This window comes from Lepidochelys kempii, chromosome 9, assembly GCF_965140265.1.
Source record: "Lepidochelys kempii isolate rLepKem1 chromosome 9, rLepKem1.hap2, whole genome shotgun sequence".
NCBI classification, from domain to species: Eukaryota; Metazoa; Chordata; order Testudines; family Cheloniidae; genus Lepidochelys; species Lepidochelys kempii.
The window spans coordinates 62,610,988-62,755,166 of NC_133264.1; the positions used below are offsets into that span (position 1 = coordinate 62,610,988).

Consider the following 144,179-nt stretch of genomic DNA (forward strand, 5'->3'; position numbering starts at 1 on the left):
GCGAATACAGACTAACACGGCTGTTACTCTGAAACCAGAGAAAAGAAAGCAGCAGATAAGATAGGTGCCCTGACCCAATTCTGTCTCAGTCAACACACACAACCACGGCACCATGCACACACAAGTTATCCCTGTAGGGAGAAACACAGCTTTAAGAGAAAAAGACCTGACTTTTTTCCAGTTCATGCTAGGGATGTAAATACCGTTTCAAAAGTTAACCATTTAAACAATTAAAAAATATTTTGTTTAAACAGTTAACAGGCTGGGGCTGATCCAGATGACTGGTGTTGCTGGGGCCGCTCTGGCTGGTACGGGGCCGGCCAGCCGGCCTGGGGGGTTAACAGTTAACAGTTAAGGCGGGTTAACCGGTTAACATTTTACATCCCTAGCTCATGGTTCGTCAACTGACTGAATTCTGTTTGCTTATTTTTATTATGACTGATGCTGTAAAGGGCAGAACCCACTGGATTTTCAGTCCCCAGGAAGAGTAAGAAAAAACTCTTTGACTTGTAAACAAAACTGATTTCCTCTGGAATCACTGAGGGGGGAGGATAAAGACTGAGCCCCTTGATGACCTATATACAGAGTCATTTTTTTGACTGTCCTTTACCACTCCTGCTTAGTTATACAACATGCTGTGACCTCTGCAGCTGGTAGGCAGCCAGAGTTTAAAGGTATTTTCCTCTGATCTCTCTCTGGGGACAAGCTGTAAGTTCAGACAAGTGCTAGCTCCAATAAAAGGGAAACTGTCCAAGCCTCAACTGCAGCAAACCAGATCTTGTGTTGGAAGCCGTGTTGCTCACCAGACTGCCCCAGAGAGAGCTGTGTATCTGTAAAAAGAAAAGGAGTACTTGTGGCACCTTATAGACTAACCAATTTATTTGAGCATAAGCTTTCGTGAGCTACAGCTCACTTCATCGGATGCATAATTGGTTAGTCTCTAAGGTGCCACAAGTCCTTCTTTTCTTTTTGCGAATACAGACTAACACGGCTGTTACTCTGAAACCTTTGTATCGGTGTTACAGCTGCCCTCTAGTGCCAGGAAAATATATTTGGGTTAGTGCTGCCCTCTCCTGCCAGGAGATTTGGAGGATGAGCTGTGCCGATTGGGAACTCCTACAAATGCGCTTCCCATCATGCCCACAATAAAAGTCTGCTGGAGCCCAAAGCTTGGCAGCAAGAAGCATCTGAACTGTATTATGATGAAAAAATAATGAGGAGTCCTTGTGGCACCTTAGAGACTAACACTTTTATTTGGGTATAAGCATACAAATACAGGGAAATTTAATAGCAATCAAACCAGCACAGGAGCTACTGTGCTGCTTGTGGATTCATTTATTGTGGGGGAAGGGGGAGGGATAGCTCAGTGGTTTGAGCATTGGCCTGCTAAACCCAGGTTGTGAGTTCAATCCTTGAGGGGGCCATTTAGAAATCTGGGCAAAAATTGGGAATTGGTCCTGCTTTGAGAAGGGGGTTGGACTAGATGACCTCCTGAGGTCCCTTCCAACCCTGATATTCTATGATTCTATGATTGCCCTGTCCATACAAACCTTCACTGGCTTCTGTAAAGCTCCTGCAGGATTTCCAGTCTGTTGTGCTAGAGGAATCACAGAGCTTGCTACAGAATTTAGAGCCAGCTTGCTAAATAGTCCACAAGGCCCTGGATCTAAGGGTCCTGCAGAAAGCACCTGGGAGGGCTACTGCTTCATGGCATTCCAGTCACTGAGACTAACTTAATAATTATAAGGAAAAGAACACCAGCAACACAGATGGGAAGAGGATATTTGGGAAAGTCATGGAGGCCGGAGAATGTACTGTGCTGCTTGGAAACCCACCTCCTCAGCCACCGACCTGGAGAAGCTGAGGAACTGGAGAGAAATTTCTCGAAATCAGAGGAAATGAAGAGAAATCCACCTGCTTCTGTTGCTTCCAGTATGAAGTCCTATAACTGCAGCTCATTCAACTCATTCAAACAAGGCCTGTGTAGACCAGGCAGCTGGGAGCTTCCATTCAGTTCCTGCTGGAAAGAGGAACTCGCCATCAGAGTTGATCACCATGTTTCATCATCACAGAGACAAAAAATGTCAAAGCTATTCAACCAAGTGTGGAGTCACTCTCTAGTGGCTAAATGCTACTATGCACATTATAGTACAGTCCTGCTCCCGTGTGTGTGTGTGTGAACTTTAATACATGACACCCAATTTTCTGACAATCTGGCCCTATGAAAGCTGAAGTTAATTACATATTAGACTCTGCATAACCCTCTTTGTTGCCTTTACCTCACTGTATTGACAACTATCCATTCCATTCCAATAGCCTCTCTACATTCAGTGTCATTGAGTTAAAGAGAAAATCTGTGTAGCTTGTATGTGCTGCAACATTATTTAATCACAAACACATCTGTCCAAATCAGGGTTCCAGTTTTAAAGTCTTCTATTGTCAGACACCCCAACATCTCCTAGCAGCCCGTTACAAGAAGAAACATGCACTAATTTGCAGCACTTTACAGGGGCTTATTGTATACCCTAAGCTTACTATAAAGCATCTGACTGGTTGCTCTAAGTTGCCTGCTTATTCTCAGACAGTATAGTAATTCTGACCCAAATCCACATTCAGTGATGTTAGGAGTCCTAAAAACCTGACCCAGAAGATTATTATATTTCCCTCCTCCTTTCTTTACAATATTTTTTTCTTTGATCCTTTCACCTGCCTCCCAATGTGCTCATAAAACGGAGAAACAGCATTGGAAAGAAACAGGTAAGCTCTTTGCAAGTCACCATGCACAGTTCTGCCAGTTTCCCTCCATTGCGTTCTGCAGCCGTCCTCTGCTATTCCAGCTTGGGGTTCCCCACACGCTGTTCTCCTGATACCCCTCAAACTCAAACTGTAGCCCACCCTGCTATCCAGCCCTGAGCTTCTCCCCTGACCCACAGCTCTGCCAGTGCACCTCAGTCCTGACCTGATGCATCTCCTGCTATTCCAAGAACACGTTTGGTCTTCCAGGACAAATCTTCAAAAGGCAACACCCGATGCAGAGCACACAATGGCTGATCACTCTGTGAACAGTCCCAGTACTTGAAGAATTTCACATCTGGCAAATGCTTTAGGATGTCAGAAATATGAAAGGTAATTCTGTTCTATTCTGTGGGACAAACAAGACCATTTGGAACCTTCCATTGGATCAGTATATAAATTTTAATGCGTATATCAATATTTTGCTCTTCTCTAGCATCTTTCCTACAGGCATCTCAGAACACTGTACATGCATTAATGAATTTACACCCACTCCCTCTTGGGTATTATAATCCCCATTTAACAGATTGGGAAACTGAGGCACAGAATGGCTACCCACATTCTTATAGCAAGCCAGAGTTTGGGATGGAATCTAGCTTTCATGACTCCTAGGCCTGTGCCTTAAACATAAGATCATCCTTCTTCCATTTAAATTTTCTGGCCCAAACTAAGCAGTGTGATCTAGTGAATAAGGCACTAGACAGGTGGACACAAGTAGAGCCTGACAAAATTTTTGCACTGTAACTTTTCTCGCGTGAAAATAGCATATTTGGTGCCACCAAAACATTTAGCAAATTTGGGTCAATTTCACCAAATTGTTTCATTTAAAAATTAAAAAAAGCTCCTAATACAAAAAGCTCCATGAAATCAGTGTTTCATTTTGACACTTTCAAAATGAAATGTTTTGATTTTTTTTAATTTGAGATGACTTTTTGTTGCAAAATTTCCTTTACTTTTATTCTTTGTAATATGAAAACATGCTCAAAATGGAAATGAAATGTTTTCTTTCACCCCAAGCAAATTTTTTAGCTTTTTGATATGCCAAATACTTTGAAAAAGATGGTTTTCAAGTTTGACCCATTTCCCCCCCAATTTTTTGAAATTGCTAGTAAACCAAAAAATCTATTATTTGCCCAGCTGTAGTCAGGGCACCTAAGCATGCAGGCCAGAGCCATAAGCTGCTTCTAGCTGGGCAAAGGAAGCCCAGATAGAGGGTCCACAGAGAAGGCATAGGATGGGAACTGTGAGAATATGTGCAAATTTATATTATTATAGTGACACCTAGAGGCCTCCTCTGAGATCAGGGCCCCATTGTGCTGGGTGCTTGCACGTAGTACTAGACAGTCCTTGCCCGCAACAGCTTGCTGCCAGAGACAGTAACATCTGCAGTGGGGCTTAGGTCTACCTAACTACTGTCCACGGAGTATGAATAGTTGCCTGACAAGTTGTGACAGGTGTTGGTCTGGCACACCTGCTCACTGTGTAATGAGCATGGCAGGGCAGTGCACCAAGCATGCAAAGGAGGATGGGTGGCAGTGAATCTCAGAGGCCTGGTGAGTAGTTATTACAATGCCAGAGCACTCTGAGTGATGTAAAGAAACTCTGAGACAGTTCAGGTGTCTGGGAAGAAGCTCTGGAGACAGTGGGACTTCTCTGGAAACGGGTGAATGCGTAAGTGCTGGAACTAGCGGTGCTGGGGTGCTGCCGCACCCTCTGCTTGAAGTAGTTTCCATTATATACAGGGTACATAGTTTATAGTTTGGTTCATTGGCTCTCAGAACCCCCACTCTACAAATTGTTGCAGCACCCCTGGGTGTATGGTCTCTACCTCTGACAGAGTGACTGATTTTTAACCATTCCAGGGCAGGGTGAGGCTGGGGATATATGGACAAGTGGGACTGTGGGCGAGCTGTACAGTGTCTCATTTAAGCTGGAGACGGATCCATGCTGCATCAGCAGAATGCAGATGCTGGGGGGGTGAGAATCTGGATTTGGCTCTCTATAAAGCTAGAATCCAGCTGTGAAATTTGGCAGAGATGTGGCTTCCACCCATCCCACCCTGTGCTAGGCCTGATGAGAGACAGTTTGGGCCCTGAGAGCTCATGTAAGCTGCTCCTCCTGCCATTTCACTTTATTTACACACGTTATGTTTGGGGAGCACCCTGAGCTCGGGCCCCAGTACAATTATCCCCCCTTTGCCTGTGCCTATAACACCCACAAACTCCTGTCCGCCTAACCCTCTCTACCCCATGATTGAGGAGAGGATGGGATGAGGGATCAGACGCTGATTCCTCTGCTATACACCAGGCAGGCTGCAGAAGTTGCCTGAGCATGGTGCCTCCCTGCCAACACCAAAGATGGCGGAACAGCGGCTTCACGGGGCGCACTGCTGCTGCGCCAGCGCGCCTCCCTTCCCCAGCCGGGAGCTGGCGGCAGCGCGCTGGTTTCCTGAGAAGGGAAGGTGGGTGGTAGCGCCCGGGATGGAAGCGCCTGCGACGGTCACTTGAGCCGCTTCCCACCCCCGCCGCGAATGGAGTCTCCCTCCTGCAGGTACCGCGCTGCGGGGAGCCGGGCGGCCCGCTGAGACACGCCTTCCCGGGGCCGCTGGCCCCCCGAGAGGTGAGCGCCCCGCTGCGCCCGGCCTCCGAGCAGCCCCCGGGGAGACCCCCAGCCGGCCGCTGGCCCGGGCAGGGTGCTGGGCATTGCGGAAAGGAAGGGGAGGGGCCCCGGGGCAGGCGATTGCGGGCGGGCGGGCGGGGGGAAGCTGGCGGGGCCCCGGGGCAGGCGATTGCGGGCGGGGGGAAGCTGGCGGGGCCCCGGGGCAGGCGATTGCGGGCGGGGGGAAGCTGGAGGGGCCCCGGGGCAGGCGATTGCGGGCGGGGGGAAGCTGGCGGGGCCCCGGGGCAGGCGATTGCGGGCGGGGGGAAGCTGGCGGGGCCCCGGGGCAGGCGATTGCGGGCGGGGGGAAGCTGGCGGGGCCCCGGGGCAGGCGATTGCGGGCGGGGGGAAGCTGGCGGGGCCCCGGGGCAGGCGATTGCGGGCGGGGGGAAGCTGGAGGGGGTCTGAGGTATTGGAGACCCCCTTCCCCTCTGGCCAGTGCCGCCTCTTCAGTGACCGTGCTGGCATGCGGGGTGTCAGCGGTGCAGGTTCCCTTCTCCCTAGCAGAGGGCAGCAGGGTCCAGGCGTGTGCTGGGCAGGTTAGGCGGCAGTACGCTCTTCGAGCTGCGCGTTATCTTGAAGCTAGCCAAATCCCTCTGCAGATGCTGTCTCAGCAGCGAGCCCCTGTCCCTGATAAACGGCCCAGGTCGATCACCTGGTATCGTGTCCTTCCAGATGTGTCACAGAGCTGGACTGGGATCTTCAGTGGTGCTTTGTGCAGGGGGGTGGCTTAGGCTGCTGCAGGTGGGGTGCTTGGGGCAAAAGCAGAGTGGCCTGTTGAAAATTGTCTTGTCACATGGTGCTGGCTGTTTATTTGGCACCCTTTCATGAACAGCTATGGATGCATCACTCCCCTGATGTTCTTTTCCAGTGTAAGCAGCCATTGTAGTTGCCACAGGGTTGTCATGGGATCACATATGGGCAAGTAGGTTGTTTAGCAGACCAGCTACCTGCTTATTCACAATCATATTGGCAATCCCTTAAAGTGGTCCCCATCACTGAAAAGTTTGGGGCCCATTTGCTTTATACATACTTTGAAGTCCTCTTAAAAAATATAAGACCTGCAGCAGCTTTCTGGTTTGCCTGGGCATAGGGAACATTTTGCATTTACAGTTCAGACTCCATATAGTGTGTCAGAAAGGGTGTGGCTCTTGTGTGAATTCTTACAGGAACCAAGTAACTGCTTCTAGGATGGAAAGTTTTAGCTGTAAATGGGACTCTGGGGTCTTGTGATAGGTTCCTAAGTTCCTTGGTCAGGTGTTGAGCAAAGCGGCAAAAAGGTCATTTATGAAACCTTTTTTCATTTATCTCAAGGTGTAATATAGTATCTTTCATTTAACATATGCCTAGACCTATATCGTAGGGATATGTACTGCCTGCTCTTGTAATAACTGTGTGCTTGCTATATGAAACTGATCAGCAGTAGTGAACATCCTTGTGAAATTCATGGATACTTTGCCTCACCGTGTTCTCAGGACACACAAAGCTCAGTTTGTGGTGGGCTGTACTTTAAAAAAAAAAAAAAATTAGGTCAGGGAGACAGTTATGAATGTTGTTGTGGTGGAGAGCTTTACCAAATAGGAAACACTGCAAAACCTTCCTAAAGGTAGTCAGACTCATTTAATCTCCTCTGGAAGCTCATTTCACAACTGAATCCCTTCAGCTGAGTTCTTTGTCCCCAGCTGCCTCAAGATGCTTTCAAGGCTTTGTGGTCTGCAACTATCTGGTTCATGTATGGAACTGTGGTCTCTAACAGGGTCCCAATACATTAATTTCTTTGAAGGTTAGCACTGAGGCTGTAGACTAGCATCAGAGGCAGGGTGGGAGCCCTGTGGAGGCACTGAGGCACAGGCTTGAGGTGTTTACAGCCTAAATCCTGGAGAAGGCTGACAGCTGCAATTTGCACGAGCTTGAGCCTTCACACTGTTTTCATGTTCAGATTCAGATGTGGTGAATTGCAATAATTCAATTTAGAGATGACACATACGTAGCTGTGACTGGTTCCTCATCTGGAAGGAAAGGGCAGAGTTTGCTAGCAAACTAAAAGAACGTTTTCGTCACTTATGCTGCCTGGTTGTCCAACTTTTGTAAAAGAAGAACTCTAAACCAGTGATATGCTTCAGCAAGTCTTTGGTAATCAATAGCTGCAACTCTGAAAACTCAGGGGTTCAACATCTAGTAGTGATGCTTGCACTTGGAAGTGCTGTGAACTGGTATTTGCAAGTGCTGCTGCTACATCAAAGAAGCGTGGTTTGCTAATACAAGTGAAAGCATCACTACTACTTCCACGTGCAACTATCACCAAGGGACAGCTCTTATAGCCTCTGGCAAATCGTTCATGGAATTTAAGTGGAGTTATACTTTAAGCACTGTGGTATTGGATCCGGAGTGAGTTTGAAGTACAGTGTGTTGAGATTCAATTAAGATTTATTGAGAGCTAAATATGTAGCCACATTTTTTGTTCTCATTTTGACAAGGTAGATTTGCTTGTACGGTAAGCAAAGGTTATTAGTTTACACTGAATGTAAATTAGTTTATAAATATAATGAAGATGCAGTGATGTTTAACAATAGCTTGTTTAACAATGTTTCTTTCAAAACAATGTGATGAATTTGTAACCTAGACACAAGTTACATTCATCTATGCATCTTTAACTCCAGGAAAATAAAACAACCAGTCAGTGTAATTAGGTAACCGAGAGGCAGTGGTAGAGAAGTCTACCATATTCCTTGGTGCTTAGAACAATGATAGCAATACAGCAGGAGATCCTGGGTTTTGTATGAAACATTGGAAACAGCCTTTCAATTGATGCTTCTTTTTAAAGCAATCCAATTTCCTTATTTTTCTGCACCCCGAAGAGTGTGTAAGTCTTCTGCAGAGGTGGCATTATCAGAGGAAACTGAAGTGACTTAGGTAAGGAATATCATAAAGACTTTACGTTTATGTATGGCTGGCAGCAGAATGTACTCTTATTGCTATGAAAATGCAATTTGAGCCGTTAAACCCTTCATGGGTTTACAAATGAGTTTCTAAGTCACACTTTTCCTTTGCAGTTAAATATTTCACCATTTGCCTCTCCTGGGCTGTGGGATGACAGATTGTAGCAAGAAAGGATTTAAAACTTTCTCCTTTTAGCTTCTTGTCTAAGCATTGGCTTCACAATAAGTGGTGTGAAAATTGAATATTTCCTTTCCTTCACCCCCAGACAAGTATGTAAAGTTATTGTAGAACTTTAGGTAGTGAAGCTGTTTCTAGGCCAGGCTTTATTTAGGGACTGAGGTCTAATAAAGACTTCATCGTACATAACAGAGTGAAGAGCTAAGTTTAAACTAAACAATAATATGTTGACTCATCAGTTAAAGTTTTGACAGAGCTTCCCTTAAAAGATTTTTTTAAACACATACACTCCTCTTTGGGACAGGTCACTTTCTGTATACAAATTCTCACATTCAGTCTTTTCCCAGAAGAAATTTTGTTAAAAAAAAAAAAGGGAGGTGGGGTGAGAAAATCTGGATTTGTGCTGGAAATGGCCCACCTTGATTGTCATACACATTGTAAAGAGAGTGGTCACTTTGGATGGGCTATTACCAGCAGGAGAGTGAGTTTGTGTGTGGGGGAGAGGAGGGTGAGAAAACCTGGATTTGTGCTGGAAATGGCCCACCTTGATTATCATACACATTGTAAGGAGAGTGATCACTTTAGATAAGCTATTACCAGCAGGAGAGTGGGGTGGGAGGAGGTATTGTTTCATGGTCTCTGTGTATATAATGTCTTCTGCAGTTTCCACAGTATGCATCCGATGAAGTGAGCTGTAGCTCACGAAAGCTTATGCTCAAATAAATTGGTTAGTCTCTAAGGCGCCACAAGTCCTCCTTTTCTTTTTGCAAATACAGACTAACACGGCTGTTACTCTGAAACCTGTTAAAAGTTGGTCAATCAGATCAGGAGCCTGTTATGGGACTTTGAATAAGTATATGTTGTATTCTATAAGTTTAAAAACCTCTTGTCCTCTGATAATTCAGGCTGCTTGATATCAACACTTCACACTTGTTTTATGCACTTTACCACAATTGGAACTAACAAACAGGATATTTTTTGCCCTGTTGAAATATGAACCGTTTTAATTTATTACAAGTTGACTTTTCTATAGTCTCCACATTTTAAATTTCAGTTGGAAGCCTGGCAAATATCACCCACTTAGGGCTTATCTACATGGTGGGGGAGTGCATACTATGGGGTGTGATTTCTAAAGCACACTAACCTTTTTACATAGACCAATTAATAGACCTTTCTGGTGGGCATTACAGGTTCCCTAGTGCACTTTCACATAGCGCTGTTTGAAATGCATCCGATGAAGTGAGCTGTAGCTCATGAAAACTTATGCTCAAATAAATTGGTTAGTCTCTAAGGTGCCACAAGTACTGCTTTTCTTTTTGCGAATACAGACTAACACGGCTGTTACTCTGAAACTTGTGCTATGTGAAAGTGCACTCTGGAACCTATAGTGCACACCAGAATGGTCTACGTGAACCAATTAGAATCATAGAATATCAGGATTGGAAGGGACCTCAGGAGGTCATCTAGTCCAAGCCCCTGCTCAAAGCAGTCCAACCCCCTGCTCAAAGCAGGACCAATCCCCATCCCAGCCAGGGCTTTATCAAGCCTGACCTTGAAAACTTCGAAGGAAAGAGATTCCACCACCTCCCTAGGTAACCCATTCCAGTGCTTCACCACCCTCCTAGTGAAAAAGTTTTTCCTAATATTCAACCTAAACCTCCCCCACTGCAACTTGAGACCATTACTCCTTGTTCTGTCGTCTGGTACCACTGAGAACAGTCTAGATCCATCCTCTTTGGAACCCCCTTTCAGGTAGTTGAAAGCAGCTATCAAATCCCCCCTCATTCTTCTCTTCTGCAGACTAAACAATCCCAGTTCCCTCAACCTCTCCTCATAAGTCATGTGCTCCAGCACCCTAATCATTTTTGTTGCCCTCCGCTGGACATTTTCCAATTTTTCCACATCCTTCTTGTAGTGTGGGGCCCAAAACTGGACACAGTACTCCAGATGAGGCCTCAACAATGTCGAATAGAGGGGAATGATCACGTCCCTCGATCTGCTGGCAGTGCCCCTATTTATACAGCTCAAAATGCTGTTAGTCTTCTTGGCAGTAAGGGCACACTGTTAACTCATATCCAGCTTATTGTCCACTGTAACCCCTAGGTCCTTTTCTGCAGAACTGCTGCCTACCCATTCGGTCCCTAGTCTTTAGCGGTGCATGGGATTCTTCCGTCCTAAGTACAGGACTCTGCACCTGTCCTTGTTGAACTTCATCAGATTTCTTTTGGCCCAATCCTCTAATTTGTCTAGGTCCATCTATATCCTATCGCTACCCTCCAGCGTATTTACCACTCCTCCTAGTTTAGTGTCATCTGCAAACTTGCTGAGGGTGCAGTTCATGCCATCTTCCAGATCATTAATGAAGATATTGAACAAAACCGGCCCCAGGACCAACCTGTGGGGCTCTCCGCTTGATATCGGCTGCCAACTAGACATTTAATAATTAACAGGCAAAATGTCAGTATGCTTTAGAATTCACACCTTTGCAGTGCATACCCCCCACAGAGGAATTACCCCATTGTATAGCCTGACTCTTAATCTCAGTGTTAAGTGTCAGTACCTCTACATGATGAAATATTTTTCAAAATATAAACTAATCGTTAGGTTTGGACCATAAACCTGACGGTGATTTTTTTCCCCCTCTCCCAGAGAATATACATGATTAATCTTGCTTATTTTTCCTAAAATAAAATCAATCACCTCCAGAACTGTGGTTTCAGTGTCAGAATCTTCACTGCCCTACCTGGGGAAAAATGGTGACCAAATTGCTTAAGGGAAAAACATAGCATCATAGTATTCCCTGAATACCAGGACAAGCAGCTGTCTTTTGAGCTACTGCCACACTGTGTTGTCATCTCTCCTGCCCCACATTGTGCATCATGTCTGACTTGGAGGGGCCATATGTGGGGATGACCTTACCAGCAATGTAGCAAATTTTGATGTAGAGTCTTGGCCTAAGGCTGGTTCCTGAGTGATATCAAGTCATTCACAAAGATGATCAACCAGCCTTCAAAAGGTAATGATTTTCACTTACTGACTTGGGTTGTATTTCATGTAGTGACCTAGAGGTGATAGACTTTGTATCCCATAACTAGGGCTTTTGTTTTTCAGGGTATATTTAATTTTGTGGGGCAAGGGTGGTTATTTTTAGCAATTTTTGAGTTCTAGGTAGATGTCCAAAACTTTGGTGGTTTTTTTTTTTTGTGGGGGGTGGGCTTTCTCTTTGTATATTCTGTAATGAGTAACTGCTTTAATTTGCCTGATTGCTCTTTAATGTAGTTCTGTTTCATCATCAGGGTCTGTGTGGAACAGTTAATATGCAAAATGTTGGTGCAGTTCAGAAATCACACCCCATAGTGCGCATTACTGTCGGTGTAGGCAAGCCCTCAGATACAAGTAACCATTTCTGATGTTTTTCCTGGCATTTATTAGATAAATGTCAGTTTCTTTTTTTGTATTGTGGGTCTTTTATTGGTGTTACCGGTTAAAACCAAAAAGCAGATGCCTTACCCAAAACCCATCCCTGAAGCTGTTCAGTTTCCCTTGTTCTCTTCTAAGCAAGTTCACTTTTATTTTTATGCTACACTGATAGCATAAGAATGAAAGGAGAATTCACTGAACCTGTGGAGGGGAATCTGAAGCAAATGAAGTGTGGTAAATGCCCCCCTTTTAACACATTAACTCTTCAGTATAAATGTTCCAGGTGAACACTGGCTATCAGACTAGAAAACTTGGAGTAACAATTAGATCAAACAGCCCCCTGTAATGTGGACTTTCAGAGTAAACATACATCTGATCCTGCACTACAAATCAGTGTCAGAGTGCATCTCAGCAGCAGAGAAGAACATTCTGTTCTCAGTTTCTCTGATCCTGTTGGATGTGCAATAATGGTAGTGCTGGTGGTCTTGTAAGATCAGCTGTCTGAAGAGAAAATCCCTCTGAAAAGGGAGCACGTAGGTTTACTTAGCAATATTTGGGGTATGGGTGAGTAAGGTTCACCCATTAAACTTTGGATATTGTCACTGTCTCATTAAAGGCTATAACACTTCTTACATGGCAGACTGACTAATCTCAAAGCACATAATTCAAGTCTCTCAAGTTTACTTCTGTTGCAAGCACTCAGGGACAAAATTCAAATGCCCTGGGACCAAGTACCAAAAAATCAGGGATAATCTCTTGTGTGGGGACTGGGGACACTCTAAAAGCCCTTAAGTGTGCTTATTTAAGGAGGTCGTTTTAAAAGGAAGTGAAACTGATACTGTATTTTGTGCTGTTGAAGTTCCTATCTTTAAAACCTTCCTTAATGTGATGTTGACCCAAGAATTATTTTTGCAAGATCAGGGACTTTCCTGACATCTCTTTTTAGCGAACAGTAAATTACAATTGTAATTTAATATGTGAAGTAGAAAATCATATTTCTTGGATTTTATCAGGACTGTTGCTATATCAAATGAATAAAGCATTTCACCTAATACTCTAATGCAAAATATGATCACCAAGCTGTGCTCCAAAATTGTAATACAGGTAGCACCTACAATACAGTTGATTGTCTGTCTATTCTTTTGTATAGCTCCCAATGTCCAAGGAAAAGCAGGGAATAGATATCAACAGGGAATCTTAATGTACCCAGTGTGGTGATGCACTATTTTGGAACCCAGAAAACTATCTTTTAAGAGGGCTATAAAGAAATTGGCCCATCTGTAAATACCAGGCCAGGTTTCTAATTACACAATTTTCCACTGAGTTTTCTCTTTGTAGTTTATTTGTGTTTCTGTACGTAACTTATTGTCTGTAACAGCATCATATGTCTTCACCTACATATGGAAGAAATGCTTGTGGGTATAACAGAGGTTTCAGAGTTTTCCTGAGTCTGCACACAGCTCCGGTGCTGCTGCTCATCATAGATTTGCCAAGTAGAGTGAAATTAACAAAACTCCAGTCTATTTTACTGTTACTTCTCAGAACCTTTTTGGCAGAAGTGAAACATCCTGCTGATTCTGGTTCTCTTTGAGAAACCTCTGAGCAACAGCATCAGAAGGAGGTGCTGGAATTATTCACAGTAGAAAGAGGACCCAAAACCAGACTAGGATGGGGTAGCGTAGCAGAGACCTCTTTTCCTCCCACTTTCATCCTTGCAGCAACCATTCTTTGCAGATGAGACGGCTTTATCTGTAACTGGCCCATGCCTGAAACGTTCACCTGGAAGTTATTAGAATCACCACAAATCTCACCACCTTTTGAAATATAAACTGTATATCTTTGACCTTACCGTCACAAAGTAGCAAAATAAACTGATCTGGGAGTAGAGGATGAAGAGTAGACTGATCCTTTTGTTTACTGACGGAATGTGTACATGCATTTAGGTGAGAGTGGTAGAAATTTGTGGCTAGGACCTTCCCTTCAAAGTGGGTAGGGGCTCTTGGTGGGGTGAAAGAGGCACAAAGCTCTTTCTCCTTTTCAGTACTGAAAGAGGGGTGAAACTTCAATCTGATAAATGTCTACTAGCTAGATGCTGCAACAGCTCCCAAGCAGATCTCGGGTTATCTCTGCACTAGAATTCCCAGCAGCTGTTGTCAAGGTGCCTTACCTCACTGTAGCATGCCCTTTCCCTAATCTTCTGTATCTGCATTTGGGCTAGTAGGTCCTTTTTCTAGGAAGTGCCTGGCAAATTTTTCAAGCCATGGTTATAACATTGTCCTGCACTATTGCCGGGTAGGTTGGGCATAAAATTACTGTGCTTTCTGTGGCCACTTAACTTAGTGAAGTGAGCACTAAAAGTAAAGTTTACGTATCTTCTGTTTGTAAATAAATGTAATAAATATTCTTATTGCTTGAACAATAGTTGAGTTAAAAAATAATCACTATATCTTAGCCACCACATCACACTCATGATGAATTGCTTATCCACTGTGACCCTAAGTCCACTTCATAACCTCAGCTTTCCAAAATACTCTCCACTAAGTGTGACCTATGTTCCTGGCTTCTAGCTGTACAATGTACATCTGGATGTGTTAAAACATGGTGTTCAGAAGAGTCCAGTTTTCCAAGCAATTTTGATTGCTCCGTAGAACTGTATCACTTGCAAACTTCAGCAGCAATGATTTTGTAGTTTTATTTCCAGATAATTGATAGAGCTGGAATAGCACTGAACCAAGAACAGTTCTCTGGGCAGCTTTAATAATAAAAACACTTACTGGGTGATGTAATTGTAAATGGGGAATTTTTCCCCCCATACCACTGAGTGGTGTGCTTATTTCCTATAACAAAAAGTAGTGGAATTAAAAAAGTTAGTAAACGACCATTGTCTCTCCATTACCAAACTTGATTTCTATTGTCTCATATTGGAAGTACTACTTGTAGCAAGTTATTGGGAGGTTGTACTTCACTGTCATGCTGGGTTTTTCCTTACATAACAGCGTTGGTTATTCCTTCTATTAAAATAGAAGTTATTTTGCTAACTCAACTGCATTTCAAAACCAGAGTCATTACATTTTTGGCTCAAATTATGAGGCAGTGTTTTTGATCTAAATAAATACCTTGAGTAATTCCCTAGCCTCACTCTCCCTGATTCAGATTTGATTCAGTTTTATTGATTTGTGCAAAAAATAAGGTTGTGTATAGCTAAGGGGCAAGGCTGCAGCCCTGGTATTTCAGAAAGTGGTACTGCTTTCTGGTAGTATAGCTATAATACTGACATGTCACTGGCTTTGATCTTTGCTAGCATTTTCAGCTGTGAGGCACTCCTGCAGTTGTTGCATTGGAACCTACAATTAGGAAATTGGGTCTCTCTCTTACTGGATAAACAGTTGCTGTTCATGTACATACAACTTGTTTAAATACAATGAATGGAATGCATTTATTTGCAAGATTTAAAGATGGGGAGGAGGGTCTAAAACATTGGTTGATCAGATTGCATAACTGAAAAGATTTTTTTTGTTAAACACTTGGTAGCTAACCTTTCATTTACTGGGCTGACAGTTGAGGTTAAGGACTCCAGGAGCTTGATGTCAGATGGGTCATCGCCTTTGTCTGGCTTTTCCATTGTTGTACCTGAAGTGTTAGCAGTGGGCATCACCCAAGGGGCATAGTTGAAATACCGATACCTAGTCAATATTCCTTACTTCAGATACAGAAATGATACATGCATACAAATTGGATAATCACATTCAGTAAATTATAACCTTTTCAATGATATTTTACAAGACCTCGCTTGCATAAAGTACATCTGTTATGTCATATTCATATCATAAGCATATTTTCTTAAAGAATAAGGAGTGAAACATCACAACATACCGTATTCAGGCTGTAGAACAGGGATACAATTAATATGCGTAACTTAATATATACACATCCCATATACCCAGCTGCCCCTCTACCGAGCCATTACTATTTGGGCAGCTTCTTGCGGGTGTCTTGGAAGAAGTGAGTCTTGAAGGAATGGGTAAAGTAAATTCTAACTTTTCATTTAAAAATCCATCTTTGCAAGAGGCTGTGTTCTCTCGTTATGCTTTTCTTTGTATGTATTCAGTCTGGAATGCAAGCAAAAGTTTTATAGCAGCTGATGTTACCATCAGGCTGGTTTTAAAACTAATCCAGCTGGTTTCTTTCTCCTTCAAAACCACCAATAAACCAGGTGCCAGACTACAGCAGAAGCCAAACTTTTTAGCTCCAGCTAGCAGTCTTGCTTATTCCCAAACATCATATGCCAAACCACCCACTCTCCTTAATACCTCTTTGTAATCTCCTGTTTTGCATTCAGCAATGTCTGAGATGTGGGTCAATGTATGGGAGTGTGACGGAGACAGCAAGAATTTATATTTGCAAGGTCAGAGTGGCAGTACATTGGATTAAGTAGTAACAGGCCACTGGTAGAGTAGAAGGTGACACCTTTGGGGACAGACTTATCAACAGTTGGTAGTTAGATTTCAGTGTCTAATGGCAAGTCTTGGGATGGGATACACAAAGTGTGTATAATAAGTATTTTGCATCATGCTCTTAATTATTCACATTTGAAATGTTGATTGGCACACCTTTCATAATGCAGAGTGGGTTCATATGCACAGCTATTGCAACTGTGCTTCTAAAGTACTACAAATCCTGGTTTTGGAAGATTAGATTTTGAATGTCTCTCCTGAGGATGGGACTACAGGCGGTTTTTCAATTTCTCAAATGTAGTTTGGAAAGTGATCAAAGACAAAACAGATGAGGCAGTTCCTAGAAAGACCCCTGTGAGTATACTTCTTGATACAAACTAATCACAATAAGGTAAACTTGGGCATTTGGCATGTAAGGTTAATACAGGGAATTGGAAATCTCATAATCTGTTTTACTCAAATATATTATGGGCCCATTATTGTCACGGTGCAGAAGTTTGTACAGTTCTTAAACAGTTCTGTAGGCAAACCTCTTACAAGTGTCAAACAGAACTAAAACAAATTAAGATCTTAAGCATTAATACTACTCAGTGTTTGCTGTAGTGGGGTTGGCAGTACCTAAACACCATCAATCATCGCAAGTAATTTGAGATTTTTCTTTGAAATGTCTGGTTTGATTTTGAACACCTGGTTATTTGTGACATTGGGGTGTGTGTGTGGAAACAGAAGGGTCTTAATGATCTTCATAGCTTCTTGCCTTCCACCCTTAAACCTTCAAAGATCCATATCAGTGGTGGGTAACCTGCAGCCCATCAGGGTAATCTGATTGCGGGCCGCGAGACATTTTGCTGACGTTGACTGTCTGCAGGCATGGCCCCCCGCAGCTCCCAGTGGCTGTGGTTCACCGTTCCTGGCCAATGGGAGCTGTGGGAAGCGGCGGCCAGCACGTCCCTGCAGTCAACGTCAGCAAAATGTCTCATGGCCCACAATCAGATTACCTGATGGACCACATGCGGCCCATGGGCTCCATATAGCAGCCTCTGGTCTTCTGACCAAGGACTGGATGCCTCTGTATTTGGCTTTAGGGAGGGAGGTGTACTAAAGAGCAAGATGAAGCAATGCCTTCCTTTCTTCCCCAAGGCTTCCACAGCATTTCTGCTTTTAATACTTTGTATCCTTGTTCTATAGAGCTTACTTTGTCAGTGCCAGAAGTCCAGTTTTAGAAGCCAATTGACAAGATTTAATTCACTTGCACAAGAGTGGCACAGTATTTCCATTGCAGTCAAAAGAAGGGTGCCATCGATTGCACCCACATACTATAGCGATGGGAGCCATTTGGGGTACGTCTACACTGCAGTGGAGAGCGAGATTCCCAGCCTGGGTAGCACTCATGCTAGCTTAGCTTGAGCTAGTGCGCTAAAAATAGTCATGTTGATGTTGCCATCTGGGCAGCTGCTGGGGCTCTGAAGTCCACCTGACTGAGTCTCCACCAGAGCTGCAATGTCCACACTGCTATGTTTAGCATGCTAGCTGGAGCCCTGCTTGTGCAGGTCTATGTACCTGGACTGAGAGGCTCACTCCCTGCTGCAGTGTAAAGATACCCTTACATACCTAGATCTACACCTGGGTGGTTGGAAATAGGCAACTTCCTGTATTGCTACATTTGAAGGGTTTTATTCAGTCCATGTTCCTTGATTCAGGTTCTTACTACAGCTGTGTTTAGTCCAGTTTTCTCTTTATTGGTTTCTTAAGCTTTAGTAGCAAGCTCTTTAAGAGAAGTAAGCATAGTAAATGAATCACATGCAGTGTTCACAGCTTAGTCCTATGGTGCGAAAAATGGGCAAGTCTTTTCTGGATTAATGCAGCGCTTTGGGCAGTTTCAGGCAGCCTAGAACTGCATCCAGAAATACCTGTTTACAGTAGATTTCAGATGAGGTGAGACTGTTGGTGGGATCAATAGATCAATAGGCTTTTCTGTGACAGAAAAGGGTGAGAATGTGATGTTGAAGGGAAAATCCTGTTTTGTTTGTGTTTTTGTTTGTGTTTTTGTTTTGTTTTGAAACAGCATTATGGTCTGTGTAGTGCTTTTTAGTCAAAAAGGACTGTTCCCCACCCCACCCCACTGAGCCTGCATTTAAACTGGACATAATTCAGTGAGGAACAACAGATAAGGATTACCATAGCGCAGCAGTGAAACATTATGAAATGTGATTTCTACTGAGTATGCATCTTATTGATCCCCTTTTAAGATTTGGAATTACTTTTAATACAGTGGAACCACATTTATCCAATTTAATTGGGACTGGGGTCAAATCAAAATGATTAAAAATCTGGATGATCTGGAGAATGGGCAAAGAGCTTCAGCCCTGGGTGGTGGGGCTCGGGCTGCCTGCCCTAGGCAGCAAGGGCTCAGGGTTCAGCTGAAACTGGAGCTCTGCTGTCCAGGGCTGTCTGCCGGAGCCCTGGTTCGGTTAATATGGAGAGCTGGATAATGGAGGCTGTGATGGTATGGACCCCTTGGGAAGTCACCTGATGTACTGAGATACCACTGAGTCTATCTGTTCTGCCTGTGATGACCCCGTTTAACCTGTCTTGCTGAGCCAGGCTCTTGAAACCTCCTCTAACACAGTGGTTTTCAAACTGAGGGTGGCGACCCAGTGCTGGGTCGCGGAATGGAAGGCACTGGGTCGTAGCGGCTCTGGTCAGCGCCACCAACTGGGTCGTTAAAAGTGCCATGGACGGTGCTGCACAGCTAAGACAGGCTAGTTCCTACGTGTTCCAGCACCGTGTTGCACCCCAGAAGCAGCCAGCAGCAGGTCTGGCTCCTAGGTGGGGGGATCACGCGGCTCCTCATGCTGCTCCCACCCTGAGCACCAGCTCCGCACTCCCATTGGCTGGTTCAGATTGTGCATCTAAAAATCTATGCAAGGCTTTTTTTAGAGATGTGATTTTTATAATCTTCAGCAACATACTAATAAAATATTTTTAAAGCAAATTTTAAACTAAGGTCCTGTAGACTAACATGTTCTGAGTAAATATTACAGTAATGCACTCCTGTTTTTGTCACTAAAGTCAGAAACTGATGGTATATACCTAGGGGTTGGCAAATGCCTGTGAAATGGCTTCATTACCGCTTGAATGGCTCTTTAACAGTTTCAATCTTATGCTAATAGGTCTGGCAGGCTAGAAGGCTTTTTCACTTTTAAAAAGAAAAGGAGTTCTTGTGGCACCTTAGAGACTAACAAATTTATTAGAGCATAAGCTTTCGTGAGCTTCAGCTCACTTCATCGGATGCATACGGAGGAAGATATAGTGGGGAGATTTTATATACACAGAGAACATGAAACAATGTTACTAGATTCCCTCCAGAGGAAGACTCACTAGGCTGTAGCAGCTAGCTGTGGGAGCCTGCAGGAAGGGTCAGAACAGGGATAGGAAGAGGCGGTAGGGTGGACGCTAAGACGCCAGGTACCCCAAATTTTTGGGTGCCCTATGCAGCCGTGTATGCCTAAGGATGGCCCTGCCTGTGGGTGAGAGCTGCGCATTTCTGGGGTGCAGCGCATTCCACGGTGCCAGGACAGACTGGAAGCCTGACTCTGCACCCCGGCTGCACTGCTGACCAGAAGCTGCCAGAGGTAAGCTCGCATTCTAACCCCATGCCCCAAACGCCTACCTCATCCCTGAGCCCCACTCAAATCCAGAGCCCCCTTCTGCACCCCAAACCCCTCATCCCTGGCCCCACCCCGGAGCCTGTACCCCCCAGCCCAGAGCCCCCCCATAACCTCTCATTCCTGGCCCCAGCCCACACCCCAAACTCCTCGTCCCCAGCTCCATTGGGTCACGGGTATCAACAATTTTCTTCAACTGGGTCGCCAGAAAAAAAGTTTGAAAACCACTCCCTAACAAAGTGGTTCCCAAACTAGGGGCACCGCTTGTTCAGGGAAAGCCCCTGGCAGGCCGGGCCGGTTTGTTTACCTGCCGTGTCCGCAGGTTCGGCTGTGGTTCGTTTTTCTCGGCCAATGGGGGCTGCGGGAAGTGGCATGGGCCACTAGCCGCCTTTCCCGCATCCCCCACTGGCCTGAAGCGGTGAACTGCAGCCAGTGGGAGGTGCGATCGGCTGAACCTGCGGATGCGGCAGGTAAACAAACCGTCCCGGCCTGCCAGGGGCTTTCCTTGAACAAGTGATGCCCCTAGTTTGGGAACCACTGCTCTAACACACACACACAGGCAGGGCCACACCCAGCTGCAGATCAGCTCTGGGAGGACTCAGTTTAAGGGACTTGCTCCAGCACTCAGGTGTCCACCTCCCTTGGAGTATAGACCCAAAGAGATATTATATTCACCTCTTTCCTCAGTGTGGAAGAGGGTATGCACAATTTCTTACTCCCCCACAGTTAGAAATCACATAAACTGGGTTATGTCATAAACCAGAAATAAATTTATTAACTATAACAGGTGTATTTTAAGTAGTTAAGGAGGTAGCAGCCAGAACAAAGCAGATTACTAAGAAAATAAAACAGAGCATGCAAACTAAGTTTAATACACGAAAACAACTGGTTACATGTGAGTTCTCACCCTAAATATGGTTCTAATAATCTTTTTCACAGGCCAGATGCCCTTCCAGTCTGGGCCCAGTTTTTTCCCCTCCTGTTCAGTCTTAGCTGTTTCCAGTAGTCATCTTGGATGGGGGTAGCAGGAGAGAGCTGATGACCTGGATTACCTCAGTCCCCACCTTAAATAGGATTTGCATAAGGCAGGAGTCCTTTGTTTCCTAGTTTGATCCCTCTTCCCTTACAGTGGAAAGTTACAAGAAGTCCCAGGTAATGTTTTAGTATCAGGTGACAAGACCACCTGATTCTGTAAGGCCCTTGTAGCCGTTCTTCACAGGCTGACCCACATGTTGACAGGAAGACTAAGGGCACGTCTTCACTGGCAACGTTAAGCGCTGCCGTGGTGTAAAGCGTGGCTTGTGTAGTTGTGGCATAGTGCTGGGAGAGAGCTCTCCCAGCCTGCTAAAAAACCCACTTCCACGAGGCAAATAGCTCCCAGCGCTGGTGCACTGTCTAGACTGGCACTTCGTAACGCTGAAACTTGCAGTGCTTGGGGGTGTTTTTTCACACCCCTGAACGAGAAAGTAGCAGCGCTGTAAAGCGCCAGTGTAGAGAAGCCCTGAGCTCTTTTACAATCCATTGTCCTTGTGGATGGGCCATCCACCCTGTCTGGCTTTTCCATTGTGGTACCTGAAGTGTTAGCAATGGGCATCACCCAAAGTAGCATAGTTGAAAAACAGATACATAGTCAATATTCCTAATTTCAGGTACAGAAATGATACGTGCATACAAACAGGATAATCGCATTCAGTAAATCATAACCTTTCCAGTGATCTCACATGAGCCATCTTGCATAAAGTATATCTCGGTTATGTCCTATTCATATCATAAGCATATTTTCATAAAGAATATGGAATGACATGTCATACCTCTCCTCTGAGATTACTGCCAGAGGGTTGGTCACTGACCAATACAGAGGCAGTAGGCCTAAAATCCCTTTTTGGCTTTGGATATACAACCTCCAAGTGTTACCAAACATTGTAATGTCATTCACAGGTGTTCTTGCAAAGTTCTGGGTATCTGTTCCCAGGGTGCCAGAAAACATTGTGGTGCTTAGCATTGTGTACATAATGTAGATGTCACTATCTTTTAAAGTGTAGGTGTCTTGGCATTTAGCTACAATGTCATGAAGTGGTGTGCCTCAGTTTCCCCTTCCCACAGCATTCTAGATTGGTTATGCTTTCTCTGCTCTGCCAAGCTTTAAGGATTTTCTTGTTACCGCTCCTAAACTATACCAAAGATTTTTCCAAAAATCATGCATGTTACCACTAGTATCAAATTCTTTGTCTTAACCCACAGTGTGTGTAGTAAGAGACATAAAGTTACCAGCAAATTCATGACAGAGAGGCACTTTGAATCATGATTAGACCCATTAAATTGACATCCTCTGCATCAATTGCAGCAGCATCAGTCTCCCAGTAGTGAAGACAAGCCCTTAGTCTCTTACTGCACTATACCCCTGCCCCTTCCTCGCTGCTCCCTTACCGTAGCATGCCCTTCCATTTCTGGTCTGCTGAGCCACTGTCCTCTTCTCATTCAAATTCCTCTTAGAACTCTCTTCTTGTCCTGTAATAATGGTTAAGGATGGTTCGTGGGCACAGATGAAACAGACATGCTTCCTAGGGGTACCCAGGGTTATGAGGCACTATGCTACTCCCTGCCCTTAGCATGAGGCATCCTTGTCTGTGCCTGCTGGGGTCACTTCCCAACTCCAGTGGCTACAGGCAATGCAAGCCCGCCCCGCCAGACCTCACAGGCCCTGCTGTCATTCTACAGGTGAACGATAGGCACACTCTGACCCTTAGGTCCTCCTTCCATCCTTTGTTTCCAAACTAGGAAACAAAGGACTCCCGCCTTACGCAAATGCCAAACCCCTGCTCACTGGACAGTTGCAGTATTCGTGGAGCCACCACTTCCAAAGAAGCGGAATACCCCAGTTGACCCGTTTCATCTCAGAGCACTGCTCTGCCAAACTCATAGCGCTTAGATTGACTTAGTGTGAAATCAGAAGTTTATTTAACAAATTACAGAGATTCAAGTAGCTGCAAGTACACATATTGGAAACAAATGATTACATATAAAATAAAATCATAACATACATTCCTGAGCCTACACTAATTAACAAGATACTCTCATGTCTAATACTCTCAAAATCCCTGCAGCACTTTACAGCCAGGCAGGTTGCGAACCCTTCTTTCATGAGAGAAGCATGCTGTTACTTTGCCTCCTAGGTGAAGTATTCAGTCTGTTTGCACTCCAAGATCTGCCAGACCATTTTGCAATTTCTCAATACACATCTGGCTCAGTATCAAATAGACATACAGTGTGAGGTGTATAATACACCATACCCAAATGGACAGACAAGGAGATGGGTGTCCATTACCTTCTGCTCAAAAGGAACATCTCTGAGGTATGTCACCTCCTGGTGACCTGTCCTAACTTCAGGATCTTAAGAGCATAATTTTCAGTATAGACACAAAACTCCTTAAATATTGTCTATACAGACATTTCACAGTGATTATGGTGACCAGTGGGCTACTGGCTGTTCGCAGAGACCTCCCGTGCCATCCTTTGAATTATTATGCAGCTGTCCAACCCAGAGGATTCATGTACGACCATATGCATCCCCTGTGCCATTTCCCAGTTGGCATCAAGGGGTCCCTGGGTCACAGTCTAGACATGTTAAGCCAAGTGAATGACTCAAAAGACATACAGCGGGCACAGCATGACAGACTGCAGTACGGGTTTCTCTAGGCACATGGAGGTGCATAACTGGATGTGTGTAAAGAAGAGAGCTTGGTTAGAGGATAAAACAGGCACATCTAAGTAACCTGAAAAGTATAATTGGTACAAGTGAATGAAGAGAGGATGATATCTATGTACTAGAATACAGAAAGTCGGTCTCAGATACCTGGTCTGGGATAACAGGTGGTGGAGAATGTGTGCTTTAAGGGTGTAAGATGTAGACTGGTCAGATTGCAGAGTTTAAAACTGTGTTACCTTTACAGCACGTTTTGTTTTAATCGTCTCACTATTCTTAATCTCGTTTGCATACAAAGTGTTCTTTCCCATAATATATGCTCTGGTGAGGGCCGGAGACCTCTGGTTGCATGGGAAACCCCTAATGTCTGTGGGCAAGAACAGTGTTTATGATGTGCTCTGGAAGTAACCTATTTGTGAGGAGGCAGTGCAGAGCTGAATGTTTTAATTTTGTGGGAGAAAAGTATCTTCTACCATGAAATCCGCTGGTTTGCTGAAGGTGTGACTGATCTGACGTATTTCGGGATGCCTTTAGCAAACCAAGTAGTCCCAAATGGATTTCAGAGTGAGGAAAATATTTTAATTAGGACTGTCAATTGCCGTTAACTCACGCAATTAACTCAAAAAATTAGTTGTGATTAAAAAAATTTATCACAATTAATCGTACTGTAAACAATAGAATACCAATGGAAATTTATTAAATATTTTTGAATGTTTTTCTACATTTTCAAATATATCAATTTCAGTTACATCACAGAATACAAAGTGTACAGTGCTCACTTAATTATTTTTTATTACAAATATTTTCACTGTTAAAATGATAAAAAGAAATAGTATTTTTCAGTTCACCTCATACAAGTACTGTTGTGCAATCTCTTTATCATGAAAGTGCAATTTACAAATGTAATTTTTGTTTTGTTACATAACTGCACTCAAAACAAAGTAAAACTTTAGAGCATACAAGTCCACTCAGTCCTACTTCTTGTTCAGCCAATCGCAAAGAGAAACAAGTTTGTTTACATTTACGGGAGGTAATGCTGCCCACTTCTTATTTACAGTGTTACCGGAAAGTGAGAACAGGCGTTCGCATGACACTGTTTTAGCTGGCATCCCAAGATATTTACATGCCAGTTGCCCTAAAGATTCATATGCCTCTTCGTGCTTCGGTCATCATTCCAGAGGACATGCTTCCATGCTGATGACGCTCATTAAATAACACGTTAATTAAATTTGTGACTGAACTTCTTGGGGGAGAATTGTATGTCTCCTGCTCTGTTTTACCATCATTCTGCCATATATTTCATGTTATAGTAGTCTCGGCTGATGACCCAGCGCATGTTGTTTGTTTTAAGAGCATGTTCACTGCAGATTTCACAAAACGCAAGAAGATACCAATGTGAAATTTCTAAAGATAGCTACAGCACTTGACCCAAGATTTAAGAATCTGAAGTGCCTTCCAAAAATCTAAGAGGGACAAGGTGTAGAGCATGCTTTCAGAAGTCTTAAAAGACTTCAACACTCCAATGCGGAAACTACAGAACACTAACCACCGAAAAAGAAAATCAACCTTCTGCAGGTAGCATCTGATTCAGATTCTGAAAATGAACGTGAGTTGGATGGTTATCGAGCAGAACCCGTCATCAGCATGGACTATGTCCTCTGGAATGGTGGTTGAATGGAATGGTCCTCTGGAATGGTGGTTGAAGCATTAAGGGACATAATCTTTAGCGCATCTGACATGTAAATATCTTGCGGCGCCGGCTACAACTGTGCCATGCAAATGTCTATGCTCACTTTCAGGTGATGCTGTAAACAAGAGGCAGGCAGCATTATCTTCTGCAAATGTAAACAAAACTGTTTGTCTGAGCGATTGGCTGAACAAGAAATAGGACTGAGTGGACTTGCAGGCTCTAAAGTTTGACTTTGTAGAAAACATCCAAAAATTTAAATAAATGGTATTCTATTATTATTTAATAGCATGATTAATTGCGATAAACTTTTTTAATCGCTTGACATCCCTAATTTTAATGTTATTTTTTGCAGAGAACACTCCCAGAGCCTGGTTAGTTAGCAACTTTCAGCAAAAATCTGTATTTAATTTTCATTTCACCTTGGCAGTTTCCCTTAAAATAGTTAGTCACCCCATCCGTGTGAGAGAAATTCTATTAATACTCACTGGTTCTTGCCAACCATCTGGAAATCTCCCCCTTCAACGATATTTCTAATTGCAAAGGAACAAATTGGAATTCAGCACCCGGTTCCTATTGACAATTCTATGGGAATTGGATGCCTAATTTCCCTTTGTGCCTTTGAAAATCTCTCTTAAATTCTCTCCCAGTCCATATTGCATTAACAAGTGCTTGCTGACTGCAAGCCAAAGGGCATGTTTACAGTCTTCTAAGGGTTAAAAGGCCTCATTGAGCCTGCTGTATATGTTGTCTGTGATAATTATGAATTTCAAAATATGCTGGTCATGTGAAGAATCCAGAGGATGATCTTAATGGTTATTTTACTGGAGCAGATAGTTCACCCAGAGCTAGATAAATACATAAAATGATTTGCCTACAGGCTGATATTTTGTACGAAATTAAGACCAGGTGGTATTTTATGGTACTGACCTAAACTTCTAAGATATTCATGGAAGTCCTGGCAACTCTCAGCTCCAGCAGGCCAAGTGTACCTGCCCCTTTCCACTGCCAACAGAATAATTTAATGCAGCAAATTTAATGCAACCAACTTAATGCAACATTTAAGATATTTAATTATGCAACCGTAAGCCAGGTAATGCAAAAGTTAAGGTTCCTGCAGCAGTTAACTCTGTCTCGTTGCACTTCCAGTATATTTTGTGGTATACTTCTTTACTAACCGGAAGAGAGTCAGAATCGCATCTGAACAGAGAAATATACATGTGCAATACATCTGAGTTAACATGGCTGTAGTAGCTTTGCATTTCTTGACTTTAAAGCTTTGACTATGGAATCATAATTATTTTAATTTCCTTGTTTTTGAAGAGGGAAAAATGTTGTCTCTTAGGCTTGCAAGTCATCCTTCATCTTTGGGGCACGGACCCTAACATATAACTTTTTACAGTTTACGGTACAATGGAGCTCCATCCCAATCCTGATTGGAGTTCATGGGAGATGCTGTAAAACAAATATTCAAGTAGTAATCTTCAACCTTTGCTGCTCCTAGTGCTTGGCTGGAAACAGTTCTCTTCAAGACTGAATTTGGAAAGCAGCAGCATGTCAATTTACAGTGCAGTGATGTATTTTGGAAATGGGAAACCTTCTATAACTACAGGTTTCAGAGTAACAGCCGTGTTAGTCTGTATTCGCAAAAAGAAAAGGAGTACTTGTGGCACCTTAGAGACTAACCAATTTATTAGAGCATAAGCTTTCGTGAGCTACAGCTCACTTCATCAGATGCATATCGTGGAAACTGCAGCAGACTTTATATATACAGAGAGAATATGAACCAATACCTCCTCCCACCCCGCTGTCCTGCTGGTAATAGCTTATCTAAAGTGATCATCAGGTGGGCCATTTCCAGCACAAATCCAGGTTTTCTCACCCTCCACCCCCCCACACAAATTCACTCTCCTGCTGGTGATAGCCCATCCAAAGTGACAACTCTTTACACAATGTGCATGACAATCAAGTTGGGCTATTTCCTGCACAAATCCAGGTTTTCTCACATCCCCCCCACCCCCATACACACACAAACTCACTCTCCTGCTGGTCACTTTGGATGGGCTATCACCAGCAGGAGAGTGAATTTGTGTGTGGGGGGGTGGAGGGTGAGAAAACCTGGATTTGTGCTGGAAATGGCCCACCTGATGATCACTTTAGATAAGCTATTACCAGCAGGACAGCGGGGTGGGAGGAGGTATTGGTTCATATTCTCTCTGTATATATAAAGTCTGCTGCAGTTTCCACGATATGCATCTGATGAAGTGAGCTGTAGCTCACGAAAGCTTATGCTCTAATAAATTGGTTAGTCTCTAAGGTGCCACAAGTACTCCTTTTCTTCTATAACTAGAATCCCAAGGTTCTTTAAATTTAAGAAGAGGTTTTTTAAAAGTATGTTTATTTAAACATACATAGTGAACCTTGAAACCTGAACCCTGAAGCTTAGATTTCAACAGAGCTAATAAAAATACTTAAAGGGCATTTTCAGACAGCAGTAAACCTGAAAAAAAATAACTTGTATTGAAAGCGTACTTGACCAATATTGTTTTTCTTAGTTTTTGCTGCTTGAAGACTGTTCAGTTTTAAGAGTTTCCTCTCCTGCATCCCAAGATTCCTTCTATTTATAGAAAACCCATCATCACCTGTTTATAATCTCAGTATGCTGTGATAGACATTATTGTGACAAACCCCTGCTGGGACGTCAGAGTTGAATGTATCAAGTGAAACTGGGTTGTGGAGGAGGGAGTAAGCTTTGATTTTAAAATGCACGTTGCTATGATAATTAGTGAACCTGGTAGTGGTTTTATGGTAAAATGGAATGAATATTTTTGAGCAATTAAATAAAACAGGAACATTTTTATTCTCGTTGATTTATTTCATAGTGACTCATCTGTTTAATGCAATACACAGGAGTGGCATGTTAATTTCAGTTCGGGCCAAATTGACTGCAGAGTTGCAAACTCCTGAAATTTAGTTGTCATAGACACACTGATATAACCTTAGCTGTTCAACCTTGACTACAGCGTCATTGTTGTGGAGCCGTGATACTTTCACAAGGTGCCATTCTGATAGAGAAAGCAACTTACTTCCAAGAAATATTATCTTGGTCTGTAGGGTTCTCTTGGTTCCTTGAGCTCTTCTACTAGGGCATTTAAGTAATGCATCCACTAGTGCAATTTCAGTTCAGAGCTACTTTAATAAACTTTGCCTTCAGAAGTAGAAAGAGGCAATTTTGAGACCTTCTTCCAAGACTTTGATGTTGTAAAGATGAATAAGTTTGTCTCTGATCTTGTCTTAGTATATCAATGCTGATGCAATTATTTTAATGCAAAATGACTTCTTTTTTTTTCTGGCATGTGAACTGGAGGGAAATAACCAGTCTTCAGAAACTATTACTCCTTTTGCATAGGAGTTAAATGAACAGCAGGATAAATTCAAGGAAATATGGTCTCATCTTCCCTGGAAACTTGATAAACAAACTACTAATCTTGCTGTATTGTGGAGTTTTGAGGTATCATTGGTAAAGTTGTTTCAAAACTGTTAGCTTCTTCTGCATGTGAACATTATAAACAGTCGTAGTGATTGTCAGGAGTGACGTTCATGATTGTTATCACTGCCTCCGTGGGGGAGAGAGGCTATTGGTTGTGTCCTTTAGAATGGAAATTTCATTACAAACAAGAGGATTTAGCCAGAAAAATACAAAAACTATCAAGGCTTGTAAAAATTTGTTTCAGATTAAAGTATTTGGCAGCCAGATACTCCATTAGAATCATTTTTGGAATTGTCCAGCAAACTGGATTTTTTATTTTATTTTATTTTTATTTTTTTTTTGCATGTCATTAGCAGCCTAGAAAGTGGGTTTGAAGTGGGAGTAAAAGCATTTAGACATGGGAGACAGATATTGTCAGTGTAGCAATGAAGTTGTAGGGCCAGGAAAGAGTTGAGTGGGATGATGCCCCAGACTGATTACATTTTTTTTTTTTGGTTTGGCAGACTTATTCAGTTTCAGCCATACACATTTTCTAGCTCCAGCCACCTACTTCCTGGCCTAGCTTAAAAAAATAGTTAGTTTTTATATATATATCATTCTCATAAGAGACCAGAGTCTCTTATGTTACTTAGCTTTGTCGGCTGGGAACAAAGTAATCAGTGTCTTCCTTCCAAAAACGCCCACAAAACTGAGTTGCTCTGGCCTCACAAGATTGGCTAATTCACTCTAGATCAGGTGCCAGATCTTAAGGTCTTCAGTGTATGTTGCGTGTGGGAGAAGTATTTTCAGTTTGGGTGGTGGGTGGAAGGAAGCTATGTGGGAGAGTCTGCTGTGGTCACCTCGGGACTGTCTTAGGGGCCATTGTCTTTCAGTGCCTGCTTTCAGTGTATTTTTCAGCTTGATGAGGAATGCCATTCACATCCTATCCGTCTGTGCTGATGACATTCAGTTCATGGAAAATAATCTGTTAATTTTTTGCTGTGACCCAATTTGAGCAGCGTAGGTGCCTGCCCGTCACTGAAGACAAAAAGTTGATGTCTTCAAATGGAGAGTGTGACTACGAGTAACAGCTCTGAAAAACACTTGAGAAATCTCATTGATTTCTACCGTGTTTGACTGTAGAGGAGGAGGAGCCAGTTCATCAGTCCACATTGCTGGAACCAGGTCACAAGAATTATATTTTGGCTGCCTGGGGCTATTGGACAAGAGAACCTCCCCTAGGCGGTGAGGAATGCTCCAGGTCAGGAGTGGCCAACCTGTGGCTCCGGAGCCACATGTGGCTCTTTGTAGAGGCACCGACTCCAGGGCTGGAGCTAGAGGCACCAACTTTCCAATGTGCCAGGGGTGCTCACTGCTCAACCCCTGGCTCTGCCACAGGCCCTGCCCCCACTCCACCCCTCCCCATCCCCTCCCCTGAGCCTGCCGTGCCCTATTTTCTCCCTCCTCCAGAGCCTCCTACACACCATGAAACAGCTGATCAGGAGGTGTGGGGAGGTAGGGGAGGCATGGGGCTGCCGGTGCAGTGCGTGGGAGGCGTGGTGAGGGAGCTGATGGGTGGGGCTGCTGATGTATTACTGCGGCTCTTTGGCAATGTACATTGGTAAATTCTGGCTCCTTCTCAGGCTCAGGTTGGTCACCCCGGCTCCAGGTGAATGTTTGAAGCTGGAAGTTTCACTTAAATCAATACTATTGTGGCCAAATGAATCCCAGGTGTGAGTGGCAATGTTTAAGGAATGTCACCTAGCAACTCTGTTCTACCTTGTTAGCTGTGAGGCCTGAAATAAGTTACATTGGATCTTTATTGTTTAGACTAGTAAAGGCTGGCATTTTGAAACTCCTGTAGGTCCTTGTCACTTGGTCTTTAATGTCAATGATTTACTTGGGTTGATGAAATAAAACTTTGACACACCAAAAGCACATTGGCAACTCATCAGGAAACTGATGTCAGATCTAATCTGCATATGCATCTGCTAAATACAAATGAATCTTGCCAAATGACGTTGGCTATTAGTGCAAAGAAGGTGAATCTCCAGGAAAAAACTTTGTGGTGGTATGTTTGAAATTTTAGAAAATATTTTAATGTTCAGAGACCGACTTAAGTTCACGGTGGAAATTTCACCATTAAACTCGCTTTACCTTTTCTCCTCCTTTCCCATTGACCTTAGCTCTTGCAAGAGGTCTGATTTGTACATGTACCTTATGAGCTGTAATACTTGATCAGACAGGGGTTGCAGAGCCTGTGCTCTCAAACAATCCCAAAATGTTTTGCAAACTACTTATTTACAACAGCCGTGCAATGCTCTAGGCTTGTAGCTAACCTGGATGTGTGAGCAAAATATTAATTCTTTCATCATCACTGTGGTGAGCAAATTTTGTGCCTGCACTTGCCAATATTCATGATTTTAGAAGGCTGTTGAATGGTATGATGTAATAAATATGGAGGGCAGTATCCAGCTGCAATGCAGAACAATGCACAGTGTTGCAGGTAGAAGAAACTTTAGCTGGATCACTGGGACAAAATCCTCTATAACGGGATCTTTTTTGACCATGCAGAGCAAACAGGACCTCCGCTTTTAAATTTCATAAAATGGGGGAGGGGAGTATTTAAATTGATTTTAAGATACGGTAACTTCCAGTTATCCAGTGTTCTCAATTACAGTATTAGCAGAGAAGCTTGGTCATTGTTTACACAGTACTTGCTAACGAAACAAAAGATCCATTGATCATAGTTCTGCCTGGCAGTAAGGGAAGTGACAAAAGAAAATTAAACATGAAGGGGGAAAAAAAGAAATGACATGTTTTGTAGATTTCAGAGTAATGAAGTCTATTACATCCGATGAAGTGAGCTGTAGCTCAGGAAAGCTTATGCTCAGATAAATTGGTTATGTTTTGTAGAGTAGACTCTTGCTTAATATTAAATATTTACTTCAGCTTGAAACTTAACATCTAAACATTAAATCCAGCAAACTTTCTGTGACATGATAGAGAAAATGTGGGTCAGGATTCAGATCAGGGCTGGGGAAAGCAGTTGTAATCTACCAAGCGCTTCCCGTAAACCAAACATTAGTGATTTGAAATGGCCCTCCCAGTAGATTCTGCAGACCATCGCAATATGGTCATCCCTCTTCTTATTTGGTATGTGCTTCAGGCAGTGATATCAGCTAACTGTTGTGTCTCTGCCTTTTGTGTTTTGGTCAGCAGTGAAATAGTTAATCAAGTTAATGGCAAGTAAATCATTAGGCTTCAGAATTAACAACCAAATGAGATGAACAGAGGTGTTTTCCATCTTTGTACTCTTTTAGGCTGGCTGGCTATGGAGTTGAATATCAGTTTGCAATCTGTTCCTAATTTGAAGGTTCTCTTCACAGCCATGGATTTGTCTAGTTCTTGGTTGTATTGCAGCTCCACTGAATTAAAATTCAAGTTACAGCAAGACTAAAACCTGTAGTTTAGATGAATCCCATAAGAGTTATGGATTTAACTTTTTTTTTTTTACAGTGAATGCTCAGATTCTAGAGCTCAGGGTGGTAGCCTCCCCCCCCCCCCCCCCCGAAATTCAAACCAAACAGCAACAAAAAACCCTGTTCAGAGCCAGCAGAAACCAGCATAATTTGACCCCTGATCTGGCTAAGTCAGGAAGCAAATACAGTCTTCTGTTTATCACAGTCTGATGATGTGTCTGCTGTAGCCAGGAAGCTTTCTTCTATGTGGATATAAAGCAAAACATGATCAACTATTAGTCCCCAACAGGGCCGGCCCACAACATTTTGGCACCTGAGGCGGGGAGCTCAAATGACGCCCCCTTGCTTGGGCCAAAACTTTAAAACTCTGGATCCGAGTGGCAACCCCCCCCATAGTCTGGCACCTGAGGCAGCCGCCTCAGTTCACCTCATGGTAAGACCAGCCCTGGTCCCCAAAGATTCATTAGAGTAGGTTTTCTGCCTTTCTGAAGTAAGAGTTACAGAACTTGCCAGGGAGGTTGGTGAACTAGAAAGCTTCCTTGATTTTTAATTGGCTAGAAAAGTATATTTCCAAGTTCCAATCAGTAAACAGGAAGTGGCCTAAGAAAATCATCTACAAGATCCTATCTTTCTCAGAGGTTACTAAACATGAGAGAAAGTGGATAGTGAGGAAGAAATGAAAGCATTGTGAAATGTTCCTAAGTACAGTAAAAGCTTTAGGCTCTCTCTGTGCCAGCACCCTGAATCAATGTTGTCATGGCTAATGTTTCTGCAGTTTGTTTTATTAGCCAGACTAGGAATTCATAGTACAAGTTCTGTTTGTTCATCTTCTTGAGGATTTTTTTTTTGTAGGAGGTACTTAAGAGCGATTTGGAGGAGAAAAAGATATAACCTAGAGCCTATAACTTCTAACTTCAGTTAAAAATAGTGTATACACAATCTCTTTCAAACAAAAAGATTAAATTCAAAATATGGGCAGCTAAATCTAGCCATTTGAAAATTGGACCACTTTTATTTAGAGGGGTTTAGCACCCAGCATCTCAGTGGGTGCTCTGCACCTCTACAAAGTAGAACATTTTTATATGGATGAGGAGTACTTGTGGCACCTTAGAGACTAACAGATTTATTTGAGCATAAGCTTTTGTGAGCTACAGCCTAACTGTTAGCTACAGACTAACACGGCTGCTACTCTGAAACCTGTTTATATGGATGCTTAGCTTTAAGAACCAAAGAGTAAAAAATTTGAACTAAATTTCCAACAGATACACAAATTGTAAGTAAAGTGGGTATAAATGTACACCGCAAAAAAGGATTGCTATGAATGTTGGTAGTTCACAGCTCTCAATTTGATGTTTCACGTGTTGTGTGTTTGCGTATCAACATGTAGCTGTAAGAACCTTTGCTTTTTAACTTGTAAGAATTGGAGCTATTGGCATAGTAGTTAGAAAGATGCCATCAATTTGAACTCTAGTCAATGTTTAAAAAAAAAAAAAAAAAGTTATTTTAGGGACTGCCTTTCCTTGAATCTCCCTATCAGTTTTTGTGCTTTTTTTAAAAAAAAAATCCTACTTGGGGTGTGTTTTCTCCATGCATATATGAAAGGCCCACCTAGAGCTCACCTTTGCAAGAAAATTCGATCCTGTTGGAATACAACACAGTCAGGAGGAGTCACCTTAACTAACATGATGTTAAACATGACATTGCAGCCAGTGAAAATTGGGACCATTGTTTAACAATTTGCCAGTAGAATTGACCCATATTCTGGTCATGTGTTAAACATGATAGTCCCTGTCTTCATTGACTGCAATTCATATTTAATATTGTTTTAACACACCTTCTTAAAATCAGGCTCCAATGTGACTTTTCTTTCTAGTGAAGGTAAAATGCAGGGCAGGAGGATGAGTGACTGTATAGGGGAAATGATGTAACTGACTAGGCACAAAGTAAATAAGATGGGTGGTGGTGGGGAGGAAAGATGGGTATTCTAATCTCAGGTGTACTAATGGTTTTAATCTGAAGAATAATAGGTACATTTTAGACAAAATGTGACTAAGCTGAATATTCCTTTTAGCCATTCACTTCTAGAGGGGTCAGCTCAGATCCTTAATGAGGTCAGAAGCTCAATGACCTTTGCCTCATTTCTGTGTCTAGAGATTACTTGTATATATTGCAAAATTTCGTTGCTTGTCAGAATTATTACTTTTAGAGCCTTGCTTGTGGTTCGAACCTATCCCAGTGTAGAAATCCTCCCCAGTTCCTGGAGGGGGAGTGCAGCTACAGCAAATGGGTGTGGAAAGCACTCTGATTTAACACGGAATACCCGAATTGGTGAAACAATTCGTTTTAGTATGGTCAGGATGGTCTCTTTAATACCAATGTGTAGTTTAAAAACAACTCATCCTTGGCACTTTTGTGTGAAGCAATAAGCATTTATCCCCATTTTATCCATGGAGAAACTGAGATGGAGAAATTATTAATTGCCCAAAGCCACAAAAGGAGTAATTTTCACAGCTAGGAATAGAATTCTAGAGTGCTGGCTTCTAGTGCCAAATTGTCTACACTCTGCTGACAGTGCTGCCTTAATTTTCCTAATCTTTCTGTTCTACTGTAGATCCTGAATGAGTTAATGGCACATTTCACACAATGGCAAATGTCTTTGCTTTCATTACAACTTTAATGTGGGAGTATACAAGAGAGACTAGTAACAAGTTTTTTGAAGTGCCTCTTTCATAGAAACAACTCTAGTCCCTGATGATAAATTTTCCTGAAAACTCTGATCCTGCTAGAATCCACAGGGCTCCAGGTGAATCTTGATTTGCTTTTAACTGTGGTCGGTGGGTAAAGGATCTCCATAAGATAATCACTTCTTGGTGTATTTTTAGGGGAACCATCAAGCACTGATATTTATTTGTCCTTTCCCCTCATTCTTCCATCTGAAAAACAGATGTTTCTATGATCTCCAACCCTTTCTGTTCTCTCTGTTTGTTTTCTTTAAGCACTTGATTTCTGTGTAAATGTGCTCATACTTGGGGATTAAAAGCAGCCCACGTAAAGTAGCTGTGGTTGGGAAAACTGCCAGAACTTTTCTTAAAGGTATTGGATAGCTTACTAAACTGATATTCTTATCATTGAGGCAAAAACTCCAGCTGGTGGATTGTTGGAAAAATGCTTGTGTGTGTTGTCCACATTAAAAAAAAAAAAAAGTCCAGTAATGTGGTGTGTATGTTAGGTGGGGTTGGGGATGTCAGTTTTTGAGAGAGGTGCAGTGGAGCAACTCCCACACTACTTAGAGTCCTCAGATTTCCCCAGCCCACTCTAGGTAATTGTTTTTGGCTCGTGTACAAGACTGCAACTACTTTCGTCAGTGTCTGATCGCCTAGGAACTTGGGGCCCTGGTCCCTTGTAGGCACTATGCTAATACGGATAATAGGTAGGTGTCTATATAGTTGTAAAAATGATCAGTCAGCAGCTTTTGATACCACTGACTTGTGAGGTTTAGTGTGGATATAGTTAATGTGGAGTGTAGTTGCTGTGGAGTGGCTCTACTCTTTATAAGAAGCAGATTTTGGGCAACTGCTCTTCTTCTTTTCTCCCTCTCCCTGTTTCCTCCAGACTAGAGTGCTCTCCTGCAAAGTAGCTTAAGGTCTATTTTGGCCCTTCAATGTGTCTTCTAATTACCTCTTTTAGTCATTGAACTGTATGGGTGACATGAGTTGTGGAAATTCCTGGCAGGGCAGTTGGATTTTCTCTCTCCCTCCCTCCCGCCCCCATTTCTGTGTGTTTTTACTCTGTACTGCACTTGGGGAATTGGTATGGTGTCTTATTAAATTACAATTAAAAAAAAGACACCCAGATGTGTTGCTGCCAAAGATCCACTCTTCTGTCCTATTTAATGAGTAACAAATACCTGATAAAACAAAGGGGATTTATTCAAAAATACAAATAATAGGCAGAAGCCAGGCATTGTTAAACAAGAGTGAGGCTGAAAACCACTCTCATGGCAATAGTTGCTCAAGTGTGCTGCTACAGGGGCTGAATGGCACAAGGCTATGAGAAGCAGTGACGAATTATTCGAGAAGAGCTGAAACTAGTATGCAAATAGAGAAATCACTGTCCATCACATGTGCAGTAGAATTTGTCCTATTTATTAATGTCCTTGGGATGATGCATACTCAAGTATCCGATCATTATATAGTACGTAATTAAAATCTTGCACATTAGGTTAGCCACGCAGAGGTAAAGCTGTCCCAAATGCCGTAGAACCAAGGGGATCAGCCGTCTTGCATACACACGTATCACTTTGTAGCATTGATCAGGAAAGCACAGAGGGGTGTGTTGTCTTGATGGAACAAAGCCACATCTCACAACATGACCTGGGGTATCCCAGTGTAATTACAGTTAATCTTTGCATATGTTTGAAAGTGCAACAGTTTGTAATGATTTGCACTGAACCTGTTCAAATGCAAAACAAAATTGAATTTTTTACCTTCATTTTGGTTACATAACTGATACTTGCCTTTTGTAGCCATTTCTCCACTATCTGTCTGACCACTCTGGGCAGCCCCCAGGGTTGCTAAATCAGCTGCCTTGTGGAAAGTGCACTACAATGCTTGAAGGCACTTGGAGATGTAGATTGGTGGCCTCACATTTCAGACTTGACTTACCCACCATTCGGAGCCCTGTCAGTCAGGTCTTCATAGTATCTGAGCCCAGGCCGAGAGCTTCCTTTCCCCCCATTGACAGAGCTGAACCAGGAGAGGCCATCAAACTCCATTTCGCTCGTCTGAATTTGAAAGTAAGCAACCTTAATTTCCCAACAGAGAGAAGGAAGGGATGAGATGAACAGACTTGTTACAGTAGTAGATGAAGGGGTGTTTCTGTTTTCTGGAACAGGAAAAGCTGGGTGGCTAATGGGTGGCAGGTTAAAGGCCTCTTGTAATTATGAACTTAAAATACAATAGAAGAGAAACATGTATGGTGCCAATGTTGAACAAACCACTAAACCGCCATGGTCAATTAGTTTATTCTGAAAGAAACTGAATCCGTTGCAACACATTTTATGTATTAAAGGAGCAGTTTTGTTTTAAAAATCACTTCAGATTTTTTTGCTTATACTATAATTAGAAGTAACCTGTCTCTCTTCAGTTTCTTTCTGTCCAGCAACCTTCCCTGTTCCCTCTGTATAGTCAGTTTCCTCTATGTTCAGAGCAGTGGTGGGGAGGTGAAAAAAACACTTTCCAGCTCTGGATAATGTGATTATAAAACCATGAAGGTCTAGTATTTGAAATGACTTTTATTTGTACTTTGAAACTGGTTAGATTTCAAGTTGACCGGGTCCCTTTAAGAATTTTTCATACTATGTTATCCCTCTAGTATACAGTATCTTCATGTTTTTGCTACACCAGAAGATATTTGTAGTACAATTCCTCTTGGCTGAGGAGGTGTATGTCTGAGGGTGGTAGATAAGCTTCACAAAGAGTAGTCTTATTTCTGGGAAACTCGGGTGTCTATCCTGTCAAGAATTTGCTGTTGCGATCTGTTCTACTTTTCTAATGATCAGAGTAGTAGCAAAAGAGAGCACTTGTCCCAGTCCAACGGCTAAGAGCCTTTTATTTGACTTGGCAGTGATACAGTACATAAAGCTCTTTAGTCTGAATCTTGTTACAAAACTAGTCTGGCAGTGTCTATATGCTGCAGGGTGTAACCCACATTATTTTAAGACACTCAACTAGATCAGTATCTGTTGAAATTATATTTGTACTCGGTGCTTTAATTTAGATAGTATCAATTAAATTACAGTGAGGCACTGTTCTCCGGTTACTGCTTGATGCAACCTGTATGTACAGGGTTTAATTGATTAGTGCTTTGGGAAGAGTTAACTATATATCAAGTAAAGGGATCATGAAGTAGTTTAGGAGCAATTTAGGGTGCTTTAAGAATTTTTTAAAACGTGTCACTGAATTTGAAGAAATCCATCTTTTTGCCTGTTGTCATTCCCCTCAGCATGGTTGCCAATATACATAGAACAGCTTCATCCTATTCAGAACCAGGAAGCAAATCAGCCTATAAACAGAACGGGCCTCATCCAGCGCCCACTTATGCCAGCGGGAAGGCTCCCATTGAATTGTATAAGCTTTGGATTGGCTCCAATATAAGTGACTAGTCTAGATTCACTGTCCAAACTGAGCCAATGTATCATAATCAGTGACAACTATGTAGAGCTACCAGGTTGCTGTGATCACAGGTATGGCTAATTTATTTTAATTTTTTTTATATCTACCTTTAAATTTTGTTGTGGGTCATTACTTCTTTGTCAAATTTCATTTTTTAAATCAAAAGCAATATCTAAATTAAGGTTGCATATAAGGATCTGAAACTAATGTGCGATTTTTCTCCCCTGTTATATGAGAGTCCAAAATAACTTACTTTGATGAACTAGCTCATTCTTTGGGGTCCTTTTGTAACGAGTTAAGTTTTCAGCTCCGAAAATAAGCATTTTATGTTTGAAATCACAGCACAAGTGTAAGTAGCAGTGTGACTGTGTTGCTATAAATCTTTGCTCTGTTGGCTTCAGGCCGGGTACTGTAAGTATTGGCACAACAATCCAGTGATGGTATTGTACTTTTTTCTAACTATTTGCAGTTAGAACAGATTTCTGTATTGTTGATATTTTCCTTCTTAGTGTTTGCACAGGGTTTTCAAGTAATTTTCCTAACTATTTGTGATACAATATACATATCCACTTTAAGAGGCGGTGTGAGCTTTGAGATGAGGGAGCAAGAGGAGAACACAGGATTCAGGGATGAGCCAAACTGAGGGGTGGAAGGAGGGGGGTGAATCAAGAATTCCTTGTTAGGTGCTCTGATGGCTGATTGGTTTGGAAACTTACATTTGAATTGTCTTGGACTATAAGAAAAGTACTGTCTCTCTAATTATCTGGATTTTCAAGTGAAGAGAACCGTAGGTGGTGAACTGTCACTCCTTTCCCCACCAGAAGAATGTCTTATGAAAGCAGCTGATCAGGATTAGAATTGTTCAGTTCTCTTGAAAAACATTTATCTTCTCTGGCATAATTTCTGTGTACTAGCTCTGGAGCCAAAGTCAAACCTTCTATCAGATGGAGGAAATGTGTGTTGGGAGCTGCATTTGAAATGTTCGTAGTCAGTAGAACTGTTTCAACATATTCCTTTGTTTAGAGCATTGGCCCTTTAAGGTTGGCTTTACAGAAGTGGATTGACCGGTGTGAGCTTGAATTGGCAGTTACTTCACTCAACCATATCAAACAGCTCTGTTGGGATTCTGGTACAGAAATAAAAGGAGTACCAGCCCTCAGACTGAGGTGGCAGCTGGAGTAAAACAGTTGAGTAGGGATGGGAAACAAATTCATTTCAGCGCTTGGCACATGACTAAGTATGAAATGGGAAGGAGAAAGAGATTGGGAGTCCCGGGAATTGTTTTTGATTTAACCACGTCCCTTTGAGTACTTTTAACATCACAATGAAGACAGAAAAGGACTAGAACATCATTCTGGAAGTGCAAATTCCTATTGTGCAGTACTCAGTCTAGCTTTGTTATTATGGTTCCTATCTTCTGAGTCACTTCCAGCCACCAGAAGGGCGGATCTGCTTGGGTTTTTAATCCAGAGCTTCAGTACTATGGTTGATCGAGATGGAGAAAATGGCATCTGGTGGCTGAAAGAGGTGGAAGAGGCTGATTGGAGAGTCTCTAGGAAGATGGCTTCTCCTTGGCTAGGCCAGCAATCTTTTGGTATGTATGTCCACCATGGGGCATGAGGGAAAGCCAAGTTGTATCTCTTCCAGTGATTTTTTTCTACCTTCTGCCATAAAGGAGCTATAATTTTTATGTTTGGGGTATATGGATTTGTGGAGGGGGGAAGGAGGAGCAGCTCTCATGTCTGGTCACGAGGTCATTATGTAGGGACAAAGCATGTGAACACACTTCTTTTGTGCACAGTAGGGCCCAGGAAGCTTAGTTTGGAAACTTAAGGTTTGTCTACACTGCAAAAGACACCCGCAGCTGGCCCCTGCCAGCTGACTTGGGCTAAGAGGCTGTTTAATTGCGGTGTCGATGTTCAGGTTTGGGCTTCAGCCTGAGCTCTAGGGCCCTGCGAGGGGGGAGAGTTGCAGAGCTTGGGCTGCAGCCCAGGCCCAAATATCTACAACATAATTAAACAGCCCCTTAGCCCGAGCCTGAGTCAGCTGGCACGGGTCAGCTGCGGGTGTCTTTTGCAGTGTAGACATAGCCTTATTGCTCACCTGTGAGGGAGTAGTCTCTCAAAATAAGGCAAAAAACAAGCATGGTGGTTTAGTTTCAACAACCTTCTGCTGTATTTTCTGTAACTGGGGACTTCAAGATCCATCACTGAAAGAAGAGTTCAATTGTATTTTATAGTAAATGTTAAGTCAGCTGCTTGCTTCTATACAAAACTGCTGAGCATGCACGGTGGCTGTTGCACAGCATTTATTATTGGACTATCAGGAAGTTTTCTTATGCAGTGTCAGTGAATGGGAGCAATTCAGCTATGAGCCACATGTACACATCTAAAGACAGGATAGTTCATATCCAAGTCTCTTATAGCATGAGTTCAATAGCTGTTCAAAAGGTACGAGTAAGTTCTTGTGGCTCCAGGGATTGATGTTCGACAGCTAAAATTCTAAATAACAAGAATGATGATAGAGAAGAGGAGCAATCCATAGGCTGCAGCCATTGGTTGAAAGATCGGTACCAGTCCACTCAAAGCTATTCTCAGAGCTATCAGAAGAACAAGGAGTATACATTTTCTAGTGTAATATTCTGGGAGGTGTATTTAATTAGCATAAATTACATGGTATGAATTTCAGACAAAATTGTCGAACAATAGGAATTTTTGTGTTATGTGGTGGAACACAGAAACATACATGGCTGCTCTTGGAGGCATCTGGCCTTTTGCTTTCATCCTTAGACACAGGGCGAGTTGCTTTGTGTTCGGGAAGCACAAGGCTTTCTGTAAACATTGAGATTACATTTGATAGCTAGAAGCTTGGGATAGAGTCATAGAAGTGTAGGACTGGAAGAGACCTCAGTAGGTCTTCTAGTCCAGTCCCCTGCACTCAAGGCAGAACTATGTAATAACTAGACCATTCCTGATGTTTGTCTGGTGTTTGTCTAAACTGTTCTTAAAAACCTCCAATGACAGATTGCACAACCTCCCTAGACAATTTGTTCGAGTGCTTAACCAGCTTGACAGTTAAGAAGTTTTTCCTACTGTCAAACCTAAACGTCCCTTGCTGCAGTTTAAGCCCATTCCTTCTTGTCCTATCCTTAGAGGTTAAGGAGAACAATTTTTCACCCTTCTCCTTGTAACAAACAACCTTCTATGTACTTGAAAACTGTTACCATGTACACACACCCCCTCCCCCAGTCTCCTCCAGATTTAAACAAACCCAGTTTTTTTCAACCTTCCCTCACAAGTCATGTTTTTTAGACCTTTATTCCTTTCTGTTGCTTCATCTGGACTTTCTCCACTTTGTCCGCATCTTTCCTAAAATGTAGCACCCAGAGCTGGGGACACTCCTCCAGTTCAGGCCTTAGCAGTGCAGAATAGAGTGGAAGAATTATTTCTTGTGTCTTGCTTACAACACTTCTGCCTTCTAAAGCACTTGCAACCCTTTCCAGCTTTGTATCGTCCGCAAACTTAAGTGTATTTTTTATGCCATTGTCTAAATCATTGATGCAGATATTGAATAGAACTGGACCCAGGACTGATCCCTGCAGAACCCCTCTCAATATGTCCTTCCAGCTTGACTGTGAACCACTGATAACTACGCTCTGGGAACAATTTTACAACCATTTGGGATACTCATTTTTCATACTTATAAGTCACTTAACAGAAGTTAAAAATAATACTTCTCCAAAAAACATATGTACAAGAAATGAAAATCTCATTAAATGGGGACCTGGATAGTTAGAAGAATGAGTCTTTGACCTCAAGGTTATTTGGCTGTCTCCCAGGGCAGTTGATAGACATTTCTCTATCTCAGCTGTCAGATGGCCTGTTTGAAACAAGCTGATATTTCATAGTCCATTTCATGGTGGCTAGATAGCCACATAATACAGCCGTCACTAGAGTTGTCCCCTTGCCAGCAGGCTTATTAGAGACCTATGCAGACTGCAATGTTCTTCCCACGGGGTGGTTCCTGCAGATCAGAGATGAATCTCACTGGCAGAGATTAGTGTCGGGACATCTACGCTCCAGTCTGTGCTGTACCTTTTCTTTGAGTACATAGGACCTCAGCTTTCAGAAGGCTATTAGTTCAGCACCTTTACCACCAAGAAATTAATGTCTTTTTTTTTTTTTTATAAAGTTCTTCACATTTACATCATCCTAGTTGAGGCTCTTGATGTCTTGCTTCTAAGAAGTAAGGGACATACGTACAGGGTTCGCTTCGCTTATCCCATGTATGCAGCCTCTACTGGCTTGAAACATGTCAGCTCTTAAAGAACAACAACAGTGCAGATCCTATTTGGTCAGGAAATAGAGTTCCGTATCTGGTGGAAAATAATATATCCAAAAAGTATTTCTGAAGTAAACACTGTGCCACATGAGGATTCCACTTGATTAACATTAGACTTTATTTTACTGTGTTGTAAATCTTTTGGCCAGAGGGAATACACAACAGGCCACAAATCTTCAACAAGTAACTTTCAGTTACTTGGATAAAATAAACCTTAAAGCCAACCTCCACTATGCACTTATATAAAGTACTGGAAGTTGTTCCATCTGTGGGCTTTCAGAGGGCTATGAATATGAAGGCACTCTATGCATTAGGTTAGGGTTAGAGTACAGCTGCTTAGTGTCTGTACTGAACATTGGGTTCAGCTAAAGTGAATGTACCCATAGCATTTTCTCTTCTCTTGCACTCTGCATCAGTTTAATGTGTTTAAAGTTTAAACACGGTTTAAAGGCTAACCAATGTACTGTGTTTTTAGGGGTATTTTTCTGAGAGGAGAAGTTTGTCATCTTATTGTGCAACGCCAGGATTGTTTTCCTTAATGGTAGGAAATTATTTTGCAGAACATAATCCATGCTGTTTGGGAGTGCTGTTTTTCCTAAAATAAGGCTGAGCTGCATATCTGGTGATGTGGCAGACAGGCCTCGGGGACAGGCGAACTCAGCATAGGGGTGCAGTAGTGCCATTCTGCCAGCATTTGCAATGGGAATCGCCTTCTAGTATGTACTCCCTTGGGAGCCATTTCTGCTGGGCTTACAGCACCTTTATGCAGTTGGAGCAGCATGAAGGATTCACAATGGAAGAAAGAATCCAGCTTTGTAAATGCAAACGCTGGAGAGAAGAAAAGCCCAACATCTATTTTTCATGTTAGAGCGGTTAATGAGCAACATGTTGCATTGTTCTCCTTTTACAAAAGGATTACCATCTAGGGAGGTGGAGGTAGAGTTTATTCAGGAAAATTACTGGCAAATGAGTTATTTTGCTGTCTTCCCTGTCCGGAAATACCAGGCTGAGGAACCCACTATCTTTCACCTGCTGATAACAGTACTGGTTTGTTAACCCCTCTTTGCGTGGGAATGTTCAGCAGCCATGTGCGGCTTCTGAGTTACAGTGCAAATGTTCCTTGTTATCCTAGCCAGAACTTTGAAAATGAAATACACTGTGTATTAACTTCTTCTGCTGAGCTTTCTGATTCAGATGAAGTGATGGGTTTAGGATTCTGTAAATGATTATGGGCAATACAGAAATTCTAGAGCTAGTTCAAAGACATTTGGCTGTTTCAAGAAAATTTTTTTGCCGTATATCAGCTCTGTAGCCTTGATTAAAAACCATTCTGACATGACTGCTTACCAGGCTTTTTAAAATCCTTCTCTGATCTGTTGTGTACTTCATGCATTACCTTTTAAATCCCACTACATGACTATATGTGGATTTTAACCCCACCTACTTCAGGATTTGAACTCATGATTTTAGGGGAATTTAATATTTAATTTTGATATGTAGAGCGCTGGGTGGCTGCAGTTTCTTGAATTAGGTGGATGTGTGTAATATCTTGATTTTTGTTGTTGAAGTTGGTTCCCTCTGAGTTTGGAGAGGGGGTGTGATGTTTTCAAAATCAATTTTAAAAACATGAGCATTTTAGTATTACACTTTCATGGCATCTCTACAAGTAACCAGGGTGGATTGATTTAAATTAGCAATTGATTTTAATCTTGTTTTGCATTTGTGCTATTTTGTTGGTTTTCGAAAGAGAGGCTTAGTCTCTTTGGTTAAAACATGTTGACATATAAGCAAATGTAGCCTTTACACTAAATTTGGTTCTTTTTCCTAACTAGGAGGGTATATGATATCTATGCACATTTATTTAAAGCTGTATAATAGCTTAACATACATTTATTCAGATTCTTCATTTTTTGGCTAGAAAATGAATGATGCATCACAACATTACTAAATGATTTTTTTTACTCATCATTTGTCATGCTACATTTGGATGGTAACTGATATTCAATTCAAAATGCATAATAACAGCATTTTCAAACGGTTTTTAATAGCTAAAATAAAACTACCTCAAATGTACTGGATACAGAAACATGTTTCTATCAACATGTTTTGTATTTAAAACCGATTGATTAAACACAAGTATTAATGGTTAGTGAATTGAACTGATTGTTTACAGTCACTGTGTCCTTTAAAATTTTAGAATGAGTAGGTCTCATCCATTCGCATCTCATTTTTCTTTGTAGGGTGGAAAAGGAAAACAAGCTTTTCTGCTTTTTCAGTTCCCAGTCTGTTTCTCAACTTTGAGAACCAGTCATTGAACTGAACGAGTGAAACTAAAATGAAGAGAATATTGTCTCTGCACCTGCACAAAGGGCTATTGCTGTTGAGAGTTGGTTTAGCACTTTACAAAACTCTGGTTCGTAGCCAGTGACTTCCACCAGTTCAGTGGTTTGACTTTCTTTTGAACTTTGGCAGCAGACTTGTAGTGCTTGAATATTGCTTTTAATTTAATTTATTTAATAGATGATAGTAAGTTTAGGCTTTAATAGGTTGTTATAATTTCAAATTTTATATTAAATAATTCATTTGTAAAGAGATTTAAATCCACTGATTTTTATGCACCTTGCAGATAACTCTTTGAAATGCTGTCCTCTTATTTTATGTAACTAAATCACTGTTTCTGGCCCATATGATAGCATGGAATATATCACAGGAACAACAGCTTGTAAATGTGGAAAATCCGGTCTGGTCCCTGGGCTAGAACAAGCAGCTGTCATACTTCATGTAGGCTTGCCATATTGAAAAAGTAAATCTGTTACCTCCCTTCCTGTGTGTAGGATACTAGGTCTACCATTTTATTCCATTCAGCTAGTCAGACTGGATTAGCACATAGTCAGACATCAATTACTGTGGCATGTAGGTGTACACATTGGTGTCTTCAACCTTATACTATAGAAACTATCTTTGTTTTCCCTTCCATTCTAGGTTCAGAGGCTGTAGCCATGAATAATAAAGGCTTTCGGCGAGGGAGTTTCCAGAGCAGTACCAGTGATGAAGACATGGTGGAGATAGCAGGAGGAGCTCTGGATTTCTCCATCACAGATGATGATCCCCCGCTGGATAGAGAGATGTTGGGAGGTAATGCTCATGTTGCCATCTCCATTAAATTCTTCATCACTACAATCTTTATGTAGATTTCAGGTTAATGTGTACTACTTCGTTTGACTGTCGCAAGAGCCGGTTTCTTGATGGAGTGACCAGGTTGTTGTGTAAGGGCCATATGCTTTGCTGTCACACTCCTATTGTGACCTCAACACAATTCTCTACACTGCAGTATTTTCATCTGGGTGGCTTTCTGTACAGGCTGCTGGAGTACCATATAGCAGCCAAGTGTGCACTCACCTGCTTCCATTGGCTTCTGTCACTATAAGTAAACAGTGATTGAATTAGGACTTAGGTGCAGCACAAAGTAGAAGTAGCCGAGTGTTTCTTTAAAAGAGAAGGTAAGAGAGACTACAGAAGGTAGACTAGTGACTATTGGTAGGAAAGAAGCCAGGGCATCTCCCTATCACAGTAAATGATCTAATCCTGGCTGTGCACATGTAGTAAATTGTCATACAGGGGAAAGGTTTCAGAGTAACAGCCGTGTTAGTCTGTATTTGCAAAAAGAAAAGGAGTACTTGTGGCACCTTAGAGTGGATGCATCCGATGAAGTGAGCTGTAGCTCACGAAAGCTCATGCTCAAATTGGTTAGTCTCTAAGGTGCCACAAGTACTCCTTTTCTTTTTGCGAATACAGGGGAAAGTATTTTCTCTTCTCAATATATTTTTCTGTTTGCATGATCGTTTAGTATATACAATAAATTAGCCTGCACTCTTTTTCTGTGTCTTCAAGGACTTGTTGCCTCCCCAGAGTCCTTTATAGGCACTTCACATGTTACCAGGGCAAGCAAGCAATTAATCGGTGGCTTGAGGCAGCCTGGTGTATGAATAAAAGCAAACATGATCCTTGGGACAGTTATGGCCCAGAAGCTCTATTACTCATAATTATTCAGCCCCCATTCAAAGATCTTGGCAGCCCTTCTTTAAAATGCAGCTAATATTTGAGGCACTCTTCAATATCAGCAAAGCCGTCTGCTTTGGTTTACTGTTCTGTATATGATGAAAATTGGGAAGTTCCCATCTATCTTGTTCAACTGATAAGTACAATGTACCTTTCACCCAAGGTGAAGTGACTCTTTGAAAGAGTTTGCATGTAGTCTGCATTGCTACAGTGCAGCCACTTCTGTAAATAGATAAAGGTGTTTTGAGGTTCATCGATTTATAGAATGTGGAATAATGATCAAGGAGAAGAGGGACCCTGTCTATAGGGGACTTGTTAGAGAGAGCACTTAAAATCCTCTTGGGACCTCCATACCAAAAAGATGTGCACAAATTGGAGGGGAATTAGCGAAGAGCCACAAAAATGATAAAGTGGATGAAGAGACTTGAAAGATCAAATTCAATATATCTTGACTGGTCAAAAGCTAAAGGAAATGGGGTATAATGGCCTATAAGTATTTAAAGGGGCAAAATGGTAGGGAGGGAGAGGAATTGTTAAGGATAGTTGACTGGGATGTAAGTAAGAGTAGGGAGCCTGAGCCAAGGAAAATTTAAGTTCTTCAGAAAATATCTGAACATGGAAATCTATTAGCTTGTACAATCCCCGTTCCTGATATCTTTTAAAACTGGGCTGAACAAAGGACTCGAATACAACTGTAGGGACCATACTGATACTGACTAGAGGGATTGTCTAGATCAGTGACTTCCAAACTTTTCCAGTCATGTCTTCCTTTTAGACCATAAAGATTTTCCATTACCTCCTCCCACGGGGACATAAGATTGGCCATACTAGATTAGATCCAGGGACTGTCTAGCCAGTACCTTATGTCCGACAGTGGCCAGCATCAGATGTTTCAGGGGAAGGTTTAAAAATCCCACAGTAGGCAGATATAGCGTAATCTGCCCTATGAAGATTTCAAAATCATTCCTAATACACTTAAACTCTGAAGCATGAGATGTTACATTCCTTCCAAAACTTGTATTATCTATAATTCTGGATACTCTTGTTTCCTATGTAAATATTCAGTCCATCTTTTAATCTTGCTAAATTCTTTGTCTCTAACACACAGTGGCAATGAGTTCTATAGTCCATGCATTGTGTGAAAAAGTATTCCATTTTATGTTTTGAATTTGCCACCTTTAATTTAATTGAATGGCCCCTTCATTTTTGTTGCAAGACTGGAAGAATAGAAAGTGTTTGATGCACCACCTCTGTACCGTCCATTATTTTATTTACTTTTATCATGGCTCCTCTTATCTCCTTACTAAGGTAAACAATGCCATTTCTTTCAAGCACTCTTCATATAAATATTTCAATGTCTCTAATCATTCTTGTCACTTCTCTGAATCTTTCCTAATTCTGCCATATCCTTGGAATTATCAGAATAGAATTCCAGGAGAAGGTGTACTATTAATTTATATGATGGCATTATATTTTCCATATTCTCAATCTTGTTCTGTAATCTTCAATCCCCAGTTCCTTACCCCACAAATAAATACCTAGCTCTTATATCACACTCTTCATCAGTAGATCTCAGTGTTTTACAGTGGTTCCTTCTGATCTTAGGGTTTGTCTACATTACCTGCTGGATCGATGGGCAGCGATAAATCCAGCGGGGGTTGATTTATTGCATATAGTCTACACCTGATAAATCGACCGCCGAGCGCTCTCCCATCGACTCCGGTACTCCACCGGGGTGAGAGGTGCAGGCAGAGTCGACAGGAGAGCGTCAGCTGTCGACTTACCGCAGTGAAGTAACAGCACGTTACTGTCCTTCAAGGTGGATATGCACATTTATCATGCAACATAGACTTCATCTCACCCACTGGTGTAGAACTATAATATCTTACTATACAGTAACTTTGTCTTTTATTTTTGAGTGTCAGACTACCAGACATGTCAGTTTTCAAAAGCATCAGAAATGACGTGGAATAAAAACTCAGGCTATCAAATTTGCTTTAAGGACTATATTAGATGCACTTTTGGTAATGTGTACAGAATTTTAAAATATAAAATTTTCTACCAAGGTTGGCTGTGGATTTATAGGTACCTTTAACTGATTACTAACATTTACAGACCAGCATATTTTGCCAATGGACTTGTAAACACTGCTTCTTTCTTATATCTGGGGTGCTGTTCCATCTATGGCAATACTTGGATTTCAGCAGATTTCAAAAATGAGTAACTCTTTTTAACTACCTCTTGAAGAGCTAATTGAATGCCTCTCAATTATATTCTGTCCAGTTAGGTCCAATTCAGAAAAAAGAAGGTAGCAGGAATAAAAATATTTTAATGCTTGAGATGCATTAATATTCTGAGCGGCTTTTTTCCCCTTTGCTTTCCTGCACACAGACAGAGATGGTCAGCTGTAACTACTGGGTTTTTTTTTTTTTTTTTCCCCACTTAAAGGAGTTGGCTTTTACACAAACCACAACTGGGTGGAAAACCACACAAGAGATCCATAGATGGTTAATGGAAACACTTTAAAGAGGGCGTCACTGAGATGTACATTTGCTTAGAGCTTGGGATTAACTTTAAAATGTCCTTTAATGTTTCCAAAATGTTTTTCTTAGCGAGCCTTTTCCTCTCCTTCCATGTGTCCCAGATTGAGCAGTATCTGGTGTTTTCGCTGTGTGCTGATACTTTCCTCAACTCATTTTGCCCATTGTGCATCTCCCATGTACCAATGTATGGCAGCACAGGGGGAAGTGGATAAATTGTGTTCTCTTCTTCGATCTCTTAATAAATAAACAAAAACAAAAAAAACAAAGAAAGCCAGTCCATGGAGCAGCTGTCTGGGTACCCAAACAGCAGTATGGCCAAATTCCTTGGGATTTTTCCTGGCTAATGTCCCTTTTAGAATTGGGCAGGAAACCACATTAAAGTATGCTATGAAACTTTTAATGCAAGACAGAATGGTCCATGTGGACACTTAGTGCATGGCAGGCTAATGTGAGGTGGATTTAAATCCCGGCCTGCTGCAAACTAAGGGGTGGTGTTTTTGTGTAGACAGGTCCAAAGGGTGTGGTGAGAAATCTTATGATATTTTGATAACCATACATAAAAGTAAACTGCATAGTAGATACAGGAAAGATATTTAGTAACAGGGCCATCTTCAGGCAGCAGCAGAAGTACCTCCCCTTGTTCTGCTTTTTGTTACATCTGTCAGATAATCTAGACCTTGATTTCCTCACTCTTCCCACTGTCGGGCACTTCTTCCCTATTAAATAAATAAGCATTTTTTTAATTCATGGAATCCAGTCTGCACTGACCTCATGTTTGATGGTAGCCAAATTCTTCAGAATGATAAAATTGTATTGTTGTTAACTCTTACCATTTTACTGAGAGTCTTATAATTGGAAGAACATAAGAGCTGCCATATTGGACCAGATCATATATTCTTGCCCGGTATCCTATCTCTGGCAGTGGCTGGTACCAGAGCTTCTTGGGGAGTGTGCTGAATAGGGCAACTCTAGAATGATCCACCTGTGTATTCCCTTCCCAGCTTCTGGTAGAGAGGTTTAGGGTCTCCCCATGTGTGGGGTTGCGTCCCTGACCATCTTGGCTAATAGCCATTGATGGATCTATCCTCCGTGAACTTCTGTAGTTCTTTTTTGAACCCAGTTATGCTTTTGGCCTTCACAACATCCCGTGGCAATGAGTTCCACAGGTTAGTTGTACGTAGTGTTGTTCATCTTCATCTTGTTCGTATTAAATCTGCTGCCCATTGATTTCATTGGGTGACCCCTGGTTTTTGTATTGTGTGAAAGGGTAAATAGCACTTCCCTATCACTTTTTCCACACCATTCATTATTCTAGACCTCTCATATCTGCCTTTAATCAACTGTTTTCAGATGAACAGCCCTCATCTTTTTAGTCTCTCCTTCTTTGATAGTCCTTGTTGCCCTTCTCTGAACCTTTTGTATTTCTTCTACATTTTTTTTGAGCTGGGGCGACCAGATCTGGCCACAGTATTCAAGATGTGAGTGTACCATGGATTTGTATAGTGGAATTACAATATTTTCTGTCTCAATTGCTATCCCTTTCCTAATAGTTGCTAACATCCTGTTAGCCTTTTAGAATGCTGCCGCCCGTTGAGCAGTTGTTTTCAGAGAACTATCTGTGCTGATTCCCAAGATCTCTTTCATGCGTGATTACTGCTAATTTAAACCCTTTGTATATGTATAGTTGGGATTGTTTTTCCTTTTTGCATTTCTTTGCACTTATCAATGTTGAATTTCATCTGCCAGTTTTGTTGCTCATTGAGGAGGAGTTGTAGCCATGTCAGTCCCAGGATATTAGAGAGACAAGGTGGGTGAGGCAGTATCTTTGATTGAACCACCTTCTGCTGGTGAGAGAGACAAGCTTTCGAGCTCCTCGGAGCTCTTCTTCAGGTCTGGGAAAGGTACTCAGAGTGTCGCAGCTAAATACAAGATTGAACAGATAGTTTAGCATAAGTAGTTAAGGGACCATTCAAGGTGAAGTGGCCAGTTAACACACCCTAGTCATAGCACAAAAAGGGGGGTTCGTGGGTTACAGATCGTTGTAATAACCCATAAATCCAGTGTCTTTATTAAGACCATGATTTTTAGTGTCTAACAAAGTTATAGCCTTGTGTCTCATTTTGTTGCCCAGTCACCTGGTTCTGTGAGATCCCTCTGTAGGTCCCTGAGTCTGCTTTGGACTTAACTGTCTTTAATTATTTCGTATGGTGACAAGTATCGGGGGTAGCTGTGTTAGCCTGTATCCACAAAAACAACAAGGAGTCTGGTGGCACCTTAAAGACTAACAGATTTATTTGAGCATAAGCTTTTGTGCATCTGAAGAAGTGGGGTTTTTACCCATGAAAGCTTATGCTTAAATAAATCTGTTAGTCTTTAAGGTGCCACCAGAATCCTTAGAAAGAAAAGGAGTACTTGTGGCATCTTAGAGACTAAGCAATTTATTTGAGCATAAGCTTTCGTGAGCTACAGCTCACTTCATCGGATGCATACTGTGGAAACTGCAGAAGACATTATATACACAGAGACCATGAAACAATACCTCCTCCCACCCCACTCTCCTGCTGGTAATAGCTTATCTAAAGTGATCACTCTCCTTACAATGTGTATGATAATCAAGGTGGGCCATTTCCAACACAAATCCGGGTTTTCTCATCCCCCCCCTTCCAAAAACCACACACACAAACTCACTCTCCTGCTGGTAATAGCTTATCCAAAGTGACCACTCTCCCTACAATGTGCATGATAATCAAGGTGGGCCATTTCCAGCAGAAATCCAGGTCTTCTCATCCTCCCCTACCCTCCCCCCCCAACAAACTCACTCTCCTGCTGGTAATAGCTCATCCAAACTGACCACTCTCCTTATAATGTGCACGGTAATCAAGGTGGTCCATTTCCAGCACAAATCCAGGTCTTCTCAGCCCCCCCCCCCACACACACACACATTCACTCTCCTGCTGGTAATAGCTCATCCAAACTGACCACTCTCCTTACAATGTGTATGATAATCAAGGTGGGCCATTTCTAGCATAAATCCAAGTTTAACCAGAATGTCTGGGGGGGGGCGGGGTAGGAAAAAACAAGGGGAAATAGGCTACCTTGCATAATGACTTAGCCACTCCCAGTCTTTATTTAAGCCTAAATTAATAGTATCCAATTTGCAAATGAATTCCAATTCAGCAGTTTCTCGCTGGAGTCTGGATTTGAAGTTTTTTTGTTGTAAGATAGCGACCTTCATGTCTGTAATTGCGTGACCAGAGAGATTGAAATGTTCTCCGACTGGTTTATGAATGTTATAATTCTTGACATCTGATTTGTGTCCATTTATTCTTTTACGTAGAGACTGTCCAGTTTGACCAATGTACATGGCAGAGGGGCATTGCTGGCACATGATGGCATATATCACATTGGTGGATGTGCAGGTGAACGAGCCTCTGATAGTGTAGCTGATGTTATTAGGCCCTGTGATGGTGTCCCCTGAATAGATATGTGGGCACAGTTGGCAACTGGCTTTGTTGCAAGGATAGGTTCCTGGGTTAGTGGTTCTGTTGTGTGGTATGTGGTTGTTGGTGAGTATTTGCTTCAGGTTGGGAGGCTGTCTGTAGGCAAGGACTGGCCTGTCTCCCAAGATTTGTGAGAGTGTTGGGTCATCCTTCAGGATAGGTTGTAGATCCTTAATAATGCGTTGGAGGGTTTTAGTTGGGGGCTGAAGGTGACGGCTAGTGGTGTTCTGTTGTTTTAATTATTTTGTATTACCTGCAAACTTTGCCACTTCACTGTTCACTCCCTCTTTCAGATCATTAATAATTACGTTGAACAGTACTGATCTCTGTGGGGGCTTTGCTGTTCACCTCTCTCCATTGTGAAAACTGATAATTTATTCCTACCTTTTGTTTTCTATCTTTCAATCGGTTACTGATCCATGAGAGGAACTTCCCTCTTATCCCAGGGCTACGTAATTTTCTTAAGAGCTTTTGATGAGGGACCTTGTCGAAGGCTTTCTGAAAATCCAAGTACACTATATTGACTGGATCACTCTCATCCACATGCTTATTGACTCCCTCAAAGAATTGTAATAAACTGATGTGGCATGACTTCCTTTACAAAAGCTATGTTGACTCTTCCTGGACATAAAGAAGAGGAGTACTTGTGGCACCTTAGAGACTAACCAATTTATTTGAGCATAAGCTTTCGTGAGCTACAGATCACTTCATTGGATACATTCAGTGGAAAATACTTCTGTTCTTTACAATAGTTTCTTCCAGTTTGTCTGGTACTGAAGTTAAGCTTATCGGCCTGTAGTTTCCAGGATCGCCTGTGGAGCCCTTTTTAAAAATTAGCGTTACATTAACTACCTTTCAGTCATCTAGTACAGAGACTGTTTTCAGTAACATAGGTTACATGCCACTGCCAAGTTATGCAGTTTCGAATATGAGTTCCTTCAGAACTCTTGGGTGAATAGCATCTGGTCCTGGTGAGCTGCTGTTGTTCAGTTTAATCAGTTGTTCTAAAACGCTCTTCTTATTGACATATATATTTGGGACAGTACTTCGGATTTGTCGCCTAAATAGAATAGCTCTGATGTGGCATGCTCTGCACTGAAGATCGATGTGAAGAGCTCAGTTAGCTTCTTTGCAATGGCCTTGTCTTCCTTGAGTGTTGCTTTAGCACCTTTTGTCAGTTAGTGGCTTCTCTTTCACCAGCAGAAGTTGGTCCAATAAAAAGATATTACATCACCCACCTTGTTTCTCTAATATTCTGGGACCAACACAGGTATGATGACGCTGCAAACAACAATGAAACAGAACAGAAAGGCAGTTATGTTGCTGTGAAAAGGCAGAACTGAAATGGAATGTTTCTTTCCCACAGGTTTCAAAGGGAGGAAACATTCAATACTGAGTTGTTTCTGCAGCAAGATTCAGCAAGTATTTAATATTTATGGAGGAGAAAGTGGGTAAATGCAGTTTTGTTCTCAGTTGGTCCTTGTACGGAGTTAATGGGGATGGTAAACGTAATTGTCTAAGTTTATGCAAATATTTGCAATTTGCCTGGAAGGGTACTCAATTGTCCTCTTCCCTATTTAATTAATAAGAAAATTTACTTTCCATCTGTTTCATCGTTTTATGGAAACATGACTGCTTCTATGAGGAAAGCTCAATGGGATCAATCACTTACAGTGAAATATTGAAGCTTCCATAGGTATATCTTTAATATTAGTTTTGGATGTGTGTATATAACATGAAAATATAGGACACTTAATGTGGTATAAATGCGGTGTTAGCACTCATTTGGTATGACCTGACTGGAGCATTGAATGACTTTTAACTGCTTATTTTCTAGCATTTTGTAGCTTGTGTAGATGGGATGAGGAGTTTAGCAACTTTAACTCTAGGCCAGGATAGCACATACAATACATCTGTGCATAGAAACTATGTGCATTTATTTATATATTCCACCAATAATATATCAATATAATTATTTGGGGAAACATATAAATAATAAATGCACGTGGTTTTCATGAAACTACCTAGGTTCTTGTATAACCATTGCTACAGGAAATCAGGTGCTAAGATACTAATAAGAAATCTTAAATATGGACTGTGTTGTTAACATGGAAAGAAATAAAGCAGTCACCAAGAGGGGATTTTAAATATTTTGGTGATTGTTAACCTTACTAGCTTGTCCACTGAATTCAGGATTTTTTTTGTTTGGGAATACAGTAAGATGTTTGGGCACCAGGTATATAACCTACCCTCTAAAACTGCAACAGCAGCACATACCTGTGTGAGCTAGGAGTCTTAATAATTGAAACTCTCTCTTAGCAAACATCCACTTGCAGATCGTGGAGAATGTGGCAATATGCTTGGAATCGAGCAGTGGTGATTATAATATACTTACCCTGAATTCTGTGCTGGCTGCCTGTAAAGCGATGAACTGTTGTGTTTTAAAGCTTCTTAATTTAGAATCTAACTGGTGTATCTTCTCTGATACTACATGTCTTTTTAGGGGTCTACTATTGCAAATTACATTGGCAAGTAATGAGATTTTTTGCTATGGCAGTTCCTATGGTGAAGAACTTATCCCAAATATCTGCTTTAGGTCATCCTTCCCCTTTCTTTTATACATATAAAAACACTGGAATCACCTTTCTCTCCCCCCCCCCCCCCCGAGGCGTTTTAGTTATATGTAGGACCTACACTAATTATCACATTTATTATTTAATTTGCAATACTGAATTGGAACAAGGCATTTCTAGCAGTTTTTAAAGGCAAGTTTACATCTGAGGCCTAAACATCTTGATGAAAAAAACAAAACAACTTGAGTTCAAAATGTTTCAGAAATAGAATACTGTTATGAGCTGGTCAAAACCTTGTTATGGGTTGCGTTAAACCTCTTTAAGCAGATGTGTGAATGAGACCTCCATTTAAATCCATCGTAAGAGGCAGGGGCCACACCTAAAACAAAGTCTAATAATCTGCCCCAAACTAGCACCAGGTGGGCAAACTGTTTTCCTGGGTATAGTGACCAGATGGGTAGGTGTGAGAGAACACACACACACTGAGAACAGGCTGGGAGAGAGAGCCTGGAGGAACAGCTGAAAGCATGTGGCTGCTCTGGAAGAAACTGAGGGAGTTTTTTGGGTTGGGATGTAGGCTGAAAAGACTGCTCTTGGTGCTGTGAGCTAAAGAAGGGCTAGTCTACACTACACAGTTAGGTTGACATAACGCTGCTTATGTCGACTTAATTATGTCAGTGTCTACACTACAGCCTTCCTCCCGCGGATGTAAGTGCCCTACTACACCGACATAATAACTACTTCTCCACGAGAAGTGTAAGGCGTATCTTAGTGTAGTTAGGGCAACACAGTGTCTGTGTAGACCCTGCATCCCTTACCTGGGCTTTTAGCTGTCTTGTCCATTTCACAGCAGGAGCTGCTGTGAGATTGACAAGAAAGCCTGGCTGCTAGAGAACCAGCTCCCCTGGAGAGCTGGGCGACTGGACCCCTCTCCCTGGTGGCTTCCCCCAGCAGCCCTGCCTGGGAGCTGGGGCCAGAAGCCCCAGCCACTTCAGTGAACTGTGAAATTGACAAGGCTGCCCAGCTCCCAGCAGGGAGCAGGCGCTGGGGTTGAGAAGCAGGGGCAGCTGGACCCTAATCCCCAGGGGTGAGAAGCTCTGGGTGGCTTCCCTTGGCTCCTGGTGGGGAGCAGGGGTGGGGGCAGCCAAATGGGAGCCCCAAAGCCTGTGTGGCAGCCGGGCTCCCAGCAGGGAGTTGCCAGTGGAGCTGAGAGACCAGGCTCTCCGCTCCCCCACATGGCCCTTCTTAGGTCGGTGGAAGCGCTCCTGGTGAGGATGCGTACCACTGATCCAAGGAGGAGAGCATGGACCTGCACCACTGCAGTAATTACTGCGGTGGCTGCAAGTCGACTTAATGTAGGTCTACTTACATTTCTAGTGTCAACATACCCAAAGCTGTTTCCTGCTCCTAAGTTCCATCTGTGTTCAGAGAGTCAGGACTTTGCATGTTCTTTTGTAAACAAGCAAAACTGCGTCAGCGAAATACCTGGCAATCACCAATTTCCACTCCCACCCACAAAGCCCCAAACTTTGACTAACCACTCAGGTTGCAAAAGGGCAGAAAATCTGTTACTTTGTCCGATTTAAGGTTTCTAATGCTGCACTAGCTATGTCACCAAGAAGTGATTCAGTGATTATATAGTTACTCTGACTGCAGTTCTGTGACCTGAGTGAATCCTGTAACTTCCAATTTGGACTTTTGCCCAGGACTAAAGAGAAATGAGCCACATTCTCCTTGATTACCCACTCTGACAGTGAAGTTATGCCTGAACTGTAACTTCTACATTTGTTCTTCAGAAGAACCCACAGACACATTCATCCCATTGTGCCAAATTCTAACAGCATTTCTCACACCATGTGGCAAGTCTAATTAATCTAAGCTGTTGTTCGCACCCTGGCAGCTGTGCTAACCTGGCATGGAGAGGGTTAGATTTGGAATGCTACATATTTCTGTCTGCCTCTAATACTCCATTCGTCTTGCCTCCCTAAGTGCTGGATGAATCCAGAAGACAGCAATGTGGATTTTAATCTTAACCCTTTGGCTAATGGTGATTGTTGCAGCCTCCTGGGACAGGGCAGTAGAATGCAGCTTTTCTTTGATGTCTTCCAAGGGGATGCACTGACAGTGTTATGCTCTGTTTATCGGTACATGAGTCAGCATGAGATTGCCCATGCCAGATGTGAAACTAGATCTAGTAGCTTTGGTTTGATTCATTAGTTTGCATGTGAAACGCCAGCAGCTCTCTGTCGCTGTACACTAGTCTATTGGCTCTGTTCTCATAAGCTTGTTGGAATAGTGATGCAATCATGCTGTGTTTGAGTAGGAAATCTGAGGATGTGACATGAGTGCACTTGGGACACAGACATGCCTGTTCACTTAAAAAAACAAAAACAAATAAACAAAAAACCCTAGTGCCTTGATGGTCTGTATTAGGTTGCTGAGGAGGAAAGATGGGATTTTTCCATGGTTTGGAGGGTTGCTCGCTTTTCAGTGGGAGAAAATTGGTCTTTAAGGTGGGCTGCTGTTAAATTTTGAGCCCCCCAAGAGTTTCGGAGAGAGGCTTATATGGATAACAAGAATTTCCAGAATGATAATAGCAAGGAATTCTGAAAGGGATATAAATCCTGCTGCAGGTAATAAGTTCCAAATTCTAATGGGGGTTAGGAAGAAATTTCCCCTGCAAGCAGATTATTTCATCAATGGCCTTCCGCAAGTCTTCTTGCACTTTCCTCTGAAGCAACTGGTGCCAGCTGTTGCTGGAAACAGGGCACTGGACTAGATGGATCTCCTGGTCTGATTCAGTATCTAAGGGTGAAATCCTGACCCCTTAGACATCAGTGGCAAAACTCCCATCGACTACAGTAGGGCCAGGATTTCACCCTGAGTTTCTTCAGTGGTTTGGGGAATATAACTACAGTACCTTCCTGAAATAGAATGTATCCAACTGTGTGCAGATATGGTCGCCCCATCTCAAAAAAGATATATTAGAATTGGAAAAGGTTCAGAAAAGGGCAACAAAAATGATTAGGGACATGGAACAGTTTCCGTATTGGGAGAAAGACTGGGACTTTTCAGCTTGGAAAAGAGATGACTAAGGGTATGTCTACACTACGAAATTAGGTCGAATTTATAGAAGTCAGTTTTTTAGAAATTGTTTTTAAATAGTCGATAGTGTGTGTCCCCACGCAAAATGCTCTAAGTGCATTAAGTGCATTAACTCGGCAGAGTGCTTCCACAGTACTGAGGCTAGCGTCGACTTCCGGAGTGTTGCACTGTGGGTAGCTATCCCACAGTTCCTGCAGTCTCCGCTGCCCATTGGAATTCTGGGTTGAGATCCCAATGCCTGATGGGGCAAAAAACTTTGTCGCGGGTGGTTCTGGGTACATGTCATGAGGCCCTCCTTCCTTCCCTCCCTCCCTCTGAAAGCAACGGCAGACAATCGTTTCGCACCTTTTTTCCTGAGTTACCTGTGCAGACGCCATGCCACGGCAAGCATGGAGCCCGCTCAGCTCACTGTCACCGTATGTCTCCTGGGTGTTGGCAGACGTGGTACTGCATTGCTACACGGCAGCAGCAACCCATTGCCTTGTGGCAGCAGACGGTACAATAGGACTGGTAGCCGTCATGGTCATGTCCAAGGTGCTCCTGGCCGCGTTGGTCAGGAGCGCCTGGGCAGACATAGGTGCAGGGGCTACATTAGGAGTGACTCGACCAGGTCACTCTCTTTAGTCCTGCAGGGAGTCCTATTGTACCATCTTCTGCCGAGCAGCCAAGAGATGTGGATGGCTAGCAGTCCTTCTGCCCCGTCTGCTGCCAGCCAAAGATGTAAAAGATAGATGGAGTGGATCAAAACAAGAAATAGACCAGATTTGTTTTGTACTCATTTGCTCCCCCCTCCCTCCCTGTCTCCGTGAAGTCCTGCCTGAAATGCGAGAGGGAGGGATAGCTTAGTGGGTTGAGCATTGGCCTGCTAAACCTAGGGTTTTAAGTTCAGTCCTTGAGGAGGCCATTCTGTGTGACAGTTGTTTTTGTTTCTCCTTGATGTAAAGCCACCCCCTTTGTTGTTTTTAATTCCCTGTAAGCCATGTCGTCAGTCGCCACTCCCTCCGTCAGGGCAACGGTAGACAATCGTTCCATGCCTTTTTTCTGTGCAGACGCCATACCACGGCAAGCATGCAGCCCGCTCAGATCACTTTGGCAATTAGGAGCACATTAAACACCACACGCATTATCCAGTAGTATATGCAGCACCAGAACCTGGCAAAGCGAAACCGGGTGAGTAGGTGACGTCAGCGCAGTGACGAGAGTGATGAAGACATGGACACAGACGTCTCTCAAAGCAGGGGCCCTGGCAATGTGGGCATCATGGTGCTAATGGGGCAGGTTCATGCCGTGGAACGCAGATTCTGGGCCCGGGAAACAAACATGGAGTGGTGGGACCGCATAGTGTTGCACGTCTGGGACGATTCCCAGTGGCTGTGAAACTTTCTCATGTGTAAGGGCACTTTCATGGAACTTTGTGACTTGCTTTCCCCTGCCCTGAAGCGCATGAATATCAAGATGAGAGCAGCCCTCACAGTTGAGAAGCGAGTGGTGATAGCCCTGTGGAAGCTTGCAACGCCAGACAGCTACCGGTCAGTCGGGAATCAATTTGGAGTGGGCAAATCTACTGTGGGGACTGCTGTGATGCAAGTAGCCAACGCAATCAAAGATCTGCTGATATCAAGGGTAGGGACCCTGGGAAATGTGCAGGTCATAGTGGATGGCTTTGCTGCCGTGGGATTCCCTAAGTGGGGTGGGGCCATAGACGGAACCCATATCCCTATCTTGGCACCGGAGCACCAAGCCAGCGAGTACATAAACCGCAAGGGGTACTTTTCAATAGTGCTGCCAAGCTCTGGTGGATCACAAAGGACGTTTCACCAGCATCAACGTGGGATGGCCAGGAAAGGTACATGACGCTCGCATCTTCAGGAACTCTGGTCTGTTTCAAAAGCTGCAGGAAGGGACTTTATTCCCAGACCAGAAAATAACTTTTGGGGATGTTGAAATGCCTATAGTTATCCTTGGGGACCCAGCCAACCCCTTAATGCCCTGGGTCATGAAGCCATACACAGGCAGCCTGGACAGTAGTCAGGAGCTGTTCAACTATAGACTGAGCAAGTGCAGAATGGTGGTAGAATGTGCATTTGGACATTTAGCATCAAAAAGGGTACCATTAGGTTACAGGATCATAAGGCCATACTTTCTGTGTCAGTGGACTGATTGTCTGTTGGTACACCATTACATCTCTGAATGTGAGTATAACTGCAGTACCTGTGTAAATGGTAACTGTGTGTTTGCTTAACTAATCATCTTTCTTTTAAATAAAGTTTGGTTCTATCATTTGAAGAATTATCCAGGGTCATCTGCTAAACTAAATAGTCTGTAACCTACGTAGAGGTTTGGCCCTGAGAACTAAGTTTGGTTTATTGCACTCTTAGTTTTAATGATTTAATGCTGATTGGGAACATTTAAAAGTTCAGGTTACAGTGTACAGATACTATGTCAGGAGTTATGTATACTGAAAATGTTAACTTTTGTATCTCAGTTGAGGTGGGGAAACAGACAAGATATTTATTCATCTGTCTTTGTTGAGGTGTTAATTAAGCATTGTAAGCTAATGAAATGGATGTCAATGTACATATTAAGGTCAACAGGGGGATGTGAAGTCAACAGGGAATAGTTCACAGGAGAAAAAGCCATGGGAGTTTCTGAATACAGATGCACAAGTAACTTTGGGGATATTAAGAGAAGTCACCCCCTATTCCTGCATCTAGGAAAGAAACAGGCAGTGTGTTTACATTCCTGAAAACGGGATCCGAGTCCTCTTTGATTGAAGATGCTGCAGAAAAGGTTTTATATGAGAGAAGGTTTGTTAGTTAAGTTTAGTCTGTAGAAAACATGTTATGATTTTGTTTTATATGTAACCTTTTGTTTCCAATGTTCTTATTCACTATCACTTAAATCTTGAATCTTTTGATAAGTTTATTGTTTTTCACTATGAATATATCTCAGTGCTGTGGTATTAAGCAAGGTGCTGATCCTGGGTTGAATCATACAAGCTGGTGTGTGCACTGTTGCCTTGGGGACAGCAGACTTGGTATTTCTGGGAGTGTTCAGTGGATAAGGGGCTGGATGCTACAGCGAGAGGCTTAAAAGGGACTGGCATGCACCTGCTGTTAACCAGCAGGGCAAAGTAAGGACTGGAACGGCACAGAGGTGGCTGACAGGCTGGTGGTGTCAGAGAGCTGACACCCAGTTAAGCACAAAGAAGTCTCCTTCACACCGGAGGCTGGGGATAATGGAGTGACTCGCAGTCCTGGATACCCCAAGAACCATCACAGGCCTCCACTCATTGCAGATTTTAAGTGCAGCAGAAAACTACAGGCTTGGCTTCATTCCTGGCTAAATACCAATCTTTGTTTGACCAGGCATCACAATCAGTTATGTCACTGTATGGCAATGGATTTTGGTTAGCCTGACATCTTGTCAAACCCTGCTGTTTGCAAAGCATGCTTTTTTAGTTTGGGGTCAGTGAGAACAGGGTGCCCCACAGAGCCTGGAACCAGCATGGTATCACACAAGACCAAAGTTTATATTCACCAGGGTGTAATGGTTCAGTGCCATAGAGCAAGGCTGAAATGACACAGGTTATCACTAGCATCTCGGATTTAGAGAAACGTTATTACTTTCTGTGCATATCTTATGGCAAGCTAAGATCACCCATGAGGTTCTGCAAAGAGGTTGCAAAAAGAATTGAAGCAATGCTTATAGTAGTGCAGCTTTACTGGGGTGGGTACTGTCTCTGTGTGGAATGTCAGGTACCCAAGGAGTGTTGCCTTAACTCTCTTAATGGGCAAAACATCAACTGGTAGACAGGAAAAGAGAGAGGTCCTGAAAAGCATGTAATTGTGAAATAGATATTAACCTGTGGGAAAACTTCAGTGGCAAACAAATCCCGTTCGCTAAGCCAAAGTTAGCCATGGTACAGACAGCTTAAAAGCAAGGTATGTTGGTCAAGAAGAGGATACTTCATAAGCCAGCATAGTAGGAATGAGATGCAACTACCCTGCTGTGTCTAACATGTGGAAAGGCCTGTAAATTAGATAATGGACTCCTTAGCAGTCAGTACTTCAGTATAAGCTCTTGTTAAAATGGCCATCTCTGACCCAAAGGATAATAGATGATGACATTAATTGGAAGAGGGGTGTGGATTCCTAGGACTGGAATAGCAGGGATGTTGGGAATTAGAATTAAGGGGCACCGAAGTGTAGGAAGTTTGCCTTAAGTATGTAGCGTGTACTTGGCACTAGCTGCCACAATTAATCACTCGTTTTCATAAGCACGAGCTTGCTCTCAGTTTAAAACCAATGAACAGTCTCTTCAGCTGTATGGGAGATGGGGTTGACAGTGAAATGTGCAGGCAGGCTTTTTAGTATGGAAGATCTAATGTCTAGAGGAAAGGAATGAAATCACCTGCTAGCTCTTCTGTGCCCCCGTTCTTCTCCCCTAAAACAAAGTTTTGTTTCTACTGTACTTTATAAAGAGAAGGAGTACTTGTGGCACCTTAGAGACTGAGAAGTTTATTAGAGCATAAGCTTTCGTGAGCTACAGCTCACTTCATCATGAAAGCGTATGCTCTAATAAACTTCTTAGTCTCTAATGTGCCACAAGTACTCCTTTTCTTTTTACGGATACAGACTAACACAGCTGCTACTCTGAAACCTTACTGTAGCTTTAGTTGCAGCTTCCTTCTGGAGGCTGTTTCCAATGACTGGAAGTTAAATTCTCTAGATGCCAGCTTCGTTTTGTCATTCCTAGTTTGCCCATCGTGAAGGAAGGAATACTGCATCTTTAACCTTCTTCTGTTCAGCTAAAATCCTCCCTCTTCAAAGGAGGTCCAAGAGTCCGCTCATGTGACTGTCAGCTGGTGACGACATGCTCAGTGCAGAGAGCCCAGCAGTGCTGGAAAGGGAGGAGAATGCAGCAAGTGCCACTGTAAAGGAAGTTACCCCACAGTTCTTTTTACCAGTCTCCTGGAGCCAAATGGCCATGAGACAGGCTTCAAAAGGTGTTTCTGTGGAGAGGAAAAAATCCAGTGAGGGTAAGGAGGCTGTTGAAGGGAGTGCATGTCTTGGCTAATTGTATCAACACACTGCAGCAGCTGTTAGGGAGCAATGGGTAAACTGCTGGTCATCGTGCTAAAGCTGCAGGTCTGATTTCTCTGCTCCTAAGAAAGGAGGGTGTTTGCAAAGGGCTGAGTGAATATTGGATTTCTGACCTCTAATGGAGTCATACAAATTGCTGTAAACAAGTGATTCCTTTCCCTTATGCAAAGCAGTTCTATTACCAGATTCCCTCTAACAGAGGAAGGTTGGGGCATCCTGGAGAGAATTGTCCCTCCCAAGTGCTGTAACCTTTTTATTGCCACATTAATCGTGCAGTGGACACTGAATGATGCACTGTGTAGGTGCACATGCTGCTTTATTTTAAATTAGATTTGTCAGTATTGTTCACAGATTGTCTGAAAGAGATTTTAAACCAAGGAAAATCTAAAACTGGAGCACTGACCTATTTTTTGGCGGGTGGGGAAAGGGGGAAAACATGCTAAAATATCTCTTAAAATGCCTAACTTCTGGCTATAGGGAGTCTTCCTGTTCTCATGTCAGCTGGTGTATTTGGCTGCAGTCTCAAGTACTAATTGCTGATCTAATTGTGCAAATTAGAGAAAGGGAAAACGTATTTGGTCAACTGTGCTCCTCCAGTCTTATGGCCTCTCCTTTCTATTTGGGATCTATCTGTAATTAGCGTAGTGTTTTGATCTGTGAGGAACAGGGACAGGAAATGCAGCCCTGGTAAATATTTATTACTACCAGCCATCTTATAGTTCAATATTGCTATTGGAAATGTAAGGATGTTTCTTTTTTATATTGTGTTTAAAGATGAATGTGTCCATTTTCATGTTCTTGCTGTGCTTTGTCAGGACTCTTGGATCCTATTTTCCAATGCAAAAATGATTTAATTCTCTTAAAGATGCTCGAGTGATGCTCTGGTGAATGAAATTTTCTGTCCGTGAAACAGGTGCTGCCTGGAGAGCCGTGCTATGCGCCCGCATCCCTGACCCGGACAGGCTAGTTCTAGGGGTCCAGATGCAATGGACTATGAAGAGTGAATTTCCTGCTTGGCCTTTTAACTGAGACTTCCAACACCCATTGTGGTGATGGTGATAGTGCCTGTGATACACAAGATATCTGCTTGTCTACACAGCAAGTTACTGTGTTGCACGCCGAGGTGTGAATCTCCAGCACACCAGCTTGCTGCGTAATGACACCCTGTGTGCACGTTGCTATAACGCATGTGGCTTAGTACGCCAGGCCGTGCTCCTGGATTTTCACTGCAGAGTAGCAGCATCCACGTGGAATGTTACTGTGCAGTGAGCGGGTGCCTTGTAGGTTCCCACCCCGGCTTGCTGCACAGTAACTTGCCCTGTAGGCGAGACCTTTATAACTTACCCATGATGCATAGGTATCCCAGGAGTCTCCAAAGAGCAGATGACTTAATCATAACTGAAGTATGCTTACCTAAGGTTTCCTGCAGTGCGTTCAGGCTGCATATCATGCTCTGCTGTGTGTGTTCTTTGTGCTATTGTATTCTGGCTGCTTTGCGGTGATCCTCAGCTGGGAGAAGATTCCGTGGCAGTTAGGAGCTGGGGCATATCCCAGGAGAGTGAATCTGATTGTGTCTTGGAGGGATGTAGGCTGAACAATAATAGCATTTTATAGATCCTTTTCAGTCACCCTTCGGCACTGGGAAGGGCTTTATGTTAAGTCAAAATACTGTGGTTTAATAGATGAGCTTTCCCAAGGGCCATTGCACTGCTTTTGAAACTGTGGCTCACTTTTATTGAGCAAGAATTAATCCTTTACTTGCAGTTTTAAATGTTAATTAGCAGAGTTTCCATGAGATTTTAATTTATCTGACTCTCTGGTATCCCCCTAGGATGGCATAGTTAGTTCTCTGTTCACTATTGCTGAACATAGTGACCCCATAAAACTCATACCAAAGTGTGTACATCAGGGCGCTTCCTAGCACCTACCTAAATCTATCTCATTGCTTTGCTCTTAAAACTGTGATCTGAAGCTGTTTCATTCTTTGAGTCAATAATAGAGCAAAATAACTGCTTACTCCATTACCTGGGGGACATAGCAAGAACAGTTTTCTGGTGCTCCACAGATGGTGCCTAGTCACACAGGGTATGTCTGCACTGAGATGAAAAAACCTATGGCACTGAATCTCAGAGCCTAGCTCAGCTGACTCAGGCTGCAGAGCTACAAATACCAGTGTATACATTTGGGCTTGGGCTGGAGCCAGGGCTCTGAGACTCTTCCCCCTCATGGGATCTCCAAGTCCAGGCTCCAGCCCGAGTCTGAACATCTACACTACAATATTATAGCTCCAGGCGCTTGAGTCAGCTGACCCGGGACAGCTGCAGCTGTGCTGCGGGTCTTTTATTGCAGGTTGTCCTCTGTTCTAGTAGTTAAATAGTATTTAAAGCTAATACATTTTCCTAACATTACTTTTCCAGCAAAGCAATTGCTGTAGTTGCCAGAGGGATATTACGCAGTTACATGAGGGGAGACTGTCTCCTTGAGACAGTCTTTCTATTAAGATTTAGCCCATGCTATTAAAATTTGGGAAACCTTGAACTCGAATATTTAAGAGCTTGCACTAGTTTTATTCCTTGTTGTTTTGAAGCTGCTACTGTGACTGGAAGGATGGCCATTTGCATCAGTCACCTAAGTTGCATTATTTTACCTTTTTTGCTTCCTCCATGTTTGTTTTAGTGCCCTGAGAGGGACGAGGGAGAAGTACTCTTTGGCATATATTATAGGTGGGATTTCTTTTTTGTGGTATAAGTATACTTGGGTCATACCGACTGCAGGTAGCTGCATACTTATTGAAAAGGAGTACGTGTGGCACCTTAGAGACTAACCAATTTATTTGAGCATGAGCTTTCGTGAGTGTAGCTCACGAAAGCTCATGCTCAAATAAATTGGTTAGTCTCTAAGGTGCCACACGTACTCCTTTTCTTTTTGCAAATAAAGACTAACACGGCTGTTACTCTGATACTTATTGAATGTTATCTGAAGGTTATGGCCTGTAGCAGTTGTGTATCAGCTCCAAATGTTAACAGTTTTTGTCCTTTATTTTCCAGGAGAGGGTAGTGCTTGGGATTTTTGTGGGGGTTATTTAAACAGCAAAGGCTATGAAGGCTGAAACCAGTTTACCCACTCTATTTTTAAGCGGCTCTCTGTCAAGTGTAAAGACACTGTCACAGATCACAGACAAAGCTAAATCTTTCTTGAATGCTTCCAGTGGAAACCAGGTGTGCTCAGCACCTTTGCAAATTGGGCACGGGTTTCACAGCGAGCTTACAAAATCTGTGAACATTTCCGGAAAATCTGGCTTTAAAATAGTCAGTTTTGTATCAAATGAAAGGAACCAAACGTGTTTGATAAACACGCTATTCTGCCGTGTGCTGGACAGGCATGCTACAAGACTCACCTGGTGGTCTTTTTACTGGGGAGGAGGATATTGATTGTGGGGCTGTCTTGAGAACTTATGGAAAGTGGGTTTGGGAAGATACCGTAGGTTAGTCTGGTTTGCGGATCATGCTTTTCCTTAAAGTACTCTGTGTAAACAGCCATGCAGTCTGATAAGTACAGTAAACGCATTTGAATGCTTATTTCAACTGTTGTAATTATCTCCCTCTTTTCCTCTCCTTCCCGCTCCCCTAAGTTTAAAAAAAATCTGATTTATGATTGTCCAGGAAAAGTGGCTGAACTGACTTCTGAAACCATGGCTTGGTCTATTGATGCACACACATTGATGGAAGATTGAGTGAATTTTCTCCTACTGCTACCCTTGCTGAACAAAATTAACCAAGGAAAGGAAGGACAAAAAGAGAAGAAATTCTTTAATTGCCTATACTCTAATGCTCAGGGTAACAGACGAGGAATTGAAATTGCTCATTTATGAACATAAATTCTATCTAGCTGGTATTACTGAAACCTGGTGGGATGATTCGCATGATTGGAATGTTAAAATCAATGGTTATATAACCCATTTAAGAAGGATCGAGTGGTGGTGGGAGATGGGGAGGGTAGTGGCACTCTGTCAAAAATGGCATTACTTGTTTCCGAGTTACTGATAACTTTGAAGAAAGTTATCCTGAATGCTTATGGATCAATGTCATAACAGATGAAAGCACAGTGTTGGCTACAGACCCCACTAGGGAATAGGACGACCACCTCCTTATGCACCTATCTGTAATGTGTAAGGAAAAAAACCTGTATGATCGTGGGGGACTTCAATTTGAGTGACATGCTGGAGGTCTCATGCCATCAGTACTGAAACATCCTTGGAATTTCTAAACCTCCTCGATGATGATTTCCTAACTTAAAAAGTGTTGCAGCCAACATGGGAATTCTGAATTCTGGAACTGATCACAGAACTAAAAGTAATCGTAGCTTAGGTATAAGTGATCATGACTCGATCAGTTATAATGTGCAGGAAGAATAAAGTCCAGAACAGTGAGATAGATATAGGTCGATATACTTGGTGCTTTAATAGGGCCAATTTCACAAAGCTGAAAACAATTCTGAGCCAAATTAGTTGGGAGGAAGAATTTAATAAGAAAAATGTGAATGATGATAATTGGGAATAATTTGAGAACACGTTACTAGGTGCCCCCAAAGCCCCAATCTGAGGAAGAAGGCTGTGCTGGTTAAAAAAACAACTTGCTTTAGGGAAAAAGTGAAGGTTGCTGTAAAATATAAAAGTAAAATAACAAATGGAAGAAAGGGGAAGTTGATAGTAACAAATATTAATCACAAGTTAGGAATTGTAGAAAATTGATAAGGGAAATGTAGGGACGCAAGAAGAAATTGATGACCAGCAGAGTTAAGGACAATAAGGAGTTTTTAAAATATGTTAGAAACAGAAAGAATCTTGACAATGGCACTGGTCCATTACTAGATAGAAATGGTAGAATTAGAAATAATGTAGAAAAGGCAGATGTGTTCAATAAATATTTCTGTTCAGTATTTGGGGAAAAAGCAGATGATTTAGTTTTCTCATATGATGTCGATATATTTTTCCATTCCACTAGTATCTCTAGAAGATGTTAAACAAAAGCTACTAAAGTTAAACATTTTAAAATCAGCCGGTCCACATAACTTGCATCCAAGAGTTTTGAAAGAGTTGGCTGAGAAACTTGTTGGAGCATTAATGCTGATTTTCAATAAGTGTTAGATCACTGGGGAAATTCCAGAAGACTGGATGATAGCTAATGTGCCAGTTTTTACAAAGGTTAAACGGGATGACTTGGGTAATTATAGGCCTGTCAGCTTAATATTGATGCTGGGGAAGATAATGGAGTGGCTGAAACAGGACTCAGTAAATAAAAAATTAAAGGAGGGTAATGTAATAGAAATCAACATGAGTTCATGGGAAAATACATCCTGTCAGACTAATTTGTTACCTATTTTTGATGAGATTACAAGTTTGGTTGATAAAGGTAATAGTGTTGATGTAATATGCTTTAAACTTCTGTAAGGCTTTTGACCTGGTACCACATGACATTTTGATAAACTCGAATGATATAAAGTTAATATAGCACACACTAAGTGGATTAAAAATTGGCTGGTAGGTCTCAAAATATAATTAAATGATGAATTATGAAGTGGGTGTTTCCCCTTTGGGGTCCAGCAGGGATTGGTTCTTGACCCTACACTATTCAACATTTTTTATCGATGACTTGGAAGAAAACAAAACCATCACTCGTTTGTGGATGACACAAATGTTGTAGGAGTGGTAAATAATGAAGAGGACAGGTCACTGATTCAGCACAACATAGTTCACTTGGTAAACTGGGCACAAGCTAACAATATGCATGTTATAACTGCTAAATGTAAATGTGTACATCTAGGAACAAAGAAAGTAGGCCATACTTACAGGTTGGAGAACTCTGTCCTGGGAAGCAGTGGTGGATAATCTACTGAATATGAACTCCTAATGTGATGCTACGTCCAAAAGAGCTAATGCGATCCTGGGATGCATAAGCAGGGGCATCTCGAGTAGGAGCAGACAGGTTATTTTACCACTGGATTTGGCACTGGTGCAACTGCTTCTGGAATCCTGTCTGGTTCTGGTGCCCACAGTTCTAAAAGGATGTTGATAAATTGGACAGGGGTCAGAGAAGAGCCACGAGAATGATTAAAGGATTAGAAAACATGCCTTAGAATGATACTCAAAGATCTATTTACCATAACAAATAGAAGATTAAGGGGTGACTTTATTACAGTCTATATGAGTACCAACATGTGGAACAAGTATTTAATAGTGGGCTCTTCAATCTAGCAGAGAAAGGCATAACACGATACAATGGCTGGAAGTTGAAGCTAGACAAACTCAGACTGGAAGTGAGGCATACGTTTTAAATGATGAGTGTGCTTACCCATTGGAATAACTTGCCAAGGGCTGTGGTAGATATTTCACTACCAGCTTTTAAATCCAGATTGGACGTTCTTCTACAAGATCTACTCTAGGAATTATTTTGGGGCAGTCTCTGGCCTGTGTTATACAGGAGGTCAGACTAGATGATCACAATGGTCCTTTTTGTTTAGAATCTCTGAATTCCTTATATCATAGCGCAGTACACCCTCTTTGGATAGCTCTTTAAGGGAGCTGTATCACAGTAGTGTGCTTGTGCTGGGTGAGCATATCCTAGATTTACCAGCTGCTGAGCCTGTGTTCTGAGGACTGCATGGGATGGCACTTGCTTTGTTACATGCTTCAGAGTTTTGGGGAATTCTGGGTGTTGATGGGCTGCTAAAGAGCAATTTTGTATTACGTATTTTTAAGGGATCTCCAGATTCTGTGGTCCAGTGTCTGTTTCGGAGACTAATTTGTGAAACTGCCTGCTGCTTTACAATACGTTTATATGTGTGGCTGAAATCTGTGCCCTGACTCTCCAAATCTGGTAACACACTCACTGCACTCTAATCTACTCCCCACATCCCCCCATACCTGGGCCAAAACACAAAGGGGCAGAGTTGCAGAGAAGTGTAAAGCTGGAGTGCCATCATTGGCATTCAGCACAGCTTTTAAAAAATCCCTAATGCCCCTGCCTTGCCCATTCCATCCAGAGTCCGCATGTTGGACATTCCACTGCATGAGATGCCTCCTTTTAGCAAAGGTGTTGGAATATTCTGCCATACAACCTGTCTGAGAATCTTTGGGTGCTTCTGTAAGTTACAAATCTTGCTGGATGTTCTTGTAAGGACTGTAAAAGAAAATCAAGGGGTTGTAACACCTTAAGGGTAATCTTACAGCCAACAGAGGTGCTCCAGAATGTGTGGTTCATAAAGTAATTTCTGTAAGTCACGGTTTTAAGGTAGTTTCTTTGGAAACAGTTTCTCTCCTATAATAAGTGATCTTCAGAGGGCAGAGGAAAATGCTTTATACTCATTTATGAGCTTAATCTAGCAATCAATAAAACTAGATCAGCATGTATGAAGTCATCTTATAGGGCTTCCTGATGCCCACCATTCAGCGGCGATCGTTAGCTGGTAACAGTTCTTCCAAGCAACCCTTCCAAGAGCACTTTTTATTGTGCTTTTTGTCTTTAGTTTGGGATTAGATTTTTCATTTCATTCATGATTAAAAGCTAGTACCCAAGGCCTCAGTAAGAATTGGGAAGCCTTGAATTATTTTGTCTGTAAAGAGAACTTATGAGAGGGAATGCCTGTAACATGAAAGCTTTCTTAAAGGAGGCAAAACTGGCTGCAAAACAATTATTCATGGGTGAAACCTCCATTAACTAACTTAATTCTCATTGTAACCTGAGGAGTCCTTGCTGCTAGAACATCTGTGGGCTTTAGAAGAAAAATATATATGGAGTAAATATTAAAGGAATCCACTGTTATTGACCAGGATCAAAGGTTTGTGCCTGCATACACAAAGGAATGAAGGCTTGGTCTGATTTACACAGGAAGAATTTGTTCCACATATATTAATCTGTCAAAAAGCTGCTTGATTTCCTTGGATAGGGTTTAAAAGACCTTTGTTTTACTCCCCCCCCCCTCCTCCCCCCCGCCCTTTATTCTAGCCCCTTCATATCTTCAAATCATGTGAAAAAGCACTTTAAGAAGCACATTTCAAAGGGGCAGAGAACAAATGTTAGGTGATGTGTTTTAAGGCTCTTTTCAGATTAAAGGGGGCTTACATTTTCTCTAAAACAGAATATTAATGCCGCAATGGATTAATGAACATTTTGCAGGTGGAGAAGAGTTCAATTTTTATCACATAAAAATACGTTTCATACTCATCACAAAGTTATAAGGGACACACTTTTCTCTTTGCTTCATGTTCAGTGGCTTTATTCTTGGGAGAGAATATGGGGAGGCCACTGGACCAAGAGTCAGGAGATCTGGGTTCTGTTCTCATCTCTGTCACCTTGGGAAAATAGTTTTACTTCCCCTCTGTGCCTGTTTTCCTTCCCACCCTTTGTCTTACCTTGTCTACCTAAGTTGTCTGCTCCTAGGGGCATGAACTCTTAGTATGTGTGTATACATTGGCTGTTACAGCAAGGTCCCAGTCTCAGTTGAGACCTCTTTGCTGTGCTCTAATACAATTAATACACAGCAGTATCTCTTGTTGGTTTTGTTTTTTCTAGCATTATGTTGCTTGCTGTTATTGTCATCTTCATTATGGGGCTGTTTTTCTTTCCCTACTTGCCTCCTGTTTTTGGCATGCATTTTCTTAAATGCCACTCTGTATAGGTCAGTGATACTGACTGTTGAAGATGTCTAACACCAGGACTCAAAAAATCCAGCTTTCACTTCCTCTCTCCCCACACCCTCCTAAAAAAAATTCTAGTCTTTACATTTGGGAGTAGGGGAATTCTCTTCCAAATGCAAGCGAAGCATAACCCAGTGCTGCTTCTCAGGGTCAGCTGCTCTAGGCACTGCTGTTAGCAGACAAGTGCCCTGGGAGGAAGGGTGGGGTGAGGTGGGGTTGCAGAGCGCGATACAGGGATCCATCCACTGGAGCAGAGGGCTCTTAGACTTGCAGGGAGGAGGGAAGATATACCATAAATGGATTTATTGCAAGGAAGGGGCTGCACAACACTGATTTGTGTGGGGAGTTGCTATAAATATATCTTGAGGTGAGGGGCAGTTTTAACTTGATTTATTAGGAGCTGCTGCTTTTTGTGATGGGATGCAGCATTAATAGATTTAGTTGTGTTGGGAGGGATTGCTTTATCTGGGAGATTAGGGTTCAGTTGGTTGCAGACCAGGATCTTCCATTCTGACCTGCAGGAGATTGGACAGGAGACAAAGTGGCTTGGGGCACCCCAGTGTATATCAGCCTGTTGAGGAGCCTTAGGTTAGCGGTTTGTAGGATGAATTTTTCAAGCCTTTTGACTAATGCTTTTTTTGTGTGTGTGTGCTTTCTATGCCTCCTGCATCTCTCTAATCTGTCAGAGTAGCTACCAAATGCACGCCTCACTCAGGACTTGCTCCCAGGGCTGCTCATCCTCTGCTCTGCCAGCTGCAACACTTTCATTTTTGATTTTTTTTTTTTAAATATTTGCTGTAGTTTTAAATAGGACTAAGTCCCTCTCCACTCTCCCAAGAGAGAAAAGTATAGTTATGAATCCCTGCAGGGGGTATTGTCGGTCATACTCATGAAAGCCAGGGACTAATAACAGTAGCTATTGCCAGACATTAATGCCACCCCCCTCCACTCTGTACTGTTCCTTGGTCAACCTTGGACAGACAATTGTAGTTTTGTCACAATACAGGGTGGTTTCATGATGTGAACCTCTGTTCACTATGGTCTGGGATGAGAACATGAGTGTATCTAATGCATGGGTATGTTGCGCCATTAGTCATTGGTAGACTGACTTCTTTTCTCAACAAATCTGTGTGCTCAAGGAGTGATTGAATAACTACCTGCCTTTACCTAGGACTGCATTCATCACCTCTATTGGCATCCTAAGAGGTGGGGAATGTTGGAATTAATGCAGATGCTCATACCTTTCATTCGTTCTGTTTTTTCAGGGTTCTCCTTATATAATGGAGGAGGGATGAATGGCACAAGCCAGATGATGGATTTTCTGGAGGAACCTCTGCCTGGTGTGGGTACCTATGAAGATTTCAATACTATCGACTGGGTGAGAGAGAAGTCCAGAGACCGGGACAGACACAGAGAGGTAAGTTTGTTTCTTGCTGCTTTGCTTTTCGCTGGTCGTGCAAAGCAGAATTGTCTGCATATAAACTTTATCTCCTTGTCTCTGAATACTTTAATCTGGGGACACTTATAGGAGTATCTGAGGGTGGAGGGGTTGCTCCCAGTGAGTGACCCGAGCACTTTTCCACAGGTGATCTTTTAGTCGAAGGAAACTTAGGTACAAACTTTTACCAGTCATCAAAATGTACCAGCTGCCCTGCATCTCTGTGCAAGGATTGTTAGACTCTCTGAATGGAACGTGGGATTGAAGAATTGGGATAAATTTTAGTTGGCTCATCTTTTCCTGAGTTTCTCTGCATCCAGGATATGGGAGGTTTCTGAGAACTGCATTACTATTATTTGGGGATAATATTTGAACTGGGGAAGATAGCGAACACACTATGTACATAGTTTTGTTTGTAAGGAAGAGCAAGATTTCTTTTTGATCACATAATGGCTATTATCAAACAATAAAAACATAGCCATTCATTTTCAGCCTTGAAAACACGTTCTCTGTTGGAGAAGACTAAAGAGAAGTAACTCATGAATTCCTTCCCCAGCGCTTTCTGGCGTTGTGCGGTGAAGGAATTGGATTAGAATGGCAGAGCGTGCCTTAAATGGGAAATTAAGCTCACTGCCTCCTGTATCATAAGACATGTGTTGGCAGGCTTTTTATAGGGCAGTGACTGGCCTAAGCATATTAAATGTAACTCTGTTTGCCAAAGTATTCTTTTGAAAGTTACACTGAGCATGACAGTGGCCTCTGTCTTAACAAGTGAGGAGTCCCCAGATCTAAGACTGCCTGTCAGCACAGGAAATGTGCCAATCTTGTGTGATGCCTGGACTATCCCAAAGAGGAACAAGTGCTCAAAGACCCTGTAAATGGCTGTGTAGATGCTACAAGCATGATTCCTCCCACCCCCACAGCTCCTTCATCGCTGTCTATGGTGGGAACTAAACCAAAGGGATTGCATAGAAAAGAAAATGGAAAATACGGTGATTGGCATGAATAGCCTAGTTGAGAAATGCCCAGACATGCGGCTAATAATGCTACCTCCTCTGTACAAACAAATTCAGACCAGGTCAAACCAAAAATTACTAACTGGCCAAAAAGATCAGTTTGCAACCGTAAAAAGAAACCTACGGCAGTTAATTTATCCTTTCCAAAAACTCCCTCCCCCAGCCTCACAAGGTCAGTAGTAGCTATGCTCATAAACAATCTGGCTGTTGCTGCTGAAAGGCAAAATCTAAAGAAACAAGTAATTAAAATCCTTCAGCCAGAAAGATATCTGCTCACCTTATTTATTCCAGTTAAAGGGGATTTGTTGTTTGGCCAAACGGTCTTTTACCCAGGAGAAATAATGGACCGTGTACTGGGACTTGCACCAGAATTGTTAGTGCGCTCAATAGCCCACGTTTGATCCTTTCATTCAGCCTTCAAGAGCAGTAAGATGAACAAACTTAAAATATTATCAAATGTTAGGTAAATTTTATAGGGCAGAGCCTTAGAAGAAGTTATCAGCTTTGATCTTGAGACTCAGAACTGTGTCTAAGCCTTAAGAGGCCTCCTCGGAACAGTTCAATACCTCTGAACCAAAATGTCTGGCCTAAAAAGCTGTTTTGAAATAACGTTTCCATTAACGGGGATTTACACATACAAACTCAATTCCTGAGATTGTCAAGACCTTGCATATCACAGATCAGAGTCTACCTGAGTGCTCAAAGTAATGCCCAGCCTTTGTCATTCCTCCCATGGTCAAAGGACTAGATTGAACACACTAAGCATTTGCACCTTGCTGAAAAATGTGCATCTATCTAGGAATTCGTATACTAATTGAGGGTACGTGGCATGACAGGTGGACATGAAATGCTCTGAAGGTAGTTCTGTTTCCACAAACTGCTCAGGACAACAGTCCTATTACTAAAAATGCTGGGTTTGAGAGAACTAAAGAATAATATGCAAGTTTGTGTGTTTAAATGGGAAAAGACATTTAAGGTGAATGTTTGATTTAATCCTTTCTTTGATTTTCCCGGTTTGGGGAAGCTTAATTGTCCTTGAATCATGTTTTTTGTACCTACTCTATGTAATGCGTTGCTTGCAATACTGGATGTTTTGATTTTGGAAACCCTGCATTTCCTGGGTACAATCACGTGAATAAAGGATAGAGTTTGAACCTTTACTCTGATTTTTCTGTATTGGTGGGAGACACTCAGACCCTGATGTTACTATTAGTATTTTTTCAGCATTAATTAAAAATATATGCTTCTAAAATAGATCTGTCTGTGTGTCTGCTAAAGAATGTCTAATGTCTGCCTTGTTAAACCTTTCCTCCAGATTGCTAGTAAAAGTAAAGAGTCAACATGGGCCCTGATTCACAGCGTGAGCGATGCCTTTTCTGGTTGGCTGTTGATGCTCTTCATAGGGCTGTTAGCAGGTGAGAGGACAATACAGTTTTAAAAATGAATTCCCAGTCCTGCACTATAGTGTTTGCATTGATTCCTCCTAACCAAAACTCTTGTGTGACCAGAGCCTGTGACTTTCTGGCCCAGAGATGAGTGCTCCCAGTTCTGCTTACATGGTTTTGCAGTGGAATATGAAATTATATTTAAGCACTTACAGCCATAGTGTGGGAGTGTCATGACACAAAAATCAAACAAGCTAGAATTACCCTTCCTGGGCATACTAAATCTGCTGTTACCACTGCAAATAGAAGACTCAGCCCAACAAGGAGAAATCAAACAGAAACATCTCATCTTCATCATACCCTGTTGGTCACCAAAGAATGGCTCTGGCCAGCAGCCAAAGGGAGCAAGTTCCAAAGTTTGGGACCCCACACTCTCCTGTCAGTACTGGAGAGGCCAACTCCAGGGACTAACAGCAGGAGATTTTTTGCTCATTTTTAATTGCTGCAATGGGATAAAGGTGAGGGGGAGGGGCTGTCAGGTGGCCAGTTCCCAGACAATTCAGAGAGACAGATTTGCAGATACCTTTAAACTGCATCAGAAAGAACTGGAGCCAGTGGAGCAGTGATAAATCAACAGGAAGCAGCTAAACTCTTACAATAAACAATGCGGATATATTCATATTTACATAGACAATTTGCCTATTGACACACGGAAATTACACTTTGTTGTGGCCCTTTTCATTAATGTGCATTGGAAGAGTATTGCTAAACAGCTGGCATGACCTCTGGAATATACTATACACAGACTTACTGATATAAATCAGGCTGACTCCATTCATGGTCACCTTGTTAAACATGTGAAGTTTCCTGCAGTGTTGGAAGTTGGGGACAACTCATCTGAAGGCATCTATTCTAAGGATGTTAGGGATCATGGGAATATCACACCAAAAACATAGACCTTGTTTCCTTACCAACTTTCTCCTACTTCCATTTGGCACATACCTGTAATTTTCTTGGTTTCTAATGGCTATTGGAAATGGCTTCTTTCGAGTCCTACATTGCTCGTGCCCCAGAGTCAATGTTGTTATCAGAACTGTAGATTTAGTGCTTAAGTTCTGTAGAGAGCACAAGACCTTTTTTGTTTAGGCACTCCATAAATGTGATCTCTTACCCCTTCTGCACCTCAAAAATTATCTGTCACACCATGTTTATATTGGAAAAACTTACCTGCTAACCAAAATGAATTATGTTCTGATGCCTGGGGTGGGACTTTGTGCAATTTTTTCTGTCAAATGTTGAAATATTGGGGCACTTCTCTCCCACACACATTTTAAAAACATCCATTAGTGAATCTTACCTTTAGCTCTTCAAAGAACAAACATAAATTGTATGTGTGATGGGTTGGATCACAGAAACCCCCTGGAAGTTGCCAGCTGATGTGCCAAGACTACTTCTGCCCCTGCTTTCTCTGCCAGCTTGGGACTCCAGCGCCCTGTCTTGCTGAGCCAGACATGCCAGTCTGCTCCAACACAGACCCAAGGTCTGAACCACGGGCCCCAAAGCTGCAGACCTAACTGAAAGCAATTTAAAAAGTGTTCCTGCCTTTAACACTCAGATGCCCAACTCCCAATGGGGTCCAAACTCCAAATAAATCTGTTTTACCCTGTATAAAGCTTATACAGGGTAAACTCATAAATTGTTCGCCCTCTAGAACACTGATAGAGAGATATGCACAGCTGTTTCTCCCCCCTCCCCCCCAGGTATCAATACATACTCTGGATTAATTAATAAGTAAAAAGTGATTTTATTAAATACAGAAAGTAGGATTTAAGTGGTTCCAAGTAGTAACAGACAGAACAAAGTGAATTACCAAGCAAAATAAAATAAAACACGCAAATCTAAGCCTAATACAGTAATAAAACTGAATACAGATAAAATCTCACCCTCAGAGATGTTTCAATAAGTTTCTTTCACAGACTGGACACCTTTCTAGTCTGGGCACAATCCTTCCCCTGGTACAGCCCTTGTTCCAGCTCACGTGGTAGCTAGGGGATTTCTCAGGATGGCTGCCTCCCTTTGTTCTGTTCCACCCACTTATATATCTTTTGCATGAGGCGGGAATCCTTTGCCCCTCTCTGGGATCCCACACCCTCCTTCTCAATGGAAAAGCACCAAATTAAAGATGGATTCCAGTTCAGGTGACATGATCGCATGTCACTGTAAGACTTCATTACCCACTTGCCAGCACACATGTATACAGGAAGACATACAAGTGAAACAGCACCATCTACAGACGGTTGTCCTGGTTAATAGGAGCCATCAACATTCCAAACCAGCATTAATGGCCCACACTTTGCATAATTAGAGTAGGCCTTCAGAGTTGTGTTTTATATTTCTAGTTTCAGATACAAGAGTGATACATTTATACAACTAGGATGACCACACTCAGTAGATTATAAGCTTTGTAATGATACCTTACAAGAGACCTTTTGCATGAAGCATATTCCAGTTACATTATATTCACACTCATTAGCATATTTTTATAAAATCATATAGAGTGCCTCACAGTATGTACATAAGTAAATACTGCAAGGGTTGTGTTTATCCCTACGGTAAATGTACCAGAATGCCACAGGAGATGTAACGTTCAGGAGATCCCAGCAGTCTGTGAGAGATCATTCCTAACTTTTTATCTTCGTTTTCATGTTAGGTTCTCTAGCTGGTCTGATAGACATCTCTGCTCATTGGATGACCGATTTGAAAGAAGGACTGTGTATGTCAGGCTTCTGGTTTAACCATGAACACTGCTGCTGGAATTCCAATGAGGCAACCTTTGAGGATAGGGATAAGTGCCCAGAGTGGGAGAGCTGGTCGCAGCTTATAATTGGCCATGGAGAGGTGAGATGTAAAAAGAATTGATTCTGTTGCTGGTCTATTTTTTGCACATTTACTTAGTCACAGGGTTCATTGTGGCAGGGCACGCATACTTCAAGCCTGAAGTGTCCATCAGTCTTAGTACCAAATGCTGGCATCTTTCAGTTGTATGAATAAAAATAACTCCACTGCTTTATGTTTAGGCTTAGCAAATTCAATTTTTTAATTGTTTTATAATTTTAACTGATACTATCAGTGTTCATTTTTAAGCATTTTTTTAAAATTTTCACCATTGCGTAAAATTGTGGGGTGTGTCAGACAATTATTTCGTGACAGACACAGAGATTCAAAACTTAAAGTTCGCTAATTGTTGAGACGCAAATTTTCAAAATCACATGGCCAAATATATGAAGTAAATATCCTCAGATCAAACCCTAAGTTCTCAAGTAGTATTTCTCTTTGCCTATCTGTACATTCTGATTATTTATTGATAGAAATATATTTTGTCAGTTTGGTGCAAATAGTGAAATTGATGTTTACCGACATTAACCAATAAAAATCGAATTCTTCCAAGCTTAGTTATGTTTATGTTCTATCCAGTGAGGGCAGCTGAAAGCTTATTACATTGTGTAAAGGTATTAGTGTGCTAACACACATGTGAGTTCTTGGCCTTCCAAAGTGTTCTATGCACAGTTTTTAAATCTTTTTCGGGCAATGCAGAATTTGCTGGTTTTTTGTTTGTTTTTGTTTTTTTTGAGAACAGGATTTAAGAGCTTGTTCAGTACCAGTGTGTCCAATAAGTAGGACGTTCATATTTGTTCAGATGGTGGTGTATATCTTTATCCTCTAAGTTAAGCCTGTCCTAAAAACCACATGGTCCACTTTATTAGCCAATGTACTCTACGCTCACAAGATATCCCACTTAGGGTGACCAGATGTCCCGATTTTATAGGGACAGTCCCGATTTTTTCTTTTTCTTATATAGGCTCCTATTACCCCCACATCCCCTGTCCCAATTTTTCACATTTGCTGTCTGATCACCCTAATCCCACTGCTTCTGTATTGGCTTGCCATGTACTACGTGGTCACTGCATAAAACACAAATTCTACATGCTTCCCTCCCTCCCTGTCAATCTCTTCAAGTATTTCATAGACAATGTGATTTTGATTGAGGGTGACAGTCTTAATCAAGCAATTTTTTTCTCCATTTCAGGGGGCATTTGCATACATTCTCAATTACTTCATGTATGTTCTCTGGGCCCTGGTATTCTCTCTCCTTGCAGTGTTGCTGGTCAGGGGATTTGCACCTTATGCTTGTGGCTCAGGAATCCCAGAGGTGAGTTGGTCTGTCACTTTCCTCAAACAAAGCCATCTGAAATATTTTCCATCATTTGGCTAAAGATTGTTTCTGGGATTGAGGAGGGATGTAATTGTGCATCAAAAGATGACAATACCATGGAAATTTAAGGAAAATTGCACTTTTAAAAAATGTAGACTAGAAAAGAATCAGAATGGTCTAACTTTTTGCTTCATTTCAAATTGCAGTGTTAAAATATAACTAGTCTCCCATGTCTCCAAGTAGTGACTGCAAAAATATTTTAAAAAACACCTTCCCCATCAGCATGTCATCATAGAAGTTTAAACAAACAGTACTGTTTGTATAGCACTTAGAGAGTGTGCTAGCCAGCAGCTTGGCAGAGATTAGCTGGCGTCGTGAACAAACAGTTAACTTTGTTTACTTTCAGTGAAAATATGAAAGAAATTAACTGTTTAGCAACTATAAAGTGTTTAATAAAACTGTAAAACAAAGTCCTTGACAGCATAGTGGGCCTCTGATAAAATAGAGATCTAGCCAATTAGCAGACCAAATATTTGAATGAAAGGCTGTAAAACTTTGCTTTGACTTTCAGATCAAAACTATCTTGAGTGGTTTCATCATTAGAGGCTATTTGGGCAAGTGGACCTTGATAATCAAAACTGTTACCTTGGTGTTGGCAGTATCGTCTGGCTTGAGTTTGGGGAAAGAGGGCCCCTTGGTGCATGTAGCTTGCTGTTGTGGAAACATCTTGTGTCACCTTTTCACCAAATACAGGAAAAATGAGGCCAAACGCAGAGAGGTAAAACAAAGATACTGTAACATTGTTTTAAACTGCAGGGGAAGATTTGTGGGCTTCTCACTAGATGCTGAATGGCTTACTACTATTTCTAGTCCAATTTGGAATATAAGTAGCCAATTTTTAAAAAATTTAGAGTGGTGGTTCTGCAGATCATTGAGTAAAACAACTTATCTTTAGTATACAGTATGCAAACATACTAGTGTGAAGACTACTCTGTGCCTGTGTAATGTGTTGAGTATAATATTGCTGTTTATATATATATATATATATATACATACACACACACTGTCTGATAGGTAAGGAATCTAGCAGCAACTTCTTAAACTTAATCAAATGCAACACTTATTTGGAACAAAAAATATTTGTGTTTGACTTCCCCTGTGAAAATATTTCTACCAGGAAATGATACTTTCCCACAATGTACATAGGGTAGGGATTTTTGCTGGTTTGTGAGATAAATATTAGCAAGTGATATAAACTTGCTTTGAGCCCAGTTCTGCAGCCCTTGAGTTCTTGGACTTGCACAAGTAGTGCTTTGTGGACTTGGATGGGAGTAAGCACTACTCAGCCTGAGTACAGGCTGAGGAATTGGGCCATCTGACACTCAAATACCATGGAGATGGGTGCATTATAAGAACCTAACTAGTTCAGGAGAGAATTCTAACATCGGAATTGATTTAAAATACGACCAAAGTAAACAGGTGAAATGACCTAAATAAATTGGAGATCTATTCCATAAGTTACTACAAAATGTTATCATAGCATCCTATGGCATTTTATGGTAAATCTTGGAAAGTGATGACTGAGATACCTAGTATCACCTTGTCTGTATTATCATCTGGCAACCATAAATACAACACTATTTTAAGACACAATTTAAGTATCATGAATGACTCCATGCAGTCTCTTGTTTAGAATTTCATGAATTAATTATTTCTAGGAAACTGGATAAAAGGTGTAAGGAGTACAGATAGCCATGTGATTGTTGATTGTAAAATCAACAAGAAAATACATTTTTGTGTTTTATGCTATTGAGATTGTGACTTTTTTGTACTTAACTTTTTTCCAAGACACAGATAGAACATGAAATCTGAGGAAGGAGGTAATTGTAAACACATTGATACTACCAAGTTTGGGAATAGAGAGCTGTTTAAATGTTAATGGTAACATTTTGTAGTAAATTATGGAATATATCTCCAGTTTATTTAGGTCATTTCACCTGTTTACTGTGGTCATATTTTAAATCAATTCAGATGTTAGGTGAGCTATACAATAGAAATCTGAGCTGTACAAAATGTACCTACTTGAACAAAGGAGTAATATAACTATTGTCCGTGTCTGACTTCTAACCTCTTGATTTAGGTTTTGTCAGCTGCTGCAGCTGCTGGCGTGTCCGTAGCTTTTGGTGCACCAATTGGAGGGGTATTGTTTAGTCTGGAAGAGGTAATCTGAACTTTGTATTTACTCCTGGCAAGTTATTTTATTGCACACATACTAACTGCTCCTGCTCTTTTACCGTACGGCACTTCAGTGCCCTCCGTGGCTGTTTTGATGCAGAGGAAGCATACACAGTTAAATATCATTTGGAGTATTTATAAGTGTTAGCTAAGCAACACGAATGCTTGTGTGAGTCAGCTGAATGCTTTGAGTTTTGAAAGGTTTACTTCTGAATTAGTGTCTTTCTTTTTGCAGCAGTACTGATAATTCCCCCACACAGCTGTGCCATTGCATGTGACCTGTGACCCCCCAGTTTTCATAGTCTTGTTTCCCGAACTCTTATCTCGCACTACTCCCCCCAACCCCCCCCAAAAAACGCTGATGGTGTACCTCAATCCTAATCTGTATCCACCTTGATAATCCAGTCTTGGTTCTCTCCAAGGAGACTTCTAATTTAGTTGAGTTTTGGGGGGGGCCACAAGCCACACAAATGGAATAGATCATTGCTACCCTTTTAAGAATTTAATGTTATGATTAGCAACCCTCTCATTCCTGTTCTGAGTGGCAAGATCGTGATAGCCACTGTAGCAACTGTCTTACAGCTCAGCTCTGATGCATCATGCCAAACTAATCAGTGATATGTAACCAGGCATTCAGGTCCAGCGGTCAGCAGTTTGTATCACAACATTCTCAAAGTAATATTCACTTACCCTGCGGGGGATGGCTTTCTGTGTAGCCAATGCCCACAAATGATCAGATTGACCACAAAACTTATCTTCCATGCGACCAATCAAGAATGGAACTCAAGATCAGGCCCGGGTACCTGGTATAAGACATAGGTATTAATCGGTGAGGCCATCTAGATGCCCCTTTCCCCCTTACTAAATAAAAAGCATTGCCACCTTTATATTTTCAAGCCCAGAACCTTATACCATGTTTTGAAAAAAATTCTACATTCTGCCTATCGATTGCACCTCTGAAATAACCTTTCATAAACATGTGTTCATTGTAAATATGGCTTGGAAATCATCTGACTTAATCCCAGATTGTGGAAGTAGTCTGAAGTCTCCAATGGATAGTATACATAGGGTACACACATGGTGCGCTCAGGGCTACTATGCCATTCATGTGTCACTTCACTATATAAAGGGGTGTTCCTTTTGAATGAAGCAGTAGCTTGACTGTTCCATGGCTTACTACTATTTCTAGGCCAATTTGGTATTTTAAGTAGCCAATTTTTTTAAGTTTTATAATGCTTGGTGGTTCACTGAGTAAAACAATTTATCTGTAGTGTACGGTATTTAAACACACTAGTATAAAGAAAAGGAGTACTTGTGGCACCTTAGAGACTAACCAATTTATTAGAGCATAAGCTTTCGTGAGCTACAGCTCACTTCATCAGATGCATATCGTGGAAACTGCAGCAGACTTTTATATTATACAGAGAGAATATGAACCAATACCTCCTCCCACCCCACTGTCCTGCTGGTAATAGCTTATCTAAAGTGATCATCAGGTGGGCCATTTCCAGCACAAATCCAGGTTTTCTCACATCCCCCCCACCCCCATACACACACAAACTCACTCTCCTGCTGGTAATAGCTCATCCAAACTGACCACTCTTCAAGTTTAAATCCAAGTTAAACCAGAACATCTGGGGGGGGGGGTAGGAAAAAACAAGAGGAAACAGGCTACCCTGCATAATGACTTAGCCACTCCAAGTCTCTATTTAAGCCTAAATTAATAGTATCCAATTTGCAAATGAATTCCAATTCAGCAGTTTCTTGCTGGAGTCTGGATTTGAAGTTTTTTTGTTTTAAGATAGCGACCTTCATGTCTGTGATTGCGTGACCAGAGAGATTGAAGTGTTCTCCGACTGGTTTATGAATGTTATAATTCTTGACATCTGATTTGTGTCCATTTATTCTTTTACGTAGAGACTGTCCAGTTTGACCAATGTACATGGCAGAGGGGCATTGCTGGCATATGATGGCATATATCACATTGGTGGATGTGCAGGTGAACGAGCCTCTGATAGTGTGGCTGATGTTATTAGGCCCTGTGATGGTGTCCCCTGAATAGATATGTGGGCACAGTTGGCAACTGGCTTTGTTGCAAGGATAGGTTCCTGGGTTAGTGGTTCTGTTGTGTGGTATGTGGTTGTTGGTGAGTATTTGCTTCAGGTTGCGGGGCTGTCTGTAGGCAAGGACTGGCCTGTCTCCCAAGATTTGTAAGAGTGTTGGGTCATCCTTTAGGATAGGTTGTAGATCCTTAATAATGCGTTGGAGGGGTTTTAGTTGGGGGCTGAAGGTGACGGCTAGTGGCGTTCTGTTATTTTCTTTGTTAGGCCTGTCCTGTAGTAGGTAACTTCTGGGAACTCTTCTGCCTCTATCAATCTGTTTCTTTACTTCTGCAGGTGGGTATTGTAGTTGTAAGAAAGCTTGACAGAGATCTTGTAGGTATTTGTCTCTGTCTGAGGGGTTGGAGCAAATGCGGTTGTATACAATTTGTATGAAATTGTATACATGTATACAAATTGTATACAACCGCATTTGCTCCAACCCCTCAGACAGAGACAAACAACCACATACCACACAACAGAACCACTAACCCAGGAACTTATCCTTGCAACAAAGCCCGTTGCCAATTGTGCCCACATATCTATTCAGGGGACACCATCACAGGGCCTAATAACATCAGCCACACTATCAGAGGCTCGTTCACCTGCACATCCACCAATGTGATATATGCCATCATGTGCCAGCAATGCCCCTCTGCCATGTACATTGGTCAAACTGGACAGTCTCTACGTAAAAGAATAAATGGACACAAATCAGATGTCAAGAATTATAACATTCATAAACCAGTCGGAGAACACTTCAATCTCTCTGGTCACGCAATCACAGACATGAAGGTCGCTATCTTAAAACAAAAAAACTTCAAATCCAGACTCCAGCAAGAAACTGCTGAATTGGAATTCATTTGCAAATTGGATACTATTAATTTAGGCTTAAATAGAGACTTGGAGTGGCTAAGTCATTATGCAGGGTAGCCTGTTTCCTCTTGTTTTTTCCTACCCCCCCCCCCCCGATGTTCTGGTTTAACTTGGATTTAAACTTGAAGAGTGGTCAGTTTGGATGAGCTATTACCAGCAGGAGAGTGAGTTTGTGTGTGTATGGGGGTGGGGGGGATGTGAGAAAACCTGGATTTGTGCAGGAAATAGCCCAACTTGATTGTCATGCACATTGTGTAAAGAGTTGTCACTTTGGATGGGCTATCACCAGCAGGAGAGTGAATTTGTGTGGGGGGGTGGAGGGTGAGAAAACCTGGATTTGTGCTGGAAATGGCCCACCTGATGATCACTTTAGATAAGCTATTACCAGCAGGACAGTGGGGTGGGAGGAGGTATTGGTTCATATTCTCTCTGTATATATAAAGTCTGCTGCAGTTTCCACGATATGCATCTGATGAAGTGAGCTGTATCTCACGAAAGCTTATGCTCTAATAAATTGGTTAGTCTCTAAGGTGCCACAAGTACTCCTTTTCTTTTTGTGAATACAGACTAACATGGCTGTTACTCTGAAACTAGTATAAAGGCTACTCTATGCATGTGTGTAATGTGTTGAGTATAATATTGCTGTTTATATATACAGTACTGTGTGATAGGTAAGGAATCTCGCACCAGCCTTCTACATTAGAGTCCTTAACCCTACTTTATGCAAGGGTAGCTCTTACTGGACAGTAATTAATGTCAGTTTACAATAAATGACTGAATCTGCCTTTCCCCCCTTTTTAGGTGAGTTATTATTTTCCCCTCAAGACACTGTGGAGATCTTTCTTTGCCGCCCTGGTAGCAGCGTTCACTCTGCGCTCCATCAACCCGTTTGGAAACAGCCGTCTGGTTCTGTTTTACGTGGAGTTTCACACACCGTGGCATCTTCTAGAGCTCGTGCCATTCATACTTTTGGGAATCTTTGGTGGTCTTTGGGGATCTTTCTTTATTCGCAGCAACATTGCCTGGTGCAGAAGACGTAAGACAACCAAACTTGGCAAGTATCCTGTGCTGGAAGTGCTTATTGTGACTGCCATCACAGCTGTTCTGGCTTTCCCCAATGAGTATACCCGTATGAGCACCAGTGAGCTGATTTCTGAGCTGTTCAATGACTGTGGGCTCCTGGATTTCTCCAAGCTCTGCGAGTACGTGAATGACTTCAACAGCACCAAAGGGGATAATCTGCCGGACCGAGCCGCTGGCCCAGGAGTCTACACAGCTATGTGGCAGCTGGCTTTGGCCCTTATCCTAAAAGTCTTCATTACCATATTCACTTTTGGCATGAAGGTGAGAATGACAAGTAAAATGGTATGCAGATAGAAAGATTGAAATCCATGTCTTTTGTAAAGAATTGGCAGAAAGTGAAACTCAGTTGTTCTAAATGTTAAGGATCAAGTGTAGTAATTTTCAAATGAGCCTTAATTACTTAATAGCCTACATCCCATGGACTTCCAATGGGGCTGACCTCATGCAAAGTGACTAGTATGCTCTTGGAAATTTTACCCCCATTCTGAACTCTTCTAACTGTGCCTAGTTATTGGTAGTTAGCAGTGTTACTGCTAGCCGTGTTTTGCAACACTCCACTGTCACAATTACTGGGCTAAGTGCACCTCTGACCCCTATTGGTTTCTTTGAGTGCACCCCTCTCAGGCTGTGAGCCATCACCTGTCTTTGGAAGGATCATGTGATTCTCTCAAACCAGGCCTCACCTGCAGTCCCCTATGATAATCACAGCAGGCCTGACTTATCTTCAGTGCCTGTGGATCTCTTTCCCCCAGGAGCAAGTGGTAACCAGTACCCAGGCAGCCTTCTCAAAGCAAAGGCATTTCAGAGAAAACAGATCTCAAAAGCAATAACCCAGTGTATATGCATGCCAGCCTTTCCCTGTGGCTTACCGATTCCCTGGATCTGGGGGGAAGGCCTTAATGCCTTCAGACCCCGCTGCAGGATCTTTCCCTGTGCCAGCCTCTCTTCTTGACAGCTGACCCATCTTCTCCTGAAAAGGCTTTCACTGATTAATATCTTTTTGACCTGTAGTCTCCCAGACTGGCAAAATACTTCACCCTAGAAGTATGCCAGTGTCTTGTAATTGCCCTCAGCGTTTGCTGGGAGGCTGCTTACCTAGATCCATTGGGTTGCTTTCCTACTTGTTTTATCCGTAGCCTCTATTAAGCTTGTAAGTCTTATAACTCAGTGTACAACAATCTCACCGACCAGGCAACGTAGTATTCACAGGGCATCTCCATCTCTGCCACACCCACTTCTTGAGATTACTTAAAAATGGAGCAACAAGCACAGTTCTGAATTGTCTTGCTTTTGGAGGCTTAGACTAGAACTTGACAGTGAAGTTGCGTGTATAAAACATTAAGTTCATTGTATGCAACTTAATTGCATCTTAATTTCTCACATCCTTCCAGCTTCTGCATTTTTTGCAGGCAGAATCAAAGTGCACTCATAAAAATGTAGCCCCTGGGAGTCTTTTTCAGCTTGATTTATTTTAAATGGTCATTTCTTAAGATAGTTAATTGGAAATACCCTCCTTTGGACATGATTTGCTTTGACAGTGGTTGTGAGCTATTTTCATTTAAAAAAAAAAATTTATAGTATCCTAGAGTATCAGATGTGAGACCCTTTCATGCTTATTCAGTGGCAACCTTTTGAGCAACTAAGGTTATTATGCACTTGGAGGCTTCCTCATAAGAAACTGATGGGGGCAGGGGGGAATTTGAGATGCTGGCTGTAGGACTGCAAACTAAGGATCTTTTTCCCAGTATTTGAGAAGTGACTGATCATCTAATTCCACTAAAGGCAAACTTATGAATCATTAAATATATGCAAAACAACTTCCCCTTTCATGTTACAGTGAAGTGGTCCATTGCTACAACGGACAGTGCTCAAATGTATGAGAAAAGGATGTGATGCTTTCAGCTAGTCTGACAGTTTGACTGAAAGCACTTTGTACTTTATAAGCCAAATTATGTCAGAGTAAATTATGTGAATATGGCTGTGAGAATTATTAATGGTCCCTGTAAGACCTAATTCTGGGGACCACTGTGGCAAGGCTCAGTTTGAATTTTTTCAGTCTGGGGAGAGGGATTTTTCTATTTTTAGCGATGGAATTTTCACTCCATTCGGGTGTTTCACATATATGACCACACACAGCAAATGTTTAGTTGGAAAGGCATAGGGGAACACTAATATATTGCGTGTGTAGCTATTTTGTTATATTCTCATAGGATAATGGCTTATTAGAAACTTATTAAACAGAACAACAGTAACCAGGTATGTATGGGAACAAATCCGATGTGTAGGGGGGTACTATATGTATGCAGGTATAATCCACCATAGTGTAAGTAAACACCAATAAAGAAATGAAGATGGGCTCTGGAACACCCTACTCACAATAAGACCTCCTTTTCAATCTGCGATTGTGTTTTGGTGCTGTCACCATAGAGTTATCACAAACAATGTACATGGCTTAAGATTTGAGCCTAGTATACAAGTTTTCATTGGAAACTAAGGGTGGAAGCATAAGACAGGAAAGGGGGCAGTGTGTGGTACCTAAACCTTCCTCTGGGATGTCGAATGCCCCCATGTCTTTCCTTTAAATGGGGTGGGGGCGATATTGTAAAGCATGGTGTCTGTCTCATTCAGTTCTGTGTTTCTGAAATGATCAGTTGTCGGCTCCTCAGGCTAAAGCAAGGTTCTTTATAGCAGAGTTCTTCTCACAAACCTTGCACTGTTTTAGGTGTGAGTGACAGGTAAGTACAGTTGATTACGTAGGGAACTGAGAATGAATGTTAGAGTAAGGGCTGTGTTATCCAGGCAGGCACCGTACACATTGTATTTTACCTGTTCATTCCGGATGTCCTAACGCTGTCAGGACAGTATGTATCCTTCCCTCTGCAGGGAGCAGATCAGTACATAGTTTAACGATTATCGCCAACAAGCATAGTTGATGATGACTGCCAAACTGATTCTGTGTTCAACTTCTAAGTCTGTTACCCCTCCGTGTATGTTGACTTACTGTTGCAAACGTGCCTTTACCTTACACTAATGTGTTTTGGATTTTTTTGGTAGGTCCCTTCGGGTCTCTTCATTCCCAGCATGGCAGTTGGTGCCATAGTAGGCAGACTGCTAGGTGTAGGAATGGAGCAGCTGGCTTACTATCACCATGACTGGACTATTTTCAGTGGCTGGTGCAGTCAAGGGGCTGATTGCATCACTCCTGGCCTTTATGCAATGGTTGGTGCTGCAGCATGTCTAGGTAAGCAATAAATATTTGCTGCTAGTTTAAAGGCAAAACTTAGTGTGATACTTTGTCAGTTATCTACAGAGCTGCCTTCGGAGTTGCAGAGAAATGATTTTGTGTGAAATGCTACTAGTTTTGCGGACTTTGAAACTGCTTTTATCTGGAGAGAGGAAACTTTGAAACTGTACTTCGTAATGCATTGATCATATTTCTGCCTGCTCTAGTTTACACCATGATGTCCTTGGAAATGAGATGAAACACTTCAGTGGGAATTTCCTGAGTAAATACTTAAATCCCTGGTCAACCTAATTGATTTTAAGTCTTTCTCTAGGCTTTTAGTCCCTCTGTCAGCCTTTCTGCTTCATGGTACAATTCTTGTTTCATGTACTCTGTTGGGGGTTTTTGGGAGCATTTAATCCATTTAACAAAAATCCCTTTTTGTGAAGTAGAAGCATATCTGACTGGGTTCCACCCTGAGACACAATTCCCAACCTAATAGACTGCAATGTGCCTTATGCTTTCCAAAGATGTGTTTTGCCTTTGGTTTTCATCACAAGTCACACCAACTTCAGTTAACTCATCCAAGTGGAAGTAGTGTTGCAAACCCTGAAAATTTAGATTTATCTCGGTCCTGCTGCTGCTGTTTTCAGAGAGGACACGTGTCTGAAAACTCAAAATACTTCCTTTTAGGCCAGTGTCCCCCAAACTTTTATGTTGCACCGTTCCCCCCCCCCCCCAGGAGCCAGGGCTAGGAGCAGGACCACTGTTGGGGCCGGATCTGCGGCTGGGGCCATTGGTCAGTGCTGGGGCTGGAGCCGCAGCTGAGCTGGGAGCCAGGGACCAAGGCTGGAGCTGCAGCTGAGGGTAGGTCTGGGGCCAGGAGCAGAACCGTGGTCAGATTGCGGTCTTGGGCAGATCTGGGGCTGGAACAGAGCTGAGGGCAGAGCAGGGCTGAGTGGCGCTCCCTTCCTACCCCGCCGTGCCCCCTAACGTTCCTCTACACACTCCTAGAGGGGGTATGCCCCACAGTTTGGGGACCCTTGTTCTGGTGTTGGGGTTCTGTTAGGAACAAGGAGTAATGCATTTGTTGAAATCTAAAATACTTCCTGGCTTTGGAGAAGTTGTGTAAAATAGGAGGCATATAAACATGTTATTTTAGAACGTTATCAATCTTCTTGGAAGTAGATCAGTCAGTCACTTCCACTGTTGTTGGCAGTGTACTCCATATGCAATATTAAGCGATAGCATTACATAAACAAGGTTGTTTTTAATGGTCTTTGTCACTGGTGGACAAATGCTGAAGTGGAGATGTCACTTAAAGCAGAAGACCATTACTGGAGCAAAAACTCCCATATTATTATAAAATGTAAAAGTGAAAAACAAAGCTTTAAAAGTAGCTGTGGGGACTCAGAACTCAAGAAGGCAGCTTCATTGGGTAAAATTTTCAAAGGAGCCCAAGTGCCATTTTCAAAAGTGACTTAGGAGCTTAGGTCACTCAAGCTCTTCTGAATGTTTTTTACCCATTTTTCTTTGAAAACCTATGTGTGTGTATTTCCCGTGTTCAAAATGCCTGCATGTAGCTAAACCAAAGAAATTAAAAAGCCATTTGTATCCTTCCGTGGCTCTCCAAGGAACTGATGATGGCAACAATGACAGGGTCAGAATGCCACCTGGCTTGGCGGTACACCAGCCTGAAAGAAAGTAACTGATTATAAACAGTTATCTGTCCTTGTGGTTATTACTTGAGTTGTTTCAGACCTATACTCTGCGTGTGTGAGAACAGTTTTGGGGCTAATTTGTACTCTTGTCAAGGAACAACTTTCCAGCAAGCTGGGACTAAGAAACACTGGTATTTTTATATATATATATATATATATATATATATATATATATATATATATATATATATATATATATATATATATATATATATATATATATATATTGGTGTGTAGTGTGACAAAGCTCTGTCCTTGTCTCCGGGGGTCCTGCGTTTCCTAGCAGATTTCACTAGCCTCAGGGGCTCACTGTGACCCTCCACATAGCCCTTCTCTCTCTAGAGGCAAGGATCACAGCTTATTGAGCCATTTTCATCATAAGCCAGCAAGGGAGGTGAGGAGAAGCTATCCTCCCTCGCACAGTCTTTGTTGTCTCCCAGTCTCAGTGATTAATCGCGGAAGGGATGGGAAAGCCCTCTACTCCAGGCTCCAGCCCAGGGACCCTAATAGTAGCAGCTATGGTAGCTGACTTTTTGGAAATAGGACATGTACAGTTCCCTGGGCCACTTCCCCAGAGCAGCCCCCACTCAATGTCTCCTTCACCGTTACCTCAGGACCTCTTTCCTTGCGCCTGATAGGGATTTGTACTGCTTAGTTCCTCCAACAGCGCAGCTTCCTCCTACAGCTCCTGACACGCGCACCTCACTGACTAACTGGGAGGCTTTTAACTAGTTCCAGCCAGCCCTTGATTGGCTTCAGGTGTCCCAATCAACCTAGCTATCTCCACTGCTTTCTAGAAGGATCTTAATTGGCCCCAGGTGTCTTGATGAACCTGGAGCAACTGCCATTAGGTTACCATGGTACCAGAGATTTGTTAGCTTGGGGCTAACAAACCTTTTCCTCACTACTTTACTATAGCCATCTGGCCTTGCCCTGTAACAGAAGTTACATGTATATTTATTACTAACTAATGGTTCTCAGTTCCTGCTTGCTGGGAAATTGATAAATAATGTAAATCTAAACTGTCAAAGGAAATAACATACTAAACCAATGTAGATATCAGACACATTTCAGAGGTTCTGTTAGTTCCTCGTGATAGCAGACCCACTGAATTTCATGATTCTGTCCACGAAAACATGAGGCAACAGTCCAGATCGGAAGTATACCCAACCAGCTGATATGAATGTGTGTGGTTCCTTGGGGCTGCTTCTGTGTACTATGGGAGAGTCGAGGAACAACTCTGGCTTCATGGAATTTAAGTGACACTGAGAACCAGATCTATCCGAAACAAACTTAATGACTCCTATAATCCAGACTAAAATGTATAACCAATCTGCTGTAAAGCATGGACATTTTGTAATTAAGTAACATTTACCTATATTCACATTTGTTTTCCAGTGTAACCTTGAAAACGTCCTGTCTATACATAGAATGTGAAGACTAGGGATGTCCATCTGCTACATCTCAGGATGGCAGAGCTGACTTTAGTGTAGTATGCCTACATTGCACATCAGAAACAAGGGAGCTCTTGTTGGGAGTCCCTAGGAGTGTGTCAAACTCTGAGACTTTTGTTCTGCTTTGCAGGTGGAGTAACCCGTATGACTGTGTCGCTGGTAGTCATTATGTTTGAGCTTACTGGTGGACTGGAATACATTGTTCCTCTAATGGCTGCAGCCATGACTAGCAAGTGGGTGGCAGATGCGATTGGACGGGAGGGCATCTATGATGCCCATATTCGTCTCAATGGCTACCCCTTCCTAGAAGCCAAGGAGGAGTTCTCGCATAAGACTCTCGCCATGGACGTAATGAGGCCCCGGCGGAATGACCCTGTTCTGACTGTCATCACACAGGACAGCATGATGGTAGAGGATGTAGAGGCCATAATCAATGAAACCACTTACAGCGGCTATCCAGTGGTGGTGTCCCGGGAGTCCCAGAGGCTGGTCGGATTTGTCCTCCGGCGAGATCTCATCATTTCAATTGGTAAGAGAAGTAAGGCAGAATGCAATGTGGATAAAAACTTTGCAGTCAGAGACCAGTTACAACTTGTTAAATAGAGTGCAGTAGATATAGGCTTCAGTGAGCGTTGCCATTATACAACGCCTGTGATCAGGACATGTAACTTCCATTACCCTGAGCCTTGGTGTGCAAAGTGCCACTCAGCATGTGTTTGACTAAATCAATGTAACAAGAGCACTGCCATGGAGAATAAGGCTTTGACCCAGCAGCAACTAAAAATATTCTGTTTTATCGGCTGGCTTATTTTTGAAAGACACTTTCTGCAGCTAAGCTTCAATGTGGTTGGAGTTTTGTTGGTTCCATGCATTTAAAAACAAAGCTTGAAAAGCACTTGAAAGAGTGGGTCTGGCTATTGCCTTATAGCGACTTGTCAGTGTTTCGTCCACACCCAGGGCCATTTGAGACTGTGCTGCCAATCCTGCAGATGGAGGGATCAAAGTCACAGGGTTCCCACCAACCTCCACTCCACCAGGGACAGGTTGAAAGGCTAGTGTGCTATTTGCTAGTCATGCTTCGGTGCCATTTGGTGGGGAGTGTGAGCAACTTTGTGTTGACCCAGAGCTTGAGAAATAAGGATTACTCCTCTTTCATCACAGCACTGTCTTGGGCATGTTGCAAATTCTCCTTACCCTCTTGCTTATCAGGAACTCTCCAATTAATTTGCAAGCTGGACACCATCAGATTAGGCCTGAATAAAGACTGGGAATGCTTGGGTCATTACAAAACCTAAACCTAATTTCCCCAATACTAATTTCCCCATTGTTTCTCACACCTTCTTGTCAACTGTCTGAAATGGGCCACTCTTATTACCACTTCAAAAGTTATTTTTCCTCCATTGGTATCCTGCTGTCAATTGAATTGTCTCGTTAGACTGACCTCACACTTGGTAAGGCAAGTCACATCTTTTCATGTATATATACCGGCTCCTGTGTTTTCCACTCCATGCATCTGACAGAGTGGGTACTAGCCCACAAAAGTTTATGCCCAGATAAATTTGTTAGTCTCTAAGGTGCCACAAGGACTCGTCTTTGGTTTTTCAAGGACACAAGCACTGTCTCTGGGTATGCTACCTGTTGGTGCCCTCCATGGGATGGAATCCTTTTGCCTGGCGTGGCAGAGGAGTTTGCGCAGGCAGAGCAAACACATTCTCTTGAGCCCCCTAATGTAGCTTGTAAGGGGGGACCCAGATCTGTGTGAACCAGCCCTGTCCATGCTTGTGTTAGTGAGAGACTCTGTAGTGCACAAAAAACACCTGTTGATTTTGGTGGGAATCTGCAGGCTACATGCAGTACAGATTTCACTCACTGGCTCTCAGTATGGGAATGCTTGTGCTTGATATGTATCTTACTAAATATTTCAGCCATTGACAATGGGAGGGAAGGAAATGCAGGAAAGGTACATTACAGCTTAATGATTTCCTTCCTTGGGCCTGACCGCACTGGGGTACAACGTGGTCCCATTTAGTCAGGACTGCAGAGATTCTCCTGTGTATTAGTTCCTGTTTGCTGAAGATGCACAAAGAAGAATTCATTCCCAGTGGTCAGCCTGATCTGATGGGTGAATGTCTAAGCTGGACCCCATTCTGAATTCAGACTTCTGGAAGTCAGGCCAGCTGCTCTCCTTGTTGTTGTAGGCAATAATGATAATTAAATGGTCTCCAGACACTGTGGCTACTATCAGATTGGCCTATTGTGGTTGGGAGGTGAAGTCTGCTACTCTCATTAAAGTAAACTTTCCAAAGGTGAAGAGTACCTTACCTGAGCCATGTCTTCAATGACTGGGGGGAATCTTCTTTCTAATCAAGTGTACATAGTGATCCTTATCTATTAAATTGCTATAAAATATTCTTCTGTACTATATATGAAAGGGACCCGATTCAGTAGCTGGATAAGGGCATTGAACATGTTGCATACCCCTGTGTGCCTCAGTTTGCCCATCTTAAAAAGTTCTGTATAGATGGGTAGATTGAGGGTCCTTTTATGACTAGTGCTATGTAAAGGCAAACTATTATCCCTCTCTCACTTCTCCTGAGCAGCAGATCTGTGCCCAGCACTGTCCTCTAGTCATCTCCAGAAATGCTCTTCTATAGGTGGGTTTCTTGGCAGCAACAAGGTGATGCAACTGGTCTGGCAGCACCAAAAAGTTAATCCAAACTCTGTTGTGAATGTTGAGCTGTATGTAATGTGCTGAGCTGAAGTAGCATTCAGAAGTGGGATGATTATGGTGCCCCAGGGGCTGGGATATCTTCAGCTGAGAAAAGGAAGTTGGTGTCCAGTGTTGTCACCCCGCCCCCTCAGGTGGCTGGAGAGATGACTTGAGAGAGAGCCTCTGCTGCTCCTTTGCTTGAGTAGATGAAGGAAGGGTTCTTTAAAGCTCTGTGAATGGGAACAGAGGGAGCAAAAACCTGTGCTTTAAATGTCTTCCCTTTATAACCCACAATGTCTCTCACTCAGAAAATGCCCGGAAGAAGCAGGATGGAATTGTGAGCACTTCAATTATTTATTTCACTGACCACTCTCCTCCACTGCCTCCGAGTTCCCCATCCATGCTCAAACTCAGGAGCATCCTGGACCTCAGTCCATTCACGGTGACAGACCAAACGCCCATGGAGATAGTTGTGGATATATTCCGCAAGCTGGGACTGCGCCAGTGCCTCGTCACTCACAACGGGTGAGAACGCCGCACGGAGGAATTTGGGCTGAGAATCTAACAGGGTAGCGCTGAATGCAAAGCATTAAAAATTGCTTGTTGAGCTCAGGAAGTCAAATTCTTCCCTCCTTTTCAACTGGTGTAAATCCTGAGTAACCCCATTGATTTAGTTGGAGTCGTTCTAGTTTTACATCTGTATAATAGAGAACTCAAAGCATAGAAAAAGTAAAAAGCAGGGGTAGCTCACCATCAAATTGCGTTAAAACAATAGACCTTGCTGGTAAAGGCAGTAAACAGTTTGGGAGGGGTTAAAGCCATTAGGCACAGCACCATGTCAGATCACCGCACCTGAGACACACAGTCCTCTTCCACTTGAGCTGTGTGGAGGAAGGGCAGAGGGCGTGCGCGCGTGTGTGTGTAAGTACATTGGTTTTAGAAAAACCTGTGGAAGATGGGTGTGGGGGAAGAATTAAAATAAATGGTTGACTAATATTTGTAGATCTGCTTGTTTAGATAAGGATATCCAAAGTGGATTGACCAGTGGTCTGATCAGACGTGTAAATTCCACACTTTTCATAGAGTCATAGCATTCTGAGCCATGGAAACATTTGATGGTCATCATGGATTAGAACTGCCATCAGAGAAGCCATGGTCATAAAGAGAGAGAGTCATTGTGGGAGGAAAATCAGGGAAAGGAGCTCATATGCTAACAATCTGTTAATTAACTTTTCAGGAAACTACTTGGGATCATTACCAAAAAGGATGTATTAAAGCACATTGCGCAGATGGCTAATCAAGACCCAGATTCCATACTCTTCAATTAAAAACAGACTAATAAGTATTGGTGTTTAACACAAAAATGAAACTTTATAAAAGACCGTGGATTTTCTCTTCTATTTTTATTAAGAAACTGGAGCTATCTTCAGAGTTTTCCTGTATGGAGCTGAAGATCATCATGTTTTTTCTACAAAGTAACCCATTGCACTACGTAATCTGTGGAAATTAATTTTCTCTTTAGAAGAAAAGACTTTATTATAATGCTTTTGTGAAGTTGCATTGGAAAGATTCCATGAAGGAGTAAAAGCAAAATGCTACAGAATTAAATCTGTTCCCTTATTTTATTTGAACTTTGATAACTAATGTTGGGAGGGGAAGAAAAGACTATCTAGTTTTAAGTCTTCAAAAGCCATGGAGGAGAAGGATGACTTTTGCACACAGCACTAAGATGCCTGAGAACGAGATTATCATAACTAAGGGCCACAATTCCCAGACAGCTGCTTGGTGAAAACACAAATTTGATCCTTCTTTTTTTAGGTTTCTAAAAGCAATCAGCAAAATGTAAAGGGGGCTTTTTGAGTTTTATATTTGAACCCAAGGTGAATCTACATATTCCTGCATTCAGTGTCCAGCTAAATGAGGACTTGTTTTGGAAGCTCTGCTTCTAATCAGAATGAAGCTTCATTTTAGTCTTCTCTGAATGTATTAAGTTACCCTCGTTAAAAGTACCCAAAGGGAGAGCAGAAGGGCTCACTGGTTATATTCTTGCAACTCTCCCCTTGTTGGCTAAGACCAAGGATTTCTCCTTCTCTATAACGAGCAATTGAAAGGGTTAAGACAGAGTGCCAAGTTATTGCCCAAGTTTTACTGCACTCCTTCCAAATGATCCCTGATCATGTTACAGATATTGCACAACTGACTTCTTTCTTAATCAGCAGTGTCTTTATGTTGAAGGGTATGTCTATTTTATTGGAGTTTCCCAGATCCATATTGTTTACATGTATGCATATTCTGTTCCCTTCTTCCATGCCCTTTACTGTGCCGAACTCAGGATGGAATCCTGTCTCTGGGAATGAGTAACACTGCCACTTTATGCATATTCTCCATCTGCTGTCTGTTTTATTACCACCAACTATGCAATAAAAACCCCTTCCTGTTCACTCCAGCAGGATAATTTATAACCTGGATGGTCCTTCCCAATTCTGTTTGTCCCAGATTCTAGCAGATTGAATTGGTGTCAATTAATGAGATCACTTGACCATTTACTAATGCTTTCCAAGTACTGAAATACAATCAGAAACCAGCCTATTCATTTTAGCACCCACCCCAGATCAATTTATAGACATGGCTAAGGATTAGCAATGGAATGCAGAGCTGCCATTCACCTCTTACTCACCGATTTGAATTCAGGGAAGTGGCCAAAAGTTGACAGAGCGCCAAATACTTGGCCAGTGCTTTTGGCAGTTCAACTATCAAGCTGCCTATGAGAAATGAGTAGTGTTCTTAGTCTAGTTCCTGAGGGGCAATTATTGGGTCATTAAAACAGGCATTACATGTAGCACAAGTTGGCCACTTTTTTTTGGCAGTCTTGGCTGGGGAGCTGGCGGACTGAACTCCCCCCATCCTTAGACGAGGTCCATTCAGAGTAGCAGGCAACGTGGGAAGTTTACACCATCTAGGTTGCCTTTGATAAACCTGTTCTATGGGTAAATCGGACTTCCATGAGCACTAAAAGTTCACTCCAGTGTAAATGAACTAGTTTCTGTTTTAAGCACAAAACAAATGTTTTCAAAGCCTCTCCAGCAGTGGGCAGCTGTCACTGTTGCTTCAGCATCCTAACAAACAAGACAACAGCAGCTGCTACTTGAATCATATTGAATAGGAGAAGTCAAGTCAGCCGACCAGAATGTTATCACCACATCAGTATCTTCTGCTTGGAAAATAAAAGCCTTGACTTTGTCTTCAGCATTTCCTGTTCAGCAGGAGACAGCTGTTTGTTCCCTTTTTTACAGGAGGAGCGGAAAATGTTTTCAATTCAGAACAAATAGGTTTTAAATTGTTATCCTCAGCTCTATCAATGGGTTGCCCTTGAAGTCTTGGTTTACCCTTGAAAAAACTGTTTTGTCCTGTTTTCCAAGTGCTGTCGCTGATTCCTCAACAGACTAATGCTTTGTGTGCCCAGTGTTTGTAAGGAACACCATGAAAAGCTATTTTTGGCTAAATTATAATCAAGCCTGCACCCAACAAACAAATCTATCCCAGCTGGGGAACAAATGTCATTTTGTGTACTCAATGCCGTATTCCGAACACAGAACTTTGCTCCCTTTTCACACTTCAGTTCCAGGAAGAGACAAATGGCTTTAAGTTCACATTTCTTGTAGTTGCCTTAGGTGTGGAAGACTCAGGCTCTCAAATATACACACCCCTTCGTCCTAATTTAGTCTCTTTGAGAGATGTTATCGTTTGGACCACCATATTCAGAGGGGGTTTAAAATGGCTTGTAAGATTGCCCAGTCCTGTCAGTATGTTGCATTCAAATGGATTCTCATGTTAGGTTCCCGTGTCACATGGGGAAAGGAACTGCTGTTCAAGCACACTGTGGGCCAGGGGGAGGAGATGGAAGACAAAAACAGCAGCGTTGAACATTGCAGTGGGCTAGTCCAGTGTCACCCATGGCCTTGGCCCATGTTCCAAGGAGAAGGGGAACAGAGAGAATCTGATGCCCAAACTGCCATAAGCCATAGGCATATATACCTGTTGAGTAATGAAAACAAACCAGGATAAGTTATGGAGAGGAAAGGGTTTTCCTGGAATGCTGCTCACTAAATAAAATTTACTGCACTGAAAGGCTCTTGGGCTTAACAGCAGGAAATATCTGCCTGGCATCCATACAAGAACGAGGTGTGAGCCGACAGATTGTTAGAATCTTGCAGCGTTTCAACCACCTTACGTGAGTTTACTTTGGATTTCGGACTGCACCAGCTGGCGTCCAAAGGGAAGTTTGCTCACTGCATTACGCAGTAGATTCCTCTTGGTTCCTAAAGCCTGATGTGGTCTCCCAGTGCGAGTGGCACAGCCTGCCGTGCAGCTCTCTGCTGGATCCTCAGTTCTGGGAGCCCTTGCTTGATAAATGTTCTGCTGCTAGAGCTGGGTGGTGGACAGTCTGCGGCATCGCAAAAGGAGTGGGAAAGAACTGGTTCTGTTGGCCTTAGATGAAGTTTGGTATTCCTCCCAAAATTCATGGGTCAGGGTATTTAGAGAGAGTAAATTATGTAGGAAGGTGGTGGTAGGATGGACTTAAAGACAACTTGTGAAGAAAAGGAAAGTGTGCCCTTTCTTTGCTGTTTTCTGATATAAAAAGACCTGAAAGATCTTTTTTCAATAAAGAGGGTGTGTTCGTTTTATCAATCTCCCTGTTTTGTGGGAGGACTCCGGCGAGGGCTGGAGAACTGGTAAGAGACTAGAAATGAGTGAAGCATTAACAATTGAGAGGGGAAGGCTGTTCTTTAAAAATGTTTAACACCTCTGTCACACACGTTCCTGTCAAGCACTGGGATGAAAAGTTCTTTATGCAAAGGGCAGTCCCTCTGCCCCTTTAATGGAAGGCTGAGAGAGCTCTAGTCCTCCAAAAATCCACTACCAAAAACAGGGAAGGAGGAAAAGACTTTTAATATTTCTAAGATTAAAAAAAATCACCAGAAACAATTTCTTAACTTTCCGGGCCTTCTCTCTCCCTTATGAGAAAGCAAGAAGAAGGCGGGGTGTAGAGAGGCAACATGAGCTTTTTGCAGGATATCTTCAAGATCAACTGTGATGACTGAAACATGGATAGTTCTTCTCCAACACAGTTGTTTTCTAGTCAGATGAGCTTCTGGCATACAGTAGAGCAGCAAAAGGAACCTCAGTAACTGCCAACAGATGAGAATGCCTGTAAATCATGTCTTAGGTAGTTATGAATGAAACAACAGGATCTCATGGGTAGTGATCAGTTTCTCAAAGGTTGCCTCCCTCTCTTGCCAAATACGCCACAGACATGGTCAAGGAGACAATGGATTAGTACCAACTTTGTCTATAAATGATGAGCTGCAGCTAAAAGGGCACTGAATAAACAATCGCCAACCAGAGAGTTGAGCTGTGTCTGCACAATGAAGCTGTACTCACTTAACTAAAGCCATTTCAAAATTAATTTAGGGCCATTCTTCCTGGTGAAACTCACCAGCAGAATTATACTGGTATGCCGGTATAATTCTGCTGATAAAATTCACCATGTAGACTAGCCTACTATATCTGCCTGGGTGAACACTTATTCTAGAAAGTGGCCATCGTGGAGTTATGCCAGTTTAAATATAGTCACATAACTATACAGGTATAGTTCCGCCAATAAATTTCTCTTGCAAAATGCAGCAGTCTTGTGTTCTGTGATTGGTGTTAAAAGGAGTAAGAAGGATGCACTAATGGATAGGGCATTGGGGAGCTCTATTCCCATCTTAGGCAAGTCCCTTAATCAGCTTTAGGCCTCAATTCGCCAACTACAGTGCTGGTGTGTGAGGAAAACATAATACTCCATTAATGAGGGTGAGGTGCTCAGATACTATCATGATGAGCAGCATTTTAAAAGCACCATTGACCAATCGTGGGGTGTTCATAACCCTTGTATACATTGGTGCCCAGCCCACCACACCCATGCTGCCTACTCAAGAGGAGGTGGCTGCCCTACTTCTGTACATATCCTGGATCCAGTCTGGCAAGAGGGGCTCATGTCAGACCTATCAGTGTGGGACTTGTATAAGTGGAAATTGTAAATATTGGCCATGGTGTTAATATAGTCTTAATATTAATTCTCAATGCTCAGGATAAAGACAAATGAAATGTCCCTTGAATGTAATTCTCTAGCATGGGGTTTACAGCTTACTTTGGTAACATGGGTACTATGACTTTATAGGCTGCTTCCTAGTCCAGCTTTGCACTTTTTAGATCTGTGCTCTTCACGACAGGATATTGTCATCATCTGTGTCTGTCCACCTTACTCTGAGCATTACCCCAATAGAAATCCTATATGCTGCCCTGGATTTGTCTGAATGAAACATTATAGCATGATGAAATACCACTGCTCTCCTACCCAAGTTCCCCGTCTTTGAATTCTGTAGGGCTGTGCTCAGAACCTAAGGCAGGAAACTGATCAAGCTGCCCTGCTGAGGGAAGGCTGAGTTGTAGAACGCTGCTTTGAGGCTGGGGAGCTCTGGTTTGTAGAGTTTAGGGGAAAGATCAGCAACTGGTTTTTCTTGCCTCTGGAAGAGCTCACCCTGGAGGCCTCATGTTTGTGGCATCTTAAAGACACTCCCCTAGTACAGTAGCAGGTTTTGGGATTTTTTAGGTGGTAAGTGATAAGGATTGTGTGGATTTTGTTCCGGAAGAGGATAGAATGTGCTCTCATTGGGGATTTTTTGCAGGCCAGATTAAATGAAACTGGGAAGAGAGAGGGGTAGATGAAAGGGGCAGCACGGAGGGAACCAAGTCTTCAGTGGTGTTGGTTGTTGTCCTTCCTGTACCGATGAAGGGAACATGCGGAGCCTGTGCTGTAATGAGCAAGTGACTGGAACTGACCCTTGCTTTATATTAGGTTGTAGCATCTCTCCCCCATGGAACTGGAAGGGGAAACACTGGCTGATTAGTTGAGATGTTGTTTGCCTTCTGAGTGGAGGCGCTAGGCTGGATTTAACCTGCTTCTGTGTTATCTCCTATCTGCACTACTTTTTTATTGCTCCCTGTGGTACAGGAAGTATTTGGAAAGCCGGCAGCAGCAGCCCACGTGGAGTATGATGCTGACCACCAGATGGCAGTGCAGCCTGTGAAATGGGTATGCGTTAGGCATAGAAATGAGAGGAAGAAGCAAGATGCCAGTGAACATCTAAATTAACAGGGGTGGAGAGCTCGCTGCAGCTGCCCCAATACGGGGGGTGTTGGGAGGGTGTCGTTGAGTCTCTCGAGGAGCACGCACAATACCATACCACCCTGATTTCCCGGACACCAAGCAGGAGAGCATGGACCTCCTAGGGTTGCATTGTCAGATGCTCCACAGGATGAACCCTGAACATGAGCTCTGCTGAGCTCTTAGGGATAGGGTGACCAGATAGCAACTGTGAAAACACAGAACAGGAGGTGGGGGGTAATAAGCGCCTATATAAGAAAAAGTCCCCAAAAATGGGACTGTCCCTTTAAAAATGGGACATCTAGTCACCCTACTTAAGGTGAGATTCCACCCTATACACTGCTTTACACAGGCCCTGGCATAGGGAGCATGTGCAGGACAGGAGGGGACAGTCCTAGGAGACATTCTGGTTTGTGCTGCATGCTGGAGGCTGCTGTAACTTAGAGCATCTGTTTGAAGCTGCTCAGTAGCTTAGAATGTTTTGAATAAGCCCCGAGGAGTCTGGGTTAGTGGGCAGAGTGCAAGGTGCAAGATTCAGTGCAATTTACCTGCCTATCACCACATGTGTGTGGATGCCTCAAATTTTAAGTGCCCAACATGAGACCCCTTTTAAGGGGTCTGACTCCAGATGGCAGTTTCAGGCCTCTTTACAGTGTCTAGAGTTAGGCACTCGAAATCCCTAATCTCACATTTACAAATCTTGCCCATAAAATACATACATACACGGTTAAACTGCTTTATCTCTAACATCCCTCGCAAAAAAACATTGTTGAGCCCATGGCAAGCATGCAAAGTTTAATAGCCAATTTTTGTGAAAAATTGTGACCTCGTTATGAGCAACTGACCATCCCAGTCCATAACATGGCTGGTAGCAACAGTATATTATGTTATCACAGTCCAAGCCTTTACCAGTTATGAAGGAATGCATGAGCAAGGCCACAAGATCCTACGCATCTCCGCCAAACCACTAAATCTCCCTGAGGATACAGACTGCACAATAACTGCACTTTGGCTGACAGTGGCCATTAATCATTAACTTTTGGCCAGAAGAATAGATACATTTTTGTGTTTGTTTTTTCACCCTTGACTGCAGAGTTGGTAATGGCAGATGCAGCAGAAAACTAAAAGTTTTATAAGCAATATAAGCAGTCATGAACTGAAAATATGCTAGCATCGAATACATTTGAGAAGGGGCCAAATCATGCCTAGGGTGACTGTATGAGATCTCTCCTCTGGTGCTTTAAATAATAACTAGAACTTCTCTGGTAAAGTCACAACCCCAGCAGCCTCAAATGGGACAATGCTTTCTGTAAGGTTTATTTACTGCTCCAAGAAATTTCCTGAAGTGTTGATGTGTTTTGCATGTGGATTTCCTCCTTATCTGAGTGAGCTTGCTTCATGTTTGGGACCTAACCCAGTTCAGTTTGGAAGGGAACTAAACAAAAAAGAGATCTGGCTGTTGAGATAATTGGTTAGAAAAATCACAAAAGGGGGAAGGGTTTACCTTGAGTATTTTTTTTTCTAGATAAAGCGCAAGCTGGGCTGCAGTGGCAGTTTGCCAGACAGCTAAGGTTGTTTGCCTGAGCTGCATATGTGCTTACACACCGTGATTTCCAAGTCAACAGAATCCCAAGGCAATGAAGATAAGACACTGTATTAGCAACAGTAAAAGGGAAGGGGCTTGTTGAATGGGTTAAACGTTATGGGACCACAAGGATTAAAGTTAATCTGAATTTTTTCATCAGAGTCCACAGTTGAACCTCACCCCAGTTTCGTTTTATTAAAAAAAAAAAAAAAAAAAGTCTTCTCCCAAAATGTCTTATGAGTGCCTTCTGACACCTGGGGAATTGGTTGTTCTAAATTCAGGGCATATAAAATGAGACCAAATTAGAGAACTGAGAGGTTTCTGCTTTTGGAAGAACACTGTTTTAGGATTTTTGCTTACTTTGAATGTCTCTGACACTGCAAGTTTGTGCAATCCGGTTGCTCCCAGTGAATTCTTCATGCTGTTGGCTGAATGGCTGAATTTAGAATAATTTGCAAGGAACTCCTGAGCCTGTAAAATCTGTCTGGTTCTGGCAGAGATTAGAAATGTCTGTTTAAACTTTTTGGAGATCAGTGATCATCTCAGCTTTCACTTCAAACGGAAGGTACATTTCTAGCCCTTTCCATTTCTGAGAGACCTTTGAAATTAGGGGCTAGTGGTGTGGATCTATCACCAACCCAGTTTGCTGAAATTCACAGGCTATTCGTGGGCCTCCCATCTCTTACCAAGCCCAGCTGTGCTGTTTTCTCTGCTGTCCAGAACTGTAGACAGGAAATCATTTTTAGTGCACAACTTTATTAACCCTACAAACATGAATAACACAGCACACCGCACGGCGTGCGTGTGTGTATACTAACTATAACCACATGCATACAGATACTGCTTTTCGTATACACCTCTTGTAACATCTACTCCAGCTGGTGCCTTGGACTGAACAAATACTCAGTTAAATATACATAGAAATACAACAGTCACATTTATTGGGGCGACGGGAAACCTGATCAAAACTTTGTTTTTAATAAAGCTTAAATGGTAGGATCCAATTTTAAATTGTGACCCTTTAAATTCCCATTCAGCCTTGTTAGCCCACTGGATTATCTTCTAAGAAATGCAGAATTGCAGCATGGATGGAAATTAGACTGCCATTTGCACTTTTCCTGTGCAGCAATGGCTGGGACTCAGATAACCATCTAGCTGCTGGGTCTATCTAAATTTTATTTAAATTCAGTATAAAGCATTGCCAATTCTCACAGTATTTCACGTTTTTACTTAAGGCCCCAGCATGTGGTTAAGGGACAATCTCAGCTTTCTTTTTTTTTAATAAAAGGTTAATAGATTTCTTGGTTACAGTGAAAAGCCTGAAAACATGACCAATTAATTTCATGACTCAAATGAAAAACCAGATGGTTGCCAATAAGACTACCTTGTATATAATGCTTTTCATATGTAGTTCTCAAAGCATTCTACAAAGAAGATTGGTATAATTATCTCCATTTTATAGATGGGGAAACTGAGGCCACTCTAAATTTGGCTACAAAATCCTAAGATTTTAAAAATTACATGATTTGGGGGGGTTTCACTCATGATCTCTGAAGACTTGGGGTTGGCAATCCTGAATATATAATATCCATGCTGTAATATCACTTTGACTATAAGCTTGTTCAAAGAGCTGGGTTTTTTGTTTTGTGTTTTGTTTTTTTTAACAAAGTTTAAACGTTGGAGGTAAGTTTTAATTTGCAACCCTTTAAATTCCCATTCAGCCTTGTTAGAGAACTGTATTATATATTAACAAACCAGAAATGCAGCATGGAAGGAAATGAAAGTTAAACCTTTAGCAAGTGGGGTCAGATGTGTGATGAGCTGCAACACGGTGGGTGCTGCTTGGCTGTTGGTGCCCTTTCTGTTGTGTTGGAAAGTATAAGCTTGTCTGAGTTTGCTTTTAAGGTAGTGTTGTTAAAAAGTTCACCTGATTATACTGAAAAGTGGAAGTGACTGCCATCAAGCGGATCTTTGATCCAAAGACAATCACACACCTACCTAAAGTGGATGGGTATGCAAAGCACGCTTCTTTCAGGCTAAATGGAAGAAGCAACTAACCCCATTTTACATAGTGATAACTGGAAATAATAGAAGCCACTGCCCAAGGCTTGGGGATGCCAGATAAAGCCTGAGCAAGAACTAAGCCAGGGAGACTGAGTGAATTCCTGGAGACTAGCTTCAAACACAGTAGCTAAGGAATTGTTTGGCAAGCTGTGTGTATGAGAGAAGCAGAAAGCCGGCAGACAGTGAGAGAAGCAGTTGTGAGCATGGTCCTGAGAGGGAGCAGCAAGAGAGCTCCTGGGGACACAGGACTGGCTCAAGGGGCAGACTTGGAAATTGTGAGCAAGGAAACTGCCTGCTATGTTTCCTACTGTGTTCAGGGAAACAGAACTTCGTGCACAGTCTTTGCAAATAAACAGCGCCTAGCAGAATGAAGGCCTGGTGCATGAGCAGGTATCCTAAGGGCTATGGGGCAGGTCTTCTGGAATTCCCAGTTCATTTCTGTAGCTCTTCAGTTGGTTCACAGCTATGACAATCCAGAAGAGCCCCATCAGCTAAGATTTGTCTCTGTGGAAAGTGGAACCAAAATAACCACACACACCTTTAGTTATCCCAGCGCAAGTCTGTGTGTAGGCATTTCTTGCAGAGCAAGAGTGTCCCGTGATTTACTGTAGTAAAAAAATCCATGTAAACTACATCAAAATAATCTTATCTAGCACTTTTCATCAGTAGATCTCAAAGCCCTTCACAAAGGTCACATGTTTCACCATCTGACATGGGATGTCTACACCGCAATCAGAGGTGTGATTGCAACCCAAGATAGCTTTGATGTAGCTAGATCAAAGCTAGCTCAAGTAACAAGAGCAGCATAGCCCTGACCACTATAGAGATTTGGTCTCCTGAGTACAGCCCCGCCCAGGATCATGGGTACATACTAGAGTGCAGATAGGGATGATGAGTTTACTTTTAATAGGGAAGTTTTATAGCAGCGGTGAAATCCTGGGGGCAGCTGGCTGAATAGCTCTCAGGAAAGGATGACTGAGCTAAGGCAGCCTCCAGCCAAGAAAGGGCTTTGTGGAGTAATGCTCCAAGCTTAACAAATCAGTCCAAATGTAGGACAAACCCATGTGGTGTTCCAAGGGGATGTTGTGATCCAGGGCATTGCTGCACTGGGGATGGGTGGAGGCAGCATTGGCAGGTGCGTGTGATACATGTTGGGCAGTCTTGATGCAGCCAAGGAAGAGGAGCAGACTTTGGGTGATGGAGAACTGAGGCAGTCCAGCTCCGCCCAAGGAGAGGCTGTGTGGAGAGACGTGGGAAAGTCATGTCACAGCGCTGCAGGAGCAAGGCAGAAGCTGAGACAAGGCTAGGGAATCCGTTAACATGGATGTAAATCCAGGCTGGAGTCTGCCGACTGCAGTTCTGTAGCTTGTCAGCTCTCTGGGGCAGGGACTGCCCGTGTGTGTATGCAGCGCCGTGGAGCCTCTCTGCACTGTCCATACAAATAATAATAACCCAAACGTTGCAGATTTAGGTTTAGCAGCATTGTCCCATGCACTGCAAACCTCATCCTGCTATTGTGCCAGCCCAGGGCTTCTGCCCTCCAGTGGCAGCCATTGGCAGAGCGTGGGAAGTATAGGCCCAGTCATTTTCCTGTGCAGCAAGACCTATCCTTTCCCCCCGCTCCTGGGTTGAACTTTTGCAGCGCAGGCTCTATGCTGGGATCATGGATGCAGGTGAGGACTCGGTTGGAGTTTACTGAATGCAGTGATCCAGTGTAAGCAAATCACCTGCACCTAGTAATATTTCCTGGGAGTCATTCATGCCCATAACACAGCTCTCAGATCCTTCCGGCACTGCTGTTTATCCCTTCTTTATATACACGCACCCTCTCCATTTTCAAGCCATGTATCACAGCCACCTTCCCTTTAAGCACGCAGGACAGGACAGGACAGGACAGGAGGCCTTTAGCAGCCTCCTGCTTCAGTCCCGAAGGTGACTGCTCAGTGATATATTGTGATTCCTTTGCTGCTCTCCTCCCAATGGCTTTGCTTCTGCAGTATCCCCAGATCACCTTTGCGCAGAGCAAGGGCTCAGGACTGGGATCTGAACCCGTAGCCTTCCCCATACCAATGAAATGGCCTATATACACTCATTCAGAATGAGTCTTGCTTTATACATTGTGACAGGGTTGGGCTATAGGAGAGTAATAGAAGGCAAATATATTAGCCCCAGGCTAAGTAGGTCCCTTTTCCCTTGGTAAGGTAACAGGGAAGGTTCCAGAACAATCAAGAACCTTCTGGAGACAATTAAGACAGGCTGATTAGAACACCTGCAGCCAATCAAGAAGCTGCTAGAATCAATTAAGGCAGGCTAATCAGGGCACCTGGGTTTAAAAAGGAGCTCTCTTCAGTTTGTGGTGTGTGTGTGAGGAGCTGGGAGCAAGAGGCACTAGGAGCTGAGAGTGAGAACGTGGACTGTTGGAGGACTGAGGTGTACAAGCATTATCAGACACCAGGAGGAAAGTCCTATGGTGAGGATAAAGAAGGTATTGGGAGGAGGCCATGGGGAAGTAGCCCAGGGAGCTGTAGCTGTCGCACAGCTGTTCCAGGAGGACTCTAGACACCTGCATTCCACAGGGCCCTGGGCTGGAACCCGGAGTAGAGGGCAGGCCTGGGCCCGGGTTCCCCCCAAATCCTCCCAACTCCTGGTCAGACACAGGAGTTGTCAACCTGGACTGTGAATTCAGAAAAACGGCTAAGCTGAGGGCTGCCATGAAGCTCCAAGGTGAGCAAATCCGCCAATAAGCGCAAGACCCACCAAGGTAGAGCAGGAATTTTGCCACAACATGTACGGGAGCCCTCCAGAGAAGGTCACAGGAAGTGGCGTGGAGGGTTCTGTAGCAGTCAGGTTTTAAGCAGTCAGGATCAGTATTAAACATATACCCCAGGCTTGATGCTGGGTGGCACTCTGCTGCCAAACCCACTGTGAGACTTAGAACAGAGGCTCCGACCACTGGTGGTCATTAAAAGACCTCATGGTACTTCTGGTAAGAAAAGAGGGCTTATCTGCGTGCTCTGGTCAATTCTAGTTTGAGTGGGGGTGATCTGCTTCCCCAAAGTCCTATGATGCAGTCTTGATGGGCTGCCATATTCCTTTCTTCCATTCTTAAAGCATTGTGTTGATGTTCATGGTGAAAACGGCAGCCGCCTTCCACCCCAGAGGCAGCTGCAGTCCTGTCTTTTCTTTCACGGCTGTTTTGTTTTTTTTTAGTCCGAGACTTCCAAGCTTTTTGTGTTTCCTTTCTCGCCAGTGGTGCTCTGTTTGGAATGAAACGTGTTTCCTGTGTTGCGAACAGAGCCAGCTGGTTCCCAGCTGGGGTTCTTTGGCTGAAGCTAATAATGGTTGTGCGTGGCTGACATTCAGAGTCCGTGGTGGGTTGACACGGAATTTCTCTGTTCCCGGGGTTTGTCTTGTTACCAGTCTCCCGCCTGGCAGCTGGATATCAGCGCCTTACACTGATGAGACGTCTGGAAATGGCCCTACCGCCGTTTGGCGCTTTGTTTTACCCTGCGGCACCCAGGCCTCTTAGCACAGCACCACTGACCCTGCTCCACTGCTCCACCAAACACCACTGTGAACCCCAGAGCCGGGGAGACTTGGCCGTTGACGAGCCAATGACAGCAGAGCTGAGTGAGCTGGGGAGTGACTCGATTTATGGAGAGCCCCAGGCCGGGGATGTGTAGGGGAGGGACAGCGTGGTGGGCCTCCCCACCTTTTTGGCTTTGCAGGAGAGCCTGACTTCATCCTATGTGACACCAGTTGCTCTCTCCTCTAACACACGGTGTGTTGCTCAGTAAGGTTTGAACTGCACCCGCCTGTAACTGTAGTCACACTGCACTACTGCTAGTTTGCCTTGTATTTCTACAGCTCCGTTTGTCCCCGGGGGTCCATCCACTAGGCACAGAAATCACTTTTCCTACCACTGAAGTGCTAGCCACCCGTTACCCAAACTGGAGTTTGGCCAGGGCTAACCCTCAGACTCTTGCACAAAAGTGCCTTGGGCTCTTTGACCCGGGCTCCTGGGTGGCCTGGGAGCTGGCAGGCAGCACCTCCTGCAGTGTAGCCCTTTCTACCAGCGTGCTGGGGCAATGCTTTAATACGTCCTGGGGGGGAAGTGTACCCCCCACCCGTCGTAGGTGCCGACTTCTAGTTTTCCCCAGGGGGGCTCCACCCTCCCTCCATTCTGAGGCCCTGCCCTGCCCTCAAGACTCTGCCCTCACTCCGCCTCTTCTCACCCCCTCCCCAAAGCCCTGCTAGCCTGCTGCTCACGGCTCTCCGCCTTCTCCCGGGCCTGTCCCTGAGCCTCCAAACAACGGTAGCTGGTCGGTGCTGAGCACCCCCTATTTCTTTCTGTGGGTGCTCCAGCCTCAGAGCACCCACAAAGTTGGTGCCTATGCCCACTATGAATCACTAGGTCTACTTCCTACAGCACCTCGATGTCTTTGGAGGTCTCTGATCCAGCACTGGGTAGCCCTGACCCTGCCTAGCTCGTGAGACCTGCTGTGATCACAGCCTGAGGAAGCATAGCAGCCAGCTGCTAAGGGACCCGAAAAGGTTGAATCACTGGAGGAGGGGGGGGGGGGCAGGAGAACAATTTGCCTGGGGGATTATGGGTATAACTCTCAAAAACATCTTAGTGACTCAGGAGCTGAAGTCGCAGTGAAAGTCACTTAGGTACTTTTGGAAAAAGCCTGGGGAAAAGTGAGTCTAAGCAGGGGTAGTGTATAGAACAGTGGTCCCCAAACCTTTCATGTGGGGAGTGGGGTGCAGACAAGAGTAAGGGGGCTGAGGCTGGGGGCAGGGTTGGGACCGGGGGCAGGGTTGGGGGCGGGGCTGTGTCCAGGGCTGGGTGCAGATTCGTCGCTGGGAGCCAGGACCACGGCTAAGGGCAGAGCCGGGACAGGGTGCAGCTGGGTGGCCCCACCCAAATGTTCCTCTGTGCCTCCCCCCCACCCCAGTTTGTGGACCACTTGTATAAAGCTATTTCAAGTACCCCGTTCGTGCACGAGTCCTCTTGTAAAAAGAAAAGGAGTACTTGTGGCACCTTAGAGACTAACAAATTTATTTGAGCATAAGCTTTCGTGAGCTACAGCTCACTTCATCAGATGCATTCAGTGGAATATACAGTGGGGAGATTTATATACATAGAGAACATGAAACAATGGGTGTTGCCATACACACTGTAATGAGGGTGATCACTTAAGGTGAGCTATTACCAGCAGGAGAGCGGGGGGGGGGGGAACCTTTTGTAGTGATAATCAAGGTGAGCCATTTCCAGCAGTTGACAAGTTGACAAGAATGTGTGAGGAACAGTAAGGGGGGGGTAATAAACATGGGGAAATAGTTTTACTTTGTTCTCTTGTGGTGCCCACCAGAAACCACCCCAAGCAGCAGTGTGAGCGTAGCTAGGCCTGGCAGGGAGTGAGTCTATTTCCTAAACACAACTGTCAATCAACCCAGCAGTGCCCATGGGCCTTCCTTCATGTTGTTTGTGCAAAGAGCAACAGATGCGCCCATTGGCAACAAGAATGGGCTCCTAACCCAGGCACGCTGGCATGGCCAGTAAGTGTAGAGGCCCTCGTGAAATGGGCAAGGGCAGTGCAGCTGCAGTGCTGGGTGTGTGAGTGAGCTCCTTGTCTGGCGGTGAAAGGGGTGACAGATGTCTGGGTATCTGAGGCAAATGGAGCTGTCTCATAGCTCAGGAGAGTGCTGGCCCAGTGATATCAATAGATGACGCTGAAGGTCTTGCCTGGGCTTGTTAAAGCCCAATCTGCAGAGGCACGAATGGGCACAGTCCCCAGTGCCCGCACCGTTTTCATGGAGAAGAACGAGTTGGAAGAAACCACAGAGAATACGCAGAATAGAAATAAAGGCCATTTGGGCTCCGTACAGCACTGATGGGAGAGAGCCAGGGCCGAAGGGGCAGCCATTGCTCCCTATAGGAGCAGAGGGAATGAGAGGGAGAGATCCCTGTCCCTGGGCTCATTGGTTCCTACAAGGTCTGAATCATGCACTTAGCAAATCTCTGCAGGAAGCGGTTGGCACCCTGTAGGCAGGTCCAGGCGGCCCCTCCCTGCACTCTTCCCCCAGCCACAAGCAGCCCTGGGACAAGCTCCCAAACAACAAACTGACTTTGCTGAGACAGGAAAATCTCCCAATGAGAACAAACGAGCAGCTCCTGAATCCCTCAGGGCAACAGGAGTAGGGAGCCAGGCTGTGTTCCCTTGTTGGGGCAGAGAGCATCCTCCTCCTTCCACCTCCTGAGCCCTGTGTGTGGGATCTGGTAGAAGGGATTTCCCATGGCAGACTCTCACCTTGGCACCTGGGCTGTTCTCTTCCCCAGTCGGAGGGAGGTGCAGGTCCTGCTCTGCCTGGGATCGTTAGATAAGTCTAATTCAGTGGTTTTTCTATCCTTTGGACCTATCCTGTTGATGCACACACCCAATGCATGCATTCGCCTAAAGCAATTGACAAGGCTCCAAGAAGAGGAACCTGTTTGCTGAGCAGGAGCTGAGGACTTTTCAGGCTGGATGGAGGCTCTGAGAGAGGGGTCTTGGTTTGGGGCTGTGTCAGATCATCACAAACTATAAATGCTTTCGACAAGGGTGTTAGAAACAAGCTCTTCACCTTTGCGGGTGCCACTGGAATTGGAGGCAGAGCAAATACTGAGGAACTGCGGAAGCAGATTCCCAGGGTTGCTGAGTGGACAGCAGATACCAAGTGGTGGTCACTGCAGGGGGCAGAGGTGAGAGAATTAGCCTGGGAGTAAGAACCACTCTGGGGAATGCAGATTTAAATGGTTCGGCCCAAGGATCAGGAGTGCGAGGTTAAGGTCCGAAAGCCCTCGGCCCAGAGTACAGCTGGATTGGAACAGGCAAGCTAGAGCTGGAGTCCTGTTAGCAGAGGGATCAAATACAGAACAAGAGTCATCTGGTTACTGCAGGCGCCTTTTAAAATCCATCTGCAAAAATTAATCCTAATCAGTTGCTCCGATGCCATGCAGATGAGCACAGCTTGACCCCTTAGCTAGAATACTGTGTCTAGTGGAGGGCTGGAGTGGGAGACCACAGACTGATGGCATGTTTCCTCTATTCAGTCACCCTAACCCTACCTTCTCCCCGTTCCCAGCGGTGGTGAGACATTGGAGTGTGGCATCCCTCTTACACTGCAGGAGGATCTGCTCTCAACCTATAAAAACAGGGAGGCTGGTTTAGTGTGTGAAAATCTTGAAGGGCCAGGTACATTTGCAAGCTGGGTAAGTGTGGGGGAGGCAGCTGAAATGGCCAGTGCCACCCTGTAGGGTTCTGCAGCTGATCCAGGCGTTAGCACACCTGGACTGCCCAGGTTTGGAAATACCCAGACCTGGACTTGTGATCCTGTGAAGCATCACTGATTATTAATGTATGGTTTGTCATGGTAGTTTGTACTATGTGCTTTCCAAACAGACAACTAGGAATGAGCCCACCCCAAGGACCGTGCAATCTAAGGACAGACACACACTAGAAGGGAGAATGAGAAACATCAGCTAGTGTCTAGCCAAGATTTGGGCCCCATTATGCGTGGGTGCACACAGTGCCTGGCACATGTTGAGAGACAATCTTTGCCCCCCAGAGCTTGCAATCTAAATGGACAAGAGAGACGAAGAGTGGGAGAAAGGAAGTGCTATTAGTGCCCTTTATCAAGGTGAAACTGAGGCACAGAGCGATTCAGGGGCCTGCCCAACATAACCCAGGGAACCTGTGAACGCAGATCTCCTGTGTCACAAACCAGCACCTTAACCACCAGACCAGACTTCCTACCTCACCTCACCACACCCCTCAAGAACAAGATTCCCTGTAAGCCCCACGGCCCAAGTGGCACTTAACTGAGGGCAGGGGAGCGTGTACCAGGCCTAGGGCTGCATGAAGGAAGGCATCGGGCTGCTCGTGTGACTGAGTTCTCCCTACGCATCCTTTCAGCCACAAGGTACTCGGGTTGAGATTCAGAGAACAGCACGACAAGCCAGAACAAACTCCAAGTCTCCCCAGGACCAACACATGCACTGAACCTGCTCAGCTCCCTCCTTAAAGATGGCAGGGAATTTTGGAGAGTAGAGGCGCTCGCCCTGGTCTCTGGCCCGCCGTGCACGGATTGATTCTGTACACGTCTGCATTCCCAGGGTGCTATATGCATCCGGTTTGCCTTGGGCTGTGGAATTCTTTGTCAGGAGAGGTGGTCTTGAAGTGGGAAATACTCTTACACGCCACACCAAATGCTGGCCCTATTGAAGTCACAGGGAACTTTCCCATTGACTCCAGTGCAGCCAGGTTTTTCACCCTCTGACTTCAATGGACTTGGGATCAGGGCCCTTGTCTTGAGTTCCATGGCTACAAGTCCTGCTCTAGCGTGGCTTCAGCCTGTGGCATTCCCACCCTCCCTCATGGGTGTGTTGGCTGGCCTGAGAGCACGACGTAGCACCAAATCCAGATTTCCAAATAACTTCCCCTTTACTGAACTAATGAAAAGCAGCCCAGAGGCACAGCATGAAGCACTGGAGTACTGTGTCCAGTTTTGGGCCCCACACTACAAGAAGGATGTGGAAAAATTGGAAAGCGTCCAGCGCAGGGCAACAAAAATGATTAGGGGACTGGAACACATGACTTATGAGGAGAGGCTGAGGAAACTGGGATTGTTTAGTCTGCAGAAGAGAAGAATGAGGGGGGATTTGATAGCTGCTTTCAACTACCTGAGAGGGGGTTCCAAAGAGGATGGATCTAGACTGTTCTTAGGGGTGGCGGATGACAGAACAAGGAGTAATGGTCTCAAGTTGCAGTGGGGGAGGTTTAGGTTGGATGTTAAGAAAAACTTTTTCACTGGGAGGGTGGTGAAGCACTGGAATGGGTTATCTAGGGAGGTGGTGGAATCTCCTTCCCTAGAAGTTTTTAAGGTCAGGCTTGACAAAGCCCTGGCTGGGATGGTTAGTTGAGGATTGGTCCTGCTTTGAGCAGGGGATTGGACTAAATGATCTCCTCAGGTCCCTTCCAACCCTGATATCCTATGATTCTAAGCAGTCCGTTACTAAGCATGAGGTTCAGTGATCACTCGGGCCCAGGTCCTCACAGGTATTTAGGCACCCAACTCCCATTGATTTTGTGGCAATTGGACATCAAAGTAACTTTGAGTATCTGAGCCTCCGTGGGGCCATGTAAGGTGTTTGCAAGAGCTCTGCTTTATCCTGAGTCCGGTGGGATGCCTGCTACCAACAGGCTGGGCATAACACGAGTGCCACAGTGCCCCATCCAGACTCTGCGCTCGACCAGTCTGGGAAGCTCAGCCCTAAAAGGCACAATGCCCACTCTAAATGCCTGATGAGCCTGAACTGGCTTTGGTGGGTTGGACGTCACACAGCAGCGACTCATAGATGATCGGTGGAGCGACCTTGCTCCGTATAAACAGCTGCAAACTCCGTGATTGAATACAAGTTTTATTGAACAAGCACAGAAGTCTCATATCAAAAATCCACCCAGCTGGGCAGCGCATACTCACACCCTTCACTGGAGATGATCCTGCATTTCAGCCTGTCTGTACCTACCAACAGTCTTGGTGCTATTATGATACACAGAATATACAAGTTTCAGAGTAGCAGCCATGTTAGTCTGTATTCGCAAAAAGAAAAGAAGGACTTGTGGCACCTTAGAGACTAACCAATTTATTTGAGCATAAGCTTTCGTGAGCTACAGCTCAATTCATCGGATGCATTCAGTATACAAATAATTACACAGATGGAAGTTGGGTCTCTAGCCTGCCTGCCCAGAATCTACAAGTATCTTACACCTAGCATGGGATGAGCCAGTGAGCCTTGATTCAGTGCTAGAGGTTCAAAATCTGCATTCAGTTACACCTGTGCAACCCCACAGCCTTCAAGGTGTAATTGGGGGGAGAAATGGGCTATGCAATTGAGATCTAAGCCTTGGCTATGGTGGGATTTTAGCCACCAGAGCATGTGTACCAGTGTAGACCCCTAGTGTAAGGCATGATGTGCAGCTGAAGCAGCGTTTGTACTGGGGCAACAAACCCCAAGACAAACCCCACTGGTGTAAATTGTGTCTACACCAGAGGTTTTGCATAACTGCAGCTCTACTGCTGGCTGAAATCCCAGCGCAGACAAGGCCTTTGTTAACAACACTGGTCTTAGTGATGCATAAACCAGGAAGGAATCCAGTTCGCGCACACTCAGATTCGGTGACTCAGCATGGTTGATAGGAATGAAGCATATTTTGTTTCTGAAGGTCTGATTGAGCCAGATGGCAGGTGGATCTGCAAGTCAGAAGATGCTGTTTCCACTGAGTCACTTTCAGCCAGGGAAAGTCAGCTGTTAAGTGTTTCTGGGGAGAAACAGTCATTGAAAACTGTCTCCTGCAAACGCTTTTGTTCGGCACAGGCTCTGTATCCTCTCCATCCCCTTCCACGAAACCTACAGCTTGGCCCTAACAACTTTTTCTTTCCCTTTAAAAACCAACCCTACCTCGAATGGCATCTAAAACCAGCATTTCTTCTTTCCTGTCCATTAGCAACCAGCTATGCCAGCTCCGAGCTGGATCACCAGAGCAGCAAACACGGAGGAGGGGATGTTAACCCAGAATCCTGGTAGCATCAAGCCCTTTCTGACAGGTGTGGTGTAAACCGTGCGTCAGTGAAGAGGAGAGGTGTGTGCAGAATTAGATGGGTGTGAGAGGCCCTCGCAGGGTTGCTTTGGGCTTGTCTATATGGCTCGTGCACCCATTTAACTAAGCTGATTTAGAAGCTAATTTAGTTCCATCGGTGCCACACACACACACACACACCCCGCCATAGACACTCAAGTCTGTTTCAGAGGGTCTCAAACCAGTTTCATTTAAGTAGACTACAAACCGACTTCAGCTAACAGAGTTAAGACCCTCTTACACAGATTTCCTGGTGGTGCCCGCAGAGTTGTATTGGATTAAAATCCCACCTTCTGTGAAAGCAGAATGTGTCTGTGCGTGGCTCAGGCCCAGCTCTAAATACTGCAGGCTGTCTCAGACCTACCTGTGGAGTGGGGCAGGAAGACCAAAGAAAGGCGAACCTGATCCACTGACCTACATTCCCCTCCTGCGGTGAGCACCCTCTGCTGCCAGCACGCTCTCTGGTCTCTTTTCCTCCCTCTGGCTCTGTGTTGAGACAACATGCAGCTTGCTGTACTGCACAGAGGCGGATGCCCTGGACCCAGGTGACCTAGTGGGAGAAGGACCTGGATTCAGACCCACACTGGACTGTCACATCCTGGCTACGGGGACACCAAGGTGGTGTGGCACAGCCCCGTGTGCAGATTTGATGCACTGTGGCACATTCCCCTCACACCGCTATGATGTGGCTATGCGTGTGTCACATCATCTCAAGGCGTCGTCGTCGTCATGTGTTTTGTGATGGCCTGCTCCAAAGCTGGTGCTGCCTGGATCAGACACAATCTGCTCAGTCCTAACAGGGCAGACCCATGTTCCCTGTCCCAGCTCCTTCCCCCGGGTAGGAGGCTGAATGCAGCATGCTGACTGCTGAGTCCTTTCCACGTGTGGGGTGGCTGTGCGGGGGGAGAGAAATGACTCCTCTGACTGCTCCCCCCAGGCTTTACCCCCTCCAGGATCTGACGGGTGAGTTTCACAGCATGTAAGGGCCTCTCCCTACCCCCACCCCTGAGGAAGGCACCAGCACGCTGAGGATGGGGTGGGGAGCCCCGTTCTGCTCTCTCTGGAGACCTCCGCACAGTTTGCTGCCTCCTCCTATGGCTCTGACTCCATGATGGGGTGGGGGGGTGCATTGGAGGTGCCCCCCGGGCTCTTCCACCCCACAGGGGACGATGACTGTTGTGCAGCTACAGGGGCAGCCCTCCAAAGGCAAAACCCAATGGGAACGGAATCAGGGCATCACCCCGTAAGTCAAGGAGAGCAGTTGTCCTGGCCACCATCCACAGGCCTGGCAGCCGTCACGGCACCCATAACCTGCTGAGACTGGTGGGTTTGCAAGGCAGGAACAGCGATGGGATCAAAGCCTCGACCGGGTTTGTTGTAGCTGGGCCGTGCAGGGCAGTGACATCAAGACAGTCTGCAATGGGATCATCCAATGGGAGGAGGGTTTAAACACAGGCCTCTCCCCCTCACAGTTCAAGCCGGAAGGCCCCAAAGTAACTGGCCGCTGTATCATCGTAATCAATGGCCAGGGACGAGACGGAGACGAAAAGCTCGTCACCGGCCTTGAGCTCGAAGAGGCCGCCCTGGTAGAGGGCATGCAGGCCATAGTCTGCCTCGGGTGCCCAGCACTTAGTGCCGACGCCCTTCAGCAGCAGGATGGGCTGCCCATAGGAGGTCTCGCGGTTGATGCACTGCACCAGCTGGTGCCCCGAGACGTGGGCTGCGACGCCCTCGCTGGGGTAGCGGAAGTAGATCTGTGAGTAGATGTAGTACTTGCCCGCCTGGCTCACCCGCAGCTTGCCATCCCGGTAGGTGATGTTCTGGAGGTGCGAGTGCATGGTCTTGTCCTCCCACCTGGTGATGGGGTGTCGGCAGGACTGGGAGAGCTCCCCAAAGTGTGCTGAGCTTCCTAGGGGAGAACGCAGGCAGAGGTCACTGCGGGGCCAATGGGAGCAAATAGCATCCTATGCTTGGGCATCAACCTAGCTGATGGGCATCAGGTATAGATAATAAACAGAGATTGAACGTAACATAAGAACATAAAAATGGCTCTACTGGGTCGGACCAAAGGTCCATCTAGCCCAGTATCCTGTCTTCCGCCAGTGGCCAATGCCAGGTGCCCCAGAGGGAATGAACAGAACAGGTAATCATCAAGTGATCCATCCCTGTCGCCCATTTCCAGCTTCTGGCAAACAGAGGCTAGGGACACCATCCCTGCCCATCCTGGCTAATAGCCATTGATGGACCTGTCCTCCATGAATGTATCTTGTTCGTTTTTGAACCTTGTTATGGTCTTGGCCTTCACAGCATCCTCTGGCAAAGAGTTCCACAGGTTGACTGTGCGTTGTGTGAAGAAATACTTCCTTTTATTTGTTTTAAACCTGCTGCCTGTTAATTTCATTTGGTGACCCCTAGCTCTTGTGTTATGAGAAGCAGTAAACAACACTTCCTTCTCTACTTTCTCTACACCAGTCATGATTTTATAGACCTCAATCATATCTCCCCTTAGCCATCTCTTTTCCAAGCTGAAAAGTCCCAGTCTTATTAATCTCTCCTCATACGGAAGCCATTCCAGACCCCTAATCATTTTTGTTGCCCTTTTGTGAACCTTTTCCAATTCCAATGGCCTGAGACAGAAACAAAGTCAGGATCCAACCCAGATCAGGGGGTGGGGTGATGAGGGAGGGAACTGCCCAAAACCTGAAGCTCCACAGCGGATGTGGCGTTGCCAACAAAATTTTCTACATCCCTTCCCTCACTGCCAAAATCCACAAGCCTGTCTTCTAATATCAGCCACCAGGCTAAGGCTTCCCCATTCCTGTGCCCTCCCTCTTGCCCCCAGGCTCCCATGGCTCTGGGCATCACTGGCATCCCATTGGGAACCCAGACTCACCGTCCTGGGAAGGGGTCTGCTGCCGGAGGGTGAGGTGGGCAGAGGGCTTGCCAGGTGCTCTTGTAGCCAGCTGCCCACTGGAGCTGTTGAAATAGCTCCTCGTGGCTTCTGTGGTGAAAGGAAAGGAACAAGGATCTGCAAAGGCTGTAAAGTGTGTGTGTGTCTCTCTCACAGACACTCATACACATCATGGCAATGCTCAGCACCTCAGTGCTGTGAAGCCAGCATGGTGAGACTTGCTCTTACTAGTAGGCATTTACGGGGAGGTGAAAGGCATTCGTGAGCCCTGAGTTCAGGATTCCATGTTCCTCCTGCCACAGATCCCTCAGCCCTAAAGGAGAGGAAGGAATGCAGCCCTGGCCGTGTGTGTGTTGGGGGGCACACTGTCGGGGCCATTTAAACCCAAGAATGAAGGCTTGTGTTTGGAATGGAGCCTCAGGGAGTTGGCCACCCACCCTCCTTTGCAATTTCCTGGCATTTAAACACCAAACTCTGTCTGCACCTTTGACAAGCCCACCCTGGTTTTTGCAAAAAGAATGTTTCTATAAGAACAGCCATACTGGGTCAGACCAATGGTCCATCTAGCCCAGTGTCCTGTCTTCCCACAGTGGCCAATGCCAGGTGCTTCAGAGGGAATGAACAGAACAGGCAATCACCAAGTGATCCATCCCCTGTCGCCCATTCCCAGCTTCTGGCAAACAGAGGCTAGGGACACGGAGCATGGGATCACATTCCTGGTCATCTTGGCTAATAGTGATTGATGGACCTATTCTCCATGAACTTATCTATTCTTTTTTTGTTCACTTTTTTGACTGCAGCTGCACATTGAGCTAATGTTTTCAGAGAACGACCCACAATGACTCCAAAATCTCTTTCTTGAATGGTAACAGCTAATTTAGACCCCATCATTGTATCTGTATAGTTTTGGCCTTCCCAATGTCCCCTGGGAACGAGTTCCACACTGTGCGTTGTGTGAAGTACTTCTTCTTTTTGTTTGTTTTTAAACCCACTGCCTATTCATTTCATTGGGTGACCCCTGGTTCTTGTGTTATGGGAAGGAGTAAATAACACTCCCTTATTCACTATCTCCACACTGCTCATGATTTTATAGACCTCGATCACGTCTCCTTTCCAAGCTGAAAAGTCCCAGGCTTTTTAATCTCTCCTCATACAGCAGCTGTTCCATCCCCCTCATCATTTTTGTTGCCCCTCTCTGTACCTTTTCTAATTCTAATATATCCTTTTTGAGATGGGGCAATCAGAACTGCACGCAGTATTCAAGGTGTGGGCGTACCATGGATTTATATTATACATTATGATATTTTCTGTCTTATCGATCCCTTTCGTAATGGTTCCTGGCATTCTGTTCACTTTTTTGACTGCTGCTGCACATTGAGTAGATGTTTTCAGAGAACGACCCGCAATGACTCCAGGATCTCTTTCTTGAGTGGTAACAGCTAATTTAGACCCCATCATTTTGTATGTATAATTGTTTTCCATGTGCATTACTTTATCAACACTGAATTTCATCTGCCATTTTGTACCCAGTCACCCAGTTTTGTGAGATCTCTTGGTAATTCTTCACAGCCTGCTTTGTATACAACTATCTTGAGTAATTTTGCATCATCTGCAAATTTTGTCACCTCACTGTTTACCCCTTTTTCCAGATCATGTATGAATATGTTGAACCGCACTGGTCCAGTACAGACCCCTGGGGGACCATCCCTATTTACCTCTCTCCATTCTGAAAAGTGACCATTTATTCCTACCCTTGCTACTCTGAAACCTGTCTTTTAACTGGTTACTGATCCAGGAGAGGACCTTCCCTCTTATCCCATTACCTCCTACTTTCCTTAAGAGCTTTTGGAGAGGGACTTTCAAACACTTCTGAAAGTCCAAGTATACCATGCGCACTGGATCACCCTTGTTCACATGTTTGTTGACCCGACCCCCACAAAGAATTCTAATAGATTGCTGAGGCATGATTTCCTTTTACAAAAGCCATGTTGACTCTTCCCCAACAAACTGTGTTCATCTACATGTCTGATAATTCTATTCTTTACTACAGTTTCAACCAATTTGCCTGGTTCTGAAGTTGGGCTTGCCGGCCTGTAATTGCCAGGATTGCCTCTGGTGCCTTTTTTAAAAAATTGGTGTCACGTTAGCTATTCTCCAGTCACCAGGTACAGAAGCTGATTTAAGTGATAGGTTACATACCACAGTTAGTAGTTCTGCAATTTCATATTTGAGTTCCTTCAGAACTCTTGGGTGAATAGGGTCTCGTCCTGGTGACTTAACACAACAGCCCCAATTCTCCTCTCCCTAACACTGCTTTCATCCTGCTGTGATAGCAGTGGAGATGCTGCTGCTGGTTTGCTTTGTGGTGAGCCAGCACAGCTCTGTGCCAATGCACCCCCACCAGGAAGTGAAACTGACCAACCCCCCGACCAGTCTAGTTTCACTATCCTCTGGCTGTGTGTATAAATCCAAATGTTACACGCACAGGCAGGTGGAAGTGTAAAAGGCCGTCTGCTCTGTCACAAGCTGCTTTGGAAAATCGAGCCCTTTCCATCAAATTTAACAGGGACCCAAGCTGGCCCGATGAGTGAGATCTTCCCACATTTAAAAGTAAATGTATCCATTTAAGTGAATGTAGCCATTTCTACCCCCTGTACAGAAGGGCATTTGCTCTGCTCCCTCCTGCCAGGGGCCGGAAACTCACCCTTCAGTGCGCTCCTGCGGATAACGTTCTCTGTCACCTGGAAGGCAAGAGGTCAGGTCAGTGAGTAAACAAGAGACTTTCCCCTGCTCCCTTAAGTCCTGTTGCCTCTTCCAGGCCACCCACATCTGTCATTTCTTCTAGTTATGTCATCAAGCTCAATCAGACTGTACGTCCCTCCTGGCAGGGTAAAGCACCAGGCACACCCTGCTGCCGCCCCTCTGCTTTGCTCTTCCACTGTCCACCTGGAGAGCTCAAAGACTGATAAGCGGAGCCTAAGAATCCCCCTCCCCTTGAGGTGGGTATTACAGATGGGGAAACTGAGGCACATTTGCAGCATCTGCACTAGGAAATTGACCCATTGCTGGCACTGGAATTGGCATTGGACATGGTTTGATGGCAAGTGCAGACAGGGACAGACCATGTCCAGCACCATCTCAGAAACCATGGCAGAGCCCTGTTCAGAGCAAGGTTTCTATCTGTGCCCATCCCCTTTAACCACATTCAGTTCTGGTTCGGCCACACCCTTCGCTGACTCTCATTGGCAGTACCAGATAACCCTGCCAGGGCAGGCAAGGGTGGGAATGAAAGAGGGAGCTGAATTAATTCCCTGGCCTCTCTACCGAGAGGGCCAACAAAGGCGTTCCCATTGATAGAGTGGCTTCTGTGATGTCGTCCATGAGATCCTAGATGGAGACCCACCAACTCATTTCACATGGGCCACCAACAGCCACCAGATGGTACCAACTCTGAGTCCCTCCTGACCAGGGAACTGATTGGAGTTAGCAACCAACAGGGACTGGCCCAAGACCTTCTGCTGGAATGTCACCCTTTGTGGTGTTCTAGGGTCTTCCTTGGCAAGTGCCTACCTCCCATTTCCCTTCCCTCCCCCCCACCCAGTGTGTGGTTTGTCATGGACTCACCATGGTCACATAGGATTTGATGCTGCTGGCCAGCTTGAGACAGGACTGGTTGCCAATCAGCTCCTCCAAGTCTGAGACTTCCTGCAATCTGTTGATCAGCTGCAAACACTTCAGCTCCTCTGAGCTCCCCTGCATCTGGGCTTTTAACTGGAAAATAATAAGATGAGTTGAATTGATTAAATGAAGTGGCCTCTTGAGCGTACAAAAGACTGCATGCGTGGCTGAGCTGTAGGGTGCAGAGGGAGGCCTCGGCTGATGTGATCCAGGCCTATGTAAACATGGACTGTTGCTCTTCTTTTTGATACTCATCCAGAGTAAGCCCTGTGCTGGGATTGGATGCAGGAACTGAGAGTAAGCCTGCGCTTCTCTGATCACAGTGCTGGAGGGGCTGAGACCTTGTGATGTGAATATGATTCCCAGGTATTAACCAGCCAGTGGACAAGTCATGAGACCTGGATTCAATCCCTGAGCTCTGCCACTGACTTGCTGTGCAACCTCAGACAAGTCATATCCCCTGTCTGGGCCTCAGGACCCCTTGCTAGCTTCAGCAAAGCACTGGGAGACCTACGCATGATGAATGCTATTGAAGTACAGTTCCTGGAATAGACTCCTGCACTGCTTGGTACATTAGCGATTGATAGCTGAGCAGTGTTGCTATCTCATGCAGTTTTATTGTTAGTCTTGTGATATTTGATGTCTTGATTGAACCTCCAGCTCCTGGAGTCATGTGAAAACGTGAATCTGACAATCTGGGGAATCTATGTACAATTTATGAATTCTAGCTTGATTTTATGAATTGTCTCTAGCCTTTTGACTGTCATCTTCTGTGCGCTGCCTCATGCTCCTTGTGCTAAGGGGAGGTGAGTGGCACCACAAATCTGTCTTTGAAAGATGTTGTTGTAGCCATGTTGGTCTCTGGATCTTAGAGACACAAGGTGGGTGAGGTAACGTCTTTTATGGGACCAACTTCTGTTGGTGAGAGAGACAGGCTTTTGCGCTTACACAGAACTCTTCAGGTCTTCTTCAGCTCTGTGCAAGCTCGAAAGCTTGTCTCTCTCACCAACAGAAGTTGGTCCGATAAATCATATTACCTCCCGCACCTTGTCTTTGAAAGACACAGTCATTCAAAGCTACCAACTAGTAAATAGATATAGCCCAGATAGAACAATGAGGCACCTGGGGGAAGCCGATTTTCTCCAACTTCTCTGCAGTGGGCTGGGGTTTGGAGTAGTGGAATTTATCCAGCAGCAGCACCAGGTGTTGGAAGTAGGACATCTAAACTCAGGGGACACAGAAACACCCAAGAAGCTGAGGCAGGAGAAAGGACATGCTTTTGTAGCAGGAGGATCTGTTTAACTCACTGCAGGACCAGCCAAAGTTAAGAGAAACTGATTTGGAGGAGAGAGAGACTCCATGATCCAGAGGAGAGGCTGTGAGCTGCAGAAGGATCCTGGACATCCCAAAGAGCTCTGCCCTGAGCCCAGAAAATGCTCAAGCATGGTGTAGAAATGGAGGCAGGGAAATGTGCATGGGTGTTTTTTATTTTGCCTGGATCTGTGTATTTTTTTTGTGCTAGTTAAAGTAAAGAGTGACTGCGTTTAGAAACCCTTTCAAAACCTGTCTGTCTGCTGTCACTGCTTGTGCCCCTGAAGAGGTAGCTGTAAAGCCAGGGTCCCATAAAGGTGATGCTCAGGGAGAGAGCGTGCTTACACCCCTGGGTATCGGTGTTGGTCCGGAGGGCCTACAGCAGATGGGTTGCATGGTTTCATTTCTGTAGAGGTAACACACCTAGACCCTGTGCCTAGGAAATGTGCCAAAGAAGCCCAGGAGAGACAGTGCTGGAGGACGGCCCAAGGGAAGGGACATGTGTCTAGTGTGGTGGGACCCAAACACAGCAACCTGGTATGTGTCCAGCTGGGGCAGCTCTACTAGGGCTGTGTGTGACCGTGAGAATCTGAGCTTTCATTTGGGGAGGGGAGACACCTGCTAAGTTTCTAGCTCTCCTCATTGCGGGGAAAACATTCAAAACGTGACTCCCATGTAACCTAAAGGCTCTGGAGATAAAGATCCCCATAGCTATTGTTTTTTAAATCTGATTTTTATCCCCTCTTGTTATTGCGAGGGGATTTGATTCAGGGTTTTTGACCCCCTAGGGCTGCTGGCTTAGATACATGAGAGGGTGGGGAGAAAGAGTGGGTGTTTCTGTTAAGCTAATGGCAGAGCTGAGATTGTCAGAGGCAGTTTCATGCCGTGTTGTAGCAGTGTTGGTCCCAGGATGTCAGAGAGACAAGGTGGATGAAGTCATATCTTTCATTGGACCAACTTCTATTGGTGAGAGGGACAAGCTTTTGAGCTTACACGGAGCTCTTCTTCAGGGGGTTTCAGTCAGGTCTTTTGCTCAGATTGCAAGCCAAGTCCCAGCGATCAAACCTAGGACACCTGGCTTCTGGCTTGTCCATCAGCAAAACCCAGCCTTCAGCCTGTGATGCCTCATCCTGGGTTGGTAACCATGTACCTCTGTTACAAATGTGCGTATCAACAGTCACACAATGCTGCTAGACAAAGCTGCCTGCAGGCCATGTTACCGTGGCTGTGTGAATCTAACGGTGGTGAAAGATGCTGGTTTAACAGCCCGGGAGACCAGAGCCTTCCATCCACAGAACAGGTAGAGGACAGGTAATGACAAGGCGAGCTTCCTGCCTCATCTCTGCCCTGGAGGGATCCCTTGTGAACAGGCCTGATCAGCTGCTGGAATTAACTGTTCTCCCACAGCATTTCCCACTGTCTTGGAATCATTTTATTTCCATGCTCAGTAGGAACAGTGGCAAATGCTTTTATGCTCGGAAGACAAGCTGGGACTTGGCTCCCTGCTGGAGAAACTCCTGGGGCTAAGCTCCCCATCACTTATGGCCTGAACTTGCTAAGCGCTGAGCACCTTCAACATCCATTGTCATCACTGGGAGTCAAGCATGCTCAGCACCTGGCAGGATCTGGCTCTTTGAGCTCTCTTTCTCATCTGCACAGGGCTCTTTCTCCTACTCCAGATCCTCCTGCTTGGCAGCCCGAGCCCAGTGTAGTAGGAGCTGGGTGCTCCTTCTGGGCCCACTCTCTTCACAAACCCCAGCCCCTGCCTCAATCCGCCCCTGGTAAATATCTGCATCAACCCACGGGAGATGAACTGAACCATTTCCAGCTGAACACTGCTGCTAGCTCTGCCCTCCTGAGACCAGACATGGTGGTGGGTGGCGATTTGCTGACATGGACGATGGCTGTGACGAATGAGACCTCACTCCATTGTCGCAGTGGGGTGCTTGTGCTTGGAGTGTACGTGGAACTAGTGCTGAGGACTGATCACCCTGCAGGTGAAGGTCCCCACAGTGAACGCGGCCCATGTTCCATCAGCAAGAGGTAACGCAGCAAGCAAGCAGTGCTGTGGGCAAGACAGCTTTAGTTAGCAAGCTGAGAGGCCTGTGCTACATGCTGAGATTCTAGAGCTCGATGTAGCAGCCTGGCCCTGCGCTGCATGCCTGAGTCCCATCGTCCCTCCAGAAAGTCTCCAGGGTCAGCTCAGTCCTTGCTCAAGGCTGAGGCTGCCAGTTTAGTGCCACTTTGTGGTGCAGGACCTGGCCTGAGGCCCCTGAGTTATTTCTTATGGGCCTCAGAGGGTCGATGTTTGTGGTTACTCCACGGCTGTGCTGAATTTGAATCAGTGACCTAGAGGCAAGAGGCCCCACAGCCTAATTCTAAACCCCAGCAGCATCCCAGCCTGCACCTTCTTGTTAGCCAAAGTGTGCAATGGATGTTCCCGCCGGTGCAGAATCGCAGCCCCTGCAGCACTGTGTCCTTGGGGAACAGGTGCCCCCAGCGCTGCAGAGAGGGCTGCCTGTGCTTGGGGAGGGCACAGATTTAGTGTGTCTTGCGAAGGAAATAAAGGAGAAAAGCTGGATTGTAGCACGGTTTGGAGCCTAGAGCTGTGCTGAGGCTGAAATGCCTGTACATCCTGGCTCGTTGCATGGGATGGGCCGCTCTCCCATTGCCTTATTCCCACCAGAGAATTAGGTCAGACATTGTGAAATTGGCTCAATCTGTAATAAACACCCAGGCCTAGCCTCCCCTCCATCTGGTTAGATCTGCGGTGTCATGTTATTGTCTCCGCACTCAGCATGACTCACCAGCCCAGACAAACAATCATGCTGGGGAGAGGTGCTTGGCTCACAGCCGTGGAGAATGGAGTCCTCTAGCTGCAGGGCAGGGGTGGCCACCCAGCAGGCCAAGTGTCCCTTTTACTGCCAGTCTGCCTCAACCCCGACCTGCAGGGATCCCCCACTACTGGAGAGAGGGGAGCTGGGTCACAGGAACAATCAGCCCTTGGCCTCCCTGCTCAGACTGCCAACCAGGGAGCCTGCTGAGGGGTGGTTTGAAACTGGGCTGGGGCCTGCCCTGCTCCCCAGTTCATTACACATGGGAAACCAAACAGCTGGAGAATTAAAATACTGTACCCAGGAAGCACAGTCCTTCGGGCAGCCCATAGGGATAGTTACCCACCTAGGCAGCAGTTCAGTGCCCAGTCCTTGCTGGCTTTCCCCCAGGCTGAATCGTTTGTCTCACTCTAATCCTGTAGGAAGTGGGAGGGTTTCACTGTTTCTGTGCCCTTTGTCTAGCTGCTGGGTCTCGCTTCTCACTGTGAACTCACAGGGGCAGGGGACTGCAGTGACATCTCCTTCAGATCGGAGAGACTCTAGTAGCTGGCTCAGACTAAGGTCTGGCCTCCAGTGAAAAGTTAATATGGGCACACCCCTGACCAATTTAGTTATGCCACCACGACCCCCAGAGTAGATGCAGCTGTGATGAAAGAAGGTTTCCATCAACACTGGTAACTTCATCTGGGGAGGCGGTGTTCCTACGCTGCCAGAAAAACTCCCATTGGTGTAGGCTGCATCTATGCTATGGGGCTATGCCAGCATCGCTCTGTGGAAGTCTCCGAAGTGTAGATGCACCCTAAGGACTCCTGAATAAGCAGTAACTTAGGATGTAATTATCCAGCTCTTGTACACTGCTAAAATATTGAGTAATTCCCCAAAACCTACTGAAGAAGGTTGAATAGACTCAGCACTTTTCTGTAAACACATCTTTATCCCATGGCATGTGTCCCACTACCTGTCTAGTACATTTCATACAACCCTAGGAAATGGAAACTTCATGTATCCCGGGGCAGGAAAAGGACACCAGCTTCTGGGAAAATGAAACAAAGCAAGTTCAAAACCCTTCCCACGCCATTTCAAAACCGCTCTGTGCAGCTGCCACAGGGCATATTGGCCAGAACTGTCTCATTTTTTCCTTGGGCAACCCCCAGCTGTCGGTTCTTGTATCCACCTGTTGTCTCTCATCTTAGATTATAAACTCTTTGGGGCAGGGACATTCTTTGGGTGCTGTGTTTGTGTATAGCACCTAGCACGATGGGGCCTGTAATAATAGTAAATAATAATTCTCCCCTTCTCTGCCAACATACTCTAAAAAAAAAACAACAAACCCAACCCTGGTTTAAGATGGATGGATTCTGATCTCACTAATGCTGCTTTTACATCACTGAACTCCAGCCCTTAGTTTGTAATGAGAGCGGCACTGGGGCTCCAGCCATTTACTTTCATAACTCATGTAGCAAGTCCAGAGGTGCTGGGGCCATGAACTGCCAGGCGCAGAGGTGCCGGGGCTCTGAACTGCCAGGCGCAGAGGTGCCAGGCTCATGAACTGCCAGGCCCAGAGGTGCCAGGCTCATGAACTGCCAGGCCCAGAGGTGCCAGGCTCATGAACTGCCAGGCCCAGACGTGCCGGGGCTCTGAACTGCCACGGCCAGAGGTGCCGGGGCTCTGAACTGCCAAGGCCCAGAGGTGCCGGGGCTCTGAACTGCCAAGGCCCAGAGGTGCCGGGGCTCTGAACTGCCAAGGCCCAGAGGTGCCGGGGCTCTGAACTGCCAAGGCCGGAGGTGCCGGGGCTCTGAACTGCCAAGGCCCAGAGGTGCTGGGGCTCTGAACTGCCAAGCTTAGAGGTGCTGGGGCTCAGCCCTGTCAAGCCCCGGCACAAATAAAGCTCTCTTGAACTCCATTGCCTTCCAATGCCTAGAAGAAATCTGCCAGCTAATGATAGCATGAGAGAAAGCTGGAGATAGCGAACACTGATTTTCTATGTTTTTGATAATAATCCACACGTGCGAATGTATATCTCCCTATAACATTGTACATATTTGTCTGTGTCCCTCTCTCCTCACCCTTTCTATGTAACTTGGACACCGTGTCCCTGAGGCTGTAAGCTGTCCCGCACAGACAGGTTTCTGGGCCAGCATGAAGTGCCAGTAAAGTAGACAGTGCTCAGCATGGGCAGAGGGGTCTTCCTGTATTGGGCAGCTTGCGGGATTAGGGTCTTGGATTGTAAACTGCTTGGACCAGCTCCTAGCACTGTGGCGTTCAGCTTTTGATTGGGTGTACTGGATGCTACTCAAATAAACCTGTGGAACAGTACTGACACTCCTGATGGCAGAGGAGCTCAACGTTTGCGCAGCCCAAAGTGTACATGCCAGATTTGGGGGTAATGTTTTACACAAGGTAATTGGTACAATTTCCAATGGAGCTGAAGGCCCCATTGACTTTCAGTGAGACTTAGGCTCCTGAGTGCCTAGAATTCAGGTGCCTAGTGGAAGCCACAAAAATGCCTAAGCAGTGTAACCAATGGGAGTTAGGCACCTCCCCTGCTTAGGCACCTACATTTGTCAATCTGGTCCTAAATCACTTTTGAAAATGGGACTTAGACTCCTTAGTCATTTGGATGCTTTTGAAAATTGTACCCAACCAGCCTAAATGTTTGCTCACGACTCCAACCCGATTTTCCACCACCTGTTAATGGTTACTGGCAACTGGGTTTAGACATGGGGCGGGAACAAGTGCAATGGGTTCTCCAGCTCTCCTGCTACCAGGAGCTTTTTAATGGGGTGTGAAGAGCAGCAGCAGCTCAGCATTTTAAATCATGCAGCAAGATCTCTACAGGCGAGCATCTGATGGGCAGCTGAATCCGAGAAAAGCTGGGTTTTGACGGGTTTTTAAAGTGTTGACTGCACTGAGACAGATGTACTGCTTGAAGCCGCGTTGTTTATGCCCTCCAACTCCCAGTGAAGGCACTGAGAGTCTTGGGTGCGCAGGCAGTTCAGGGTCTGGCTCTTAAGGCCTCACCCAGTTCTCGTTAAAAAGCACATGTTTTGCAATGCCAGATCAGATCACTGGCTCATATGGTGCCGTAGCCTGACTCCTGACATTGCAGATCACAGCACGGACCCACATAGGGTCTGATCTAAAGCCTAACTGGGTCAACAGGAATCTTTCTATTGACTTTAATGGATTAGGCCCTGAGTCTAGCAGCCTGAGTCTTGACATACCAGCTCAGGGTCCTGACTCCAGCAGTGGCCAATACCTGATGCACCGAAGAAGGCAACCCCCCTCCCTCCCCAATACCACCATATATAGGCAATTGCGCAATGATGTTTGTGGGAAGGGGGAAATTCTTCCCTGGCCCCTGCTGGGATAAACTGGAGCCTGGCACCCAGAAGCATGAGATTGAATTACTCCTTATCTTGGTCACTTAGCCATAAACCTTTGTTTTCTTCCTGGTAAAACTCTGCTCTCTCGCTAGGCTTTTGTGGGGTCTTCATCACCAAGCACCAAACGCCCAACGAAAGAGCTCCATTCCCCATCTTTTCCTGATTTAGTCTATTGTTGTTTAACAGGAGGTAATTTTCCTCCCTCTCCCGCTCTGCCCAGGGGGAATAAGACTGGGTCATTCCTCAGTCATTGTTATCAGCAAAGCCATGCATTCTACAAAATAGGTAGATTCCTCCAGATCTGTGTTGGTCCAGACACACATACAAACCCCCTTCACTCGGTGGGGTTTGCCTATTCCTCAATTTGGTAAGACAGTAATGGATGCAAAAAACCCCAAATCTCATATTTAAAAGGGAAAAATATTTTGTGCCTGCGTGTACAAAATGTCCTGGTTCCAGCGGGGCTGGCGTGTGCCACAAGGCAAAGCAGCAAAGGGGGCACCTCGCTTCCCGTTTAGTACCCATCTGAACGGGGTTGGATCAGGCACACTGCAGCTCAGAGCCAGGCAGAGACCTGCGCCGCAGGGACCGGGCGCGAGAACAATAGTTTCGGGTTTGATCGTTATTCAAACACCTGGCGTTTTCCTCTAAAGGTGGAAACGCTTTCAGTTTCTTGTAAAGCTGCAGTCGCTTTATTGGCATCGCTCAAATCACAGCTGGGGTAATTAGGGAGCCCGCCCAGCCACCGGGGGAAAGGGTTGCCACATGCACAAACAAAACCAGAGCTTTGACTACACAGAACTGCGCAGAACTTCAGCCGGAGAGGGAGACCATTCCAATCAAGGCAGCCCTGAGCTTTCAGGGGGCTTGTTTCTCTCAGAATTACACCCAAGCCTTTAAGTGGAGCTGCACTGCTCACCTGAAATGATAGTTTTGCACTGACCAAGGAAGCGATTAGTCACAGTTTCAAAGCTTCCTACAGAAGCTCAATGATCCAGTCCAACGGGGGAGGGGAAGGGGAAGGGGGGGAGAGAGAAAGGCAATGTGTAGCAAGGGGTTGGAGGCTAGTTCCCATGATCTGCACCACTGCAACGAATGCATGAGCAGAAGGAGACCTCTGGAAATAAAATCCTCCTGGACTGTGCCTGTAGTTTTCTTAAGCAAAATCGTATTTTTGAATTTAAAATCACCCTGAAAAGAAACCAAAGGTGGCACCCGAAGGAGTTTGCAGTTCGCAGCTCTTGTTGCTAGTTCATCGGAATCTCCCCGAAAGTGGGTTTAAAAGCTGAAATGCACAAAGATCTCGCCTCCCCCCGCTCACCCCTCTGCAAACCAGCGTGAGAGAGTTTCGGTGCTACTACTTCTGCCCTGGCCTCACCTTGGAAATCGACATGGTGAAATATACGAAGAGCCCCGTGGTAGAGGCGATCTGCAGAGCCAGGATGGACATCACAGCCATGGCGATCCACACGGGGCTGCAATGCTTCTTCCTCCTCTTCCCAGAGCCTGGCTCGTCCTTGTGCCCTGCTCCGGACCCCATCATGCATGCTGAGGAGTCGCTGCTATCCGATCGGAAATACTGCTGGTTATTCTGCTGCTGGTGGTCCATTGCATTATATAAATATCCCAGAGGCCAGAGCCCTGGTTTTACTTCCCCTCTGAGCCCCTTCTGTGTTTCTCGGATCCTCCTCCCACCTTCCCTTCCTCACATACGCACACAAGGAAGCAAGTTTAGAGAAAAGTTCTTGCCTCGAGAGAAGACTTTGTGTGTGTGTGGGAGGGAGGGACAGACAGAGCTAAACAGCTCCAGTCTCTTTCCAGGCGGTATTTGATTCCCTGCCATATCCTGATGCTAATCGAGTGTAAAGTTCAGTTCACCCTATAAACAAAGGCATCGCCGAGACACAACACGTGGAGACCGCCCCCTCTCTCTGCCTGCCAGTCATTGTTTAAAATTCCGTTGTTCCTGTGAGACATAAAACCAAGGACTTTGCAACCTGTGATCTTCAGGGATGCACTTTCCCTAACAGGATGGCTTCTTAGCTGCAGCGTTGGCCTTCCCAGTTTCCTCTCTGTTTCACTGGGATGTGGGACTCTTCTGTCCTTTGCCCTTATGTGAACAGTTAAACAGCTGCTGTGTGTTGCACCCCAGAGGTGGCTGCATTTCAGTAGTAGAAAAAATTATCTCCATCCTGACGTGCATAGCGGGAATGGGCAATTTACTCAACTTGAGAAAGAGCTCTGTGAAGCTCAAAAGCGTGTCTCTTCCACCAACGGAAATTGTTCCAATACAAGATATTACCTCCTCCACCTTGTCTCTCTGATTTCCTCAAATTAAGTAGTCCTAATGGATCTACTTTTGGGAATAAAAATTGCTGGGGAGGTATCTGCAGCATCAAGCCCTTAATTTGTTTTGGGGCCCGATGCGCAGTATTGCCGTAAACAGAATTCCTACAGAAAGAAGTGCACGTTTTGTTTGGATTAGGGACTACAACATCAGGCCTTAGATTTCTAAAGTGTTTTAGGATTCCTGGTGATGAGGAGAGCCATATACATATAAATAAAAAGTAATTATAATGAGAGTAAATGCTTCCTTAAGTACAAAAATAAGCTTTAAAAAGAACCAAGGTATCAAAGTAATACAAAATGCATAAAGTTTGAAAAAGTAAATACAAATTACTAAATAAAAGGTGAAGTAACTGTTTAATCTGAGTGCCTGGGCCATCGGAAGGAAAGGAGTCCTGATGCATGCCTGTACCTGGGCATGTGAAGGATGGAAGTGAAAGAGGAATGAGAGGCAGTGGCAGTAGATAGGGCACTGGGCTAGGAGTCAGGAGACCTTGTTCTGCCATTGACCTGTTGGGCAAGTCACTTCAGCCCAGGTGGTCAAGGATCTTTAGGTGCATAATTGCCATGGGGGTGAGGCACCTACATACTTCTGCAGATGTGGGGCCTTCTCCTCTGCGTGTCTCTGTTCTCCTCCTGCGAAGACTCTCTCGACGTAGGCACAGTGCCCTCCAGAGCTTGAGCTTGGGTGAAGCTTGTAAGTGGTATTGTAAAAATAATCTGTAAGAGTGGTCAGCATCCCTTACAGGACTAGCCCTTCAAACCGAAACTACAGAGGTGAATTGTCTTTTAAATAGTGAGAAATGTACAAACTGGAAACCTTCTGAAACAGGTTTGCCCTTTTCATTGTTCACTAGGGGAGATAACTCACCAGGCAAACACATACACAGAACAATCAAATGAGGAGCAGAAGGCGTTTTTTTCCCCATACCCTTCACAGTTTCACTCTGTCTGTTACAGTGGCTGGTGATGTCTCCTGCACCAAGACCTGCCAAGTTCCTGGTATTTTGTCAGAACAAGCTTCCTGTGTTGGGAAGAAGCTCAAGAGTTAGGACATAGGAGATGCCATGGCCCATTGGAATGCCTAGGCAAAGAAGTCATTCAAAGGTGTGGTAAGAGATGTTCTACTCTTTGAAAAAAGAATCTAACCTCCCTTTTCTCATTCATTTGCATCATGAACTGCATTGGACTCATTAACCTAGGCTTTCAAGCCAGCAGCTTCCTATTTGAGTGCTAATTATTTATTATAAGCTCTTTAGGCCAGGGACAGTCATTTACTGTATGTTTCTATAACACCTAGCCCAAAGGGCTCTGGGTCTGGTTGGTCAGTAGCATTGCAACAATTTAAGTGTTTCTTCTTCTTCATCATCATCATCATCATGTATTTCACAATTATTTTGCCATTATTTTCTCTCCTTTGTAAATCTATGTAGTGATCAGACTCTCTTGTATATTATGCTGGCATTTTCCTTTACCCTAGTTTATATTTGGAAATAATTATAATTCTGCTATGTCTCTGCTGCAAGAGCTGTGATTTGCAGCTCCTGAATACATATCTGTTCTGGCTTTAGTTTGGCTAGCTTGATAAAATCACAGAACAAGGTGGCATTGGAGGCAGTGGGAGCTAGCAGTGACTAGAGGGGTCAGGCAGCCTCTTACAGCCTACACCGCTGCATCCTTCTTTTTGTTTTTAATGAGCTAGCTAGGTAGCTGTAGCTCACGAAAGCTTATGCTCAAATAAATTGGTTAGTCTCTAAGGTGCCACAAGTCCTCCTTTTCTTTTAGCTAGATTAAAGCCAGCGCAGATACATCCAAATGGGCTGCAAATTACACGTCCGGTTAAAGTGTAGACATAACCTTATTCAGCTCCCAGAAGTATCCGGGGACTTCACTGATGTCTCTGATGACAGCTGCTAGTGAAGGCAAAGCGTGACTGTACCTGATCAATGTCTAGCATGCAGCAGAACAAGAGATGAGGGAGGAAGGATGGTCTTGTGGATAAGGAACAGGACTAGGAATTGGGAGGTTGACTGTTATTTATCATTTGTTTGTGGTAGCTCTCGTAATGTGCTAAGCATCTTGCGGACACCCAAGAAGGAAAGATCCCTGCCCTGAGAAGCTTATGGTATAACCATGGGTTGAATTGAGGATGTACTCCTTCAATTTTAGCTTATAAAGAATTATATTAGAAATTACTGTATCGATTGCATTTGACTCCAGTTACGATCCATCATATTTTTGCTACTAGCGAGATGCTCTGTTGGAGGGATTGTCGGGAAAGGGGAACATACATGCTCATGTGATGGTTGTGTCCAGAAATTAGTCAGTTTCAGTAGGAAATTATTAAAGAGATTCACCTTATAACAAAATGCCAGCTTCCCAGAGATCCCCTAGGGTGACCAGACAGCAAGTGTGAAAATCGGGACAGGGGACGGGGGGGAATAGGCGCCTATATAAGACAATGCCCCAAATATCGGGACTGTCCATATAAAATCGGGACATCTGGTCACCTACCCGACCCTAATCCTCCAGTAAAGGAGCTACATTTTAAACAGAACTACAAATTAATTTATTTTTTTATTGTTAGCCACGAGAGTTTGTATTGCCAAAATGTGACTTCTCCTCCTATTGAACTGTGGTATAGTAAAATATGGACTGTGCTTGTAATGGCAAAGCTTTCACACCAAGTACGCACACAAGTGCCAAAAAGGTACATCTCTCCCACCAGCAGAAGTTGGTCCAAAAAGAGATATTACCTCACCCGCCTTGTCTTTCTCAAAAAGAGGACTGGTATTTAGAAATTTGGTCACCCTTTTTAGCATACTCAGAGGAGGAGGGCTTCCCAGCCAGCAAGCCAGAATCTTTAGCCAGGTTATTTGAATATTAACCTGAACCTGAATAAGTAATGTACAATGTAGTATGGAAACATTATATTGTAACTCTACATTGATAAAAAGTTTCCAACCCCCCCCTCCCCAACTATGGGCTGTGTTATGTCCAAGTCCCTGCCCCGGTTTGGGCCTCAGTTTTCCCATCTGTACAATGGGAATGATCCACTCATCCACCTCCCCAGGGGAGGTATGTGGCTGAATTCATTGATGTTTGGGCAGTGCTCTGTGACCTTCAGACAGGAAGTGCTAGAGAAGGGCAGACAGTGATAAAGGTGACTCCAAAGAGTGACTCTGCACTGTGTCTGAACTTGATTTTCATGGTTCAGTCTTGCAGCCCTGCCGTGCAAGACAATTAGACCTGAATTCATGCCAAGCATCATCTAGTTGCATCAGTAATTGGAATTATTTACTCATTTACTCTCAAATCCATTCCTGCCTTGAGCTGTCTAGGCATAAGTTACAGAGGTTTTAGAGGATAACTGTTAGTGAACTATCCCCATTTGTGAGCTGGGCTCCGCAAGTTCTAAGAGCTGCCACCCTTGGAAGTGCTTATGACTTATGTCTCTAATTCCTCACTGAAGTGGCTGTAGCCTCCTGCCTGCAGACTGTAGGTAACACGTCATTAGGCAATAGGCACGATTTTGCTGATCCGTCTGACCAGCACTTTGCAGGAGCTGCTGGCAGAAAGCCAAGCATACGAGGCGGCTCTTTCCCAAGGTAAGGAGGGCTTCTGTATGGAGCATATAGAAGATTTGTGTGTTGGTGGGAAGAGGGGGGAAGTTCCTTGTCTGCTGAACAAAATGGCCAGGAGGATCTGGAGGAGGAGCATTGAAAGGACTGGAAGCTCCATCGCAAGGACATGCCAGGTTGGGAAAGACAGGTGCTCCCTTTGCTCTGCTCTTCTGTTTCCTACAGCTGCTTTAGAGGAATATGCAACCCCTTACTCCCAAGGCACCTCGCTGTACGCCCCTAGTGAGCACACTGAACAGGTGCCTAACACCACGCTTGTCACTCTCAAGCTGTGTCTGCACTAGCCGTCAGTCCCCACCATTGCGATAAGGTGCTGGTAGCCACCTTGAGCCAGAGTCATCCTGTACTCCTGGCTCAGGCACTGGCATAGGGACAGAGGGGAGGCAGTGTATGCCTCTGGGCTGCAGGGGCCAGTGTGGCCTTTGGGGCAGGTGTGGGCAGCCCTCCCCCCACTCTGGCCTGCTCCAGAATGCTCCCTGCACCCAGCAGTCCTGCAGAGGTCCCCCGGCACTGGGCATATTCCTTAGGAGGCCTGTGTGCCGGCCCTATTGCCCCTCTGCACCAGCCTACATGCAAAGGGCCATAGGCTAATGATAAATTGTCACCGACAGCTGCTCTGAGCCAGGCCAGACAACCCAATGGAGCCCTTGTCCACACTAGCTCTTCCACCAGCAAAGCTGCCACATTTTAGGAGAAAAGACTCGTGAAGGCAAGACCCTAGAAAACTCCAATTAGTATGAAGTCTGTTGTACCAGTTGGGGAGGTGAGAGCCAATGACATGCTCAAGGTCTGCGTGAGTCAGCGGCAGAGCCAGGAACAGAACCCAGGAGTCCTAACTCCCAGCTACCTGCTCTTCCCACTCTACATGCTGTGTTCTCACAGGGAGGAGAGTGAGGGAGAGTTGTTATTACTTCGAGAACGTCTGAGCTACCTGTGAAAACACTGCTTTTATAACCCCAGCACACTCCTTTATGAGGCTTGGTCAATATTTGTTTTCTCCTGGCAGTTTGGTCTTCTTGGGCTGTTTGCACACACAGATCTGAGCCCTGTTCACCTGCTCTCTGGGCCCATCTCTTGCACAGCCTTGTTGTCAGCCTGCCATGTTTGCAGGGCAATGAAATATAGTTTGGTCAGTCCCAGAGAATCTTTCTAACCCAAATCTCACCCATTTGGTTTCTTTTGGGGCTGGGGGAGAGGGCTGTTCCCTTTGAAGGCGATCCCTGTTTCTCCCTGTAGTCTTGTGCCTCCTATATCCAAAGCAAAGGCCAATTTAACCCCTTGAGCAGCAGGTACGGTGGGCATTCAGGAGCCATGAAGTTTGGAATGGCACCCTCTACACTGCATGCAATGTCCATGGGATGTGCCAGCCTCCTCAGGCTAATACTTGGTGCCCACCCACTTTGGGTGATCATCCAGGATGTCTACATGCTTCAGGTATTCAGTTTTCCTGGGTAGATAGAAGTATCTGGCCTTTGACATTATGCCTGGCAATGCTCCTCTGGCATGTGAGAGCCTGGGTGACTACCATCTTATCTGATTTTATTGCCTTTATAAACTAGATTATACAAGGTTTCACCCTGTTTCATGCAAACTCCCAATAAACCGTGGCTCAGCCAATCAGTTATTTACAGGGAAACATTCCCAGGTGACCTGCTTGGGGTGTGTGTGTGCTGGGAAATGGGTGTGTGTGCCCCTTTTTTGCTTCTTTATGATCGATGTTAAAAAAAAGTTGTTGTTTTTTGCATTAAAAATCCAACTCTTGTTTCTCGTGTTTTACTTGGCAGTCTCTATGGATGACTGGAGAATCGGTAGATTTATGACACTCCAGGTACTGAGCAAGGGAAAACCCTTGAGAGGGAAAGTGATTGTTTAATTCAGACCCTTTAAAACTCTTTGGGTTGTTTTTTGTTTGTTTGATTTTTGCCACTCAAACACCCAACAAGCCATTGGTAGGGGGAAAAAATGACTGCTGAAGATTCAACACTGCAGCTCCCCTAGTTAAAGGCTAAAGAAACTCCTGATCCACATTTCAGGGTTCTCCATGGAAACCTCCAGCAAAATGAAGAAGACCAGATTTTAAGGCAACATCAAACACAAAAAACCATAATAAAAGCAAATCGAACCTTTTTCAGGCATCCTTTACATAGATCTAGTTCATTTTTCTCACTGTCAGTCAGCTTTAACAGGGTGTTGCTCTCTGCCTCTTCATCAGTGGCCTTGTGTGCACTATTTGTTGTGTTTGGTGGGAACTGGTTACAAGAGAATAGTTCCCATGGTGTGGTTAAAACAGTCGGCTCTTGTGGTGAAGATGGGACCGAATGAACCATTTGTTAACCACCTTCCCAGGTGATGTCTGAGCCATGTAAAGATCCAGTGTTTGATTTGGGAGATGCTTGAAACAGGACTCTGCCTTGCACTGTAACCAAGACCAAAGCGTGTTTTATCTGTGTCGGGGGACTGCCACACTGTAGCCTGGTCCTGTAACAAATACATTACGGTGTAGCTGACATCGTGTCTTTCTATAGCCCAGTCTACACTATAGTTCAAATTGAATTAGGCAGATCCATGATAAAACATGCTGGAAATGTGTCACATCCCAGTGTAGACATGGCTTTTGCAAACCATTTTATAACCTTCAGGCCAAGATTTTTTTCTGAAGTGACTAGTGATTTGAGCACCCCAAAATGGAGACACCTCAAAAAGGCCTGACTTTCAGTGATGGGTGCTCAGCACTGTCTGAAAATCAGACCCTTCTATGCCCCCTCGAAACTGAGACATGCACAATCACTGGTCACTTTTGGAAAGTCTATATAATGGCTAAGATGTATCTATACTGGGATTCAGTCTCTTCCCAGGCTAAGCTGTGTCTGAGCATGGCTCTGGTGAGGATGCTACTCCAGGTATGGGTTGTGGCTCTCTCCCCACTGTAGCGAATTGCTGTATCTTAATGGCTTTGACTGAACACGGGTCGCTGGCTGTATCCACTCTGATTCTGAACCCCCATACAATACCCTCGCTGTCCCCTAGAGAGGTCAGCAGAAAGGCAGCATTGATCCTGACCGGGGGGGAGGGGAGCAGTTGGGGCGATGAGTCCCATTGCTCCGTCTCTCCCATTGATGCATACACTGATTCATTCACAGCAAAGGCCATGCAGTCTGAGAGCTCAGCTGAGGGGGGTGGGAGGGGGAGAGTGCTCCTCAGCAGCCTGATTTGTGATTAGCAGTGCCAGTTGAAGCCCTGTCGCCCTGTACCCCTAACCCACACATTCTCTCTGGCGTCAGCCCTATCTGCCTCTGTTGGGAGGAAGGGGCGGGGGGCGGTGACATGGCTCCTGAAATCGTAGTGAGTTCCGTAGAGTCAGGAGGGAGTTGACATCTGGGTCCCTGATTCTTCTCTCACACTGCTGTAAATCACAAGTCACTTCATTTGTGTAGGTTCAAGCCTAGGGAGGTTCCCCAGAGCAGTGCCAGTGGTCACTGTCCCCTGTCACACCCTGCTTGTGCATTGCACTCTCTGCCGGCTAAGTTTTATTCTTTCTTCTGTTACAGTAGGGCCCTGAGCCCCAGCTGAGATCAGGGCCCCATACTGCCAGGACTGTGTTCAGACACAGTGTGAAGCATTCCCCGCCTTGGAGAGCTTACAGTCTAAATAGGCAAAACCAAGCAAGTGGGAGGAAGAAAGAGAGTTGCTCCGCCACTGACCTGCTGGGTGACTTTGGGCCAGGAATAATTGTACCCAGGTCTCCTGATTCCTAGTCGAGGACCCTATCTCCTGAGTCAGCTCCATTCACTTCTCCTCCCACTCTGGCCTCTGCCTTCTCTTTCCATGCTGCTCCCTAGCATGGCAGGGCCCCCTCTCTCCTCCAGCATCTCAGCCGTTCTCTACTGCACTCTTTCTCTTCCCTTGGCAAGCTGCGATCTAGCCCCTGTGTTTCTAATGCAGTCAAAAGCTGTGAAAGTGCAACCTCTGCAGAGATGGTGGGAGGGGCGGAGTGAACCCTTCAGGCCATGGGGGTCAGAGACCAAACCCAGGGGATGTTCTGATTGGATCTGAGCTTTGGGCATTCAAATGCAGGGTTCATGCCTGTATCTCTCTAACAGTTATCACGATATCATGACACTGCAGCATCCTCTGCTAACTCAAATGCCGTGATTTTGTAATTCTTTATTATTTCCATAGCACCCAGAGGGACCAATCAGGATCAGGGCACCATTGTGCTAGGCACTGCCAAAGGCATGGTCCCGCTCGCATGAGCGTATTGCTGAATTGGCACATTGTGATATGGGGAAGAGGGGTGGGTTGTACGGTCGTTTTAGTTCATTCATAATTAAGGCTATGATTTTGTCAGAGAACTTGCCCTAGATGCCAATTCAGTCCCACTCAAAGCCTATTTGGAGGGCTTAAGTGATGCACAGATCTTGTGTGAGCCCTGCGCACAGGGGGTAAATTTGCCCTACAGGAATATATACTTGCTATTCACAGAGCGACACATCTTGGGGTGTGAGAAGGGATGTTTGTAGTGACCTGCAAGTCCCCAGAGCCAGGTGCTGACACAGCCTGTTGAGATCAGGATTATCCAGTGAAAATCATGGGGAGGGGAGCTGACAACAACATCCTGAAGGCAGTTCAGATGAGCATGGCTTTTCTTTTGATCGCTTCCTGCTTTGCAGGCTGGCAGCTTGGAGAGGTCAGCTTGGCTCTGGGAGTCCTGCTTGTGCATTAACCATTAAAGGAAATGAAACATGGATTTTTCAGGGGTCTCACAAAAAGCATGAGGAGAGCACGTGGCAGTGGGGATACTAGAAATAGATCAGTTAGACTGAGAGATAAGGGCCAGTTTTTCAGGTATCCAGTTAAGAGCCAGTTGTCCAGGTTTCAGTTGCTGTTGTGGTAAATGTACATGCAAATAGAGGTGCAATTCACACACATGAAGCATGCACAATCATGCCCCAATCTTTCTGAATATTTTTATTTATGACCCCTACATGCAAAAAATAAATCAAGACTCTCTATCTATATATTTAGGCTTGGGAGGACCTTCCTCGTTGTATTACACCAGTTTTAATATGAATCAAATTTTAGGTGATGCTATCCCTTTAAGACAGACTGCTGCCTGTCTCAAACACTGAGCTGTGGGGTGATTTCTACCATATGTTGGCTATGTGACCCCTACACAGGAAACACACACCTCCCGGGGACCTGAAATCATTCCATGTAATTCAGTTCAGCTCAGGCAATCCAAGCCTCACCCCGCTGGTATGTTTCATTAAATAACTTTTGCTATGCATTTTTTCAATATTCCTTTTCATGTTCAGTTTTATTTTGAAAGTAAACTCTTCACCGTCCTCTCCTATGGGATATTTCTTAATGTACAGGCCTCACCAGGTGACCATTCTGGGCATTGTGGCTAAATATGTGCAAAACACCATGGGAAAATGACCAGAGTTAAAAAGCTCAGCTAGAACCCTAGTATCTCATGGCACAGCCACTGATCCCAGAGAGACTGGTCAGCTGACCTGGATGAATTCATTCCATTTGTTGGCCCAGGTGTCAGCTGCTGGAGCAGCCAAAGGATAATCCGCATGAAACAGTTGCTCCAGTCGGGTTTAGATGTTTCCTTGGTGCAGCATTTGTGATTTAATTGTGGAAGGCAAGATGATCTAGCCCAGGGATATTCAGACTGAGGCTCGTGAGCCACAAGTGGCTTTTTAATGTTTCTCCTTCAGCTCTTTGCAGCACATGATAGTAAAACACTGTGTGCTTTAATTATTAACCAGTCTAAGTTATTAACCAATCAGGATGCTTGTAGTTGATAAAATAATAATACTTGGTCAGTCATTTTGCTGTGGGAATTACATATATGTATAGTAAACGAAACAATGAATTCACATACTGTTGCTCATTTGGGTAATGTTAATTGCTAATTTGGCTCCTGAACCACTGAGGTCTGAGTATCACTGATCTAGCAGTTAGAGTACAGGGCTAGGAGGCAGGAGATCTGTGTTCAATTCCAGACCTTCCTGTGAGAGCCTGGGCTGCTCAAGTCTAGCTAGGTTCTCCTTTCTATATGTTAGTTTGCTCACCTGTTTAACAACAGGGGGTCTGTGAGACTTAATTAATTGGTGCTTTTGAGGCACTCTGATATTGCAGTGATAGGCAGCATACAACTGGCTAGAAATACAAAATATCTCCTGCGGAGGGTTAATTAATTCATTCCTGTCAAGCTAATTGAGGTCTGCAACTGGAAAGAGCTAGCAAAGGGCACAGCTTTATTACTAAAAGCAGCAGGAGCTGTAGCAGGGGAGTGGGAATCAAGAGACTGCCATCGATGTGCTTTGGGCCCGTCATGTGCCCTCTCTGAACCTCAATTTCCCCATGTGTGGAATGGAGATTACAATATTCACCTGCCTCCCAACAGGGCTGTGAAAGTCACAGAATCATAGAAATATAGGGTTGGGAGGAACCTTCAGAGGCCATCTAGTCCAGCCCCTTGCACTGAGACAGGGCCAAGTTTATGTAGACCATCCCTGACA

General features: G+C 44.2%; 2 protein-coding genes across 6 annotated transcripts; one reads left to right on the plus strand and one right to left on the minus strand.

Annotated features, from left to right (window-relative positions):
- Positions 1 to 5,201: 5,201 nt before the first annotated feature.
- Positions 5,202 to 98,437, plus strand: LOC140917577 (H(+)/Cl(-) exchange transporter 5). 5 transcript variants are annotated; one of them, XM_073360704.1, is made up of 13 exons: positions 5,202 to 5,412; positions 45,948 to 46,100; positions 73,811 to 73,962; positions 76,315 to 76,414; positions 79,095 to 79,282; positions 80,472 to 80,594; positions 81,169 to 81,375; positions 82,738 to 82,818; positions 86,609 to 87,151; positions 89,945 to 90,131; positions 93,419 to 93,817; positions 96,307 to 96,523; positions 97,236 to 98,437. In XM_073360704.1, the coding sequence occupies exons 2-13, from the start codon at positions 45,965 to 45,967 to the stop codon at positions 97,324 to 97,326; spliced, it is 2,424 nt and encodes an 807-aa protein (XP_073216805.1). In that variant the 5' UTR covers positions 5,202 to 5,412; positions 45,948 to 45,964; the 3' UTR covers positions 97,327 to 98,437. The 5 variants fall into 5 exon arrangements, with proteins under 5 accessions (XP_073216805.1, XP_073216806.1, XP_073216803.1 ...); XM_073360705.1 differs by having other exon boundaries at positions 5,202 to 5,343; XM_073360702.1 differs by lacking the exon at positions 5,202 to 5,412 and adding an exon at positions 35,230 to 35,254.
- A 17,870-nt stretch (positions 98,438 to 116,307) lies between these two features.
- Positions 116,308 to 133,483, minus strand: LOC140917578 (tumor necrosis factor ligand superfamily member 10-like). The gene is made up of 5 exons (XM_073360707.1): positions 133,038 to 133,483; positions 124,075 to 124,221; positions 123,155 to 123,191; positions 120,433 to 120,540; positions 116,308 to 119,448 (listed from the first exon to the last, which is right to left on the minus strand). Exons 1-5 carry the CDS (start codon positions 133,266 to 133,268, stop codon positions 119,006 to 119,008), a joined length of 966 nt encoding a protein of 321 aa, XP_073216808.1. The 5' UTR covers positions 133,269 to 133,483; the 3' UTR covers positions 116,308 to 119,005.
- Positions 133,484 to 144,179: the final 10,696 nt, after the last annotated feature.

Bases quoted from the DNA above. Each gene is read 5' to 3' on its own strand.
- LOC140917577 (XM_073360703.1), top strand. From the start codon at position 63,621: ATGCTCAGTGCAGAGAGCCCAGCAGTGCTGGAAAGGGAGGAGAATGCA. The intron at 87,152-89,944 runs GTGAGAATGACA...TTTTTTTGGTAG, and splicing joins TATTCACTTTTGGCATGAAG to GTCCCTTCGGGTCTCTTCAT. The intron at 93,818-96,306 runs GTAAGAGAAGTA...TCTCTCACTCAG, and splicing joins AGATCTCATCATTTCAATTG to AAAATGCCCGGAAGAAGCAG.
- LOC140917578 (XM_073360707.1), bottom strand. From the start codon at position 133,268: ATGGACCACCAGCAGCAGAATAACCAGCAGTATTTCCGATCGGATAGC. The intron at 124,222-133,037 runs GTGAGGCCAGGG...ATTATTTTCCAG, and splicing joins TCACCATGTCGATTTCCAAG to TTAAAAGCCCAGATGCAGGG. The intron at 119,449-120,432 runs GTGAGTCTGGGT...GTTCTCCCCTAG, and splicing joins GCAGACCCCTTCCCAGGACG to GAAGCTCAGCACACTTTGGG.